At 40.0% G+C, this 144,179-nt stretch overlaps 3 protein-coding genes and 1 long non-coding RNA gene across 6 annotated transcripts; 2 read left to right on the top strand and 2 right to left on the bottom strand.

Annotated features, from left to right (window-relative positions):
- The first annotated feature begins 31,862 nt into the window (after positions 1–31,862).
- ANKRD1 (ankyrin repeat domain 1) lies at positions 31,863–40,673 on the top strand. The gene is made up of 9 exons (XM_087766078.1): positions 31,863–32,004; positions 33,622–33,801; positions 35,647–35,784; positions 35,875–35,982; positions 36,645–36,743; positions 37,859–37,957; positions 38,102–38,200; positions 38,368–38,466; positions 39,736–40,673. The coding sequence occupies exons 1-9, from the start codon at positions 31,909–31,911 to the stop codon at positions 39,844–39,846; spliced, it is 1,029 nt and encodes a 342-aa protein (XP_087622204.1). The 5' UTR covers positions 31,863–31,908; the 3' UTR covers positions 39,847–40,673.
- Positions 40,674–43,007: 2,334 nt separating this feature from the next.
- Positions 43,008–61,758, bottom strand: RPP30 (ribonuclease P/MRP subunit p30). Of its 2 annotated transcripts, XM_087766079.1 has the most exons (11): positions 61,603–61,757; positions 60,545–60,600; positions 60,168–60,224; positions 59,381–59,455; positions 58,749–58,820; positions 52,933–53,022; positions 50,690–50,806; positions 47,099–47,128; positions 46,637–46,674; positions 45,500–45,579; positions 43,008–43,474 (listed from the first exon to the last, which is right to left on the bottom strand). In XM_087766079.1, exons 1-11 carry the CDS (start codon positions 61,682–61,684, stop codon positions 43,365–43,367), a joined length of 807 nt encoding a protein of 268 aa, XP_087622205.1. In that variant the 5' UTR covers positions 61,685–61,757; the 3' UTR covers positions 43,008–43,364. The 2 variants fall into 2 exon arrangements, with proteins under 2 accessions (XP_087622205.1, XP_087622206.1); XM_087766080.1 differs by lacking the exon at positions 60,168–60,224 and having other exon boundaries at positions 61,603–61,758.
- A 6,705-nt stretch (positions 61,759–68,463) lies between these two features.
- HTR7 (5-hydroxytryptamine receptor 7) lies at positions 68,464–106,335 on the top strand. Of its 2 annotated transcripts, XM_087767648.1 has the most exons (4): positions 68,464–69,110; positions 81,576–81,580; positions 84,843–84,944; positions 94,179–96,288. In XM_087767648.1, exons 1-4 carry the CDS (start codon positions 68,584–68,586, stop codon positions 94,928–94,930), a joined length of 1,386 nt encoding a protein of 461 aa, XP_087623774.1. In that variant the 5' UTR covers positions 68,464–68,583; the 3' UTR covers positions 94,931–96,288. The 2 variants fall into 2 exon arrangements, with proteins under 2 accessions (XP_087623774.1, XP_087623773.1); XM_087767647.1 differs by lacking the exons at positions 81,576–81,580; positions 84,843–84,944 and adding an exon at positions 103,956–106,335 and having other exon boundaries at positions 94,180–94,926.
- Positions 73,688–84,926, bottom strand: LOC148054822 (uncharacterized). Its single transcript, XR_015706935.1, has 3 exons — positions 84,882–84,926; positions 79,412–79,482; positions 73,688–74,222 (listed from the first exon to the last, which is right to left on the bottom strand). It is a non-coding gene; the product is annotated as an uncharacterized LOC148054822 (long non-coding RNA).
- Positions 106,336–144,179: the final 37,844 nt, after the last annotated feature.

The raw sequence follows: 144,179 nt of genomic DNA, 5'->3' as shown, positions 1-144,179 counted from the left end.
GACACCTGTTGAATTGGTAATTTTATTGCGGTTTCTGTGTCTTCTGACCCTAACTCTGTTTCATGTTTTTGTTGCCAGCAGTAAACAGATACATTAATTAGCACCAATAAAGAAAAGTTTACCTTTGACTGTTGGTCCAACAGCAACTAAGTGCAGTGATTATATGACAGTTTTCAGAAAAATAAAAACCAACCCTTGGAATGGATACATCAACTCTTCTGTTTCTACTTCTATCACTTACAAAATATTTTTACTAGTGCATCTAGTGCTGGATTGTGTGGAAGAATGAAAGAAATTTGGCTTTGCATGCAAATCTCAGATCTAAAAGAAAACTAGAGTGACCATTACTGAATTTTCCTGTTTAAACCTTCCCCCTCCTACCACAGAAATTCACTGCATACATACTTGTGTCCTGTAGCTCTTTTCTTGTACTCTCAGCTATATCAGCTGGTGCTTGGGAGAGCAAACCTGTTATTCTGAGGTGGCAGGCTTCCTGATTTCTGCTCAAGTTAGCATGCTTTGAATGCATTCCCTTTCCCTCTGCAACCTTGGGCTTTGGTTTTTGGGGGTGGGGAAGAGGAAGGGGATGTCAGCTGGGCTGCTGTAAATTGATTTAAGAAATTACCTGAAGTATCACTCTTTTCTTCCCCTTTAATTTTTTTGCTTCAGGTTCAAACATGATATAAAAAAAATAGAAGACACATGACAACACAAGCTATATTTTGTATTAGATATTACCAACAGATGAACTCCCAGCTGTCACAAACAAGTAACACTTAGCATCATCTTTCCCAATGAAACTGCTCATGATTACAGTTTTAGTATTTGTTTTCTAACCAGATTCTGAAATATCGCACCATTTTGGTGACTGTTCCTGGCATTAAGTGTAGACCCTAGGATAGCTGCAGAAAAACAAGGACAATGTAGACCTGAATTTACATAGTAGTGAGTTTTAGAAGTGAAATGACTGGTCACAGAAGCCTGCTTTGCATCTTCCCTCTTGCTTCGGTTTCGGGGGCTGTCAACACAAGCCTGCAATGTCGTGATGTACTTTAGAATGAGTTTACAGCCATGTTATTTTTAGGGAATCACTGTTGGGTATTAAGTGAAGCTCCCCACTCCAGCCTGTACTGCTTGCTTTATTTAAGGGAAGGGGCTGCTGTGAGCTTCAGTTCCAGTTCTCCGCCTGTGCTGTCCCGCTTGCACCCAAACTGCTGTTCTGTTTTGTGCAACTTATTTATAAAAGTTTGAGATCAACCTAATTATTCTGAACTACTCAATAAGAAGTCTGCATACATGTCACAAGGGGTGCAGGGGGAAAAGTCTTGGAATGAAAAGACAGAATGAAACATGGAAATGCTGTTGGAGGACACTAAGCTTTTTTGGAAGGACAGCATGAGAAAGCAGCAACTATTTTTTTCCTTGTGTAAGGACTGTCTCCTTTAAATAGCTACAGATGACATGCATGAAGTTTTGTTTTATATGGAACTGGAAGAGAAACTCTGCATCTTTACTGTCAGCCTGGGCCATGGTCCTGCAAACATGTAAGTACTCATACTCCCAGAGCAGCCAGTGCAGATGAAACTATGCAAAGCTACAGTCCTTCCACGGCAAACTAGCACTCCTATGGCTCCGCTTTCCTGCTTTATCATGCCATGATGGAGTGCCTGGCACAAATCAGCGGAGTTTTTTCTGGCAGCCTTTATATTACAGCCATCACAAGTAGAAGGCACAGTAAACTCTGCCTTCTCAGCAGCCCAGTAACTAGAATTCAGGGGATATAATGGTAACACAATCCTGTTGGTTGCTTGGAGGCCAATGTTGCCTGCAGGTAACTGCATTATTGTTATTATTTTGAGACCGTTGCAACAACTGTCCTTTGTGCACAGGAAGACAATTACTTCCCTTGCTGAAGGGTAAGCCCTTTCCTCTCATCCTTTTGCACATTGACAAACAACTACATAAGAACAGTAAGTAACAGATCATCAGCACAAATCTATTAGAACAAGTTTACATCTATAATTTTATGTTTTACTTGTTACCGACTTTACTGGAAGGGCTGACTGCTAAAACAACACACAGATCACCATCATAAAATGTAGTTATTTATTTGTATTACTTTAGTACCTGAAAGCCTCAGCCAAGAATTCCTGTTACATTGCCCAAGGCCTTATTTGAGGGACTTACCCAGCTGTCAGCTAAGTGTTATTCCTTAGGGAAGGCAGGCATGGTTATTACATGCAGCAGGTTCAAGTGAGAGTAAATTCAACAGTCTGGGACTTTCTGTGGCTGCAGATGCGTTAATGGATTGGTGCAGCAGAGGATTGCGTGATCGCACAGGAAAAAAGTGTTTACAGGGAAGCAAAGGGCAGAGTCCAGGGAGTCATCATAGCAGTCAAATGACAATTGATTACTTTGGCAAAGCATGCATTTTAGGTGGTTTCTCAGTTTATGCTCTCTCTTTTCCACTAAAACTTATAATAAAGAATGAGGTAGATGCATAGCGCAGCTGCGGCAGGAGAATACGTAGAATAATATTTCATTTTCAGGACTATGTCAAACTCTTCATTTTTAGTTGTCTCCATTTTCTTTTAATTTTCCACTGTAATCATCTTCATTCTTGCCTGCTCATCTCTGCAAGTTCATACAGTACTCTAAGTGGAACATCTGCTTTTCATTCATTATCTTTCTGCTCATTTATTCAGGGTTCTGATGGAAGCAGGGCTCAAAACAGAAGAACAGTCTTTTCAGTTTTAGTTTATGGAAGGAATACCCCCAGCTGGGAACATCTCAGTTCCTTCCCTAAGAAGGGATCACTTTGGAGTACACCACCTCAGCAGATAGCCAAGCATGCATCAGTGGAATAAACTACCTTCCTCATAGTATCCGTACTTGCTGGAATCTCATATCAACATTTAAACAAAGAACAAATGCCAAACATCGCATGTAAGTAACATTAAATGCTTTACGTTTTTTGTCTTATCTCTTTAGAAGTATTTTTAATTGATAGAAGTATTTCCAATTGTTCATATTTTTGTATTTTATGTTTATTGTAATACTTTTCCTTGGCAGGAAAGCAACTGTTGTTTGCACAGAAACACAAAGCTATTAGAAGCAATTTATCCACATGAGCATTTATCTAGGTATTCATATGGCCCCTGGCTACAAGAATGTGCTCTTATACAATAGGATTTAGTAATCTGCAAACAGATTTAACAAGTGCCAACCAAGAGCTCCCTAAGCAAACCTCCACACATGACAAATCAAACGTACGATTCAAAAATAGAAAGTCAGGATAAGGTTAATAGAGTTTTATGGAAAAAGATTCCTCTGTTTTGTTACATAAATCACTGAAGAGTGAAGGAATAGAGGAAACGGCTTGATAAATGGGCATAAAATTCCTATCCTGGAATAATTCAGTGACTCAAGAACTCACCTGGGACACCACATACCTGAGTTCACAACCTTACCATGTCCTGTTCTGACAAGAGCTTTGAACCTGTTTCCTTGGCCATGGAAATGCCCTAATCAGTAGCTATTTTCTGCTCTGCTTTTGTATTCTGGTAGTAGCAAGAATTTAAGGAAGAGCAAGTTTCCATGAAAAAGATGAGATGAGTCTGTTTTAGTGAATCAATATTTTTGTATGGAAAGGCAATATATGAAAAAATCCTTATCAGTTCTACTCCCAATGACACTAAGGGACTTTGGAGCCAGGGTGTGCAGAAGGAGGCTTTGCTTTCCAGGCATCCTGCAGCAGCCCGAGGCTGCCAGCGCAGCCCCCTCCTGCAGGAGGTCTCTGCTTTGCAGAAAGCCCCTGTGAGAGGGTGGCCGAGTGGCTTCAGGGTTCAGCTTAGAGACAGTGGCAGGAGCAAGCCCAAAGAGAGCTTCTCAGGAAGATCTAAACAGAAAAACAGCATGAAAAAAGATAGGTAATAAGAATTCATCCTAGTTGTATTTAAGATCTGAAGTATGGCAGGAGAGAAAAAGTACCTAGTTCTTTATTTGTAGGTAATAGACCTGGCTTACTTGAGAGTCTGTGATTTGGATTTAGGTTTGAAACAGGGGTGGAGAGAAAATAACATTAAGACTCTGAATTGTAGCAGAGCAAGGATCAAAAAAAAATGGATGAATAGCTGGGTGGGTGCTATATGAAATTTACTGTAGACAGAGGGGAAAATGGAAAGCAATCAAAGTGAAATTGCCACATGTGCAGCAGCAGAACCTAAAGCATGAGCAAGAGAGGCACAAGGAGGAGAATAAGCTTATGCTGGGTCAACTTGGAGTTATTGGAAATTGGAAAACTAGAGTCTTCAGGGAAGGCTTAGCCTCAGGATTTTAAAATGAGCAGAAGAAAATGAGAAATTATTTGGAATAGAAGGAGAGAAATTGCAGCACTTTCTCTTTTATATTAAAGAAATAAACAAGAAAAGCAAGGAGTAGGAAAAGCCAAGGAGTAACACTATATGTTTACATTAATGATAAAGTTGTCTTAAAGAAAAAAGATCATCGAAACAGGATCAGAGCAGCCTGCAGATCATTTTCTGTGAAGATCTTAAGACCTGACATGACCTCTCACTCTTTGCTTTAGACTAAAGGTGGTTCCCGAGCTCCTGCCTGCCTTGAATTTGACGTTTTGATAGCTCCATGTCATTACCATAAAAATTACTTTTCACTTGACCTGAAAACAAACAGGACTGGCTTTTACTGTAATAGGAAATATTGGCATTGGTCTTCCAGTGCCTCAAAGGTTGGCAGGAAGAAGTTTTATCCCGTCTTACTCAGGGGCCAACAACTTGGGACAAGCGTATAAAAGTATCATCACTCTGATGAGTGTCACAATTTTAATACTACAGCTTATCCATGTGATAATAGCAAGGGAGCTTTATTCCAAGATCACTAACAATTACTGTTGGAGTCAAAGGGGGGTGTCCATAATCCACACAGTACTGCACACTTGAAGCCTGGTGTTGGCTGCTACATACTTAGCAACAGTTAAAGTTCACTGAATTGAAGGAGTCAGGGTGTCACTTCAGTACAGCCTGCCACAAAAGCATAAGCTGAAGCTAAAGCAATGAGATTTGCCCAGGTGGATATTGACTATTAAGCTGAGACAACATAACCTGGAATCATGGGACACATGTAAACTTAAGCTAACTGTTACTGTGTTCTCAGCCAGCCACAGAAAGACTGTAGGCATCCAGACCAAAGAAATGCCACAACAAGGATTGCACTGTGATGATGTGAGCTCTCAGAGCACTAAGTAGCTGTGCATTGTGCTTGTATTTTCCATCATAACTCTGAACATCTCTTTTCCTATGTTCATTATATGGCAAGTATAAATGCATGAATTTGGTTCATTACGGGATGTCTCTGATACAAGACAAATAATTTCAAAATATTTTCTCCTAGAATAAGTTGCCAGAATGTTTTCCACATTGCAAATCCCTGTGTCCTCTGAGCTCTGAAGTCTGTCTCTTGAAAATGAGAAAAATTGCCAGGAAGGTTTGTCCCAAGACAAATATCAGCATGGAAAGTTTCAGCCCAAGCAGTTGCTTATAGTTTTCTTAAAATTAATTTTAAGAGGTACCTTATAACTGCCATTTCCCCACTAATCCTTTGTGAGCCAATCTGCACAAGTTCATCCCTTTCTTACCATATCTCTACCATCCACAGATAGTACCTTTATACCATTCCCATTTCTCCTACCCATCACACCTGGTCTATGCCAAGTTATCAAAACCACTGTAATATCATGAGATTAAAGAACAGAAGGAACAAGATGATGAGTTGTTCTGACTAAAGAAATAGGGACAGGCCAAATCTGTGATGAAGACTAAGGTAAACATTTTCATAGCTAGTTGTTCACTGTTTCAAATGACTCATCCTTAATAAGATGAATCACTAGGTCTTACAAAGAGGTTGGGGGAACCTAAGCAATTTTTGCATCATGAGTAGTAAGCTGACTTCTCTGATAGGTACTGTGCCCTCTCTCTTCTTCCAACCCCCATTTTAGACACCTGCTCTCTATAGTCTTCATAGGCAAGATTTCTCCTTTCTACATTTTCATCTTTTACCACACTCAAACCTCATTTAAAAAGCACGGGTTAGTGCTTTCTTTCAGGAAACAACACCACATAGCAAACCACATTGCTCATCCCGAGGTGATGCTTGGAGGTGTGCTTTGAAAAGCTGACACCCTTGACCCAGATCCTCTCCATGTCCATCCAAGAAGATCAAGACACCCCTGAGAAATCTCATTTAACTTCCATGAACAATTTCAGAGCTGGATCAATGGTTATATTCTTTTTTTATTGAATTTCTAAGAGGACTGAAGCAGACTGCTTAATGCCCTGGTAACCAAAGCACACTGATCCACAGAAATCTCTTCAGCTCTGTTCTGTGTAGGTTCCTACATCCAACTTACCAGCTGAGTACCTTCCAGTCTGGCATTAGAAAACACAGCTAAAGCCTGTCACATGCTGTTTGTTCCCATCTCCCCCCCAGGCATGTGCAGTAGAGTGCTTTGTTTTGGTAGTTTTTTCCCCTGAGAACATGCATACTGCTATATGTTTGTGTTGTAGGTTGGAGGATGTGTGCCTTGTTCTTGGGATTTGTTTTGTTTAAAGCTGCAGCGATCTCTAGCTTGCAGAGCAACATCTTTCACTGTCTTGGAGACTGTCACGGGAAAGATTCATCTCCTTTGCAAACTTGCATGTGAAAGTGCACTTACTGACCACAGGAGACCTGGAGGTTTGGTCAACAGCTCACTAGGATGCCAGTGTAGAGGAGTGGGCAATAGGTTAATTGAAAGAGTAAGAAAAATCCCTGTTCAGTGCTACTATCGCTAAGGGTGCTACAGGCACAGTTGCTCTGTGGCAAGACACAGGAGCTACCTCTGTGCCAGCTGTGCTGGAGCCTCCAGCGCTGCGAGACAGAGCATGGGTGCACAGAGCCAGGTAAGCTTCACAACAGAGGCAGCACCTGTGCAGGGCAGCACCCAGATCAGCCGGTGTGCTACTCACAGCCCTCCTAACATCTCCACTGATTTTGGAGTCCAGGGGAATGGTCCTGCTGCGCAGAGCTGCCCCACATGAAGTCCAGAGCACAGTCAATGATAGCTGAGTGTGCACATGTGGGAGTGTTAGCTGTGCACTCTGTTGCACGAAGCAGAAGGGTATCAGCATCTGTTCCCATCACAAAACACGACCCCCATTCAATTTCTGAAACACTCACAGAGGAGGAACTACTAGGAGTTTTGCATGTTAAAAATGAGGGTCTGCAGAAGCTTACAGAAGCATCACTGTGTAAAGTGTGGGTGCAGCAAGAGGATCGCTCCCACCCTCAGAGAGCTGGTGTTGGAGAGGTCTCACTTGCTATGCAGTGCATTGAGATACTTTGTTCACAACGAGGGGCCCATTTAATAGGGTTGTACCTGTACCAGACGACAAGGTTGAACAACTTCTTATCCCCAGAGGCTGCTAACTGAGCCCTGTTACATTTTAGTGCTGCTCTGGGAAAACCTGAGCTGTTTTCTCCAGTGGGCTATTAACAGAAGTTCCTCTCCCTCTTTCAGTGCTGGTTGGGATGCAGGGCCCTCCTGCCCATGCTCTTCTCTCCTGAGAAGCTCTGCAGAGCCTAGCAGGGGCAGAACTTCAATTTTTCTGGCCTGGGAAGCTAACACCAGCAGACCTCACCCGCTCCCCAAAGCTGAGAAACAAAAGCATTTTCAGCACAACAGCTGAAATCCCCTTTCCTCCTCAACTCCTCAGCTTTCAGCATCTTTTCCTCACATTGAGCTAATAACAAAGTTTTCACTTGCCAAAGTGTTTTCAGGTTAAACTGAACCCGTTTCCCCCCTCCCAAAGCCATCCGTGCTGTCTTTCTACTTCACACAGCAGCACCACAGGGCACCAGCTCAACTCTGCTCTTCTAAGATACCCTTTAAGGCATCTTCCTGCAGATGATTGAATCTGAACTCCAGATATCTGAAGGCAAAACCTACAGTGGCAGATAATTAAACTACCAAGCAATACTGTATAGGTTTGAGTATGGACCTGCAGGATTTCCTGCCCTAAAGCCAAAGCTGTGTAGGCCCTGTCAAAGATGAAAGCGGAGGTTTATGCACTCAGTGGTCAAAGCTGAGGGTGGATTCAGAGACAGTTTAAAGAATAAACATTCTATTTCTGGTGGGGAAACAAAAAAAGGAATACCGCCACCATGTAGCCATGAAATGAGTATGGCCAGTAGGCATATTCAATAGATGAGTACCTACGCAAGACACAGACCACCAAGAATCAGTCCCATACCCCCTCAGCTGCCCCTTTTCAGAAGTGAAATCACCAATACACTCTCTACAAACCTCCAAGATGTACAACCAGTTGCACCAATAGATGCTCCCTCCCCCAAAGCATCCAGGTGTGAACTTCTGTCAGCCTGCACAAGAAGCGAACCCCCAGAGCAGCCTTTGTTGTCCTCCTCTGTAGGGGAAGCACACTGCTGCAGAGATTCATTACCTCTCATTATTCACAAGGATCCCTGCCTAGACCAGTTACATTATTATTTCTGCAGCTTGTCACATTCATTTCTCCCTGCCCCATCCCTCCCTTTGCGCTCTCTCACAGGAGGTGCGCCCTCACCATCATGGAAGCACTGGACTTGCTTACCTATCTCATAAGCACTTCGTTTGATCTCCTGCTCATTTTGCTTCATCTGCTCCAGTGCCTTGTAAATGGCTTTTTGCCTGCTTGTTTTAGGTAAGCGCATCACCAGATCATTCTTATGGAGCTTCTACAGATATGCAATGTTTGGAGAAGATGACAGAGACGTAGCTGAATGAAAATGGGATGAAGGGGTCTCTATTTCCTGATGTCATTTATTGTAACAGAGTTCAACATCCCGCTCTGCTACAGAGCTTTCCATTGCAAGACCTCAAAGCAGTGATTTTAGCTTAGAAACAACTGAGAGAGGCGAGCACTTAGTTAAGGTAAGAGAGAGCCTCATCTTCCCCTTTCTGCCACAGCCTCACCCTGCAGCCTCTGGCAAGACTCTGGACTTTTTCTTGTTTGCTTGTTCAGCTCTACTTTACACGTGCCTCCCCAGGAAGATGGCAGAGAGGTGGTGTTAGCAGCAGAGGATGCTTTCTTTTCACAGTGCATGTTTAGCATGAGCCTTGGAGCAGTAAAGGCAGATCCTCCTCCTCGCACTTATTTCAGAAGCCAATACCTGACCAATCCAAGGCTGTGTTTAATGTGTTTTTCCTCTAGCAAAACAACTCTAAAGCCATCTACCACTTGTTACCAGTGCTGCCAAGCTGAGTCACTTTTATTACTATCTTAAAGGGTAGGTGGAAGATCATGTGGATCTTTACTGCTTCAATAAAAGGAATTTTATTCCAAGCTGCTGTTGCCTTTTTGTTCTCTGTTCAGAATATGTGGCAATACCATCTGACGTATTCACAATTTATTAATTTCTGGAAAAGAGGTATTTTTTTTATAGCCTTGACACAGACACATTGCGCTTCTATGAAGAAAACGGATGCGTGGGATAAAACAAAACAGCTTCCAGCACTGGTCTTCTGAAGTCATTGATTTTAATTGGAACTTGCTTCTGCAGAGCTGCCTTCAGAGGCGCCATTGAGAGGAGATCTCCATCCCTGGAGCTGCACACGCTCTTCTTCCACAATGTTGGCTGGGCATGCACTGAAATGTGGGTCCTGATGGGAGACCTGACATATGAGCAAAGCAGTTGTAACTGGTGGGACATCAGAGTAAAGAAACAGAAGTTGTACTTTGCAGAGAAGGAAGAGTGAGAAGGCAGCACTCATGTCTGACTTCATGAGACCCCCTTTGCCCAGCATGAAGCTTGCTGCTTACAGCAGTCTAGCCTCGGCTTTCATCCCACGCTGGTTCAGACTCTCAGCCTCCTTTGCTTTGCAACAGATCAGCCTGTAATAAGCAACCCTATGAACAAGGACACCCTCAGATGGTCACGATGTGTTAGACATTACATGCCTGCATGTGACAGAATCATATACAGAAGAGAGAATGGAAGATGACAAAAGAGGGAAGAGGTAAAGATTCCTGCAGAGGGAGATGACATTGAATTCCTAATGGTTCCTGCCCAATTTTCTTAAGAGAAATGCATCCCTCGGTACAATGCTTGCATCGGCGCATGCAGTATTCCAGCTCATCTTTTGCCTTTTTTTTAATTCAAGTTAGCAGGTAAATACATGCTTACAGGACAATAACCTGATCCCAGACTAAGGCAGCCTGTGTTAGGGCTGGATTCAGCCACACCACACCTGCTGAGGTGCCCTTGGAGCCATGCTCCTCGCCTGCCAGCATCAAGGGGGTGAGGATGCCTGGGGGAGACAGGGAGTCTAGACTATCCTGCCCTGGGGTATGTGCAACCCTGCCAAGGCCATGCTAAGACTGTTTAAACCTATTAAAGCATAAGCTGGGAGTATATGATACTCATTAGAAGAAAATAGCTTGCTTTGTTCCCAAGATCTAAACCCCACAGCAGCAGACACTGTAGGATAATCCAACGTTATTGATTTCTGCAGGCAGGGCTTGCCATCACCTGTTTTACTGCCTGAAGAAATCCCACAGCCCAGCTCTTTGCTCCCATCTGAGACACAGGTCCAGGACCCCTACACAGCACAAGTGTCAGAGCTAGAGCACATGTATTTCCAAAGGGGATTTGCAGATATGAGGGTCCAGCTACCCTTCCAGCTGCTGCTTTGCAGGCAGACCTCTGTACACAGAGCCCATACAGAGCCAACAGTTGGTTGTCACTGTCCCCACACTGGCCTTCTCACTATTAAAGTACCAGACAAAAATGGGCATGTCATCTTATACCGCCCATGCTGGATATTCGCAAGTCTCTCACTGTTGCTGCTAATTTTGCATGCACACATGAAAGTCACAGGATGCAACCTTCAGGCTGGGCTGGGGAGGAATAAAAAAAAATTGACTGGTTGTGTAAGTCAGTAAATAAACCTGGTCAGGAACAGTAATCATTTATCAAAATGTGGGGAAAAAGGTCTAGGAAGATGGGCTATGCAAACTCCTATTTCTTTGTGTGGAAGGTGCAGGAATTCCATAGCACATGAAGAGATCTCTTTTGCAGCATCCAGCTCAAGCATGGGATTCAAGACTTCCAATGGTTTTAGCTGCCCCAAACATTAATAAGTTTAACAAATTAAATCAATATCTGAAACATGAAGAATTTTTCCCCTTCCAAAACTGCTTATTTTTAAGATGCTTGTGCTGCAGTGCAGCACACAGGGTTGATTAGATATCACCTTACTGAGGAAGTGATGAAATCAGCATTGTTACTTTTATTCATTCCACCTATAATGAGTTGAAGCAATTCCTCCCACTCTCATGCCATTCAGAAAGACGCAGCCGTGTGTATCCAGGTAACCACTGCTGGCACCGCCGAGCTCGCTGCAGATGTGTGCCCAGGGACACATCTCCCAAGAGCTCACAAAAGGACCAAGAAGGAAGGGGCCAACCCTCCTGAAGTGGTAACACACCCAAACCTACAGAAACCAACATGCTGCTTTGCCCATCTTCGCCAGAGAAGCCTGATGAGGGTGTCCAGATACTGGACTGCTTTGTGTGTACCTGGAGCTATGTAAAGCAGAACACCACAACAAAACAGAGAGAAGCAGGAGGACAACAGCAACAAGGGGAAGGGAGACATATGCATGTAACCAAGAATTAAGTGTTTTTCATTCCTTCATGCCTATTTCCTGTCTTGTTTCTCTGCATCCCTAGGTACTAGAGCATTGCCTCCCTGTCTTCTGGCAGCAAAAAACCTGCCCCCCTGTAATAACCATAAACCCTGTTATTTAAAGAGACTACCAGCTGATCCTGCTTCTCCCCCCCACCCCCAATCAACTGAACTGTCATTCTCCACTCAGGTAACTCCCCTTTAGATCTTCACTAAGAGCATTAATTCACAGTGCTGCTGAAGAATCACCACAGATCTTTCCATGCTGTCTGCATTCACTAACAGTTTACGTAAAGCAGAAGTCCCCCATTCTCTATACCCAGCAATTTATTTAAACAAAAAAAAAGTGGTGTTGCCTAAAAGAAAACATGAATATAATCTTTTTTTTTGCCACAAAAAATAACATTACACAACACTTCCTCCACATAGTCAACTGTGAGCGTTTTTTTCAGAGCCTGTGTAGTCAGTTATTTCTTAAGAAGGTGCTTTATATGCTCTCCGAGGCAGCATTCATACTATCCCACATATCCTTGCTGTTGCTATGGAAATCATTCCTCCGTCAGCCGATGTGCAAATGCAGGTCTTATTGCCAAGTACAGAGGCTAAAGGTGTGCATGAGTCAAACTATTTGCTGTGCGTTATTCCTCTGCAGCCTCGCTGCTGCTGGGAGACGGGGGAAGGAACAATTAGTGTCTGTAACGAGAGCACCTGTAACAAGGAGCTCTGGAGAAAGTTAGCAGGGTATTAGCAATACTAGCTAGTCACAGGAAGGCTCTGGCTGAGAACTGCAGCCAGGCATGATGCAGTCATCCAGCTCACCTTCTCCAGGTGCCACAGAAGGGACAGGATCCAGGCATAGGAGGTACAAAGCATCATTCACAGCATTTTTACACATTTGAGGGGGAAAAGTAAGTCACAATGCACCATCACAGATACAAGGCAGACAGTATCCTGCCCTGTCTGTAGACCTGTAGCCACCCAGAAAGGTCAATGACAAAACTAGGCTTTTGACAAGGACCCACTGTTGGCTACAGAAAGCCAGAGACTGCAGAGCTGCCTGGAGAGCCATCCAACTCTGGTGAAGCAGCAAAACCAAAAGGGAAATACACCTACAAAAATCAAGCTCCTTTGCATCTGCCATGTTTGGCAACTCTTCTAAACATAGTTCTCGCACTCCTTGAGGCCTACAGATAAGCACTAAGGTGGATATTGGAGCATTCTCATCAAAACACAGCTTGATGTCAGCAGGCACTTTTCAGTAACAACCTCTGCCCTCTTAGAATGCAACAGAAGCAGAGGAACCTGCTGCCTCCAGGACTCAGCAACCCTTTACCATCAGTGGAGATGAAGCCCTTAGAGAAGAGACCACATGGGCCAGCTGCAGAGCTCCTTGACATCCCACTCCAGCCAGACACAAGTACCCCCCTGTGCATGGGAGTCTGTGTGAACATTTCACCTTCCAGAGCAGAGAAGAACACCCCAAACGCATTTCTTCCCCCCTGCCCTGCAGTACTTGGTAGTACTTTTCATAGACATATTGCAGTAACTAGTATGTCCCAGAGCAGCTCCCATTCCTCGGTGGTTTCCTAGTTCAGTGTCCTGTATCCCTCCTGCAGCCTGGGGGGGGTAACTGGGATGAGGGAGGGAACAAGGGGTATAAGGCAATCAGATTTACAGTAGGTTTAAGAGAAGTGAGGGCTTTTTGGACAAATAAGTGATCACCTGAGGGCTGTTCGATTTTTTAATGTTTTTTGGCTGGTTGGTTTGGGTTTTTTGTTGTTGGGTTTTTTTTGTTGTTGGTTTTTTTTTTTTTTTTTTCAAATGAGGAGCTAGAAAGCTGTAGCAGAGAAAGGCAGATTCACCAAAAAAGCAAACATGGGATTTTTTTCCCCCCCCGCCCCTTCCACCCCACTGAAAGAACTGCTCCTGCAGAAGATCATCAAGTGGTCCATCACACAAACTGAAGGTTTCTATTCACGTCTTATCCCCTTTCTCACTGCTCTACAAACACCGGTGTCATACCCATCCTCTCTTCTTAATCATCTTCTGTGCTAAACATTAGGGAACTCCTAAAAGCATAGCAAGTAGTTTGGAGTCACAGATTCACAGAAGTTAGTGAAGTTTTTACCTGACTTTTTTTTTTTTGTCAGTCACCCTGGGGAAAGGCAGCTAGTTGAAGAACAGAGTCTGAACACCCAAACAAAATGTGAACATCTATGCAAGATCTCAGACCACACAGGCAATAATCTCAAAGCACAACTCCTTTCAGGCACCATTATATATGACAATTAAACACAAACACAGTAAACAGGCTACAACATATTACTGTAAACAAAGCAAGCAGATCTCCCTCAACCGTAGCCCAAAAAAAAGGTAGCTCTTACTTTAGTCCAGGGCTAGAAAGGAGACTGCTGTCACCCAAAGCTGCTCTGCTCCACTCCAGCTTGCTTTCCCATGTGGGGCAGGGCTGGGCTGGGCTGGTCTCCTCTCCTCTCTTATTAGCTACCTGCCAGGAGGTCAGCCAGTCAGTGGTCCTTAGCAGAAACACCTGCTAGTTCAGCACAGCTTGTTAGCAGAGTGCAGGGATGGCTGGGATTTAAAACCAAAGACGACAGTTAATGATTCTTTATAAAGTTTGTTGTGATTCTAACTATCCATGAGCTGTAATGGGCATTTTTATGTTATCTTTCTCCTTAAAAACAGCTGCATTCAGACTTGATCGATACCATCCTCGTATTCTAATAAACTGTTACACCGTTTTATGCAAATACAATAACATGCAAACAGCAGTGTTTCCAATTGCTTTAAGAAGATATGGTACGAACGTGAATAAATTACATTAAATCAATGCTGTCATAGAGAAGTATCTTGTGATTTATAAGTACCTACGTTATGTAAATTAATACCACACAATTCTGCAGCCCTGTAGATAGATGTCTTTTGTGTCGTGGTATGAACACACATACTATGCCTCAAAAGCTTCCAAATATGTGGGTGGGAGTTGGAGAATACAAATGACATAAGAAACTAAAGGATTTTATTTCAGGAACATTTTAGTATGCTAGAATATGGTATCAGAGAGTAGAGGTTATGGATGAGAGATTCATTTTCACTGTCTTGTTAGAAAGGGTGTAAAAGAAACAGCAAAGGAATAGTAGAGGAATAGCAAAGAGCAATGTATACGTTTGCATTTATTGTAATTAATCACCATTCCTTTTATTTTTAGTATAATGGTATTCATGATGAATTATGTTGTGAGTGTAAATTTAAGAAATGTAATTGTAAATGGATTTGGTACGATCTGTTTATGACATTCATAAATGCAGACACAATGCCACTGTCAGAGGGACTGGGAAGGATTCTTCTCATATACCTGAAAGCCAAAACCTCAGATCCTCTATAAATTTAAACTCTGAACAAGTTCCTGAATTTGCTAAGCCATTAGAGTTATTTCTTCCTTCCCAGATGCATCATTTCACATAAACTGCTTGTTTGTTGGCATCCAATTCAGAGGGTCAGCTTGAGCTAAAACACTCCGTAAAATATTTAATACTCTTCTGTAAAAGGTGTAAATGAATTTAGAAATCCAGGTCAATTAAGTTATAAATTAGCTTCACTAGTTTTCTAAGATCATTTCTTCAACAACAGAAACCCAAACCAAAACCCAAGTCAAACTCAGAGACAAAATTCTTGCAAATGTTAAGAAACCTTACCCTTTGCAGGGATTGCTTCTTTATGAAATGAAGGATTAAATTAGTACATGAAGAGAGGATGCACATCTAAGAAGAGCATCAGAGAGAGGGGAAGAGGTGTTACTGACTCAAAGTTGTGCTGCCTTCTCGTTTTCCCTTGGGACAGACACTATTTTTCTGCTTTGCATCGGAAAAAGCTCATTCAGCTTTGGCAAAATTACTCAAAAAGAACTTTTACCTCTCATCTCTCAATAACAACTGCACCTTAAGTTATGTGTGTGATGACAGGGGGACACAAAATATACTTGCCAGTGCCAAATTCTAGAATTAAACTGCAAGGAAGAAGGAGGGTTTGTCAGCATTTGAGAAGCAGGATCCTGTACATCACCCTCCATATGGGGTGCACCCTAATGTACCTGAGGCTCTTGGCTCCGATTAACTCCCACAGGAGTGTGGTGGCTCAGCACCAGGCAAGTGATCTCAGTGCATTTCAGGATGAGGCCATTTCCCTACTTGATAACAAACATTGCAGTGCCTCTTTATACTGATTCTATACACATAAATACACTCTAGTAAATCTCATCATTGACACATCAGACCAAAATTGGTGCTCTCTTGGCTGAGCATTATGCAACTTGGCTTCACTAGACCAGCAACACACCCGGAGATACAGATATAGGAAGGATATTTTCATCTGACTAGACTGTTAGTGAAACCAAATGCTATTCAGCTTTCCCTGCCACTCCCCTTTGTTGCTGGATTTATTTTGTGAGAATGTTTGTCCTGTAAACAAGAAAGAAATCATGTGGTTGTTCTTGTCATTTTAAAAATAATCCCAAAAGCTTTTAAAGGTTGATAGCATATAATGCAATATGCCCTGTTCTTTCACAGGAGCAGAACTGGGCTCTAGTATTTTTTTCTGCTACAAAGCAGAGAAAGCGAGTGATATTTTCTTCTCTTCTGTATGAGCCTTTGGCCCTGAGTTCAAAACTCTGACTGTCGAATCTAGATATAGAGCTGGAGAAAGCCAGACAATCAGATACGATTATCAGATGCACCAGTTCTACTGTTTTTGGATGGCAATATGCAACCTACCACTTCAAGAGGAAAACTCCCAATTATTTGGCTACTGAACGTCAGGAAATCCCAGCCAAGTTGTTGCTGTGCACACAACGGAGTTGTTCCAAATATTTTCACTAAGTCCAGCCTATCCAGGATGTGTCTGAACATGATACATGATCAGGTCAACTGTGCCACCCACTTGTGTTTGGACTGAAGTGACCCGAAGGCACTGGGGCCCGTGTGGCGTAGAAGGATGCATTTGCTGGTGCAGTGTGTGTCCATAACAGGTCCAACGCGTGGGATACGTTACACTTTCTGGTCACTGGTCTGCACACTGTAGTAGTTTCTCTGTGTGCTTTACAGCTCATCAGGCTGTTTGTGGCATCTCACCACATCTTAACAAAACTATTTCTAACAAAAATCATATTTTTGTAAGATTTCCAAATTCTGGGATTTGGAAAATTGATTGATTCATGGAAATACTTTTCAGATCAGTTCTACAGTGTTAATCAGTAGAAAGACATGTTCTTCCCAGAGGACTGATTCAGGATTACTTGAAGAAAGGCATTTCAGAGCAATCCAGCAGAAACTTCACTTTGGTCAGCAGCACCTCAGCTCCCTTCATTCATCAACAGAATAAATCCTCCTCATGTTTTCTTCAGATGATCCCAAACATCAGCACAAAAGGCACGCTGCCTTAGGAAGCACAGACTTGCAGGGGCTCTGGAATAGGAGATGCCTGTCCCTTGTCCTGCTGTAACCTGGAATCAAACCCGATTTAAATGCAAGTCATAGACAGGGCTATTACAGTTACACTTCCTCTCTTGCAGTGAGACACCAGTGGCAGCTACCTGGTTCTGGTATATCTATAACCTTAGAAAAGAGTAACTTGATGCAAAGCAGGCATCAGCAGGGGTCAGAACCTACTGCTCAGTAACAGCAGTTCCTGGTCTAGGAGCATGGCTCCAGATGATGTTAGGATGACAGCTCAGTATCCCAACCGCAGTGGGGAATACACAATTGTCCCCATGTGACATGAAAGATGACACTGTCCACAGCACACACTTTTAGCCATTAGACACTTGTTATGAATACCTAGCAGCTGCAGCTGGGAATAGTTTCTAGTGTGAAGGGCTTGCATTCTCTCTATAGACTGAGTAGAAGGGAGAATCAGCAGGTGCTGAGGTTATTAGTCCTCAGCCAAAACTCTGCAAGCTTCTGACCCCACATGTTTTCCCTGGGCTTCGTGGCTGCATGAACATGCAGCTGCAGAGGCTGCAGAGGTGGTGTTGCACTTGGTCTGACAGGGAAGTGTGCTTGCAGTTTCATATTCAGCTCCTCGGAGTAGCTGAGTTTGTCCACTTCTGACTGATGCTTCTAACTGTTACTTGACTCCTTTTTCTCACTTGGGACTATTATAACTAATAAATACCTCATGTCATTTTCTTAAGGATACTATTAGCAGCTATTCACTTTCATCCCTCATGCTCAAGCCATCTTAATGAGGTAGGAAATATGCTAAGCTCGAAGAGTTCACTACACTAGTTCAGCCTAGCAATAATCTCGCAGATAACTGTCCTTGCAAGCTGGGAAGAGATGATTGTGGAAACTCATCCGTGCTTAGAACAAGCAGCACTTGATGAATTTTTCAGAGAAGCTGTTTCTATTTCTCTCCTGTGAGCAGAACCGGTATTAATAACTTGTTCCTGTCAGCTGGGAAGTCTTATGGTTGAGTTTTTGTGTTTAGTTGACTTTGGACAAATTTTGTCCTGAAAGAGAGGTGAAAAGCCTTGACACAGAGACAAGCTGTGCACTTCAACATGGTGATGTTTGTGGTCATTTTATTGCATCTAGCAATGCCTTCCATATGGATGCTCTGATTCATGTGACAGTTCTTCATGAGCCATCTCACTGGCTGACAGCACACAGCCAGCAGGACATAAGTGAGCTAAATTTGCTGTGTGCTGGTCAAAGAGAGGGTAAAATGGTTGTTTGTGATCTTAAGTGAACTGGGACAACCAGGGTCAAGTCCAGTATAACTGCAGCACAGCCTTCTATGAAGATGCTGAAGGTAGCACCTATTTTGTGGTTAGTGGGTTTTGAAAAGGCATTGTAGACTAATTTATGATTTTGGGATTTCTGCTTTAAACTGATGGTGCTCTTACATAACAACAGAATAGCTCAAGGGCTTCTTCCGTTAGCATCATCTCTGTTTTGGACATATTAGCTTCAGCCAGCTGGTTTTTAGCCAGTTTGAGGTAAGAGCTGATTACAGGGGAAGCTTCAATCTCACCTACGGCATCTCAGGAGACTGTGGCTTTTTAGGCCACAGCCTTCAATTCATGTAAGTTATGAACTGAAGAGCTTACTACCTGGAAAGAGAAATAATAGAGAGAATATCCTGAAATACAGATAATCCATGGGTAAAACTTACTAGTTCATTCCAAAACCTTTGAATTATTTGCTTGAATGAAATGCTGGAAGTACGACAATTTGAGTTGAAATGTCCAATCAAATATGTCTGTAAATTCTGGGTTTGAAGTAACTTTTAAACAAGATAGTTTTGACTATGACAAGTACAGAATTATAACTCCTTCTAATAGGTATAAAGCCATTAGACATTAGTATCTATAGCATCATAACGCAAACTAAAACACTATGCCTGGGACAACACCTCTCTCCGCAGTGAATAGTTCATTAGGTCTTGTTATGTTTCAGTAACCTGTATCACATTAATTCGTTTACATTTTATAGACTCCATATATAGATTGAATTAATGTAATTTGTGCTTGTGGCTATTTCTGTCAAGACAAAATTGGCAGTTCCGTACACTGTGATTAGTGTTCTGTATTTCAAATGTCTGTCAGCAGGTGGTCAAAACCATCAGCTCACAAAGGAACTGGTCTGCCTCTGTTACTGGCTCCTGCACAAGGACGTGGCTTGTGATTTGCCACACATAACTCATGATAACCATAGGAAAAAAAAGTTTTCCCCTACCTACCTGCCTCTCTCAGCTAGTTGCAAGCATATGTATCCTATCCTTACGTGTTCTTGAGGCCTCTCTGGGTATGGTTACACTGCTCGCTGGTACAGCAAGCATGGGGAAGGGCTAGGGTACAATTTGTTGCAATGTGTTATGGCTCTGGGGCTGTATGACCACTTCATGCCTTTACCAGTAATGAGGCTCCCTGTCTTAAGCTCACAGTGTGCCCGGCTAGTGTGGTGACTGCTGGAGGACCTTGCATCCACACAGGCAGTGAGCCTGGCTCCAGGGTACCCCAGTGTGTGATTTGACTCTGATTCCACCAAGGGAGGGACTGCCGGACTCCAAGTATAGATGCAGGGGAAATCTACCAAAAAGAACCCCTCCAGCACAATAAATAACTCATGTAAACAAACCCTAAGAGAGGCATGTGGTGGTCTGTCTGAAAGCATGCTTGTAAAGGAAGACTACAAAAGAATTAGGAACTGGCACCTGACAGAACAACAAACTTATAGCAGAAATTGATAAAAAACCCAAGCATCTCTCAAAATAGATTTTATTCCTTAGCAATTTTGGGAAGAACACCAGTCCAGATTTGAGTTCAGCCTGGAAGTAAACATATGATCATTTAATGATTAATAGTGCATGTTTTCACATCAAAAGTCAATAGAACATAGCATAAGCTTGTATTAGTCCCCAGTCTGGTGTCAAGAAATGCTGTGATCACTGAAGTAACTGCTTTAAAGCAAATGCATACCTAAGAGAAAGTACTCATTAAGCTATTCATTGTTGGTTTTTTTTTTTTTCCCCAATAAAAGATTATTTCTGCAGAGGTCAGATGTCCCATCAACTACCTCACTCTATTTTCTTGTCTGCCATGTGCCATATTGCCTGCATTCATAAGTACGGAAAAGTCAGCTGGTCACGCTCACTTCCTCAAACAAGCGTCTGCGCTGAAAGAGCAGGATGAGGTTGATAATCCAGAATATGTGGAGTGGCACTTGGCCTTTAAATGCGAAAAGGCAGTCTCTAACACAAAACAAATGAGAAGCGATCTTTCTGTGAGACTTGAAGTACACCTCTTCCTCTGGCTCTTAAACTGCTAATGTGATCTGAAGCCACATGGAAGTGCCTTCCACGGAGAAGCCACCTGAGTGAAAAGCAGGTGAACAGGGTGAGTCACCTGTTGTCACATGTTCCAGTCCTGACTAAGCCTCCACTCTCTAGCACTGATAAGAAACAGGAACAATCATGTGAGATGAAACTGCCAAAGATGAAACAGAAATTCAAATGCTACTTTTTTACAATATCTGGACACCACCACCTATTGTTTGAAGTTTTTATTGATTCACCTGCAATGATGCAATAACAGTTTTAAATAACTTCTTAAGGGTAAACATTGACTTGTCACTAGGATAGCAAGGAGACTTCACTGGATTTCAAAATCTACTGTGTATACTTTGTCAGTCACCTGTATGTTGTATCTCTGGAAAGAATCTATGTGACCATGGAAAGGGTGAAATAAGAAAAACTCCTGCATAGCAATGCTTCTTTAAGCTAAACCAACGTGCACATCTTCGTATGGTGATTCACGGCGGGGCCCTGAGGAGCAAGGAGAGGTCACAGTCCAAAACAACACATCAGTCTGCCTAACACCGGTGTCCTAGGGATAGCTATGCCCATCATGACTAGGTTAACGTGGTGCAGTAATTTAGCTCAGCCATAGAATTGCTTGAATATTCATCTGTTCAGTTATATATCTGTAGGTTTATGCTTTAAAAAAAATCTATAGACACCACATGGACAGATTCTACCCAACCGTAACTTTGTTATGAACATGGAGGTGGACTCAGGCCACGAACCTGCAAGTTACCTGATCCTGTTTCCAGGCTGACACCTAAGCCCCTTGCGATTTCTGATTGCATTGCTATTTACAGGTGGCAGAGGTTACACCATTTTCCAGCTCTTAGTCTGAGGTTCAAAACTTTCCCTTTGAATCTTTTTTTGTAATAAAAATGTCATTTAGATGTCAATGAAACACTATCTGTGAAAGCTGCTACCACATGACCCTGCCATTATTCTTAGACCATAGCAAGCAAGAAAATGTTTCTCTTTTCTTTATTCTGAAGGCTCCATTTATATAGACAACTGAGATCTTCCTGGGTAGCAAATAATCATATTAATTAATGGGTGTGTGAAACAAAATACAAAGAAAGGGTACATTTGAAGGGACTATTCATGTATATGTGAGTGCCCGTAACTCCAATGGAGACAAATGGGAGATGCACGTGCAAACAACAGGGAGAATACATTCACCACGCTGGATGGAAAAAGGCCAGCCTGGAACAGAGTGGAACGCACAGAGGGATTTAAAGCAGGATTACAGATGCCTGTGGCAACTGCTCTCAATAAATTATAGTTAGATCAAAGAAAAATAGAATGCTTTGATAAGAGATTAACAAGTGCCATTCTCAAATGTATGGTTGTAATTAAAAAAAAATAAAGTTACATTTTAATCCCTTACTCAAGGTATTATGGTTTCTTTCTAGTTTTATTTATCAGTGACTTCTGGTACCCAGGGATAAAGACAGCTTTTTCAATGTCTTCATTCTGTTAGAACCAGCCACCAAATAAACCCACAATCATTATTGTTATGCATGCACCAGGCGTTCTGATAAGGGACATGGGCTTGGTGGGGGGGGGGGTGTCAATTTTAGAAAGACTAGGTGACCTGCTGCAGCAAAATGGCAAAGAGAGAATCAGGCAGCAAGGCTGCTGCTTTCCTTGAGTTGCTAGCTAAGTATGTACCAACTTGTAATGAAGAAGAGAAAAGCAAAATTAGATTTGCTTTCGTCTATTTTCTAGAACCACGTCTTTCCCTAGAACATAATGAACACATGCACACTACTGCTTATGCAGCTCAGAAAAAAAAGTAGTTCTTTGAAAGATCAGTGGAAAACTAAGCAGTAAAGTCAGAAGTTACTACAAATGTGAATATCCTTCCATCATCTTATATGAAATGTGAAGGTAGCTTCTTTCTTTTGTTAACTTACAGCTAGCGTGGGAAGACGCATTCTGACTGTTCCCTTTCAGCATCAGAAAAGCGGGCAACCCAACACACGTTCTTCAGTGGCTCTGGGACTGCAGAAGTATTTGCAGGTGCTTGATGCTGCTTCAGAGCAGAAAGGATAGGACTTCTCCAAATCTGAGCATTTTAATGTTGCAGTTGTCTAGAAGTTCTTTCTTTGGAAAAATCACCTTCACATGACCATTCCTCATTTCTGAAAAAATTGTTCTACTGTTCAGACAGTAGAAGTCAAATCAGGCACTACAGCCTTATAATTTCATATCCAGGAACAGCTTCATCTACACATTTTTCATCTGAAGGTAAAAACCTACCATTTTCTCACAGTAGTTCCTGGTTGTGCAAACCATAAGTAGAAAGTCCTCTGCACCTGCAAGGTGCATTTAGTAGTTGACTTGACTTTCTCAGTCAACTGACACTGATAGTTCTAATATTTTTCTTGGAATTAACTCACATGTTTCAACCGGCTGGAGGTCTGCTTCACAGCTGTATGTGTTCCTGTGAATGATACGGTAATGCCTTGAGAGCTCATTCTACCAAACATTCATTTCTGATCAGAAGATGCTTCTGTTCTCTCATCAACAATTTATGGTTGATATAGAATGTGGTGCTCTTCCTCCCTTAAAAATCCCTAGTGAAAGCAGCAGCATTTCCAACCTTATCAGCACTAAGCTATACAATGTTCCATGAAATCTGAGGCATTAAGCTGAGAGAAGCACGGATGCATACTCTTGGGATTCATTTCTTCAAGTTTTACTAGAGGTGGCATTACAAATTCAGTGTTTGAAGTCTCTGTGTTTGTGCTTCTGGGACAGAGGCTGCACATGGCAGTAGCCCTCAAAAATTAAATGACCCTTGTAGGATGTAGAATACACCAACAGTGTTCTTATTGCTGGGTAGATGTTCAAAGCACGTGGCAGTGCTTTATTTTGGCTCTTTTCAGAATATATTTTTTTCTCTTGTTGCTGATTTATTCATTGACTGACTTTTGATCAAAGCAACGATTCTTACATCTTCTGTCTGTGCAGGTCTCTAGGTCACCTAGTAGGGATTTCTGATAGGAGGTGACAAACGTCATATACCTCTCAAGTGAAAGTGATTTTTTTTTTTTTCCTTCAAAAGAGAGGGAAAAAATTTCTCCTGATTTCTATGATCAAACACTAAAAGAGGAAAACCCAACAGGAAGTTGCAAGGATAACCACAAAGTCATCTGTACCCGGCTACAAACTCAGCAGTCTGGCGTGCTGAGCAAGCATGTGCAAACCTAAGAGTTTGACTGTGACCATGAGTTTGACCTTTGACAAATAAGGCTCAAGAACATTGAAAAGGAAAGGAAAAAGTTTTTCTAGACCTATTTGGGCTGGAAATCAGACAAAGTTGGTTATCAGTCTGAGATGTCCTATACTTCCTTGCTTCAGGAAAGCTGGGAGCCCAGTAGAATTTAGACGGACAGGCAATGTTTCAGTATTTCTCTTCCACTTTCTGCCAAAACTAAGAATTGCAGAGAGACTTTATGAAGAAAACAAAATAACTAGCCAAAACTGTGCTATGTTTCACAAGCTGCAGTTTCTTGACAAAGATCCGGGTGATTTCTTATTTCCTCCAGACCAGTTCTCCCACTCATGTTGCTAAGTGGGAAAGCAATGCCCTTTCCCCTCCTCATCATGCAATGTGATATAAAAGCATAAGGCTACTCAACAGAACTCAATGGCCACTCACTTGAAATGAAGACAACACAGTGATGTGAATCAGAGTGTCAGAGAAGGCAGTGGTCTCTTCTTTCCATTCAGAGACCACCACTGAATCTATTCACATCTGCGGTCGCCTAGCAAGAACCCTTGGCCATCTGAAAAGTTGGGCATATATAAATGAGAATGCCCTTCAGTGCTCTTACTTTCTTGATTTTTTTCTTGTATGCATCAGAAAAAAAGGAAAGTATGTGTCTGTTTTTACATTTCTTCACCATGAAATTCAGTGTTTCATTTCAATTAATGCTGTCCCGTATCCTCCCCCTCAATGCCCTGAGGGGAGGAAAAAGAAGGCTCTCCCTGGTGTTTCTATCATGTTATGGTGAGAACAGCCTACCCCTACACTGGCTTTGCCACACAGATGGTCTAGAAAGACACGGGGAAAAAAAAAAAACCACAAAGCTCATCATAGAAGATTTCTTACAGGATATGTGAGTTACATATGGGCTGAGTATGGGCTTAGTACAGCCTTAGCAAGAACTGGCTAGTCACAGCCTAGTGACCTTTCTAGCTCCTTAATTTGGATAACAACAGATCTGGGGGGGAAAAGACCTACCCCATGGCCTCCTTATCCAACTGGCTCTGGTGTGAAGATGCCTTTGCTGAGAGAAAATAGCTATGGGGAAAATTTTGGTATTTTTCTCTTGTGAAATAACAACGTACTAAAAATAGTGCATGCAGATGAATACATTGCAGTTTGCAGGCCCAGAGAAACCAATTTAGATCACTCACTCCTCTTTCCTCCTTTTTCATGCGTTCCCTACATTTTCTCCTGAAATAAAAGAGAGTACAGAAATCCTATGCCAAAGTGTCGTAACAGACTCCTGTAAAACTTCTGTGTGTTACAGAAAGGCGCAACGTTTTTTCCAAGTTCATCACCTGACATAAATTTGCCTCTGATTATGATACTTTAGAGGAAAAAGTGAGTTTGGCTTTTTGTATTTGTTTGCTTGGTTTTGTTTGGTTTTTAATTAGTCTCTTATCTAAAATTAACCTCAAATTGCATTTTTAGTATATGCACTGTACCTGTAACAAATTGATAAGAGAGATAAAATTGATTTTTCCATCTGTGTTTGCAGTCACAGAAATACTTACCCTCTAGCCCCAAGAGGATGACCAACATAACATGATGTAATGTAATTCCAAAGTTGCATCAATGCTTTTCCACCCTCACTGGTATTATGGAAATCAAAGGAGAAATTTTTTAAAAATAGCTTGAGACAAATCCAATAGTATCTCACTGCCAGTGAAACCTCATCTCATGAAAGGGGTGGGGGGGAGGATGCTTTTTAGCAAATTTAATGTGAAGCACATTTATGCATTTACATTTTAATTGTAATATGTTAAAAGAAAAAAAAAACACAAACAAAACAAAACATAAAAAGTTTTTTTTTTTCCAGGTAATAGTGATTTTCAGAATCTCCTCAACCTGTTTCTAACATTATAGAGGATATGGTTTCAATAAATGAGAAAGAGAGAGGCTGCTATGCCTGGGTGCACGTATTATGCCAGTGTTGTGACATGCTATTGTTTTGCTAAGAGATTGCAAAGTCAATATTCCATGAAAACATTCTCATATTTTCAAGCAAAATCCATCTGATTCTTTCTCAGTTCAATTCCCTGAGCTCCCTTTTATTCACAAGATGCAGGAACCTCCCTGAGGTAGAGCATCCGCTTGGGTCGCATCCAAAGATCTCACAGGCCAGCCTCAGTGCCAGTAAAGCAGAGAAGCTCCTTTTTGCTTTTCCTTAGCTCCCAAGATATTTTGACTGGCTGAAAATTATGAAAGAGAACAACAGGCAGGCTGACCTGACTCGGCTCTGGGAAAACAGGGGGAAGGATTAACCAAAGCTTTATCAAGAAAGAATTGGACACTTTAAATGCAATGAATGCCAATCCATGTGGCTGGATGCAAAGCAGATCTTTTTAAACAAGTCTCTTTCCACAGGATGAAAGGTCTGGTTGAGAGTAGCATTCACATTAATGCAGTTTACTTGGGTCTTGCCAAAGCATTTCATTTCATGGCATATGTTGGTATGATTAAAAAGCATGCATTATATGGAATTAAAAGGATGTACTTCGGAAGAACTAAAACCTGGCTCCCTGACAGATTGCAAAGTGGTGAGAGTAACAAGTGGAACTATTTCCAGCAGATTCCCACAAGGATCAGTTCCTGGCACAACATTGTTTAATATTTCATCACGTGTCCAAACAATGATGTAAAATCAGTCCCAAGATGGTTGGGGGCTGGAGCACTTACTTACCCTGTAAGAAATGGCTGGGTGAGCTGGACTTGTTCAGCCTGGAGAAGACAAGGTTTCCGAGAAAATAAGAGCAGCCTACAAGGAGGCTACAAAGAAGGCAGAGCCAGGCTCTTTACAGAGGTTCATGGGAGGAGAATGAGAGACCGTGATCACATATTGAAACAGGGGAAATTTCAACTGTATATAAGGAAAAACAAATCACTGTGAGGATATTCAGGCATTGGATCAGGACGACCAGGGAGGTCATGAAAGCTTTGTCCTTGGAGGTTTTCAAGATCTGACTGATGAAGCCCTGAGCAACCTTATATGAATTCAGTTTTGACTCTGTTTAAGCAGAAGTTTGGACTAGACAACCTCCCAAGGTCCTCCCTGTTATGGCATGTTATGACTGTAATTTGGTCGATTCTGCTTGGAGACCAATTTGGGACTCCTGTTTGGTAACTACTTCAGCGTGTGCTGTAATGTTACACTGCAGGGAAAAGCAATGGTTGGATGTTATTTGGTCACTGCTGGTAAGCACCCCTGCACAAAATTTGCCACCTTGGCAGAGTGGAATTCCCAGAATTCAAGCAGCCAGCTGCAAGTGAGCATCGCTCCCTCATGAACAGCCCATGAAGTCTGGCACCGCTGCCTGACGGAGCCCTCCTGAGCTGCTACTGAGCTGTCTCCTGAGCTGCTACTTTTGCTATGTAGGTGGGGAGGACAGCCAGGACCTGGGTTTTTTCTGCATCAACAAGGAACAGTCCTGTGCATGCTATGCAGCATTTCAGAGGGATGTTTGTATCACTGAAAACTATAGCATCCCCTTACATTTACACGCCAAAAAGGCATTGGGATAAGAGGGAGTACTTACGAGCTTTCAGGCAAAGGTACAGCAAGATTCAGTTTTAAGTTAGACAATGTGAAATTCAAAATAAAACACTGCGGGAAAGTTTAAAATGTCACAGCTTCTCTGGAGTGAAGCTGAATTCTCCCTTGCTGCCAGCCAAAAGCACTGGCTATGCTTTATTGCAGAGCAGTTGGCCAGCGTAAGTACCTGTTGGATCATGACTCAGGTGACCGGGATTTGCAAGTATGCTTTCACTGTAAGGATAAGAACTTGTTCTGCAATTCCCTAGTTTAAACACTTTTCCTTTCCTGACTGACTCGGAGTTGTTCTGGAGTATTTATGAATGGCAGAAACCTTTTAGACAACTCCATGTTGATACAGAAAAGCCTTTTTGCAACAGCTGAGGGAATATTGTACTTCCTTGACCACACAAAAATGTAGTCAGAGGTTACGTGAACAGAGCATCAGCACAGGTGTGCTCGAGCAGCAGGACCTTGACCTATATTGCTGACTGTGAAGGCCAAGTAGCCAGTAGATAAACCCATTTGACCACAGATAACAGCCCTTCTGGTGAGTTTTGCTGCACTTGCTTATTAACTGAGACCCATTAAGGTGAATTAGCCAGATTCACGTGTCATACAAATGCCATCATGATAAAGCTCAAGGCCTCAGATAAATTCAAATCCCTTGATTTTAAATAGAAATCACTGTATTTTTTTTTATTATGTGAAATCCCCAACCCTAACGTCACTTGAGGAGGTTTTTTTTTAAGCCCTACAGTAATTGATGCAACTATTGACTCATTGCTGGTTTGGGTTTTGACACAAGAGGACTGTGCTGGCCAGACCAGCAACCCGCCAGACTATGACTTCTTTGTTTCTTTGGTAACAAACGACCTGAACAAATTGAATTTATAGCTGCATCCTTCTGTTAATTTAATAATTTATCATATTCTAATTTTGTACTCAAAACTAACTTTATATTCCTAGGTGAAATAGTTTTTGTTTTTTTTTTTTTCCCCTAAGGAGACAATGTGTTTCTCTTTAGCAGTTTTATACATTGATAAGAAGTCTCCAAGTTGTTTTAAACAGATGATGTAGTAATTCCCTGATCACTTTAGAAAAAGCAGACAGACATATATCTCACTATGTTGAAAGAGTTAGCGCGTGTGGTATAATTTGCATACTATAGTTAACTCATACCCAAACTGCTTTTTGACAATAAGTATCAAAGAGTATACGTTAGACAAACAGAAGTGTTTCCTGCATTTTATGGAAAACAAACAGCTGAAAAAGAGGAGGAAACAAATACAGTTCTGGCAATATACTATGATTTACTGCTCTGTTGTGTGTGGATCTATGTAAGGCATGCTGGATGCTCACGCGTAGTGAGAAATAAACAAGCCGTTACACACCGACAGATCACTAACCCAGGAGTAAGCTGTGAGTTACTGCTTCTTACATGTACCTTGGGTATGAATTTATCCTTGATTGCACACACATGGAACATAGTTTGCTGGATTAATACCCTCTTAGGTGCATACCCACTCCCCAGCAACCGATTTTTTCATACCTTTACTTATTTAGCAGCGGGAGACGGACAGAGACAGCCAGGCACAATGGCATTCCAAAGGGCAACATCTTCGGATGCAAGGACAGAGCCAAGGGCAGAGTGCTGGAAAATGTAAGATAGCCAAGTACAGCAGTGACGGCATTGAAAACATGATGGTAATACACTTGACAGGAGGTGGCAATATCATCTGTATCACACATAATGCTTTCACTCTACCATTAACATCTTTAAAAATTAATTACAAAAATTCTTTACATTATTCAGACAACTTCTCTTTTGCTATCAGGGAACAGGGTGTGCTGTTAGTTTTCTCTCTGTCATGTGGAGCCTACTGCCCTTTTGTGTTTTTCTCTGTGAAGTTTTTTTGTGATGATATCCAATTGCCTTACACCTTGCAGATCATTGCTCTGCCCTTATCCTTTAGCAGAGTGGCAAGAGTTTTTCAGATTCCTGTTACACGTCTCCCACTGACCATCTGCTATTACCACCTTAACGAGAAATCACTTGTTGAAAGGTGATTAAGTGGTTACAGTCCAGCACAAGGTTGCAAGCTCATTATACTACTTCCACCTCCAATATTAAGCAATAGCGATAAGCATTCGGCCCGAGTCTTAGCTGATATGAATCAGTGCATTTCTACTATTTCAGTAGGGTTACCTTGGTTTACATGACATTTAGCTTAAAAGCATTTACCGTTAGGTTAATTTAGATTCCAGCCTTTGGTTAAAGTGGGTTTCTGTGTGCCACCCTTTTCACACAGAAACTCAGGATAATCAAGGAAGATTCTTTTCTATTCTTTAGTATTCTTTTAGTTGTCAGGGATGGGATGTTTTAAAGATAATTATTGAATGCAGCTGGGGTTTTTTGATAGCACTCATGATGTAAGAAGTGGGTTTGTGTTTCCCCTCGGAGCACTGAGGTTTACTGTAAAGCTACTCCGGGCTCTGGATTTATGTACCATTTGCAGAGAAAGATCTATCCACTTAAACCTTCCAGTTTAGGTTTTGCTGAGTCAGTTTTATATATCAGGGTGTTTAAAAAAGAAAGGAAAGCAAGAAAAAAAAAAAAGTAAGCTTCAAATACACTGGAGCTGGAGGTAGTTCACAGCTTCTTAAACAGTTTTTGTTAAAGCAAACCCCTACATTTCTCTTCCCACATCAGGTCTCCACTGTGATCTGTTTCCACTAAACCAGAAGCAGTCTTTGCAGCCATCCTGTTAGGGCTGGGGATTTCAAGACAATCTCCCAAATAAGCGTCGCAGAACAAAACAGACCGAGATAAGCTGTTACAGCACATTTATAAACAAGAAAAAGCCAAACCAAACTGCCTCTTATCATAGAGACATATGGAAGGAGTACAAAACTGCTGTGAAAAAAAGCCTGGCAGTGTGATTCAGGACATATCACTTGGGGGGAATGATAGCCCGGCTGTACTTAGGTTTGGAAAAAAATGTTCTGAAAGGTTCTCTTGCTGCCACATACTCTATTTTAGTTCTGGGGCTCATCCTCTAATGTCATATATATTCTGAGTAGTAAAGGAACCACCTGATGTCCAGCTTCATTTCAGGGAAAGGGAGGGCATAGGTATGATGGGCACTAGAAGACAAGTTGGGATGTGCTCAGATTACTGGGAGATAGTTCAGAGGAGAGACACCTTGAAAGGTCAGTGTCAGGAACGCAGCATGCTAATGATGCTAATGATATAAACAACACCCAAGATAGTTAGGTCTTGATTTGGTGAAGCAGTTATGTACATGTCGTACTTGAAGCACCTGAGCAGTTGTACTCATTTCAGCCAGGTGACCTGGGTGCCTACAGCCAGGCTTATTCCTCACCAGACAGGAGCTCCAAGCATCAGAGAATGACAGAACTGATTTTTCTTGGCATTCATCCACACTCTTTAAATGCAAAGATTAGTGCATCTTCCTTTTATAAAATTGCCTTCTGCTGGTGTTCATATTCTCTTGCTTCCAGGCTACTCTGATTCATGGCACAAGAAAAGCTTGCCCCTTTATTTTTTCCAAAGGACTCAATAACCCCTTTTCCCCAAAACACACACATCCTCTGTATATATCCTCCTGTATCCCATCTTATCTCCAAAAATGAACAAATCATTTCTGTGCCCCTATTCTGTCATATCCAAAAGGAAAATATTGCCTGAGAAAACAGTATTCATTTTTTTTTTTTAGCATAATAGGACATAATTTATTATTCTGCTTATGACCACTGACAAAGTCCCAGAAAAATGCAAAGCTTGCTGTTTTGAGATCTTACACTGATTGTAACTTATCATGTCATAGGCCCTTTTAGCACCAGAGACATCATTCTGGTTTAGTAATCCCTTCAGAGAATTCCTTCCAACAAATATAGAAGACTACCATCATGATGAGAAAAATCCTTTCCCCTAAAACTGTTTATCATCCAAGAATAAATAGCAATGAAAAAAATGGCTTTCTGAGACTTAAGGGGACATAATCCGTTTATCAGGAAGATATTACTACAAGTATTGTACATAAGCCACTTACCCTTGCCAGTGTCTCACAGTCATCTGAATGTCAGTTTAAAAAAAATTAAAAAAAGAAGATGAAGTTATAATGCTATATCAACAGACAGCTGTCCTAGTGGGCACTGGGAACACAGAATGACTCGCATTGCTGAGCCATGCAGTCATTGCCAAAGGAATGATGAGCTCACATTTCATTCCGATTCACATACTCGGTGTGGTTAGACTGTGAGGCTCACTCTCCCTCGCCCAACTGACGCCCCCCTCCCTGCCTTGACACCAGATCTGGCTCGTTAACATGTCTGGAATGAGCGCAAGCCTACCTCTCAGCTGGCAAGCCCAAGGGGCATACTTGGATTCCCAGGTTGGAAGATTATCTCATTCAAGCACAGTTCTCCTAAAGATATATAAGCAAAGCTAGCGTGGTGGTCCATGCAGAGCTGGCTTGAGCACTTGGGAGTTTCAGTCATACAGGAGTACAACCTTCAAACGCTGGCAAAGATGATGATGATGAAAGTAGAAGAGCTGGTAGGTGCAACCTTCTTTCATTTATTCATAATTACTTTTCTTTCTAGACTGTCATTATACCAGGCAGAGAGACACAGCCTTTGTGGATCACTGAGGTGATTTGGCAGGTTACCAGCACTACTGTGCTCTTAGTGCAAAACCTGTATGTACTGTATATTATCCTGTTATATTCTCACTTTAACTTTTCTTTGGGAAGGGGACTCACCACCGATATAACTACATAGCTGTTTGGATTTTGCATCAGAACACAGTTCACCAGGAAGAAGAGACTGACCAGAATTTAGCTGTATATTTTCCTTTGACCTTGATTTTCATTTTTATTTTTTTTAGAAGCTATTAAGTTTGTGATCACACTGAGTAATTCCAATCCCGTAAGGGACTGGGAGGAGGTATCAGTGCAGGGACAACATTGTATTAGAAAATACTAAACTAACAGTTTAGTAATAGTATTACTTTCTAATACTAAACTAACAGTTCTTACTGTTCGTGGTGTAACAAGCCTTTGAAAAATAATGCCTAAACCAGACCACAAGTAATGGGACATTCCACTGCAAGGTTCAGACTAATAATATCTGATTTGATCAATAAACTGGGAAAACAACAATGATCCAGTAAAACACTGGAACATTATAGAAAAATTATTTTTTTTATCCCAGATGGCTATCTTAAGATGCAACTGCCATACAGCCTAACTAGTTAATGCTGTCTTAAATTCTTTGGCAAGGCCCTGACAGTTTCTCTAGTGTTAAACTCTATAACACACACACAATTTTAGAAGGTGATTGAATGGAAAGGCAGTCTAGGACATATGAATTTACTGAACCACTCTCAAAATACACAACAGCCTCTACTAAGTTTAACAAGTTGTCTCTTTGTACACACTTAATTGGTCATCAGAAGTATTTCCAAAAGCTATTGAAAGCTGTGCTGCTGCACGGCATGATGTAGCTTCTGCGCAGGAACTACCTTCTGCTGTTTTGCTAAGTGCTATAAATGGGGACTCTGGTACTGACAGCAATGGGTAAAACCAGCCTTGAAATTACTCAGCAACCCGATTTAACTGCATTGGATGTGTTTCAATAAAACTGTAAGGTCCCAAGGGAGAAAGCCTCTCCTCCCACTCTACCTGCTCAGTTCCCCTGCTCAACACTCACAGGGTGCTGGTGGCTGGTTGGGGTGGCTCTTTTCACCACAGCCTTTTACAGCCTTCTGAAGGCTCTGAGACATGCTGGCAGTGAACAAACAACAAACCCACAAACAAAAAAGATGCTCTTCCCAACTCACTGGCTTTTGTCAGTACAGCAGCACCCCGGCCCCAGCCAAGCAGGGAGTTAGACTGCGAGTTGGCCTCATTGGTCTTGACCCAAGCTCTGAAGATGCCAAGAAGGGGTTGCTGTGTGGATGCGGGAGATCTGCCTGCAAGCGGGATTGCTCTAGCCATTCACACACACAGTTAATCCAGGCACAGGCTGAATGAGGTCTGCACTCTGTCTGTCACACACTCCTAGAGCAGGACAGGGTGACATGCAATTAGCCTCTAGGTAATCCATGTTCCCAGGGGGTGGCTACTGCAGTCATGAAACTGCTGCTTATATTATACCACATTTGCTTTTACAGGTGACTGGGAAGAAAGCTGACGATAAAGAGACTGGCAGCTTCCTCCCTGAGGACTTCAAAAATGGAGAGTATGAAGCTGCTGTAAGATTAGAGAAGCAGGAGGACCTAAAGACAATCGCTGAACACTCGCTGACCCGAGGTGATCTGGCTTATGAGAAGGAGAAAAAACGAGAAGCAGAGGTAAGCTCTTGGGTTTTGTGCTTGGCTTTTTATCATCCTGTGTGCACTTCTGCTGCAGCCCTTGAAGTTTTGCCTCTCTCTAAGTTAGAAATACGTGCATAGTGAGCTAGATAAACCCTTGGGACATAGATCGCTACCGATGGAGGTTGGTCTAAAGTCCATTGAAGGCCATGGAGATCTGCTGACTCCTGTAGCCTATGGATGCAGGCAGTAACACCGTGAAGCAGAACCCCAAACTCCCCCTACAATGTCTGACTGAAACCCTGGGGGCTCCCTCCCTACGGGCTGCTGGCTGTCCGTAAGGGGGGAACAAACATAGCCAGCAAGGCACCTTCAGCTTGCACACCTAATGGCTGCCACCAAAAATAACTAACCCAAGAAAGAGGCAAGAGTGCATTTCTGAAGCCAGAAGCCTTATCTACCATGAAAATATTCTTTTATGAAAACACTGTGTTATGCTTACTAGCACATTTGGGAAAAAACAGTTACAAATGAAAGTGATACTGGTCTACAGAAAAGTACCATTTTGTATTCCTGGAGCATGACAATTCTCCCTATATCCCTAAGAACTGATGCATCCCCCTCCCCCCTCTCCCTGAATACAGTAGCTGTAACATATTAAATTCTTTGGTGAATAAGCAACCAACTGGCCTAAAAATGTAAAATAATTTGGGAATGGAAAAGTTTAAGTAGCAGGGGGCATAAGACTGTTCTGAAAAAACAAGGGTGGGGAAGTGAACCTCAGAAATATTAAAATAAACACTATTGACCTTCACCTTCGACAGGGAGATCTTTACTTGCTACAGAGGTTTTTGAGTTCCTCTGCCCAAAACCACGACAAGGTCTTAAGAACTTTTTGGATTTCTAGTTGATCCACAGCCCACTCAGCCAACATAATTGTTTTCCATTAAGTCAATGATCTACAGATCAAACCTTAAATGCAGAGAACAATAAAAAGAAGAGGTGGAAATAACTAGAGTAAGAATTCAGATGAAAAAAATATATACCATATGAAAGGGTCTCACCAATATATTTACCCTTAATGATACCATGGGACAGAACCTATCACCTGTATTCAGCCTGAGTTACCCCTTGTTTGTGAATCCCCCTTCTGAAGTCAAGGACACCTCATGGTACCTGAGATCTTGGCCCTCAGATCAGGCAACACATTTGCCCTTGATGTTAGCAGTGCCCCATACTGACTTCATGCAGGGATTCTTTTTACGAACAAGCTGGAAGAAGCCTTAAACATTTATTGAACTGCCCTTCCAAGGATACTGGGGACATTCTTTGTAGTTTACCAAAATGTAACATTTACTGACTGAAATGCTAAAATTGGTATAAACCTTGCTTTTCACTTAAGGGTATATTTTTCATCAAAGAGGATTAAGTTACAATAAATCAGGGGCTGCATTATGAAAGTGGTTGAAGGCAAAACACGTGGTGGAAGTCAGTTAAAACTGCGGGGGCTTCCCACCCCTCATAAGCTGCACACGTGGTTTCTTAAGTTGTTGGGCCAGAAGGAAAGACAGTGCTGCTCTGACTCCTGGCCCAACACAGACCAAAAATTTATGCTATCTATCCCACAACATATGGCTGAAGCAGCATTTAGGAAGAGGTCCAATGGTGTATGAAAAACTATAAATGATATAGAATTTCTCACACACTTAGTAACTTATTCTGATGGCCAATTAGCTGTAGCTGTAAAAAAAAAGACAACTTATTTCAAAGTTCATCCAGTCTTAACTGAATTCAGTTGAATAGTAGTACACGCTGTCCTGCCACTCTGAAAGGGAGAGGTGGTCACACTCAGCTCAACTTATGGGCTTCCCTGATTTGTTTCAGCTGAAGAAGAAGAAATTAGAGGAGAGGTCAAAACTTGAAAACTTGGAGGATCTTGAAAAAATTATTCAGCTGAAGAAGAAGAAAAAATGCAAGAAAGTAAAAGCTCCTGTTTTAAAGGAACCCGAACCAGAAGTTATTGTAAGTTATTTCAAAGCACCTACTTCTGGGAAAGCAGCGATGAGGTTTTGTGCCACATGCATTTACGCCCTGTATATTTCTTTCCTTCAGACAGGACCAGTGGATATACCCACATTCTTTAGAGCTGCATTGGAGAATAAGTTGCCAGTAATTGAAAAATACCTGTCAGACAAAGGGGATCCAAATGTCTGCGATGAGGTACAATCTTCCTTTTTACTGCAAGGCCTGCTATAGAAGAGAGATTATTACAGAGCAAAAGCAACTTTTACCAATAGATTTTGTAGCTTCCACACTTTCGAGGAGAAAAAAGGGTGGGGGGAAGTAAGTAAATGCTGGAAGTTTGGTATATCGAGTTTTCTAGTGATAACGGGGCTATTGGGATGCTTTGAAGTAATATTACCTCAAAAGAATCTTTATATTTAAAAGAAAGCTGTTGGTGCCCAGGAGACCCTGATTGTCTGTAGCAGGTGGTCTTCCAACACTACAGATGAACAGGCAAGAAATTTGTCTGCAGAATGACAAAGTGATGCTGCCTGCCCTCCTGCTCCATAATGTATAAGCTGCATTTGCAAAACGCAGTGTAGCATGCTGGATGGGGGAACTCAACAGGCATCAGTTTAAATTTGAATGCCATACTGCAGATATTTCTCACACCCTTTAAAATGCTGGGTAGGCAGCTCTTAGCTATCAGGATGCTATTAAAATTTTGCAGATTTCAGGTCTCAAAAGTATTAGCTCTTGAAAATGAATCAGCATAAAGTATGTATTTGCCATTATCCTAGGGAGGCGGTGAGAAAAGATTTAAAGATATCTCTTTGTGCCATATTTAATATCTGACTTTGCACTGTTTTAATTGCCAGTACAAACGCACCGCATTGCACAGGGCATGCTCTGAAGGACATCTAGAGGTGGTGAAAAAGTTGGTGGAAGCTGGAGCCCGGCTTGAACAGAAAGACATGGTATGCACATCAACTTACACTTCCTTCAGCTGCTCGTTTTATAAGTGCAGAAGTGCTTCTTATAGAAGAGGAGCATTAAAAGGCCTTACAGTGTCTTGTAAGTTTATCCTTAAAATAACACTGTTGAGAAGAGGATCAGGAGGGGGTGTCTCCCTCCCTTTGCCAAAGTGGTTGCTGGAAAACACAGGAAGCGGAGGAACACGTTGGCCGGTAGACTGCCACAAACAGCAAAGCCTAACGTAGGGTAAGAGAGCTGAGGTCAGGCTACCACTTCAGCCCGCTAGCAGGTGGTGGAGATACCACCGTCCCACGCACGTATCCAGGGCTCAGGGCAACGCATACATTCTCCACCAGGATTTCAAGGCTGCGCTTGGGAGAGACCCCTGCTCCTCCGGAACGCTGGCCAGGAGGGCAGCTGAGTATCAATGGCTTCTGCAGCTGTTTTTTTGCTTCTCCGCTCCCAGCTCTTTGCCCCTTTGCTAAACAGCTGGAACCAGCCAGCCTTGCTCCCCCTTGCTTAACCCAGCAGTGCTCGTGGAGAGTGTAAGAGACAGGAGGAACAACAGGCAGGGCCAGACTTTCAAGGGACGTTCCACCCCTCCTGGCAGAGCGGAGTGCAGAGAAACTGAATCTTGTAGGGCAGAAGGGTTCCAATTCACTTTGTGGACCTGCAGAAGTTTGGGCTTTTTTTTAAAAAGAGAACTATTCTTTCCCTTGAGCTTCATTTTCTATGCATTTTAGAACCCAAAAGGCATCAAATAAAAATATACTAACTAGCGCATACCAGCCAGAAAAATCATACCTGGCTGTCTAAAGATGACTTCTAAGTTCACCAAATGCACAAAACATCCTCTCTCACAGCAGCGTTGCCAAGATCTCTGTCTTTAAGAGCAATATGCAGCAAGTGTGAAGAGTGAGAAACTTGCAGTACTAAAGAAATTAGGGCAAAATAAGAAAAGCTGTTACTAGAAACAACTCGGTGATCATGGTGAAGTGCTTTAGGTTAAATTGCATGAAAAATATTTTGGATTAATTTAGAAATTTGATCACAAAATTTTTTTTTTTTAAATATGATGATGAATTAAATTACTTTCCATTCTTTTTTCCTGCTGTAGCTTGAATCTACAGCCCTGCACTGGGCGTGCCGGGGTGGGAACCTGGATGTTCTGAAATTCTTACTGGACAAAGGGATAAACAGAAATGCAAGAGACAAGGTATGTGCTGCTGGGACTCCACAGCTTTTTAAATTGGAGGTGAAAAGCTGACCCTTACTCCAAGTACATCATTTTTGGCGGCCGTTCTTGAAGCGGTCTTTACCTGTTGCATGCCACTGACTGCTTTCTCCTCCCACCTCTCAGCTGCTCAGCACCCCTTTGCACGTGGCTGTGAGAACCGGTCAGTACGACTGCGGGGAGCACCTCATCGCCTGTGAAGCAGATCTCAATGCCAGAGACAGAGTAAGCACCAACAGCTTCTTACCTGTCAGCTATCAGGTAGCATCAAGCTGCTGTCTGCCTCGATAGTTCCGCTTGCCTGTAAAAATCCCTGGCTACGTGGTTGGGGCTGGACCACAGCGCTGGACCGGCAGGACTGACACTGTGGTCCATGTCTCCTGCCTCTCTAGGAAGGAGACACACCGATGCATGATGCTGTGAGGCTGAACCGCTACAAAATGGTCAGGCTTCTGATTCTGTATGGAGCGGATCTAACTATAAAGAACTGTGTAAGTAATAGCAAAAAATGCAGTAATTCAAAATGCTTTAAAATAAGTTTGCCTTCAGAGCAGTTTCACAGGTTTCAAGGCCAGAAGAGACTATTGTGAACAGACTTAATTAGATCACTTCAGAGTTAATTAAAGCAGTGCTGACACAAGGAAAGTATAACTTGGGGGAGATCAGGGAGAAGAGGAAAAACCAGTACCTCTTCTAAAACCAGAACCCATCAGCTGCACCTTAAAACAACATCACATCTTTCTGTGATTTATTTTAATTACACATATCATATATTGAAAAGATATAATGTACAGACACTTGCTCTCTGCACAACTCCTGGGCTTCAACTACCGTTGAGGCAACAAAGATCTTAGCTTGTCAGAGAAATCTCCTTTCTGTTAAGCCCACAGCCGATGGCGAGCCCAAGAACTACATCTGGATAACTGGCTGTTAACCTGACCATTGGGCAACAAACCCTTGTGGCTCAGCAGAGCTTCTGTTTAAGAAGCCCCACACCTGACTTTGCTCATAGCCACCGCAGCACCAGCAGATGCATTGCCAGAGCTCTGCGACCACTTGTTAAAACAGCACATCACAGCCCCCTTTCCCCCAAACCAAGCAGCAGTGGGATGAACAGTGAGTTTTACCAATGCTAGTCAATGTTTTTGATTGGCAATCAACCAAAACTTAAGGGGGCAAGGAAGAATCCAGTCACTGCAGCACTTTGCACTCCCTCCTCTCTGCCCACGCTCTCCAAAGCAGGCCCGCTCCGGGCATTATTCCTCATCAGGGTACGAAAACGATGAAAGGCACAGCCCCAAAGGCCAAAGACTTGCTCTCTCGGGCTTTGTCTGCACACAAAAGTTGCTCCTGTTTAATTTAGATGTGGTTCATAACCTAATTAAACCAGTACAAACTCTTATCTGAATTCTCCATTAAATAGAAGAGTGGCTTATTGAGGTTTCATCTAAATGTATTTCTAATCAGTTTAAACTAGATCAAAAGAAACACCTGCATGCTCTGCTAGTCACGGTATTTGCTAACATGGCTTAGACCCACTGAAACACAGGGAGATTTCATCGCAAGTCTGAACAGGGCTGGGACTAGATCTGTAGAGCAAAAGGACTCAGACCTCAGGGAGGCGAGAGTTCGTCTGGCCTCGTGTGTGCAGAGGGGTCTCACATCAGGCAGACACACCGCACAGATATTCAGGGAAGAAAGAAGGACTCGGCCATCACTGGCTGAAATTAAATCTTGTTTCCTCTGCTTTTTTTAACCAGCAAGGAAAAACCCCTATGGATCTTGTTCTTCAGTGGCAGAATGGCACCAAAGAGATATTCAACAGCCTGAAAGACAATTCCTATAAGAGCGTCCATCTAGGCAAGTTGTGACGAGAGAAACCAGACCGCTCTCTTTTTGCTGCTTTTAAATGCTTCATATAAACCTGGAGGAAAATAGCCACGAACATAGTATTTTTATTGAAAATATTTATGGTACTGGATTGTTTGAGGTACCTTCACTGAAAACTGCAAAACAAACATGCGAAGAAATTATTTTAAAAGGCAGGTTGAGTGTTAAAATTCCACTGGTTCTAAAATGGCTTTATTTATTACTATTTATTATTTATTTATTTAAAAAGTAATTTTTAATGATTCTCAATATTATTGTAGCTTTTTTTTTTTTATAGAGCTTTACATCCTAATGCAATCTTTGCTAGCAACATAAATCCGTTTGTCTTAAATGGTAGTATTTCCAACCACATCAGCAACTTCCCTCAAGCCTTCCAGTAGCTCTAAATAGCAAATACTTGCAACTGTTGCTTTGTCTCTGCCAAATTCGCACTATTAAAACAATATGTTAAATGAGCGGTGATATGTGGAAGACCAATGGAAGAAGGTGTACTGAGGTGCCAAGTGGATTTAAAGAAGCAGTTGAGTAGTGGGGTTTACACAGGGTTTGGCAATTGTGGTCAATAAAGAACTCAAGGACAGAGCTCCAACCATCACGTAACTGTTTGGACTGTGGGATGCAGGTGCAATGTTATGAAGGTGAGAGGAGACGGTATCAGGAATGTGAATTTTTTTAAGCTAGACTACTATGAAGTCTGATGATTGAAGAATGCGAAAAGAGATTCTGTATATTTGTAAATTTGTACTGCTTTTTCTGTACATTTTGTACTGATCTATTTCAGATTAAACAAACAGAGTGGTTCTTTTTATTTGCTGGAGTGGACTATGGAGTGGTGAGCATGCACAGGGTAATTCTGTCTCTCTTTAAAGCAAGTTCACATCTTGGCCTCTGTAAAATTCTTAAAACTCAAAAAAAGTCTCAGCTGCCTAGAGCAGCTAGCCCTTGAGCTACCTCCCTGCCACTGTTAGATAAACGCCGTCTCTTACTTATTTTGTTAAATGGAAACACATATACAAAAGCAGAAAGACAGTACTTGAGTAGCTAGTAAAACAAAGTTACGGTGTTATTACTGAATTTGATTTAGAATCTCAGTTTCCCAGCAAGTTAGTACTTCCTATGTGAAGCACATGAGCCAGCTTCAGTTGTCCAAGCCAAGGAAGACACTGAGTCTTGCCAGGAAAGGCAGGCGTCTCACCCTTTGCTTTTGCAGAAGCAGAACAATCTTACCAGTACCACCAGCAGGGACATCAATGTCCAATTCCATTGGGACATTACATGCTGCATTCAGTTAAAATCCTAATGCCCCAGGGTGCGCCCTCCCAGAAAAACACACCACAGGCTCCCACACACCTTCACCAACCCATGTCAGTTGGCTTCTAGCCAGCAGGATTTACAATCTGGCCAAAAGAACGTCCTGGGCAATGAGGTGGGGTCAGGCGTGGAGTGCCAGTTTTGGAGACAAAGTGAATTTACAGAAACCCCAGAGGAGCAAGCAGAAGAAATGTCTATTCTGTCTGCAGCCAGCTTCCCTAGACCAAGGCCAACAGCTTTAGACAGATGAGACTTTTCTCACACAAGCACCATAACTTGCGAGTGTCACCTTGCCAGCAGTAGGGTTTACTTGTGAACACATTCTTCTCCATAAAAATTACGGCACACCTCCGCTCGCTGCCCTTCTCTGCAAGCCGCTACTTCACTACTTGTTTCTGCACAATTACCCGGAGACTGGGAGCATGCCTTGCAGGAAATAGAAATGACATCAGTGCTGGCTAACTCCGTCTGTTTGTCATCCTAACCCAGCAGCAGCTCACTTGTTCAGACACCAAAGTGGCCAGAACGACAGGCTTCAGGAAACTGAGGGAGAAGAAACTTTTCAATCAGTTCCTGAAGCACTCTGTCTACTTAAAGGGCAAAGATGCAGACTGTAAATTTCTTTAAATCAAGTCAAACAAGTAGCAAGGATCTCTAGCATTCAAAAGCCTTTTTCCATAGGCTAGTTACAAAACAATCCCTCTCATGCTCAGTTTATTCTCTGGCCAAGGCAAGATAACATGTCTTTCTAAAAATTGCACCAGACAAACACATTTCTGCTTCTTCTCTGGTTAGAGCATCATTTTGGAGGTAAGTCCATAAATGGTAAACTACTGAGTATATGATGTATTACATCCCAATGCCTATAATAAAACAGACTCAAATCACAAAGTCAACAAGTAAAATAACAACATAAAGGAAAAATATTTCGTTATTTGTTGAATAAAGCAAAAGCTGCTGTGACTGACACCAGCATTATATAGAACTATCTACTGAGAACTTCATCCATTCTGCTCAGTCCAGTTCCTAAGAGCTCAGAGATGACCCATGCAAGATTTCTGCAATACTTTATGTGCTATAACTTCCGCTTCTCAACTTGTTGTCAGATGCAAATAGGGAACTGGAATATTCACAGTAAAGCTGGCTCAAGAGTATCTTGAGTACAGTAGCTTACATAATTTTTATATTGGTTTAATCAAAAGAAAAACTTCAGTCAACATTTGGAAGAGCTCTGAAAATGCTCTGCTGATTATAAATCTGTTATGATTGCTTTTTTGGCAGCCAGATTAGGTTTACTGAGGCATTAACAGAAAGGCAAACGGAAAGGCAGGAGGCAGAAAAATGAACACTCTCATAGGCAACACTGCCAGACCAGGACATAAAGAAGGAAATGATGCAGTAAAAATGATGTGACGTGGAGACTGCTCAGGCCAAGGTGAGACAGCTGTTACACTGCGACTGCAACATACCACGCTGAGCACACATTCAGCGTAACCTTGGGCTCTTCCTTCCCATCTGTGGCAACCATCTCATGTTGCTGTTTGGTTTTAAGAGCTGCAGGACAGGGACAGCCTTTGGGATGTGTGTCTAGCAGGTCAGGTCAGTCAGCCCTACTGTAACACAAATCCAAGATAGCTCCTAGCAAGTGACAGATGCTGGGATCTTCTTTATAGCCATTGATCACGAAACAGAATGGGAAGCAGATTTTTTTTTTTTTTTTTTTACTGCATCATTATTCTTCACAGGCCACTGAAGGTAAACTTCATCTACTGGCTTGCAGTTGTAAGGTTTAGTACAGAGATGTGTTTAAAACGTGAGAAACCATAAGAGCTAGACTTTCCGTTCTTAGAAACATTTTTTAATGACAAGGAATGCACTTGTACAACTGAAAATTTCTGTGTGTTAGAAACGTTGTGCTGAGTTTGCACTAACTCCAGAAGACCTAAGACAGGGTGGAGAGACTGTCTCCTGACCTTGGCCAGAAGCCCACCATGACCTTTCAAGATGCGGTGAACTACCATTCAGCAGACTCATTCCCACAGCTTTCCTCACTTGAACACCAGAAGAATAATTCTTCTCCAGGCTAAATAAAGTAGTAAGGGAGGAACCGGGCTGGCTGGAGGGTGGGAGAAGACTCAACATTTAGTAAAGATGGGATGGAGGCTCCTGTTGACAATTGGTTCAGTCCTCAAGCTTGAGTCTTAGCTTTTTTGCAGGCTGGCAGTGTTGTTTCTTCCTCCTCAACCTTGCGAGGCTTCTTCACCGTGTACACTACCCCACAGGCACTCTTCCGAGTTTCTGGAACATACAAGCAGAAGCTGTAGTACCTCAAACAAAATGACACTTATACATTTAATGCATACTCATTGCAGGTGCCCATGCCTCAAAGCACAGTTCAACATGTTTAACAGCCAGCCAGTCAGCACACACAGCAGGTAAGCAACCTGCCTGGGCAGGAGCTAGGGATACACTGCCTTATGGAGTAGGGAAACCAAAGGGGGAAATCCAATGGTGGGTGTAAAATTACAGCAAACATAAGGGAAATCTGAGTTCTGCAGGGGTTGAGGGGCTGCAGACACACAAAACCATAGGAAACCAGGCTTAATCAGTTCAATAGCCACAGAAGGACACATTCTTGAAGCATTGTCAAAAGCATTTCTGAGCAAAACATAGTGCTCTTAAAAAAAAAAAATATATATATATAAGAAATGTATTCACATATCCCAGGATTCTTAAACAGACTATGCTGGCACAGCTATATTGGCAGAGGCTCCCCTATACATACCAAGTAAGTGGCTTTATGGTATTCAAGAATATTTTATTTACAGAACCCTCAGCATTACCATAAAACACTACCGTGTGATGTTATCAAACTCCTCATATGTTTGCCAAACAACCCAGTGAGCCCAATCCAATTTCAAAACTACTGGTGGGAGGCTTCTCTGCAAAATTTGAGGTAGAAGAGATTCCCTACAAATACTCCGTTAGCAAAGAGGTTCTGCAAGAACCTTGCCAAAATATATCAACTTATTCTGGGCCAGAATTCTGGAAAATGGCACCTGCTATTTAATTTCACAGATAAGATAGATGATGGTCTTGAGAAATTCCACATGAACTTGACAAAAATTCTTCCAATACACTGATTTCATGTAGTTGAGTAGTAGGCTGGAGGAGGACCCTGTTCACAGAAATGCCCTCTCCAAGAGATGAAAGCTACCTGCTGTGAATTACAGCAGGCTCAAGCCCTACCTCTACTGAAACAAGAGATGCAAACCAAATCCTACTGTGCATTTGAAACTTAGAACAACTCAAGTTGTTGGGAAGGTGACTAGAAATCATACCTACCCAACAAACTTTGACAGAGGTGGAAATTAAGAGCTGGATGTGACTACTCAGTCACAAAGTTAAACTGCCATCAGAATAAACAACAAATTCAAGAAACACTAAGAACCAATAAATAAGCACGTGAAAGAGAGGGTAGAGATGGAGAAACTGGTACTACAGTGGAAAGCAAGGGTCTAAATTGATTGCTGGAACACGAACTGTGGCATCTCTTTGCTGCACTGATACCAGGACACAAAATACAACTGGAAGCCTTTTGTTTTCCAGTGCAGGGGACCACAAGCTAAATTTCCACTTTCTTAATATTAAAAATGGGCAAGTAGAAGAGAGCTACTGTGAGCTGCCTCTGCCGAGAGCAGTAGGAAACAAGTTTTGTTTCACCAATACACCTCAAGCCATTGTACACTATATGAAACATTTTTTTCTAAGCAGCAAGCACTCAGGGTATTTGACCTTGCATAAAGTTTGAAATGGTCCACACTGAAGAGTGAGTCAGAAATAGACCACCTAACGAAGAATCAGAAAGGGACACGGCAAAGGTTGCTCCTGCACTCATGCTGCAAGAGGGGAAATGCAAAACACATGCATCCTGATTTCCTTGAAGTCAGTGACGTAGATTCTGCTGGTGTCACTGAGATCAGCATCCAACCCTTTCTGAAACAAGGGATAGTTTCGCTATGAAGCACAACAGACAGATCTGTGTTTTGGCTAAACAGTTTATGACTCGTTAATGTCGTTAAGCGAGTACTCCAGTACAGACAGCACCATCAATTCAGCCACTGATTTGCTAACATGGCAACGAGGGAAAATAAAACACCCTTGCTGCACAAGCTCCTCTTCATGCATTGGACAAGGGAGCTAAAACCCCAAGCTGACTCACTCTATAAGGTCTCAGATTTTTTGGAAAATATGCATTAACAGGAACTTAGTTTAACAAATGCAAGTGTAACTTAGGTGAGTTTGCATGCGCTTTTCACTTACCTCCATGAAGCATGGTGGCTCTGCAGTTGGTAGACACAGCTGCCTTGGCTTCGCTTTCTGACAGGCCAAAGAGCAAACCTCTGTCACCTTTGTTCAGGATCAAAATGCACAGAAAGGAACAACCAGAATAGGGAAGTCTGTCTGCATGATAGGTTTGCTTACTCTACAAATAACTGGGAATTAGCAAATCTGTAACTCAAAGTGACATTTTGCATAAGGTTACCCAGAGGCAGGGAAATGAGGCACCAAATTCTCCTGGCTGCAGTTCCCCAGCAGCCCTCCTGGAAAGCTCCTGGCAACGTTGCTTTTTTCCAGACAAGCTGTACTTTTGAAAATAAAAGTCTGTCAACACAGGAATATTTTTATATGCATAATCAAGTAAAAAAAATGACCCCATTGAAAATTTCAGTTTTGGGGAAAGGGCATTGTCTGATACAAAAGCATTACACTGAAAAGTTCCCAGCCACCTTGAGCAGGGATGACACCAGATTAGGTATGTTAATTTGGGTTGAGCCTGACTGCTCCTTTCAAGAGGGAAGGAAATGTTGCATATAAAATCCTTCCAGGCCACACACCCTCCCACACAGTTCTCACGACTCAGAGCACGCTCCTCCCTTCGAGGGACAGTGCAGATATGTGCTTGGGGGCAGGGCGGAGGGAGTAGTAAAAATGTACCTGAATTCCTAAAAGAAGGGGAGAAAAAGATACTCTCCTTGGTTTCTAGAACACAATCACTTATTTAACAGCATATATGTAACTAAGGACTGGAAAATTCAGAGCAGAAGTAACCAGCACTCAGACAGGAACTTTATCTTTCTTAATATAAATATGATTGTATAATAATTTCTGGTTTGGCTCACAGTGTCCATAGATTTTTATGGTTTTTATTCATTTCTCCACTTACAACCACACAGTATCAATGCATATCACAACAAAACATACCTGTAGCTGAACACAGCCGTTACTATTTACAGTGACTGCTCATGCCACCCCATGACCAAGAGCTGTTGCTCCTTCCACACCCACTCAGAGAACTGATTCATTGAATTGGTCACCAACAAGCATCACTGTGCAAAAACTACTTTGAACTTTCACATGTTACTAGTAACTGCTGCCTTTGACTTAGAAAAAGGATACAGATTAGCCACATCGTAAGGACCTCGTAGTTCTAGAGGCTAAAAGAAAACAAAGAAGGTTGGATATGTGCACACACTCCCTCGCACGCTGACAGAGTGTGAGCAGGCAGGACAGGGCTATCAGGAAGACAAGATTAAATGCTACATAATAGCAAGCTGCTGAAGATGCACTAGAAAACCAAGCAAATACTATTACTTTGGAAAACAGAGTCCCCATCTGGGAGAAAACTGTCATGGAAAATACCACAGCAGCAAAAAAGCCCCACACCCAACCAAACAAAAAAAAACCCCAAACCCCACAATACAATTCTTTGGTAAAACAGATTGATTAGAAAAACCCCACAAGATGGCAATCATATTTAAAATTACAATTTTTATATGTTTAAGATATAATTAAAGCTGTATTTTCAGCCACAGATAAATCCTCAAAGTGTTCTGACTTCAACAAAAATCTGGGACTTACCCTTTCAGCTGCACTAGATATAACAATGTTCTGGAAAACAAAAGAGAACAAACGCTCGTCTGTCAGATGCATCAAGAAATGGAAAAAAAAAAAACAAAACAGCAAACAGCAAAGACTTTATGAGCATTAGCTAAGATCAGGCTCAGAGCCCAACTAACCATCAGAGTATCTGATGCCCTCAGATGAGGTGAACTCTAGCAGGGTGTGGATGTTAATCTGGGGACATGAATAAACCCAGGTTATCTCCTTGTCCCCTACAGAGAGATGAGCACAGGGAAAAGCCCTCCCTTGCAGTTACAAACCTCTCACAGACAGATGTGAGTTGAATAAGCACCGCACCTTTGAGAGGGATAGGCTAAGCAGTATAAACGTCAGCGATGGCATTAAGCAAGCATGTATCAGCCCATATCTCTCATAGTGGACTTTAAAGGGACTTTCAGGGTAAAGAAGAAATGCAGAGTTGCACCCACTCCGTTAAGAAGTGCACCCTTTAATTCCACTAGCTGAAAGAGGCCCCACAAAAATGACAACTCGGCCTGAGCTGTAACAGAAATGGACTTAGAGGAGGAGTCCAGGATCCCCCAGAAGCAGCTTACAGGTAGTGCCTTTAGACAGTCTGGTGCTCCCGAATTCTCAGCCTACTCTGTGTTGCGGTACAACTCAATCCTAACCTCAGCATTCACATTGGCCTTAATCAAACTCACACTGGTTGAGGAAACCTGTTTGCAGCTAGGCAGTGGCTGCCAATTCATGCCATACACTCACTTCCCTCAGCACTGGCACCCCCATGAAAATCACCAGGCAGAGACATCCTTCTCCCTTCTCTCCGAAAGGGTTCCTACAGAACAGGTATGTGACTGCTCGGGGGCTGGCAGATACCACAGCTCAGCTGCCAGCGCTCTTCTGATGTTAAACCTCCGAGGATGCTCACCCAGGGGAGACTGTTTTGCACAGGTGGAAACTGCAGCAGCAGCAAAAAATTCCTTGCACCCTTATTATACTGAATAAAAGGCTTTGGGAATTCCTGCTTGAGTGGGTGGGAATGAGAATTGTACTGAGGCAGCGAAAGACTTTCCCTCTCTGATGTCAGTACCACCAACACATCACACCACCTCCAGTTACAAGGTGGGGCTTTTGAACCCTTCCCTGCACTGCTTTGCTTGTCCTGCCACCTCCTCAGCACAAAGAGCAGGGCAGACACTGGAAGAAAACGCTCTGTGCGCAGCTGGAGCTCAACCCATAAAAGAGCTATTTGCATGGAAATGACTGCGTGTTCACACTGTGCCCAAGGTTTCCTCGTGTGCTGAGAAGGAAAGGATAGGACAGACAACTCTGCCTTAGCATAAGGAAAGCAAGAAGCGGAAGCAATACATACATCAAAGTGACTTAACAGCACACATGATGGAGCCTAGGACATTTCTTTCTGCATAGTTCACCTTTAAAATGACTGCACTATGGATCCCAAGGGTGCTTTTGAGCTTCAGTGGTGCTGACTGCAAGAGTTTGCTGGGAAAATTCAAGTCTCCTGCTCTCAGCTGTAGCAACTGACGCCTGTCTCCCAGGCTCAGAGAAGCTCCCAGAGCAGCTGCGTGAGCCATCTTGAACCAGCGTGGGATCGTGGTTCACTGCTGTGCATTGGAGATGCGCTCCGCCTGGTTCAAAGGCAAGTGGCTTCCAGTCAGGGGATGGGTAAGATGGGAGGAGACAAGAGCAGACAAGAAAAGCACTGCTAGCGAGTGAAGGAGAGGCAGGCAAAGGCAAATCCACGGGAAGGGCTAAAGGGAGGAACTCAAAGGCAAAACATTATCTCTCCAGGTAAAGGAGACAGCAGCTGTTCAGTACACTGCTCCAGGCACAATACACACACTCAGTTACCAAAACATGGGAGGTGAGGACTGTGGCTATGCACATCTTCTGTCTGGCAAGGCAGGCAAGTCCCTCCCTCATTCCCTGCACATTTTGACATGTTTTACAGACTCTGCTCAACGCCAGCTCTGAGGACACCAGTAAGTTTCTGGAAGTTTCTCTGCCCTACTACAACAGAGGAGGAACAAAAGGATCCAAAAGCTGCCACAAAGTTCAGCAACTATAGGTTACAGAAGGCAAGAGCTACGTGCCAGGTGCCAATGCAAGCAGCCTATGGACCAGCCATCCCATGTCTCATTAAAAAAAGGCCTTTACACAACTGATGGAGACAAACTGCCAGTGAGGGCTAATAACCATCTCTGCTGGCTCACCAGGTACTCAGCCTGAAGGCAAAATATAAAGACAAGCTAGCAGTCTTCTCCTAGCTATTCCAGTGCCTAACAACAACTTGTCATGCCCAGCTCCAGCTTATTTACCTTCCAGGCACAGACGATGCTAGACTGACAGATGCAGAAAGAAAGGGCACTGTGCGCAGACCGAGTGCCCGAATGTCTCACTTGCTCTGTTTATGACACCAACTCAACTAATGCTCTCTAAATCAACAACCGCATGAGAAGCACATCTTTAACTGCCCAGAGGAAAGAGGAGCACTGGCAAAAAGGAATCCCAAAGGAAAGGGGTTTTATGTGTAAGTACCTCATCTCCAAGTCAGTATTTTGTGCGATTAACTCCCAGAGCTGGGCTTCTCGGGAAAGGCCATGCAAATACTCACTTTCTTCTGTAGCACTAAGGGAATTCATCTGTTTGACCCACTCTGCTGTCCTATAAAATAGGCTGCCATGCCTGAAGGGAACTGAGGTATCAATGGATACGCTTTTAATTGGCCTTCCAAGCTGTATATCCCACTTCAGACTAGATCTGCAGGATAATGCCAATTTTGGCTTCTCTGGACTAGCTAAGTGTGGCAAAGGCCATTTCCAATAAAGGTGGTGGGAGCTACAATCTCTTTTAACTTGGATATGTATTATGATATGCTTCCCCGTTAAAAAAAAAAAAAAAAAAAAAACACATGGCCTGAGAGGACCCGGCATGACAGGCAGCTTAGCCTGGGAGGAGGTAAGGTATGAAAGCAATGGATTACAGGCGTCTCAGCTGCGTGCGTTACTTCTTCCTTGGGTTTCAATAGCAGGGAAGAATGCAGTTGATATGACTGCAGCAAAGGCCTGGCTGATAGCCAGCTAGCTGTTGGGTCTGTTTTGTACACTGGGAGTTTACTAACCGTTTAAAAAAAACAAGATTTCTACTTTTTTCTTATTATTTTCTACCCTCCATATTCAAGGTATACTATCAAAAAAGAGCTTTTGGTCAATCAAAAATATGAAATGAGGGATTTTAAAGAGATACACGGATTTCAGTTCTAGTGTAAACCTTAGATCTCTGACACTTTTTTTTCCTTCTTCTTTTGTTTTGGGTATTGCATACAGTAATAACAGATAGGTTATTCTGAAAAAAAGAATCTAACAGTTTGACAGCTTAAGAAAAAAGCATGCAGTGGTGTGTGGCTGGAAGTATCTGGAGCTAGAATAACTGTCCCCTTGTATTAGTAGGCAAAGAAGTCACAGCTTGAGAAACCCCAGCATCAAACTCATTTAAAATGGCTCAGTCTGTACAACTCCAGAAGAATTTGAACTGAACTAATTAGCTACTTTCACTTTGAGAGCTTACCTTTCCTTTGCAGATCTGCATCAGGCTGATCGCATTTGAAATTGTGTATCTTCTCATTGTGGAGTCTTTGATGGCGGGCGTGTAAAGAAGTTCAAAGTAAATGCCTCGATCTATTGCCTTCACATGAAAGAGAGTGATCAAAAATCAAAAGGAGAGAAGCATAACAATCTAACAACTGCCGTCTATTATTGATGCAGCTTATTCTCAGTTTAACTGTGTTATATATGAAAAAAGTTAAGGTGGAATTGTTCCAGCAAGAGCACAGCATAGCACTGAGGGGGGGGGGGGGGGGAACGTTTCACTGTACACCAGGTACGTGTACTTGAATGTTGGGATGACAGATAAATGAGGTTTAACAAAGAAATACCAGCCACTTATTAGTTGCAACTGGCTTTCCTCTGTCACAGAGTTGAGGAGACAGGTAACCGCTGCTGGCCAGAAACAAGTCTTGAAATTTTGAGGACTCTCCTCCTCTAGCCCCACAGCTTGCTGTAAGGAAGATCACCGCTTCCCACAGTACCCATGTCTTGCAGGTGAGGAATTTGTCCTTGCATAAAAGCAGCAATGAGGTCCCTTCTCTCCTGTCTCACAGCATACTCTGGTATTTGTGACAATGTTAAATAACAGTGAGTCACGGGAGAGGTTCCAAATAGTAATAATACATTTTCGGCTGCTTTAAAATCCCTTGCTATCTCTCCAAGTACCTTGCCAAAAGCCTAGTATTCTTGTTTTTGCAAACACACAGAAAAAAGTTAAGCAACTTGCTATAGGACACAGTGAGTGCGCGATAAAGACACAATTCAAAGCTAAGAGTTCCTAGTTCCCTGGACTATACTGCATTTGCCTGAAACATTACTCTATGTTTTATACTCATATTATTTAAAAAATGCTGCAATGTTAATACTGCAAGAGGGTCCAGTAACTGAATACAGATGGAATTAATCCAGCTCCCATCCATGCATGACCTCTGAATGCAAGCATTACAGAAGCTATGTACACATCAAATGTTTTACAGAGCTGGTCCGACATCTGCAAACAAGAAGAGAATCCTGAATTTATCAAAACCAAAACAGGTGACAGCAATACATTAATTTCCAGCCAAGCAGATTTTTAACTTCATCCCCACTGCTTCAGCTGCCTGCCAATCTGTCTGTCTGGCATCACAACAACCAAAACTGACTGCCCAAGGATGCACAAAACCAGTCTGACAGACTGCCTTGAAGGTGGGAGTGTGGAAGCTGAGAAGTAGCTTGTAAGGCAAATATCTCCAAACACAGGACTCCAAGAGCCACCCAGCTCCTCACCTCGCTCAGCTGCTGGAGTTTTAGGCAGCTAGGGTACTTTCAAACAACATTTCATACAAAATTGTTATTCCAAGTGGAATGTTGAAGTTCCCACTCTACAGGAAATTCCAAAGTATTACTTTCATTCTGTTTCAGGATTAATTCTAGTTATTTTTTAGTTTTTATTCTACATCAAACTTCCTGTAGGAGAGGAATTGGGATTTCTAGCCAATTCCAAATGTAAATTTTTAAGCACTATGGACTACATCAGCCAAGAATGCCCATGTGGAATGAACCTTGACATATACTCGGAGGAAAAAACTAGTTCACTTAAGAGCATGTTCAGATTAAGCTTTCTGGCAAACCACCAACAGTAGGCAGAATCGTATTAACAAAATATTTGATCCATGCTGATAGTCATCTTGTGTCCCACAGCAGATATTTAGCAATTCCACATTTGGTTCATTTGCCAAGACATTCCTTTGTCTAAGTATGGATTCAATACAGTTGTCCTCCAAATAACTGGCACGACATCCTTCTCCCAAATTAACACTGTCATTCATATTCTCTTGTCTTTTAAATCACAGGGCTGTTTATCTATTCTGACACAGCTGTACCACTTCTGGTTTGGTAAGCAGCTTAGTCAGCAATCACACCACATCTCACTGCTTAGCATAGTAGTGGGCTTAAGGCTGTGTTTCCATTCCTTGGGAACACCACTTCAGCCTTCTTAAGTGGGGGACAGGAAGGAGAAAAAGAAAGAACATACATTACTGTGTACTAAATGCTGCAGTGGAGGCCTTGAAGTGAAGGACATCTGAAACAACACTAGACATTATGCAAGAAAATAAAAGAACCACTTGGATGGGAATGGTGGGAGGGAAATGGTAGGGAATTCAACTCAGTCTGACATTAAATACAGAATTTAACAGCAAGAAAACAATTTAGATGTAAATTTACCATATTCACAGGGGGCCTTCGGAAGTAGAATGGCAGCTTTTCTGTTACATTTATGCATACCAGATCCACATCTAGAGTTGTACAAGCGATCTACAGCAAAGAAATAGGAACAGAGTATTAGATATGCCAAAAAATGCATAACCAACTTTAGATGCACTGGTATTCTCCTTCATTTCTTAATGCAACAAACGTCTCTCCAGGGTGAGCTCAGTTTTAAAACGAAGAGGTACTATGCCTTGCAGGTATGCCAATAAAACAGCAGGGCTATAGGGGCACAGCTTGAGCATTTCGGGCTTAAAACCCAAGCCTTCTCTCACTTACAGAACTACTTTTCCAATAAAATAATGACCAACCCAAAGGCAAGACTTACTGCTTTGTTTTTATCTGACACAGGACATGCAGAAGCAATGCTGGCTTTTAGCAAAAGAACCCACAGCTAATGAAGGACAACCCCTGTTTACAAAGGGAACAGCCCAGGAACTGCCCCTTAACCCATCACTCTAACTCCAGTGTAGCAATTCTTTGTTTTCAGGATTAATTATTTTTACCAGAAGCAACTGAGAAAAGACTGAAAGAAAAGCAGAATTTTAGACTGTGACTGGTGATGCCTCGTGCCCAGTACTGGAGGCCGATCCGCAGGGCCTTGCTTTCCTGGCTGGGTGGGGAATGTGCAGCCCTTCCTGAAAGCCACCTCTCTGGAGCAGTCTGAAGATGGCACTGAAGGTTATAGTTTAAAAGCTTAGCTTTGAACTCACACCACGATTTACAGCCTGTATTAAAAGACGGAAGGAATGAACAAAGGGCGGAGAATCTCCACACTGACATACAGAGAAAATCAAGTGCACATAAAAGGGAGCCTTTGATTTACATATAATCTCATGCACACCAGACATGTAGGAATTATATATGCCTAGCCCGTAAAGATGATTACACAGGGCCAGATTAATGTCTGGAAGCAGCATTGTAACAAAGAAGATAAAATGGGCTGAAGATATTGACAAGGAATTTTCTATGCATAGGGGAACTCTGCTTTCAGAAACCTGCCAGCAACTGCTCCAAATACACCTGGGCCAGGCGCCAGCCGTTCATCCCTTTGGCGGGGGTTGCGGGGAGTCCCAGGGCTGGGCCGCGCTGTAGCCGCACTCTGTGGGGTAGCCGCATTCTGCTCTAACGCGGGGCAGGCTGTCGCTCTGCAAACTAGTCTTCTGCCAGTTTGTTCACAGGAAATTTGGGTGGAGACGAGAGCAGAGGCCCAGCTTTAGGAATGTTCTTAGCTGTCGGTAGCACTCCTTCCTAGACAAGAGAGCCACAGCGCACGTGCAGGCAATTCAAAGATCCAGCAAGCCACCAGGTTTTTGATGTTAAAATGTCTCTACCAGGCCATCCAGATTAAACTTTATCTTCATGCCCTACCTGTACAAACTCTGTTAGCAGGACACGGTTGGAATCTACTGCATCAAATTAGACTTGCATGTGTATGTTTAGCTCTACTACAGCCAGTTTTAATCTTTTTTCTTATGTGGAGTAAAAACTACCACTTAGACAGATGTGATTTATAGGAACATGCACACAGCAAATAGCTCTGAATCATGTCCTAGAAAAGATGTCACTGAGGCCATAGGAAATTCTGGAAGAGAGCAAGCTGAAAATGAAGGAAAGTAAGAATACACATCAGAAACACACAAGTTGCCCGTGTGATGAGAAAACAAGCCTTCCTAATCAGCTCCAGAAACACTGGAAAACTCTTCTCCATTTTGCAAATTAAGCACAGTGGGAAAGGGAATGACCCAAATGCCAGGATATCTACAGCATTCCAGTGACAAGAACATTTCAGAAAACACCACCAAGGAAAAACAAATTTAAGAGCCATCCTTCCCCATAAGGAAGAATTCCTGCACTGCACTTAAAGTTGGAGAGGAGATTACTCCAAACACTTCAATGTTCAGCCCAGTTTTGGCTCCTGGACAAGTCACACACGCAGGCAAGTTAAGGTTACCCTGCCTGCTGAAAGGATCTAAAGTGCAAAAACTTCATACAGAAAGTGATATGCAGCAGTCGCAGAGCCGGATGCTTGCCTGGCCGCACTGCAGGCAAGAGCCCCATCTGCTGGGAAACTCCAGACAGCCATAAATAAATAAATTTGCCACTGCTTGGATGGCGTGAAGAAAGCTTTGGCAAACATTTTAGGAGTAAACATTGAAATTTGGCTTTGCACTACATCCTCAGACTTATATAAGCAAGTTTTTTCAGATACTGGTGATCTGCTAATTGCATACAAACAGCAGGCAGAACTAGCTAATATGATTAAACCAGAATGCTTAAGAAGAAAAATTTTTGAAAAGCAACAGGCACAGACCTTATTACTGGCATGGAGTGGGCATTCCTGTTGCAGCCCAAAACAATCCTCTTGGGAGACTTAAAGGAGCATGCTCTACAATTATCTTGGCAAACACAGCTTCCTCATACCCCTGAGGATATAAATTATTTGGAGAATTTGAGCACATCTTTCAGTACATACCACTGCCACACTCAGTCACAGAAAAGCTTCCCTAGCTGATGACAAGAGGGCACAGACTGGTTTTGGGCCATGCTACAATTACAGGACCGCCAATGGTCATGTATTTCTTTTACAAAACCACGAAAAATCCTGTGGATTTCCTATGGAAAATAGTGCAAGTGCCAAATTGTTGGTGAGAAAGATGACGCTCTCAAAGTAATGTTGAGTTACCAACAGCCAATTTTAAAATATAAAGTTAATTTGTGGTGCAAGACCCACCCTAGAAGGCTTTATCCTTAACAGTGAAATATCCATAAGTCATAAGAGCCAGAGGTATATGCTGAAACTCCATGCGCAATGTCACTTGCGCCACGCTCCTGTTGATACCTCTACAAAATTGACACAGCTCTCCACAGGGAATTAGAAAACCTAAAATCTTTAAACAAAAGACAAACATACTTGTTCACATTCAGGGTAGATTTGTAAGGATGAAGTCTTTCACCTCATGCAGTTTGCAAGAAACATGCTTGGGTTGCCTCCCCACCTCAAAGTGCCACCAGCATGGAAGCAGTGAAGATGGTCTCATCGACAGTCCTGCTTCCTTCCTAACACACTGTCCATCACCTGCAAGAGTGTCAGCTTAAACAGTCGCTAACTGCACTGGCCTGCCCAGAGCACAGCCATCCTCTCTGTGCCGGCATAACTATCCACGTGGGTGAATGCTGAATCAGGAGTGAGAAAGCGGATCTGCCCGCAAAATAACTTGGTGAAAACTCTGGTTACTTTTCAGCCAAAAGTGTGTTCCTCAAACCAAACTGCCATGCAGCTAAGCAAGCAGCTTCAGGAGCAGAGCAGACAGGGACTTGCAGGAGTGAGCGGCTGTTCAGAGCAGCTTAAATACTGCTGCGGCTGGATGTCCAACCACAGCAGAACTCATGATACGGTTGAAAATAAAAAATAACCACCCGTGTTGTTCTGAACACAGCATGCCCCTTATGATCACCTGGCTTCAGGTGCTTGTTTAAACCCATGATAAATTGATTGAGCTCACTTGAGAAGTGAGATTTTAAGTTGTTGCCAGAGATCAAAAGAAAGAGGTGGAGAGTGGCCCTCAAAAGCATTTTACAACTATTTACCTCTCTCACACTCCCAAGAGTCCTAAAATCTTGCAAGGGAAATAAAAGCAGTCAGAAATGAGTTTCATTAGGCTGTAACTGTTATAATTAATGCTTGAATTCTTCTGCTGAAAGATTCTTTAAAGTTCACCTTCCTTCTACAGCCTCTTGCTTTGTACTTTACTTGGACAAGTTTTCGAAAAGGAGGGGAAATACTTTAGAAAAACAAAACAGAAGAATATAATTTTAATGTGTCAAAACAGGTACTCACGAGTACTAGAAAGTAGCTTTAACTTATTTAAAAAAAAAAAACAAAACAAACAAAAAAAACAGACTCAGTTTTATACTGACAAGCTCTCTTTGAAAGTAAATTCTGGCACTCCTCCAAAGAGATTCACATTTGCTTTTGGAGTCCCTGTGCCTTCTTCATGCTGCTTTAAACTGCACGCCTGCTTGCTGCCTGCCAAGGCTAACAGAGACGGGATGCTTCCACCTACTCTTCCAGTTCAGAGTTAATGTTATTATTTATGAGCTTGCAACAGGTCAGACGTCACAATTTTGGGTTTTGTAAGAAAAAAAACATTCTGACAAAAAGATGACTTGCTTCCAGATGCTCCACTTGATCAGACCACTCACATCAGCTGTTACCAAGTATTTGATAACAATTTAATTAAAAACAATGAGAGAGGCGGAGATAACAAACACCTATCACCCAACAAGCCAAGCTCAGATCATTCTGCCTCGGACAGTGTTTTAAAACTAGGAATTTTTCTGGCAGTAAAGGTCTATTCAAGATATAGCAGCTATGGATAAAAGCTGGAAGACAATATCATGCTTGGTGTTAGGAACGGCTGAAGAATTACTGCACATCACTGTGTTTAGGTATCACTTCTAAATAGTAAATGTCTTCTTCAGTCAAACACCGGAAATGGACTGAGCCAGCTCATGGGTCAAACACACTCGCAACACCTCGTGTTTCTAAAATCATAGAAGTGAGAGTATTGGGGTTTTTGTTCAAAATACTTGCATTATTAATACTATTAACATAAACCAACACGAGAAACAACAGTACTGGGCTAAGGTCACAAATTAGTCCTAACTAAGGTTTTGAAAATGATTCACACCCACTATTTTCTCTCGCTAGCACACTTGCAGCAATATCACTGCTGCAAATGCCAGCAACTGTTCAGTAACATTGATAGAGCAACACTTCCAAAGACTCACAAGTTTTGTGGAGGCAGTTTTCAGTTGCAAGTTTGCTCTGAACAGCCAGGATAAAATCTGAGTGAGAAAATGACCGTCTGCCCTTCAGGTATTTACCCCCAAGGTTGCTCTACTTTTGTACAGCCTCAGTGGTCTTCTCGGTGGGCAAAGTAGCAAACATATCATGAAGTCATAGAAGTGAAGCTTCTCTCACTCAACTTGAGCATCCAAAACACTCAAAACCAAACCAGAACTCTCAGTCTGGCAATGGAGCAAGGGTCATTGTGTTTAATCAGGCATGTTTACTTTTGGAAATTTTATCTGTTCATAAGATGCTATGACAACCAGAACTAGCTCTGTCTCATAAGCTCTTGCTCCTCTTTTGATTTAAAATAAAGAATTAAAAGGAAAAATTAAAGAAAAAGAGATCAGCTATTCATTTGGACAAACTTCCAAGAGAAGATCTGAGACTAAAAGGAAGAAGGTAACTCTCAGAACCATGTTAGTTCCGCTTTAAAATCCTCCCACTTTTCCTGGCATTTCAGAGACTAGGAACAATTAGTGGTAACAGAAGATAGCAAATGTGTTTTGGGGAAGCTGTCAGAGGTTGAGAAGTTAAAGTTCAAGACAGAAGTTTTCTACATGCTGATAGTATATATATATATATATAAGAAAAAAACAAGGATGTTTTCACTCCTCACTAGAGAGGAGTACTCAGTAGAGTACAAGATACACAAAAGAAAACACAGCACAGGAGCATACAAGTCGGTTCATCAGGTAGATGTTTCAGACTTTAACCAGTCACCTCAAAGCCTTGCAGCTTCCTGCAATCCCTCCCAACCTTCTATCAACTGACCAGGCAGCCTATGTTGCTTAATTAGCCCCATGACATGCAGGCCGGTATAAAATGGGAAATAAATCAAAACAAAGCATGTACTCAAAGTAGCCTAAGGCACTAAAAGTTATGGAATGAGCATTACCAATCAGATGATTCTACTTACATGGAACAATTTCTCAGTCTTCGGAAATACTGCTATGATGTCATATAACCTTATATTTGCAGATGTTGATCTCTACAGAAGGAGAAAACAATTGTTACCTTGAATTCTGGCAGATGCCAAAGCTATGCACAATGATTACGACCAAAATAATGAGAAGAAAATTCCTTTTTCACTTTCAAGTACTAAAACAAAGCCAATAATCATCCAATTACATAGTAGGTCTCTGCTGTGAGCAATACTGTGAAGTCATTCATTCTCGTTTTGAGGCTTGTCCGACCCACCCAGTAAGGCACTTGCACCTTCTGCTTCAATCACACAGCACTAAAACATAAACAGACACCAGGCTTGCTCATGGTCTTCTAGATTACGCACAGAAGTCAAGAAATCAAAGAAAACAAACAAGGAACAGAACTGTTATCTCATACTGACAAATGATCAACAGAAGCCATATCCAGTCTTGTAAGTCTGTATCTCTTTGTGATCACATTACTTGCTAAAGATGCTATGTGAGAAATCACCGCTGAGTGTTCTATAAAATCCACAAAATTCTCCCCATACAATTTCCAAAGTTTCATTCATTGATTGAGAAAAGGAAATAAAAACTGGAAAATTAATATACTGAATATACTTACCAAGAGATTACAGTGGGAAGGATCAGAAACAATAAGTGTTAACCGGGTTAAGACTTTAATTCTTTTAGATGTCCCCTACAAAAAAGAAAATTAATAGAAAAGCCTTAAAAAGCTCCAAAGCGAAAATCTGGGGCGACTTTCACCCTGTCCGCTATAAAAAGAAAATGGTGCCGTGCTCATATTCTTGCCTATACTAATTTTCTAAAGTCTGTAGTTACACTTCCCTATTTTATATTGATCTGTTTGATATTATACCTGCCCGTTACAAAGAACGACTGTGTTTCCCTGAGGAAGGGTCAATAGAAAGAAGAAAGAAAGAAAGAAAGAAAGGAAAAAAAAGTAAAATAATGCAGAAAAACTGAGTATGTTTTAATACTGCTACGGTTCCCCAGGCAGGCCACAACTGTGAGCAAAAGCAGTTCCTGAATTAACATGTCGGTGATTTGAAATACAGACTTGGTTCATTATAACCAAATCTTGCTCCATCAAAACCAGGAAGTTATTTCCAAAACTCAAATTTCAAGAATTATACTGTAATTATTCAACTGCAAGAAGATTCAAAATTCATACAAAGCAATTTATTTAATAATTTCTAAAACAACGAATAGAGCCTACACTAACGTGAGTGTATCGTTCTTCCAATGCTGGGAGTTTTAACAATCAAGCAATGGACAAACTTCTCTTTTTTGGTTAACATGTAAAACACAAAATCACATATACAAACATACCGGGGTAAAAAAACGTAACTCAGAATAATAATACATAGATAGAATGTAACTAGACATACTTGTACAATAGGCAAAGATGGAAACAACTCTGAAGGAGATACTGGCTTGACGATTTCCTTAAATGAGAACAAACCAAAGTTATTCAAAATGTCATGCGTTAAGTTTACAATGTAAACAAAAGCTGTGTTCCAATCCTAAAAAGAAATTTGCCATGCCAACAAAACTATTTCCCAGGGACAATACACGGACCATATTAAAAGTTAACACCAGGGCAATTATATTGAATTATAAAATGGGAGTTTGGTCACAAATGCAGACATTGGTACTTGTGTCTAGATGTGCATTCTGCAGATAAAGATACTTGGGAACACGTAATAAGGCATGTAGCTTTACAAGAGAAAACACACTAAGAACAAATAACCCCCCAAAAAATTACCTGTTTCTTTTCTTTAAAATCGATGACATGATTAAGAGCAACTGCAGAATATCCCACTGAAAAAGTAAACACATAATAAGGCTATTTTGTCCAGTAAATTAATGGAAACAAATCCAAACAGAAACCTGTTAAACACTCATCACTTAAATGTTTCAAAATTAATAATCGCATGCATATTTACCTTTCACATTATTTTTTTTCTGAAGATTAATTCACCCCAAAAGTGCCTTAAAATAAAAATCTGTTTTTCTTTTAATACACCCCAGCCCTGACAACATTTACTCGATGGCAGAGCTTTATGAACATGAATCCTTGGGGTTAGGGTCCCCAAAGATTTTGCCTTGGTTTGGTCCTGTTGATGACTCCCTTTAGGGAAAATGGTTAGGGACATTCAGGACAGTCGTTAAAACTGCAGACAACACAGAGCTGGGAGAGATACAGCTACAGGAGAAGGCAAGGCGAGCATTCAAAATGATGCTGACAAAACTGACGAAAAGCTCTCGTTCAGCAGGGACCAGAGGAAGGTGGTACACTCGCCAGAGACAAACCACCCCCGAGCACTGGACAGGCAGCGCCTGGCTGCCCAACAGCTCTGCAGAGAAAAGATTCAGGCCATAAGATACTGCAGGTGGAAAAACGTGTCCGCGCTGGGAAAAAACAACTGTTACGCTGGGATAACCAGGCGGGGACAGAGCCTGCAGGGCACAACACAAGCTGCCCTTGCTACTGCCACTGCGAGGACCTCAGTCCTGGTCACTGCCCGTGCAGAAAACCCCAAGTCGAACGGGGGGAGCGGAGGGGAGCGAGGGGGGACGCGACCCGCAGGGAAGCAGACGGCGAGGTTCAGCCTGCGAGGAGGGAAAGCCCAGCCCGGAGACCGACGCCGTGCTCGCACCAGCCCGGCGGAGCTGCCGCCCGCGTCCCGCCGCCCTCCTGGCCGGGCCGGGCCCTCCCCGGCTCAGGCCCACCGCCTCCGCTCCGCACCGCAGCCCGAGCCCCGGCCCCGGGCCGGCCCCGCCGCCCGCCCCGCTCCCGCGGAGCCCGGGGCACTAACTCACAGTGCGCTGCAGCCTCCAGCAGCCCCTGCAGGGACTTCTTGTCCGGCCCCTGCGGGAGGTTCAGGTCGGCGAAGCCGGCCATGCTGCGCGGGGCGGGCGCGGCTCCGGCTCCGGCACCGCCCCCGCTGGCCCGCGGCAGCCTGGGGCCTGTAGTCACCGCCGCTCCCGGGCGGGTGGGGCCCCGCGCCCGGCGGGAGGGGTGTCGGCCTGGCGGTGTCCGCCGGCTGCGTTCACAAACCCGCAGCAGCAAACGAGAAGAGTGTTTCCCATCATGGCAGGTACTCTTCGGTCGGAGCTGCTGCCCCAAAGGGCTGCGATGACCCAGGGGAAGGCCTGTGTGGTGAGTGTCTCGGACCTCAGGCGGGGCTCTGGAGGCGATCAAACCTGGCTCTGAAGAAGTTCAGACTTGGCTTTGACGGAGATTAAACCTGGCTCTTTGCCACTCCACAGCCGGAGCCGAGCAGGCCGAGGCACAGCGCTCTCCTCAGAGCCCTGACTTGCACCCAGCAGGTGGAGCAGTAGCCTTGCTCGGCTGAAGTCTCACCAGCGGAACCAGTTGAGCTCCGCCTGAATACTGTCCGTAAAAAAATGGAATCTTTTCTAGTTATTGAAAGGTCTTCTGTTTCCTATGTTAGCTAAAAGAAATGTGAAATAAAGCCCAAGCTGCCATGTCAAGAGATATTCCCTAAGCACATACATTGTTCTACCGCTGATAAATAGCACGGGATATGTAAAATACGGGTGGTAATTACCACTGGGGGTTTTCTTTGTTTGTTTGGGGACTTAGAGCAGCTGCTGAAGACAGCAGGTCAGCGCTTCCCGTCCAGCTTCAGACGGATGGGCCTATGCGGGCTGAGCGTCCTCGGCTTTCTCTTTCCTCAAACTGGGCTAAATGTTCATGAAGGGAAGTCTGTGGGGCATCTGGAGCTCTGAATTCTTACCAAGGCAAAAATGCTGCTAACCAAGGCCAAAGCGTTGACGCTGCCAGCTCCTGGTATGTCCCTACTTATGGGTCTGTCCTTGGTGCAGCCTGTGCCAGCTGTGCCTGGGACTTGTGGCTCGTTTCTACCAAAGAGGTCACGGTTTACAATGGGTGACCAAAAGCCAATAGTGTCTGCTTGGCACGTTTCTGGCCTTGCTGTCTGATGAGTTACGAAGACCTGGGATGCTGGTAGCAGAGAAGCTACTTGTGAGCTGCAGAGACTGGACTAGGAGCTCAGGGCAGCTTTGGGGCTCGGTAGACAACAGCCTGTCAGATCTCCGTGACAGAGAAAACACACATCTCTCTAAAAGGGAAAAAAAAAAACACCAGCTGGTAAACCGTCTTTATTCTTGCCACATCTATGGCAGAATTTCGTTCTTGGCAATATTGGGTCAAGATATTTCAGTAAAGGAGCTCTGTTTTGGCCTATCTGCATCCATAAAGTGTTTGCCTATTAGATGAGCCAGTCCTGCTTCTCTGGCAGTTGTTCGAACAAGCAGCATAGCCTGAATGGTGTTCTCAGGCTTTTCTTTGAAGTGTGTGAAAATGGAAGAGCTCAAGGTATTATTTCAGGTTTTCTTTGCCTGCGTGTATGATGGAACTTGATTTAATTTGTCTTAATGAATGTAAGAAGCAATCCATAAACATGTATCAATTATTTTTGAATGGCCCTACTGCAGCAGTGTTCAGAGACATCAAATAGGATTAAGCAGCTTTTGTGTCTGGCAATATAGAAGCAAAACAAACCTTTCCTCGAGGCGTTTACAATGGAGAACATTTAAACAGATCTTCTTGCAGAAGATCTGCAGAACTCTATTTGCTGTAATGGTGTAAGAATCTGTGTATGAAGCACTTTCAGCATCAGATATCATGAATCATGTACTCAGACCAGTGTACAACTTTATTTATACATTAATTACACGGATCTTATGACTTTTGTTTAGGCCAGCCCCAGTGATCTACTTAAAACATCTTTGTGGTCCTCACTGCTCAGCCACAAGCTTCCGAGGTGCTTTGTTTCATTGGTGTCCTGAAGTCCTCCTAGTAGAGCCGGATCTCCTCCCTCCAAGTGTTTTCTTTCTCAATACACTTAAATCTCAGGGCAGTCCTTTCAGCAATTTTTTATGCAGAAACCCTAACAATTCTTCTAATATGTTTTCAATGGGCAGCCCATGGTAGCAAGTGTTAGAATTTTTTGCTTTGGTTTCATGTTTAGCACTTTTAGGGAGCTAAGATATTATTTGGTACTATCTATCTCAGCAGCTCAGTAACATGAATATCATGGTCACTTTTATCACAACCTCAATAACCTCCTTTGTAAAGGCACAGACTGAATTTTCAGGGATGGGAGCTCTGTTTTCCTGAGCGGTACAGAATTTTTAGCATAAATTTCACTTTAATTGTTTGTTTTATTTTCAGGTGACAGCTTGCTGTTGCTAGTATTCGCTGGTTCCAAAAAGGGAAGACATCATTTCACATTTAAGTTGCACAGATGCGAGTATTTATTTTGACAATGATAAGAAATGCCAAAGATGAGAACGGTTACCTCGCTGTTTTACTGTCACAGAGTGGTGATGATTTATTTTCACAAAGACAAGGAAAGGCAGAAAAGAAAACTGCAGCTGCAACATCTTTGCTAGAAGTTGGACAAGAGTGTTATTTGCTAAACAGTACATGCTGGGAATAAAAATCAAGGTTTCAGTAATATTTGTCCATGGAATTCTAAGCAGTCTGTGATAAAATATTCTATGCATTTTGACAACAACATTTCCCCAAGGCAGAAGAAACATATAGGTATACTTTATTTATTGTTCCCAAGAGCAGGTCCTCACCAGAATTATATGGGTTTCCAAGAAAAGAAGATGAAAACAAAAGGAAAGAAAAAAAATTACAACAGAAATAAAAACAAGTTTATGAAGATAGACTGGCTCAGGCACGGAAGGACAAAAAAGAGGATGATAAGAAAGGAAAAAAGAGCAAGAAAAATTTCTTCTCTGTTTATTTATTACATCGGATACTCTTGTTGTGTTACCTTCCTGCCATGCATCCAAAACTGGATTGTTTAAGAAGGGGAATGTAGCAGCGCCTTTAAGCTTTTAGGCTAAGATGAGCATGGATATTGTTTTCTAGAGGTGGCTGTGTGGGGGAAAGAGTTACCATGCCGGCTGTCAACGCTTTCTGCTCCGCTGGTGAAGTTCTTGTGCTGTACTCCTTGACGCGTTTCAGTCAGAGTGCTCCGAGTTAGCAAAGCCCTGCTGTGTCAACAGACTCTGTAAGCATTAAGTCCTCTGGAGAGGGACGAAGGATCCAGGATTTAGTGCCAGTTCCTCCAACACAAACACTTTGATAGATACAGTCTGGCCTCACTAAATCAACCTGTGCTGGGGAAATTGGATTTCCTTAGCTAGCTCTGACGATGTCTATCTTACCTTACCTCACTAACACAGGGCCAAAGAATTGACACCAATGCCCACTGTTATATTATACACTTAGTATGAATCACAAATGCAGAAGATGTTATGTGATTAACACTATTTCTGGAGGAGGGGGAAAAAATCAAACAAATAATTATTTTTGGAGAGGAAAAAAAATCAAAGAAAAAGGTTCCCTTGCCTTTTTTTTTTTTTAATCTGAAACAGTTCTATATAACAAAAATGACATATCAAAGATGAGATTTACAAATAAAGTACATTATCAGGTGTGAACAAAATAATTTAACTTCAATAAGTGCATGAAGAATGAGGGATGAGGGCCTTAGCACAGAGTCGGGGGTATACAGAAATGTGAAGAGGCTTTTATACATAAAGAGCCTAAATTACTCAAATAACAGGTTTTTACTAAGCTCAGCCGGAAAAACTGATTTGATGATATTCATTGAAGCCTAATGGCAGGTGAAAAAGTAATATCTTGGGGGGGCGGGGGGAGAACAAATGTCAACTTATTAGTCTTGACACCCAATCAGCCATTTGTTTAATTTTTGTTTGCTGTCTGGAACAGCATGTTAGCATTTGTAAACATGGTCACTGAAGACAAAAGCGGGATGTACACTTGGAACGTTCAACTCCTACCTTCATGTATCATTATTTTAAACACATAGAATAGATGTAGTCCCATGGAGTGATGGATGCTCTCTGCTTTCCCAGGTGCTGGGGATATGAAAGCCTCTAAAGCCCTCAAGGAAAGCACCTTACCAGATTCAGTCCAGCCCTGGAAACTGGAATGTTATTCTAGGTGTGTCCCAGTGAAAAGCTTTCGAGGACAAGATTTGAGAGAGGTGTCAGCTGCTTCATCTTGCCAAGGTTTCACGTTTTCTCTGCAATAGTATGCAAACCCCTTTTGATAATGGTATGTGACTTAAATTGGTTCATCTCTTCAAAGATAAGATTATGAGAGTAAATATGAACACTGGTAACATATGACCTTTGAGAAGGAAAGAAATCAGGTGATGAACTTCTAATGAACTCTATGGGAATTTAAGGTGCAGAACAAAAGATGAGGCAAAAATCTTCCTTTGAGGTTGGAATGGGTAAGAGTAACATGCAAATGATCCTGCATGTAATCCACTGAGTACGCTTAGAGAGTCCCGTTCCAGAAATGTATTGAAAAGCTGTCACGAAGAATGACTGATTTAATGAACTGTGTCAACACATTTTTAGGAAGCACCAGATTATAATTTGCTCTGCCTTAGTGACATTTTAAGCAACTGAAAAATTGCTTTTACAGTGAGTATTAAACCGTACAATGTTATCAGCTTTTATGATATGAATCTATTTTGAACAAAATTTACCTAGTTCCTATCTGCTTAGCTGTACTTCAGACACTATTTTTAAAAAAATGCATTCACACAATGAGGAAATATTCTTCTTTCTCCATGTTTTGCCTTAATGCTTTAACTTATTTTGATGTACCCTTGCCATTTCTAAAGACCTTTTTCAGCCTAATATTTGCTTAGCTGAGGAGGAGGGACAAAAGACTTGCTTTATCACCCTGGAGGGGTAAGTCACCTTGAGCTCAAGGCTCCTGAACACGTTCTGGGTGGTTAAACAGGGAAAGCTCTTATTGGGAGTGGACACGGTGAGGCAACTAACAAAGTGTAGGAAAATACGTGACTGAAGAGGAAAACACTTTCAGCTTGATAATGGTCAAAGAGCTGCCCAACTAGATCTCATCCTTACCATGTGAAACGTGCTTATTTTATTATCTTAGTCAAATCAAGATGTGGGGGTGGAAGGGAAAGCAAGCAACTGGGCTCCCAAACCCTGCTCACCGTCTGCTGCATTTCTGACCACAGGAGACTCTGCCTGTGCTCAGATTGCGTCGGGCACATCTGACCCCAGCCCCTCAGTCCCGTGCACGCTCACGGGGGAGCTGGGCCAATGCAGAGGCAGGTACGATGGAAAGCCTACTTTCAAAAGCAGGTGATGCTAACAGAATGGAAGATGTCATTAAAAACAAGAAATTCTGTGAGCCAAGTACAGAAACCTCAACTGCTATGGATTTATGTTTCAGTAGTGCCTATGAGTGTCAGATGAGGTTTTTTTCTGATAGCTGGGTACTTGTTAGGTCTTTCCTCAAAGCAGATTTTTATGTCTGTGTGAGGTGACCTCATACTGCAGTCTCTCTTACCGCTGGGCCACACACACAGTTCTTCCCTCTCTCTGGTGCACACTGAAATACTACTTGCTATAGTGTTGCTACCTGCAAGACCTCCCTTCCATCAGATATCACTGACATTGGTCGATGGTTACTGATCCGCCTGAGGTCAACAGTCCTGCTTTTGTTTCCTCTCTTTCTCTAGTTCATCTGGCTTCTGTCTCTTGTTGGAAGTGTAAGGGGACACGCAGGAGCACGTGTTTCCTGGTTTTAATCCTTGCTGTCTAGCACCTTACCATACCAAGAGGTGTAATCTGCTGCTGGCATCCCATGGGTGACTGACAATCCAAACAGTTAGTTCTCACCCCGCTTGGAGGCAAGAATATGACTTAAAGAATGGAGAAAGCTCATGAGTCCCAGAAATGGGCTGGTATCCAGGAGTTTAAGGAATCTCTGCAGGAAAAGCAGGTACTTCAAAGCAACAGAGCTTTGGTGGTGGTGGTGGTGTTTTTAACTTTGCTGAAAGGGTTACACACGGCCTGGTGAATAAATTGAAAATAATGCTATATAAATATTAATAAAAGGGAAAATATAGTAGTGGGGTTCACATGAATGTAGTAGGAAGGAAGAAATCTTAATACTGAAAATCTGTGAGCTTGAAGACACAAAGAAATACTTCAGAGACGACCATGTTGCTGGGGGTAGACCTTAGAAGAGCGGCCACTATTAACTCCCCAAGCAGCAGCCGGGGTCCCGCCGGAGCCAGCTCTTCCAGCACGCAGAGGTGCCGGGCTGCACCGGGGCGGGCGCGCCCGGGGGCTCCCGCCCGCCTCCGACCGGAGCAGCTCCGCCTGCGGGCGCTCCTGCTCCGGCCGCGTCCGCCCGCCCGCAGCTTCTCGGGTGCGGCCGATGTATACATGTAGCAGTATGTACATAGAGGGGGGGTCCCGGAGCGCCCCCGCTGGGGGCGGCCGCGGAGGAGAAGGCGGCGGCCGAGGCCGCGGCGCAGACGGACTGCGGTGAAGGGGCGCTCCCCCACCCGCCGCTCGGAGCGGGAGGAGGGCGCGGGGGGGCGGAGCGGCTCCCCCCCCCCCGGCCCCGCCGCCGTCGGAGGAAAGCGGCCGCGGGTGGGCGCGGGTGGGCGGGGAGCGGCCGCCACCCCCGCCCGCCCCTCTCCCCGCGGGCTGGGGGCGACGGCGCCGTGCCCACCCCGCGGCCGCCCGGGGAGCGCCGTGGGCGAGCCCGGCCGCTCCGGGGGAAGTGGAAGGCTGGGCCCCCCGGCGGGCCGCTCCGCCGGCTGCGAGGGGGCGGGCGGCGCCGGCCGCCCGAGGAGGAGCCCGAGCATCCCGGGCGGCGAGGAGAGCCGGCGGGCGGGCGGAGGGGCTTCATGGGCAGCTCAGGCCAACATGGTCCTCGCCCTCAACGGCAGTCACCTCTACGGTAACCTCCGGCCCTCGGCCCTGGAGGACCCGCGGGCGCTGAGCGGCGGGAGGATGATCGCCGGCTCCTGGCCCCCGCGCAGCCTGGCCAAGCTCGGCCCGTCGCCCCCTCCGTCGGCGCTGCCCACGGCGAGCCCCCTCCCCGCCAACGACTCCCAGTGCGGGGAGCAGATCCTCAGCTACGGCAACGTGGAGAAAGTTGTCATCGGGGCCGTCCTCAGCCTCATCACCCTGCTGACCATCGCCGGCAACTGCCTGGTGGTCATCTCCGTCTGCTTCGTGAAGAAGCTGCGGCAGCCCTCCAACTATCTCATCGTCTCGCTGGCCCTGGCCGACCTCTCGGTGGCCCTGGCCGTCATGCCCTTCGTCAGCGTGACCGACCTCATCGGCGGCGAGTGGATCTTCGGGCGCCTCTTCTGCAACGTCTTCATCGCCATGGATGTCATGTGCTGCACGGCCTCCATCATGACCCTCTGCGTGATAAGTATCGACAGGTGAGACACCCGGCGACCCGCCGCCCGCCCTGCCCTCCCGCCGCACCCCGGGGGGACCGGCACCGCGCCGCTGCCCGCCGCCCCGGGACCCCGGCCGGCCGCCGGCGCCGGGCACCCGCCGGGAGCGGCTCCACCAGGGCTCTCGTTTGCCTCCGCCGGGTCCCTTGGAAATGAGCTGCAGACGAGCTGGAAGCACGGCGGGAGGCGAGAGCAAGCCTCGCAGCCGCTGCTGTTCGAAGGAGCCCGCCGGAGCAGTGCCTGCTGCCCCCCGCTCCCCCAGCCCAGCCGCCCAGTTACCCCTCTGGTTAACCTCCCCGCTATCGTTACAGGGTGTCAGAACAAAACTGGAGCTACACTGTATGCGTTTACTGTGCCTCTTTACATATAACGGGGCATTTACAGCTGCTTTAAAATTTGCAACGTATGTCTTTAAACTGCTTTATACCACGGCTAGATTTGAGCTGATTCTTCCGAAGCTGGTGACAGCGTAACCTCACTGAGTTCAGTCGAGTTTTACCAGATCAGAGAAGGCTCGGGAATTATAGCTGATTAGGGGTGGATGATTATTCTAGTACAATCCCAGAATAGCTCCGTTTCAACTGTCTGAACCGTTTTGACAAATAACCTTTTGTTTGAAGGAAAAATTGCTTTCAAATATTTGCCTTTTTTTTTTTTTTTTTTTTTTTTAGTTTCTTCTCCCTCTTAAAAACCAAGCTATGCTCATTGATATATAGCTTCTTCCAAAAGATACAGGCACTGGGGCACTAAGGAGGTGTATACAGGCTGCAGAAGAGGATTTTAGGCGTTCATTTCTGACGTTAAGATCTCACATTTGGCCATGTCTAAGCTCTCCTCTGCAGAGGGAGGCTAACAGATTCCTTTATTCCATGCAAGTCCCATTCTAAAATAAGTTGCAGCCTGTAACTTCCCTCTTCCACAGCCTAAATCCTATGCTGAGAATTTTAGCATCTAGAGGGAGACTCTTCATTACAACTCAACACAACTAGCAGAAATTGAAGAACTTCCTAACTAGACTGTAGAATTAGTTTATCAAGTCTGATATCCAGCAGCAGCCTTGATTGCCTGCTTCAGAAAGTTTTGGGAAAGAACTCTGCATTAGGTTTCTGCAAAGAAACAGTCTTTCAAAAGAGTTTCCCACAATAACTGGAGGCTGTTTCATGCCAAGGAGCATCACGGTTTATATTGATTTCAAAACTTTAATTTCTGTACAAGCATCCCCTGCTCCAATGCTCTCTATTTTGTGACTTCTGTACTGGCTAGCAGTTAGCTGATGCTGTAAAGCATCTTGTAGCAATGAAATCCGCATACAGACTTTGACCGAGTATCAAAGGGTGGGGTTTTTTTGCTGTTGTTGCCTTGAAATTTCCTGTCTTTTAACTTAATTCCAGTATTGTAAGAAAATGGGAATAGGTTTATCTGCCTTCCTAACTTTATTCTCCGTTTTTCTATCCTGCCTATTTTTAAGATAGGTAATTTCATTTTTCCACTCTCTCCACATAAAGTACTTCCATTCTTTGATCGTTCTTGATGTCCATCTCTGAGCTCTCCACCTCCATTTCTAATAACCTTTTAAAGACAGGTTAACATAATTAAGCTTTCTTACCCAAGTAAGGATGCGTGACTGATTCACACTGTAGCATGGGAGTAATTTAGTTTTACTCTTTTTCATTTCTTAGCTTAACGTTTGAGGATGCTTCTGTATGTTGAACAGGGGCTTTGATTGAAATGGTCACGGTGATGATCGGGTCTCTTGCTGTCTTCTTTCCATCCTCCCTCCACTTCCCCCTCTCCCCCAAATACCAACAAGAGATATAGCTAGGTATTTAGACCAGAATATTACCTATTACGAATGACTGATTTTCATTAACAAGTGGTGGTTTAAACTGGAGTTAATCTCCTCTCTGGTCTTTGCATTCCTCCTTCTATCACTGAATGTTTATTGAACACGATCTCTTCATAATTCATTATATTGCTGTCTATTCCCTACTTGAAATCAAAATTTTGTGAATCACGACGCTTTAACCTCTGTCACCGAAATCCATTATATGGTTAAGATAGGTGATATCGTAAATAAAAGGAGACAAGTCAGCAATTCATTAGCAAAATGTCTCTACCACTTGGCAATAAAGAATTAAAAAATCTCCATGATTTGTAATCTTATTTAAAAATAAATAATCATATACTGTTGTAACACTGCTCAGTCAGGCCAAAGATTACCTCGGGATGTTAACTAATCTTTGAACAGTGAATATGTACAAAGTATGCCAACCAGGGAGAAATGATAAAAATTAAATGTGAATGATGAAATGTCGCCAGTCTAGCATTGATTTTAATGGTGCTATCTTACCTGCAGTTGTTCTTACACTTAGGTAGTTAGGAAAGCCTTGAACAATCAGTGAGGGAGATGTATTTCTGAAAAAATGAGTACCTCCAGATAAAGTATTGTATGTGGTACAGGAGCTTGCAAATCACAATGTATATAGTGCATTAAAGGGTCAGACCATTTTCACAAGGACCGTTTCTCCATGGATTTGATGGAAACACTTGCATGTTTTATATATAGAAGATCTCTGGTGATACAGCCCTTATTATCTCAGTGCAAAGAGTACAAATACAAGATGAACCAGGAAACGGAGGAGCAGGGGAGGAGTGAACGAAATTCACTGTGCTTCAACTTCACCACTGTCCTCGGTGCCATTTAGATACACTTAAACCTTGTAGCACAATTAAGTGGTCCTGGGGTCACACGGGAGACTTTTGTTTAGGGAGAAGGGTTAAGATAGGGCAAAAAGGAACATTTTTGAAGAATAATTATGAATTGCGCTGCCACCTGGCTCTTTAGGACAGTTTAGGAAGCCTTTGTTGTGATCCAGCAAAGTCTCCCCTGAAGGGAAAGATGAGACTGTTGCAGGCAGTGCAGAGATAGCATGTAAGATGCATATTTTAAAATTTTCATTGTTAAACCTCTAGGTTCTTCCTGAAGCAGATATGAGAATCAGTTGAAGATAAATAGCTGAAAGAATGTTACTATTGAAATAAGCTTCAAAAATAAAAAAGACTTTGTTACAAACTGTTAGGCAAGGTTTATAGGGAGAGGTAATACCTTTTATTAGACAAACAAATATAGCTGGTAAAAAGAAGCTTTGAGGTCCTTCCAAACAGGATAGAATGAGTAAATTGAAGAGGCTTTTTGATTTGTTTCCCTTGCACAAATATGTGCTACTCAGCTCATGCCACTGAGAGGCCTGAAATGCCAGCAGCTGGCAGGCCTATTGCACACAGATATTTTGCTGCACAGCTCTCAGTGGCGGATGCGTTTTTCAGCTGAATTTGTTAGTTGGAAAGCTCTGAAAGATGCAGATTAGCATGGAGTCTACAAATGGGCTGGTTTCATTCTTTTGGAAGAAACCACATCTTTTTTTCCTAGTCAGGCACATGAAGTACTGCTCATACTTTTTATGTTGCTTCTACTCCAAGTTGTGTAAACGTTAAGACTGCACAGTATATATTAGTATACTATTATGGGACTGTCTAACTTTGTACAGGGTGCACAAGAAAGAAGCTAGTCTGAAAAGGTCATTTTATTATCCACAGAGAACTAAATTTATGGAGACCGTAAGATAACATTCATAACGATACCAAGATTTGGACTATTATGCTTTTCTTCAGATCATATCTTTCCTTTTATTTCATGACATGACAACCTCCACAGATCTTTATCGGGGTGACCTGAGATGATCATGTTATTTTTGAGGTACCTCTATCTTACTTAAGCCCCTGCTTTGGAAGAAGGCTATCTGCTTACAGGCAGGTCTGTCAGAACTAAAACAGATGTGACAGAGAGACGAGTATTTCTCCCTTTTCAAATTTCATAAGGATTAAACAGGCAAGACAGCGTGATACCCAGACAATCAATATTACCTTTGCTATACTCTCAATCCATGATATGAGGGGTTGCTCTGGAGAAAGGTAGGAGTTACAGAGACTTTGGCAGGACAACTATGCCTCAGTGAATAGTAGTCTCTTATTAGTGTTTTTATTTGTTGTTTTTGTTTGTTTGTTTTTGTTTTGTTTGTTTGTGTTTTTTGTTTGGTTTTTTGTTTGTGTTTTTTGTTTGGTTTTTTGTTTGGGTTTTTTTGTTTGTTTTTTTCCTCCTAAGGCTCTGCTTTTCTGGCTCTGAATTAAATAAATTATACCACATTTAGATTCCTTTACATTTAAGAGTATCAGGAGTGAATTACAAGGGAAGGATGCAAACCACATCTTAGTGGATGAATGAACATATAAAAGGAACTAATCAAATTTAAACTGGTGGTGGTTGCCTGCTGATTCATCATGTTCTTCTGACCCAAGATAGCTACAGAAATCCTGTTTTGGAGAGTATCCACCAGATAACTGCATAAGTAGCATTTTTTAATTCAATTTAAAAATAGCTCTTTGGCTTAGAAAGTGATAAAGTAACATAACTACTCAGATACGGTTGACGAATTATAACACTTTCCCCACACCCACACAAGTAATGAAACACTTTTTGGGGAACTTTTCCAGTCTGTATGTTAGCCAACAATTCATGAGTATTCCAGACTTCCATTAAATTGATGAGGATTTAGAATTTGTATGCAAATGATACCAAAGTGGGCCTTTTTGTTAATCTTGAGATTTTTATACACAAGGATCAGTTTTCTCTCCCTCCCTGTTTGATATCTTCAGCCGTACTCCAAGTAAGTGTAAATACTTATGCTTCACCTTAGAATACATCAATCCCTAAAAGCTCACCCATTTCCAGTGTCCTTGGTGCATGCCTGGAAACTGAGGAGCCCAGTGCATCAAAAGAACTTGGGACTAAATGTAAATAAAGACTTAAGCGCTTTAAATGGAATCAAGGTATCTAAATTCTGCCTACATCCAAAACTGATAATATGACCTGAAAACCCTGTCAGCAATTTCCTAAGCCTAATGGCACCTAAGAGCCCTGTGTGGCTTCCCATTCGGTATGAAACTCTTCTTTTGCCTTCAGGCCATGGGTGGAAAAGGCTGCGGTCTGTTCTGCCAGCCAGCTCAGTTCCTTCAGAAAATACATGTAGAATATATCTGTAGAGAGATATGAAAAAATCCTGTATGTAATATATTTTGGATCTAGAATAAATATAGGCACCCATCAGCAGTGCCCCCCATGAGATTTTGTTCAGTATATATATTTACACAGAAATAACTGAGGAATCAGGAAAAACCTAAAAGGAACTATAGGAAAAATGTGTGATGGAGTTACTGCAATTAAGGTCTATATTGCAGAAGAAAGTTTTGAGATCAATATGGTAGCTAATTCCTAACCACCATCACTATCACAAGAGCCATTCTTTCCATTGTTCAGCCTGATAAACAACTGTACTCTGTCTGAGTCTGTAAATAACTTGTCTAGCTTATGAAAGATACAGACAGCATTGATGCACTGAAGTGGAAAAACCCAGATTTGTTCTTATTCCTTTCCATATATTTTTTCTAATTTAGTCCACTTAAAGAATGTTCCTCAAGTTGTTGTAGTTTCTTTTTGCAGACATTTTTTTTCCGAATGCTTCTGCAATCTGCATTTTATTATTTACATTGAAAAGAGGTACAACATAAATTTTTGCTCCCAAATCCTGAGATGAAGAAGTTGAGTTGGAAGTTGGATGCATTAAGTAGTATAAGGCAGTGCGATGTGTATCTCTCACCGAGAGCCAGCTCCAAAAGAGTAAACGAAGCTGGGGTGTTTTGCTGTACTAACGCGATCACACTTCTTTAGGTACCTTTCTGTGGCATCCGCGGGTATCTTTTCCCATGTCATGTAGGCAGCCTGCGAGAGATGCAGTTACTTACACTGTAACCTGTTCTTGGCCATAGCAATTGTTTTGTTATGTCTTTGCAGAGACATTATGCTCCATGACTAGACTGCCAGATGCACAATAAATAACATGGAAGGTAGCAAATAAAAGCTATTTTATCAAACAGATGGACTATTTTGTGAAGACTTAACTCAGGAATAAAAGGGATTCTTTTACCACCAAAATGAGTGGAAGTTTTGTCCTTCTGCAGTGGGAACAGTCATAAGATTTGAAGTTTGGTAGGTGTGTCTTGTGGCTGCACAGTAGAGGCTGACAAAGTTTGGGAAGCTAGAAGACATTATAGAAAAAAATCTGTAGATTGATTATTCTATTGCTGTTATATACTGGATGTGTTTAAGTAGTGTTACTGAAAGGGAGTCGTGAAGTGTGGAGATGCAAGATAATCTAGAGGTGGCAGTGAAAAGGTGACTGCAGTTGGTAATGTTCCAAGGTGCGCATGAATGGGGAAATATAGTTCAGTCAGTACCAGGAGATTTGCAATTACACCACATTTACGAGAATGCCTTTTCTTGAAATTGGATGTTACATTTTTCCCCCACATTTGAAACTATCTTCTGTTTGCTCCTACCAGGGTTTAACACTGGATGAGTTTTCAGAAGTGATTTTGGGGTCTCTAATTCTTGGGGGTTCATCCAGACATTTCAAAGGCGCCTGATAGTCAGAGGTAAGGGAACATTAATTCACATTTTTGCCAAGCAGGGCATTCTAGAGACGTTTAAAAAGTGATTTTTTTTTTCCTGTCAAGGTCACAAAGTTTCCATAAGTGAGGTTGGATTTGCTCCAAAATTCACAGGAAAAATACAATTCTAGAAAAACTCCTCTTAGTTTTTGAAGGGAGCTTTCGCAAATATCTCCTAATATAAATTACAAAAATGCAAATACATATCACACAGGCATAACGGTGTAGTGTAACTTGTGTACACTGCTATCAAACTATATTTTCCTACAGTGTTTTTCTTGAACTGAATGAGTATCATCGAATGAAACATCAAAGCATTTGTAGTCATTATACCGTGTTTGAAGCAAGATTACTATATCACTGGTAGCACGCTCTCACAACCTTCTAGAGGAACAGAAATTAATCAAGGAATGTTCTTTGACTTTTCTGGAATAATTTTCTTTGAAACTTTTTTACAAAAAAATCCCTGTAAATCATGTAAGGAGAATATCTTATTTCTTGAAAAGAGATCTGGTATTATTTTTTAATATTGTTGTTGAGTTTGAAACATTTTATTGGAAACATTTGTGACAACTTTTGAAACAGAACCTCCCATTTCATCTGCAGTTGATATTGTACACACGGTGCTGTCTTTCAGCTACAAACACCTCTTTTTTTTCCCTCTCAGTATATCACACAGAGATCTAGACCTTCCTCTGTGGACTAGGAAATCTGAAGAAAGAGCTGGCCATTGTAGGTCTTGCATGAACATAAAAGAGAAACAGTTGAGCCTGCCATGGTGCAGTTGTCATACAAGAAAGACTGGGAAGCAAAATTGCAAGTTCTGATACCTGAGTGTACAAAGCACGAGCATCGTTAAGCAATGCTCACTGCAGTTGTGTCCTAATGGTCACTACTATTTGTAAGGTGAGGATAATTTCTTTGAGCTGGAAAGCTTACAAGTTTTAGTTTTTTATATTGTACTGGATAGCCAACTATTTCTAAAAGATTGATTCATAGTATATGTATTCCTATGTATACTGAAGATAGAAAAAACAGATTAATTTTTTTGAGCAAGCTCTTACTACAAAGGGTAAGTTTTCCTTTCCAAAACACTCCAGTAATGAAATATATCATATGGAAACTTTGTTTCTATTCTGTTTGAACTAACATAACAAAATCAAAAAGTGCAGCAGCTTTGATTTTCTTCTTGTACCTTGCTGTTTACTCAGGAGGCTTTCTACAGAACATCTAGATTATCTGATACATATGGGTAGTTCCGTACATATTAGCATATATGCAAATCAGGTAGTGATTCACCTCTAACAGTAAACAATTTTTTTAGGTGATGTAGAGACAAGAATGAAATTTCTAATAGCGTCAGCTGTTCTAATAACACACAGAACTGAGATGTGCAGGAAAATCAAGTCCGTACTGAGTATATTCCTTCTGTCTTTATCCCGGCCTCTGCTATCAAATTGTGAGCTAACACAAGAGACCTCTGAGGGGGGTTGATATCATTGTGGACAGCTATTTCACTGCAAAATAGTCATGATTGTTTAAAAAAAACAACTCAAAACACAAAACCAAGGAGGGACATTACAAAAATACCTTTTTTAAAGTAAGGAGAAACCAGGATGAAGTCTATTCTTAGAGGTACATTGTGTCTTGATGAAAAAGCTGGCAGCAAAGTTCTTTCCTGAGATATATCAAGGAAATGGGTGGTTTTTTGGTACTGTCAAAAACTTGAAACCAAGTTTTTTAGCTTCTGGAAGTGTAAGTTAAAAATATAACCACAAGGAAAGCTGGTTATCCATTTTTGTTTACAGTTTTTTATGTTTCTTTAAGGAGACCGTGGGAAGTGGAGGTAGAGCCATATGAAAGTAACACCTTTTTCACATTGGGAGCTATTTATCCTGCAGGGTGTAGCAGGCTGAGGAGCAAGCAGTAGTTTGCCATGTATTAACAGTGGTGGAAAAACTGCTCAGGGACCAAGGGAGACTGGGCAGAGTTTGTTGTATCTCAGACACTCACTAAGTTGGGTAAAACCAGAACTGGAAGCAAAGGCTTGCCTGCAAGGGCACTGTTTTTGTCAGAGAATTGTGTACAAACCTTTTTACTTCTAACTCACCATGTGATGAGTTTTCTGTATTTAAGCAGATCAAATTTCTAGTTTTCATTTAAATAAACTTTGACTTTTTTGAGTTGAAAACTCTCCAGTCTTTTGGGGAGAGCTTATTATTGGAGACCTAGGCAGATACATCATGAGATCTCCTCCCAGTAACGTGGCATGCAGCTGTGCCACCTTCACTCCCGCTGAAGAATACTGATCGGTAGCCTTGCTGGCATTGGAATCATCATTTCTCATCAGCTATACAAATACCTGCAATCAGATATACGGCCTATTGCTGCTGCAAGTTAAATTGATACAGAGCTTTCTTTAAGTACATTATTTGTAAACTGTTTCCTTTTCCTGAGAGATGTGTTAGAGACCAGGGACAATGTATTTCAACATATGGTTTGCAGATCTCCAGAGAGGGACACAAAAGGTAACTGCAAAAAACCCAACTCTGTTATCAGTAGCGTGTGTTTACTAGTTAGAGGACTGCCCCATACTAGAAAATGTAGGGATTTTTGCATTAAAGTAAAGAATAGTGGCCTAGAAGATTTACTCTGGTAACAGGTATTTAGAAATTGGCAATAGGCATAAAAAATAGAAGGTGGAAATGGAAGGCTTGAGCACAGATATCAGAAGTATATGCTATTACCTAAACATTGTAGAATTTGCAACATAACAGTCATCATGAATACAAACCGTAAAAACGTTGTGATTGTCATGAAGTATTTCAGATGCACAGTACCATGTGCCAGAAGAATTTTCTGTAAACAGTTCTCCATATGGGTTGTTAAATTTTGTTTATTTGCTGTAGAAGTTGTCATTTAACAAATAGCTGAAATACTAAATCCCTGAACAAAGTCAGACTGTGTTGTCTGGCCACAAATTATTTACACCCATGACCCAAAACAGCTGCTGACAAGATGCAAAGCTTTTCTTTAATAGTCTAATAAGGTGTTTTGATGCTAAAAATAATACAGCTTTGGCTCTAAAGACTTAATTTTTGCATTGTTATGTACTGCAGTTTCCCTTTTACCTTAAGAGTCTGCATTCAGAGACCCACTTCCTAGCACAAGCAGTTTTAGGAACAATACCAATTGTAGTCTCTCAAGAGTCTATTATCCCATATTAAAAAGCTGGTTTTGCTAAATGAGTTTGGTCATTAGCAGAACACAAGCTTCCTTTTTTTTCAAAAATAACTGAAATTAAAATAGCATAGTGGACTGTTTGCCTGTGAATTAAGCAACACAAGGAGGAGCTTAACATTTCCAAAGCCTGTTACTTAACACAAAGCTTCTGCACTGCTACCTATGTGTTGAAATGAAGGGAGCATCTTATCAAATGTCCCAAACACCTGCAGTTTGCAGTGAGTTCCCTGAAATGTCCATAGGCTAGCTGTAGTGATTCATCCCGCACCGATGCCAAAGTTCTGCTCCTAAATTCAAATGCATGTTTGAAGTTGTTAGCCTGGCAATAAGAACTGATATTATTGGAAGCTGTAGGCACAGCAATAAACCTTAGGTATTTTAGTCTTTATCCACACAAAGTTGATACCACCACACCTCAGAAGAACCTTAGAGTTGCCAACTTGCTGCTGAGAAAAGCAAAGGAAAGACATACTCACTGAGAGATGAGAAGAAGGGCTTTCTTCTGCTGATCCCACTTATTTCACTGCTTTTGTCTGTGGTGTAGCACCTGTAAAATGAACAGAGGAGTGAAGTCTGAGATCCTTGATAACCTCCAGATCTTACTATCTGTAAAAATTTTGGAGGAGAAAACGGTCTATCATCAGCTGTACCTATTTCTGTTTTAGCATAAAGGTATAACTCTAAATTCTGGGTAACATGAAAAGGCACTGTAAAAGAATTGTGACACACCACACCACCCCCCCACCCCCCGAGCTGGACAAATGGTCATTTGTGGAGTAGTTGAATCTGGCATCAAATTTTGTCATTCTGTACAGAAAGCCCAGGGGAAGAGGGCCAGAAACTCCTTTCTTGATGGGAGAAAAGCACAAGATTTATTCTGTAGATTGAATGTACTACGATTTCATGCCCGTGGAGCTGATGTTTCTGTTGTGTTGAAATTTGTTTTATATTTCAAATATATTTAGTGTTGCAGATTTTACATGATTTTACAAAGGAGAAAAATTATGAAAGATGTTGCTGAAGGAAAAGGATATACTGCAGTGGAAGCCTGTTGTGGGCAGGCCCTTGTTCAACAAGACAAAGAGGACACATTTTCCTGGCTAATCTCCTTTTTTCAGGTTTCCTGTCCAGAGATCTCTAAGCTTACTTGGAGCCGCCTTTGCAAAAGTAGACCTGGTGACGCCTGAAATGGGGAGTATGAACTTCTGGATTTGGATTAATTTTTACTGAAGCAGCAAGCTGGAAAAAGCCAGCTACATGGAACCACGGCCTGGCAGGTCTGAGCAAGACCCAGGACGTTCAGAGTTCATTAGAGTGGAGGATTGGTTAGCTAGAAAGAAGTAGTGTCCGTGTGGGCGTTACTTTCTTCATTCCCAAGCCTGCTGGTAAAAATGAATAAATATTATGATAAATGAACTATTAAATACTGTGGTTGTGAAGGGCTGAACATACAATTTTACCCACCACAATTTGGGTTTTGCTGCAGTTATTTTTCATCACTAGATTTTTCTCCCCTTCAACCTTCTCCTTCAGTTAAAGGGCACCTACAGCTGTGTATTTAAGGATTCTGAGTGATCGTAAGGAGAAGAAATATTTGTAAAGTAATATTAAATTCCTAAAAATTTTCTGTTTCCAGTTTATAGAGGAAAGCTTGATCTGATTTATTTATTGAAATTAAATTTCAAAATATCACTGAATGAGACATTTTCTGAGGAAAATTACAGCAGGCAGGAGGATTACATGTGAAGGGAGAACTTGGGATCTGGTATGTAAGCATACTGTAAATAAATATGTTAGTTAAAATGAGTGCTAAGGAGATAAATGACATACGGTTGAGAGATGTGGTAGCTACAGTAGACTTCACATTCAATTGACATGAAAGATGATGAGACATGATAAGCTCATTCTGTACCGCATACTAAGCAGACAATATACTGCTAAAGTATCAAAAAATGGCAAATAAATAGCTGTTTGTGTAAGTTACAGGGAAGGAATCACCTTCTTATCTTCTGGTCAGTCCTCGTTCCAGAAGTTTCTGTTGGAAAGGACTCTGAATAGCAGTTTTCTAAAAGGTTCTCGAATTGCAAATACACAGTTTGATCTAATCTCCTGCCTTCTGTCCTTGATACCTTCCCCTCATGCTGTGCTCTCTCCAACCCACTGCCTCCCCTTCCAAAACAGGTTATGATTTCTTCCTACGAAGGGACCTGTTCGTATTAGAAAGTGAGACATGCTTTTACTACTGTAGAGGACAAGCAACTCCAGAGTCGGCATCTTTAAAAACCTACTGGTATTGTAGGAGATCAGAATGGGATGTTCTGTTATCAAAATATTTTATGAAATTGAGATGATTTTGCTAGAATTTGTTTTTTTAAAGTAACACAATTAGAGTTATATTCTGGTAAGGTCCTCTTTTGATATTTCAGAACAAGCTGGTTTAGTTCATTTGCTTGTATGTGAAAAGCAGGGTTCACTGCACCATTCTGTTTCTAACCAGTCAATTCATGACAAAAATACTTTGGATTTTTCCTTCATAAAATCCAGAATGAAGGCCAATTTTAAAGCTTTCCTGAAACACAGCATGGCTCTTTTTGTTCTTCACACAGCACTGCTAGATACCTACCAGTATGTGACTTTGAGCAGAGGTAGTTCATTCTTCTAGTGCTTTGACTAGAGTGGTACTTAGTTGCTCTTACTCTGGAAATTTATCACAAACTCCCTACCTTATATTTTGGGTAGCTTGGTAGTTTGGTTTTTGTTTTTTTTTTTTTTTTAATTGACTCAGCTTTACAAAAATTCTTTGCTTTGTTTGCTGCTATTCTCAAGTAAAGCATCGCTGATCTCAGTCAGCCAGAATATATTGGTGTTTGAGGAGATAGTGTCCTTTTTCATCTCGGACATCTTTATGAAACAGAACTACTTAGATGCTTCGTCTGCTTCAGTACCTCGGTTACAATCCCAAAGTTGCCATGTCTCACTTTTATTCTGTTAGTGGGTTTTCTTCTTGCTTTCAGACCTATTTGCATTGAGAGTTCCTTTGTGAGAAGTTTACATTAATGAGAAGCGTATTTTACACTGAACTACAATGACAATATTTTTAAAATATTTTTCAGGAAAGGAGTGAAATTAAAACCCACCGTGCCCACTTTCTAGAAACAGTTGGTACCTCTAGCTGGCATTTCCACAGGTAATATTAGAGACCCAGACTTTATACAGACTCTATATAAGACGCTTTGAACACCCCAAAGTTTTAGAAATAAGACTTCTGATTAAACCTGCTTTAGACTTAGCTTTTCCTGTATCTAACACAGTTTATTAATATATTATGGTTTTTTCCCTGCTGAGATTGGGCAAAAAAGTTAAAGCTGAGGTGAACATTAACAATTTTTACATACCTGACCCCACAGAACACAGCAAAATCTTTGTGTGATTTTTGACAAATTCGGATCTGCCTTCAGGCCAATACAGCTACAGATAAAGCCAAAAATGTCCAAGTAGATTAGTTCTGTATTGAGATTCACCCATAATCGCTCTATAGGTGTTCACTAGGGCTCTTACAAAATTACTGGCATGGAGAAGCAGAGAGGAGAATTTGGACCAGGTCCTCCCAGTATTTTTCCTGTCTCTTCAGCAAGAGGAAGAGAAAGAAGGGGGAGGAGGTAAGATGTATTCTAGAGAGGGTTATTCCTTAAGCTCTTTGTCTGGAGATATTATGTTTAAATTGTTTGTATTCAAGGAAGGAAGAGAGAGGACATAAATATCAGCACATTTAAATAGCTATTCCCTGAAGATACGTTGTTTTAATATAGTGGTATTATCAGTCCAATGGGCTGTGATCTTTCATTTCATTCATCACTTATACTGTGGAAGTTTCTGAAGTGCTTTATTTAATTGTACTTAAGACGTCAGTCATGATTTTCTAGTTAAGGTTGTAGGAGGCTTTCATTTTGAAACACCATTATAACTTTCAAAATAATTCCTTTTAAGCTGATGTTTAGTGTCAATCCAAGAGTGACTCATGTAGTGAAGTTGGAGAAAATCACCGTAGCCATTTCTACTTTATGGGAGTCTGACGAGGGTTTTCTTTTTAAAAAAGACAGTTTTTCATAGATCTGAAATCAAGCCCCCACACATTTTAGTTGAAAGTATCTGTTGGCTTACCTCAAGCAACACAAAAAAAAAAATGGTTATGCAACTAAAGCACCAACCTTGGCTTGAGATGACCCAGCGATCAGGGTCTATAGGCTTATTTTGTGGTTCCAGGCAGGCCATGTAAGCTGCATCTAAAGTGACAGACTGGTATGCTCAGGGCAAACCCTGATTCAGGTTCCCTGATCACCCAGAGCAGAGCTCTCTGCAGCTCCCTGGGTGTTTAGGCTTTCTGCTGCAAAAAGCAAGGGGCACAGGAGGCCTGGGTCTTATGCTAGCATGGTGCCAGGGAACAGCCAGAGCGCTCAGCTGGGCGCAGGGACTTGAGTTCTGCATTTTTGTCTCGTTGAACTGGACATCCCTGTTTTGGCAACCTCCTCCTCCTGAGAACCATCTAAAGTCCTGGTGTCCCATCCCCAATCTGAGTCTCTACCATTCGTCCTAAGAAACTCTTCAGGCTGCCTCAGCTGCATCCACACAGGTACCCTCTCATGTGCACCTACAGGAACTTCAGTACCCTCTCTGAAGGTCCTCCTAGAGTTTGCTCTGGTTTCAACTTGTTTGTAGTGCATACATCCTGGGACCCACTTGGCTGCCAGATAGAAAGGGGTCATCTGGTGTGTATGTGCCCACACAGACACAGGAGGAGAAGATGGTGGACTGATACATTGGCCAAAATATAGGCACAAATCCTGTGGGCTATCAGCATGCCTCATTGCTCACCTAAAGGATGTTTGTGCTGCTGTCTGGTGGAGTACAGAACCGAGAGAAAACACATTGCAATTTTTATTACAGCCTACTTGAACGCTTGCACAGAACAGGATGGTCCCAAGACTGAGGCATGTCTGGTGGTTGTCTCCTGGCACATCTCCTCTAGCCTGGCTGAAGCCAGCAGGCTGGCCTGGAATCACGAGTGCTCGTCTTTGCCACAAGACAACACCAGTCAGAATATGGGAGGGCAAGACATCTGAGTTCTGTTAATAAGTTGTAAGTTTGGGAACTAAAACCCTTTCTGAAGGCAGTAAGGATGAAAAAAATAGTACGTTAGAAGTACTGCAGACTCTGGCAAAAACCTGAAATCTTTATTGGCTTTGACGATACCCCTGGGCATGAGGGACAAGAGAGGTAAGATGGGGGGAACCCGAAAGAGGAAAATGAGGATTTTCCAGTTCCTAATCTGCAAAACATATTCTTTTCCATTCCTCTGTTTTCTTTTGCTCAGGAACTGCCTCTGTTTAACAGAGTAAGGATTTCATCTCAGCTGGGGCTTCAAGAAAACACATCTTTGCTTAAAGTTATTTTCCCCCACAGGAAAGGCAAAGCAGCAAATAAATCTTCTTCTATCAGCAAATATCAACTGCATGGAGTGCTTCTGCCTATCAGCTGGGCAACTTGGGTTGTCCTGATGACATCTAACTCTCATTCTTTTTTTATACTGCTTAGCCCATAGGATCAAATTAAGTTCAGGGACTTGAACCTTATCTTCAGTTGTATGGGTGGCTCAGGCCAATGAACAAATGAATCACCTAAGGCTTTAGATCCTCTAAACATGTAGGCATTCAGCAAAAGATCATGATTAATGCCTGTCTTCTGACTGGCTGTAATTGCCAGAAGGACAGTGAGGTTTATTGTGTAGGAGATAGAAAGGCTTGGGAGTAAGGATCAGAACATGTGATTAACTCCTCAGGAACTAAGGCCATCATAAAGATGACTTCCAGTACTAAAGCATTCCTCCCCAATTTCTTTATTATAAAAAAGAAAGAATAGAGCTATGTCATTTCTTCTGCAGTGCCTTACCAGCATCCAGTGGTCCAGTCCTTCATCCAATCAATTCACTTGCTGTTTCAGATTCTCTAGACTGATAAAAGGAGGGCAAACATAAGTAACTCCCAGTACATCTCTGTCTCTTTTTCTCTCTTAAGTCCCATATAACACTATTAAGCAATATTTCAAGTCAAGCCTCATCCCTCCTCAGTAGCTTTTGAACTGTATGCATTCATGCTCAAGGTCTCCTTTGCTGCTCCTTAAGCTCACTGACAGTGCTACCTCCCTCCAGTCATGGCAAATCATTTACTTGTCATCCTCAGATTCATTTTCACTTTTCAGATAACCAGTTCTCCTCTACCATACAAAAGGCCATATGAGATAAAACCTCTTCCCTAGCTTTCTTCCAACCTGAACTTCTTTTTTACTGCACACCCAATCGGAAACAAACATCGCAATGCAACCAGAGAGAAGTAAATGAGAATGTGATTTCTCTTTAATACTTTTCTAGAACAAAGCTTCTCCTATCTTAGTCTTCTCAGCATCAGAAGGCTAAAATATCTTCTTTGCCCCCTCAAAAAGGGGCCAGGCATCTTGTAATAACTTAATGAGATACTACATCATACACATAAAGATGAAAAAATAGTCACATAAGGCAGACATCAGTCTACATGTAATTAGATACTCGGATAGTACAACAGTTGACATGATGCAAATGCACTGCATTTGTTTCTATGAGTCTGAAGTATTTTGGAATAATAAAAAAAGGCACTCGATGTGGAACAAACTGAAGTGTGAATTTTAAACAAAATAGTGTTTTCTGATGTAAATCACCTTATTGAATATAGCAACAAACAGCCATTTTTGAAGATGTTTTGCTTTTCTTTTTTCTCCTTGATTGATAAAATGACTTAACAACTAGTGTAAATTATACTGTAGGGTATGAAGCTGTAAGACTGTACAAGGACCTGGCCTTCTGGACTTGTGAAGCAGTTTGTGAATATACTATGATAAAGTCCATGAAGATTTTCAGTGAAGTGAGCCATTGCTTCAAAAGCCCAAGAAGCACTTCTCTAGGGAATATTCCCAAAATGTTAGTAATATCAATTGTAAATTGTACTTTATCCTATACTTTGATTAATACAATTTTTTACTTTTGCAAAGAAAGAAAAATTTAGGAAGAGCCTTTTGATTCTCTCCTCACTTCTTCTTCCACAAAAAAAAATAGATCCATATTAAGTAAAGGGAACTTGCAAATCTATGGGGGGGTGAAAGGGCAGAAGTGGGTAATGTGTAGACTGACACAGTTATACATTTTCTTTTAGAAACAAACTTATGAAATTACTTTTTATTTTCCTCAACCTTGCACGTTGTTGAACAGTGTACAGAAAAATGGATTCTTCCCATGTGTGACTTGCCCAGATTTAGAGAGCTTTTGAAGTGTTACAGATCATCTGTCAAGAAGTGGGGTGAGAAGCACTTTTGAGCTCTGTATATAATTAATCCTATTGCACTCAGTAAGCAAACCACGCTTATATACAGGAAACCAGAGATGATGAAACCCACAAAGCTGGAGTTCAGACATCTTGAAAAAGTTTGAAATAGGAAGTCTTCCATTACAGCGTGTAACTTAATTATAAATATTTCATTGCCAAAACCTTTTCAGTTTTCAAATGCATCTAGATTCTAGGAGGCTGGTGAAGGATGGAATGGGCTGAAATCCATTTCCCTTCTCATGTCTCCTACCTTTACATCATTAGTGAAGATAGAAGAAAGAAAAATACACATGTACTGTTTTCTTGAAAGACAGTTAATAGGAGCGTTTAGTCTATAATATAAAGTATTTATTTGGGTAATTACAAAATACCGGCTAGGAAATACGTATTATCTAACATTCAGGCAGTGTTGCAAGATAAACATCAGCAATACGGTTGTTATGTATTTCTTAGAATGAGAGCAGAACGCATCCCCCCATCTATGGGATGGATGTCTTAGATCAGTAGACAAAAATGAAGAGGAAAAAATACAGAGCTAAGAGAGAAATAGAAATAAGGCAGGGTAAGAAAATGAAGTAAAAATAGAATTAGTGAAATAAAAGAATGAAAAATGAGCTAAAATACCTAAGAAAAATATGAAGCTGTAAAGTTATGCAATATGAGAGGAAGAAAGTCCATGAAAGTACAAAGACACTGCAAGAAATGTAAGAGAGGAGAACATAATCTTCTACTATGCAAATTATATTCCTTTAGAATGATCAGATATTTAATTTTGATTGACTTAATCCTCCCCCACTGCCAGGAAAGCCTACACTTCTTCAGTTCCATCAAAAGTAAACCCCTACAATGATTTTTGAGAAAAAGAAAAATCAAGTCAGAACATTTACTATGTACAATAAAAGTATAGTACTGTATTCAATATGTACCCACTCTAACAGTAGGAATAAATGTCTTCCTTTTGTAAAAATTCAAGGAAATACATTTAATTGAGAGCAAGAAGAAGAATAACGGAAAGCATTAACCTTGATGAAGCAAAACAAATATTTCATTCTCATTCTTCCAAGTTTCAAAATTAAAGCATCGCTGTTTCAATAATAATAATAATAATGTTGAAATGTGTGAAACGTGAAGCATAAGCATCTGAAACCATAGATACCAAACCATACATTTAAGATCTTTAACATTACTGCGTTCAACATCGACTGAGAAGGACGAAGTAGAGCTTTAACCATTTCTAGCAAATACAATTAAGATGTGGAAGCTGGCTACTGCACCAAGACTTTTTATAAACTATGTACTAATTCAGTACACGGAAAAGATGCAACATTTAACCAGGCAGAGCACAGAACTAGTTGAACGAAGTATTTTTTTCTCCACTGAGTAATGGTTTGATTTTGTTAGTTCTGCTGTCTCACTGTAACATTACATAATATTTAATGTTTAGGTTTTAAAGTGATCTAATTCATATTCTGAAAGCTGTCATATACGCAATAAAATCAGTAACTTTGTTCACTTCTGGGAAGGAGATAAGTATTTTACTGCCTCTGAAAGATCCTCCTCTTCCCAGACAATAAACTGGCAGTTATCATGATGTGGTTATGAAGCCAGACTGTATTACAGAAAGACAGGTATCAATACTGTCATATAATAATTAACAAGGTTACTTTTCACATTATAACACCATAGTCATGCACTATAATGCTCGTATCTCAGCACTTAAGTCTCTTTATGTTTCTATCCCTTTATTTCCATCTCAATTACTTAAATATGCAGTAGGAATAGTATTTGCCAGACCAGTTTGTATACCTTATTCTATTTAAGAGCAGGCCTGTGGGACAGAGCATCTCTTGCTTAGTGTAAACACAATATCTTTGAAAAGAAGAGAACAATTTCTGTCAGGTGGTTTGACATAGCCATAACAGAAATAATAGATTTGACCATTTTTTCAACTTGTTACATTTACATTTAATTTAGCGTTTAACATATCAAAGTATAAGAAAAAATCTAGATCGATCACTATACTAGGCAGAATATTTCTGAATGCTGGATAGCTTTTAGGAATGGCATCGTGCTCCTATTCTCGTGAAGTATCTCTTAATGTTGCACTGAATTAAACAGAAAAATTACGAAAGATCATAAGAGAATCACAGCCACCAAAGGAAAATCAGTAGATCAGCATCGTTCTTCAGAATAAGTTATTATTACAGGTGAATCATTAGACAGGATTCTATAGCTGTGGGTTGGCAAAGAAACTAATACGAGGAGATAAGTATTGAAGCTGGAAAGCTGCTGTACTAGAAAAAGAGCACAAAAGCAAAGAAGTAAGCACATTTATGTCTTTCAAATAAAACAGTTTTATGACTCGTTCAAATACAGAAATAGGAAGAACTGAAAGAACCTCAGGTTAAGGGCAACTCCTAGTGAAATGGTAAGTGATAACAGAACAACATGTCGAGATTCCTGGTAGAAATAGCAATAATACACATCTATATAATTTCTAGTACAATGTTTCTAGTTCTATTCCACTGTAATCCAATCTGTTTCATAAAAGCAAAGTCAGACAGTGAAAGATGCTAAGCTGATTCTGGAATAATTTTCTGTTAGATCAGATCAGTGAATTCTGAGAAACGAATGTGGACTAATTGAAATAGAATTCTGTCTGACTATAAAGTACATGGAGACCAGAGGGAAAGGAATTACATGTGTGTGCTTCAAAAGTGGCATAAGTAATCCTGATGTCATGGTGCATTCAATTTATTACTGGATTGGGCAGGAGGCTTCAAAACAGTTTTAATGCTTTTAGCTGTTAGGTTTTATATTACTCTGTGACTTTGCTCACAGTGAGAAGCAAGCCCTTTTACTTTTTTTCTTCATCTTTTAGCTATATAACAGAGGCAATAAAGAAAGATTTTAGACACAGGATCCCAAACTGGACCATCCTATTACTATTTTCTTTCTATTGTTGAAGTTGATGTAGCTGTTAAGTCTCAGTCTGCTTTCTGGATATTTCAAAAGGTGTGAGGACTAGACCCATCTCAAAGTTTCCAATGTAGCTATGAACAATTCATCATTTTTACAGCTTAAATATTACAGTTATATTTAGCTTTCTCAGGAACAAACACAAAGAAAAGGAAATGAACTTTGTACTGAAAAAAAATCAGGTTCATGCCACAAAAACAAAAAAAAGTCATGGCTGGTTAACCTGAAACGCTACCATGCCTGGCACTGCTGCTTTTTTTCTTCTTGGAGGAAGAATTGGCATCTTTTTCTGTATCTATAGAATTACTAATCAATTCAGCCACAAATAGAGAGTTATTCACGTGAAGGTTATGAGAAAGATCTTCCTGAAAAGTTCTTCTAGAAGATGACAAGTAGATGCCTGTGTGAACCCACTTCACAGTAGTGCAGATAAAGCAAACTACTTTTCACAATTTCCTAGATTAGAGAATTAAATAAATATATTTACAAGAAAAGAAACTGTATCAAACTTTTCATATTTTTTAGTATAGTAACATCTAGCAGGACACAGTGGTGGTCCAGTTTGATAATCACTGTTCAAGCAGTAACGTATGATGGCTGTCACAAGCAAATAGCTAAGACAAACGTAAACGGGAAGTGGGAATACAAAGAGTCACAAAAGATAAGACAATGTGTCAGAAACAGACACCAGGCTGTGTAGATGGCTGTTCCCTCTGCCATATACCGTTGTACTTTCCATATCCTTTGCATCCTAACACTTGCTGTAAAATTTAATATATTGAGCACACTATAATAAGAAATGCCTGTGTGATCTACAGTACAAATGACAATGGAGACTTTTAGCCCTGTAAGATAAAAACAATTCTGTGTGGTTGTTGTAGTGCATCAGTATCAAAAAAGCCAGAATGAAAAAAACCACAAACCAGCTGCTCTCAGGAGCAGTCCCATACAGTTATAATGGTTTCACATTAAATTCTCTATAAAATTGCCTGTCATTAAATTGCAACAATTTAGAGGTACTGGGAAAGAATACTGGATCACAGGAAGACAGATTTTTATTAGGTGAAAAGAAAGGATGGACTTGCTCATTTACCTTTTCCATCGTTGGTGTTTTGTGGGTGAATGTGGTAAAAGGCGATCATTCGCAATAGCTGACCAGAGCACTCAACGAAGGACGAAGCTCTTTACCCCCACCTACATTTGAACAGAGAAAGAAATCCTCCAGAAAAAGGATGTCAAGGGATAATTTTTCCTCCCTAGAGCTGGGCACCCTGCATGCACCTCACAGCTGAACGGGACTGCCGCACAGGAGTCGGTTTCTGATCCTCCAACCGGGAAGAGGAGACACTGAAGAAATCATAAGAAACTAACTCAGAATGGGGATGTGCTCATGTGTTTACGTGCACTCATTTAAGACAAAATTCACTCTGTCCCTCACCATGTGTCTTCTGCTTGGTTTATATTGTCTGCTCTTATTTTGAGTTCTTCAAGCAAGGGGCCATTTTCCAGATTTCAGTGATGTGGTACAAAAAAAGTTCCCACCATCTGTTTTTTTTTTGTAATTGTATCCTTTAGATACTAGTGCCAGGTTCTCCCTTCTCATTTTTCTCCACTCACCCAGCATCCTTTCTTCTTGGAATGGCAGCAGGACTATGACTGCAGTATGTCTCGTGCTTCTCATAGAGTTGCCCAATAGTTGTTTGCTGTAGCATCCTGCACTTTGGTGTTCGGCATATAGCATCAGGCAACACTGGATAAGAAATGCCATGACCAGAGGCCATGCGTCTGCAATACTGTGCTTTTGTGGAGTAACCTAGATATAGTCCTCATTATGCTGGGTATAATATGAATAATACCCTGTCTGGCAGAACCTTGTATTCAAGAAACTCAGAGGAGGAAAAATAGGAAATAGCATTGCCCTTATTTAACAAGTGAGAACTGTGGCACAGTTTCTTCCCCACCAAGATCAAAATGAACATCTGTGGCGTGTGAAAGAAACAAATCTCAGAATAACAAGTCTGAGACACTTCTTTCTTGTGGGGGATAGCTGAGAGACATGAAATGGGCTTTTTAGGGAATTTGACTTCATTCTTTCCCACCAGTAAGGCCTGAAGGTGTTACATATTTTTAGAATGATCTGTTAAGTTCAGCTGATTTACCTTTAGTAATTTTTTTTTTTTTAGAAGGCAGTAATTAAAGATTAAGCATTACAAAGCATATTTTTGCAATGGATTTGACACAACACTTTTGAAGTTCATGAATCTATTAAGTCTTGGACACTCTCTAGTGTATTAGACAACAGTAGTGATTTACATTATTTTGAAGTTGCAAGTAAGTTTTCAAGGGTAATGGATTTCATGTAGAGAGATAAAAAGATAAAGTTTCTTCATTTACGCCTGCTGACTTTTTTCCCCCCTATCATACTACATTTAGCAAAATTGATAAGGCAGGCAGGATGCTGGTGTACTTTTATGTTAATTAGTGTATTTTAATTTCAAATAGCATTTTTGAAGCTCAGATAGCTTCCAAAAAAGCAGTGCCAGGGCAAAACTAATGAATTTTAATTCTTTTCAGTATAATTCTGCTTTCATGAATTCTTTTTGTTATATTCTGATGCATGAGAATGCATCAGTAGGCATTCAGAGCATGAAGCCCACAGATCTGATTTTTACAGAAATCCGGTTTAACTTTTTTAGCTACATAATAAAGCTCACTTCATAAACGTGTTATTTTTAATGACCAGTTGGGTAATAGCTAGAAAAATAGATACTTTGGGAAGGTGGACCAACTTTTTAAAGATTTTTTTAAAATAGCACATTGTAAGTGACAAGTAAGCTTTCTGCACAAAAGATGTGTTTAACTCTTTTGTAGCTAAATCCTGCTATTCTCAGACAAATTTTAAGGGTGTGCCACTCTTGTCCCAGAAGGGCTGCAGCTTATAACTTCGCCTTGCTGCAGTTACATTAGTTAAAGCAGAATGATGTATCCCTTAGGTAGTTAAACGCTGGAACTTCGCCACATTAACCCTGCTCGTCTACATCTTGGAGCGCCTTGGAAAACTCTCAGCTCCTTGGGAGTGCAGTTTTGGCCATCATGCTGTAAAACAGAAATCTCTGTGGACTCTACAGTATGCCCACGGCCTCGGGAGCTGGTGTGGTGACTGTATTCTAATGCTGATGTTGAGGTCCACAAGAAACAGCCTTTGTAATAGCATGGTCCATATATCACACTGCTCTAATCCCAACCAATTTTAATAACTGTCCTTAGCTCACAGCCCCACCAGGCACAGCTTCACTGGCACAATACTGGCCTGCTGTAATTTACTTGTGCATGCTGTCAAGCATAGGGCACAATAAACCAGTTCTGTCCTTTGTATAACACTTGCCATATCCAGTAATATAAAATCAATGATGTTGTTGAGAGGGATTGCTGTTACTCATCAGAACAGATCATGAAATGATGCTTCTTTATCCTTCCAAAACTGTAGCATACCTGAGCACTTGTATAAAGCAGCAGCACTAGCCATAATTTACTGCATTGCAGTAAAATCAACAGTGCAGCATTCCACAGAGCCAGGCAAATACTCATATTTGATTTGCTAGGTGAACAGAGAGAGAAAAAAATGCTCAGAAAGAAATATTTTTAATCACGTTAATCTTGTTTGTAACCCTCCAAAACCTTCACTGTGTAACTAAACACTGGTACATCTTGAAACCAAAATGTTGTTCTGAAACCTGATTTGAAACCATTTCTTTTCCGAGTAGCAAAGTGAATCACACTGATTTTTCTCAAAATGCTTTCATTTGGGGGAAGAAAAAAAAGAACAATTTGAGAAGTTAACGGTAACTCATAGGTAAGTTCCAGTTGACCAGAAACCAAATTTCAAAGTAAAAATGTTAGGTGTAAAAAAAAGCATCCAATTCCATCTAAGAGAAATTTCCCATTGCTAGAGAGGAAATAAAGAAATTTTCTGTAGTTGAGAGTAAACGCAAACTTAGGATATTGCTGTCCAGCTATATAGGGCCATAGTGATTTTTTTTTTTAATTAGGAAAAAATATATAGTTTAAGCTATCACAGCTTAAAAAAAATAGAAGGTGTCAACAGACTTCATTTTTTTTTCCCTATGAAAAGTTAACACATTATAAACATTTTTCTTGCCTGTTTACAATTTACCACCCTAAACTTACCTTCTGGTAAAATTATGTTTTTCCCTCAGGTCTTCTTGAACTGACACTGTGATAAATTGTTATTTTGTTCAGTAAAAGTTTGAATATTAAATAGATTTTTTTTCTAATTAAATGATGATAAAAAGAATTATTGTAGTGTTGAAACAATCTACTCTTGGCATAAGTTTGCAGTTTGTTTTTCCCATCTGAAACGTGAAGGTAAGAAAGACAACTCATCATCTCAGTTTAGTGGCAACCACGAATGCATGCTTGGTTTAACTTAACCATGCACTCAATACAAAATGCGGTAGGTTTGCAGAGTGAGCATTCATCTATACTTCAAGATTTCATAAGTTAGCCAAATAAAATTTAGGTTTTGGAATACCCTTAAAAGCTAAAAAATTAGTTATCTGCATGAAAATTGTACAAATTCATTAAAATTGCAGTCCATTATGGCCAAAGGGAGATTTTCTTCTGGAATAAAACACCTTTTATACAGAATATCAGGACTATAAATTTTCAAGTGAGACACACACAAATTTACAAGTTCGAAATACATGCAAAGAGAGGACTGAAAAACGTAAAATAGAAACCTTAGCCAAAGGTGTTTTGGTTTAGGGCAGACTACGTGAAATAACTTTTATCAGTGAACCACTGCACTGTATAGTAACTGTACGTTATCGTTCTAGGTACCTGGGAATAACGAGGCCGCTTACGTATCCTGTAAGGCAGAACGGGAAGTGTATGGCCAAAATGATCCTGTGTGTATGGCTCTTATCTGCCTCTATCACTATACCCCCACTCTTTGGTTGGGCCCAAAATGTAAATGATGAAAAGGTTTGTTTGATCAGTCAAGACTTTGGCTACACCATTTACTCCACGGCAGTTGCATTTTATATTCCAATGTCAGTGATGCTTTTCATGTACTATCAGATTTACAAAGCTGCCAAGAGGAGTGCTGCTAAACACAAGTTTGTTGGTTTTCCCCGGCCAGAAGAAATGGAAGGGATTTCTATGAATGGAATCGTAAAACTGCACAAGGAATCTGAAGAATGTACTAATTTTTCACGACTCCTAAAGCATGACAAGAAAAACATTTCCATCTTTAAAAGAGAACAGAAAGCTGCCACTACACTTGGGATTATTGTTGGGGCTTTCACCGTCTGCTGGCTACCCTTCTTCCTCCTCTCAACCGCCAGGCCCTTCATCTGCGGTACAGCATGCAGCTGTATCCCACTGTGGGTTGAAAGAACATTTCTATGGTTGGGTTACGCAAACTCTCTCATTAACCCTTTTATATATGCCTTCTTCAATCGGGACCTGAGGACAACTTACCGCAACCTACTGCAATGCAGATATAGGAATATCAATCGGAAACTATCAGCTGCAGGGATGCATGAGGCTCTGAAGCTTGCAGAAAAGCCAGAATTTGTTCTGTAAGGTTACTCATCCTTTACTACGATAATTTATTGTTTTATCACATTAGCTTTTTCCCCACAGATTTGAAAGAAGAGTTATGGGAAGAACCAGGCTTCTTGAGCACTGTTAATGCAGGCATCAAGAAACTGGAAGGAAGCAAGCTTAATTCCTGTACAGCCCACCAGTCCTAGTGAGCCTGGAGAAAAAAGATGACCATCTACAGAATTTGGTGTAAGAGGAATACCAGAAAGAGGGAGGGTAAAAAGTGGTGCAGGATGTTTGAGTTGCTAGTGAGGAAAGAGCAAAGTTGGCCTAACCCATTTGTTTGGCCCTTGGCCCCAAACAACTTTTAGTAGGTCTGAATGTTGGATGCATCTTGTATCCTAGAGATTTTTGCTGTAATAAAGACCTGAGAATGGTGAAAAGTTCAGTATAATTAATTTCTTTCCACTTTTTTATTACAAAAATAAACCATTTAAGATGAAGCTGGATCAAAGAACTTAGATTGCTTAGAAATACCCTTTATTAAAAAAAAATAAAAATCAAATGTTAATTTCCTGGATTGCCTGGAAATAAACTACTTCATGAAATTTAATGTTGCCTTTGCACAGCAACTATGGCACTGAAAGAATGTTACAATTCAAATGTGAATATAAGTGTTTGAGTAAAGTCACATGGACCAACAGCACAGTTAGCTGCAGTACTGCTATGCCAATTACACCAGGTAAAGGTATTATCCTATATTGCTAACATAACAAATATGTCTGATTACAGTTTATTTCAGAACCTGTCTGGTCTTTATCCATCTTTTCTTTCTTTAATTCTCTTTGCTTTATCAGTTGATCCCTTCTCTAATTTAGATGAAGACTGTCTATGCCCAAGTCTTAGATTCTGTTGATGTATGGCTAGTCCTTGTTCCCTTTCAGTAGTTAATTTATTGTCTTTTTGAAAGCTTTTCTAGCTTCTTAGGATTTCTTTCCTTTCTAAAGTCAGTAAGGAAAAAATGAGGACTCGATGACAATTCAGAGACATCTGGACTTTATCCTTACAAACTGATTTTGGTCATCACTTCTGCTTAAAATGATTTAAAGCCTTGCCTTGTGTAAGAATCAAGATCATTTACTGTTTCTAGTTCTAGTTGTTTCCCCTCCACCACTGCAGCTCATCCAAGTATGTGATTCTACTTTTCCTGGCTTTGGTAACAAAGCTGTTCCCTCAGTAGAGCAGGGACAAGTATTAGAACTATTTTTCTTTATCACTTAATAAATGCATTAATGACATTAATATATTAGTAGCAATGTATTAAAATAAAATGCACTAATTATGTAAAATATTACTATAATAACATAAAATAATAATAAAGTTGTAACAACTCATACGAACAAGATGCTTTCTCTGGACCGAGTTTGCACTGCACACCATGTTCCAGATGAAGCACAGGGGACATTAGTGAACTAAGACTGTTTCAGAGCTTGATCTACTTTTCAGACACCAGGGCATCACTGAGGAGACGTGTTTATTATCAAATTGCCTCAGTAGCAGATCACACTTTAGGCTAACTTGTGTCTCCACTTTCTCAAGTATGAAGCCAAAATGACTTAAATGAATTCAGTGATGTTAATTTGGACTAAGTAGTGAGAAGCTTGTGCCAGATACCTTGTACAAAGCATACAGAGATCACTGCAAAAACTTGAGCTTCTAAGCAACAGATAGACAAGATCTGGATCAATGTGCTCAGCTGTGTACTGCAACAAGCTTAAGCCATTTTAGATGGATACATACAGTAGGAAGTACACTTTGGCCTCATTTTTAGAAAAGGATCATAGTCTTGTAACAGTAAGAGATAGGCTATATCCCAGCTTCAAAAATGTTTTCTAAAGAAGTTTCAAATTGATTTGGAACAGACCAATTTCTTTTAAATATTCCAAAAGTATTATGTGCAGAAGGACAAGAGGAGATTTTGGCCCAGAATAAACACAAGCTCTGTAGTACGGAGTAAAGCTCATGTTAATTCAAGCATATTTTTCATATTCAATGAAATTAATGATGTTTCTGACTTTGTTACCTATCAGAGTAACATTTTTTGAGTTCCTAGCATAAGTGAGGAGTTTTCACAGGTCTTCTGTAAATTTTTTCCCTATGTGAGGATATATAGGAGAATATACAAATAAATGTATCTGTGACAATTCCAAGTGGGATTATAAGACTCTGAAGCTGATTTCAGAATTCTGGGCAGAAGTTTCAGCCATTTTTATTCTGCAGGAAAGTCTGAGAAGTTGTTTCCTCCAAATAAGTATTTATATATTTTTTAAAAATTAAATATAGAAGCATCTTATGAGTCAGAAATTGACATTTGCCCAACTGCCACTAAAGGCAATTGCTTTCCTCAGGGAAAGCATCCTGCAGGACTCCACCTCTCCTCTACCATCTGTTTCAGGTAATGAAAGCCCAGGAAAGAACAAGAGTTGTTATGGGCTGTGTGTCAATCCTTGAAGTTTTTAGAGATAAGCAGCCACCTTTCATCTCTGAAAAGAAAAGGAAAAGGAAAAGAAAAAAGAAAAGAAAAAGAAAAAACCAAGTTTCGTCGTAACAGCCAAAACAAAACACAGCTATATGGCAAATGGAAGCTGTTGTTGGATGGAGCTATATTTGAGGGAAAAGGTAAAGAAGCTGAGAAGATTAGAAGAATGTCCCATTACCCAAGCACACAGGTAACAATGGTGTTGAGGAGAGGAGAAAGCTTTCAGACAGAATTCTAACCGAAAGAGGCTTAGATAAGAAGCATAAGGAAATAATTGCTTAGGTTCAAGAACAGGACTTTTTACTTTTTTAAAAGATAAATGAATAGAACTGCATCAAAATACCTAACTGCAGCAGTAGTATTTTTTAAAAATTAAATAATTCACTACTCATCTGACAAAGAGGTAACACATCAGTGGGTGAATGAGAAGTCTACATCATCATGTGTGCAGCCTTGTATGTGCTAGTACCAAACCCTAAAAGAGATTGCACCCTTGGTCTGTGCGTCCTTTCCAATGTTTCTAGTAGAAAGTGAGAGAGACAAATCAGATAGATGGGCTTGTGATAAAAATGGTAACATAAAACTCCCAGAACAAGCCAGAGCAGAGGGAGGCCAGCATAACACTAACTGAAAACAGAGAAATAGAAAGGCGAGGTGTGGGAAGCAAGACATGGAAGCCGTTCTAAGTTTCAGACTTGTGATTGGATAGTTACTTTTGGGAAAACATGCAAAAATGTAGAGACAACAAGGGTACATTTCCAAGATTTTGAGAATAAAGACACAAACCTTTCTAAAATATGATTGCACAATCCCAGTGAAAAGACTGTTGCTACCTCAGTGCTTAAAGGGGAGCTGGGCTCTGCAGGTCAGCACTGCTCTGGATTTAGCAAAACTCTCTTTTAAAAAAATTTTTTCTTAATAGCAGCATGAAGTGAATCTTGACTTTAGGCAAGATCTCTTGAGATGTAAAAGCAATGAAATCTAAGCCAATCTTTCTTTTTGAGAGTACACATTGTCTAAATCCACAAACTGTAGTCACAGAAGGATGTGGATGACGGTGACAGCTAACTCTAACCCCACTCCTGGGAAGTTTGGAAGGTTTCAGCTATCTCATCCTTAAGTCACAGCCTGAGATGTGAGAAGTCCCATGTTAACTATAGAGTGTGAAAGACCTGAAATATTGGACAATTTCAGGTTTTCTATGAAGGTAGCTATCACTTTGTGTCCCGTTCGAGTGTTTGACAAGGAAGGCTGGAGTGGGTCCTTAGGTGCAGAGGACAGCACACTCTGGAAAGCAAGAAAGCCTGGAAAAAGCTATCCTAGAGAGCAGGTTTGCCCATTAACTATAGTGCAGAACTGACCTTACTCCAGCTGGATTTTTTGTCTGTGGTAGCTCAATGCAGCATTTGTTATTAGCTACAGTACCTGTTTCTGATTAGAAAGCTTAGTCTTACTGCTCTACATCCTAGACCATCTTTCTACCAGCCAGTAGTTCTGAAATTGGTTTCTAGCCACTATGTGATTTCTGGATGGTGATGGTGGCAGGAAAATGGGACCAAATTTTGCTTCTGTTTACTAGACTGACAAGTTTTTTAAACTATTGTGCTTAGTTTGTGCACATGTTGTACTTGTGTTTGCTTTCCAAGATCTCAGGAGGCTGTTTAGCCCTTTTGCTGCCATTATATCTCTCGAGTGGGAATTTACCTCTCCTTATTCAGGGAGGGAAGGAGTCACCACAATGCATTTTTAGGTTAGGGCTTTTTTTGCTTTTCTTGTTGGCATTTCTGGGGAAATGTAGCCAGCTATACTGGCTCAGGGGATGATCACTCAGCTATACCATGCCTAAACACTGGGAAAAACAAGGTGATACTGGGAGATGCTCAGGCAGTGATTTCAGAATGATTACCATAGTCTGTGCTAGGAGCTGAGGAAACCAGGAAGACGCTGTGCAGCTACTGTCAGCATCTAGACTGCCTCTTCATCCAGCACAAGCAGCTACCCAGTCTTCAGCTACAGCCCGAGATCTTCAATTGCTGCCAGAATTATCTAGACATCAACACAGGGAGATGCCAGTCAGACCTTCTTTACTTTATATGTCTCTTTTATTTACCTCTGAAGTGTATGCAAAGATCCTCGAGAGCAGCCATTGAATGAGTCAGTTCCCTAAAACGAGTTTTAGTCAAGCTGTGCCAGAGATCCTTCTCCCAGCCCACCTTTCATTATCACAAACACATTTTACCCAAGATAAACATCATCTGTGGCCAAAATAAAAGCCAAAGAGCAAAGTTCTGAAAGAGGCATAAAAAAAATTACCCTTACACAGTTCATTATATGGTATTAGCAATACCCTATCTATAATTTATCCGTAAAGGTAACACTACCTCTCAATGGACCCCAGGTGAGAGGGTCTTGAATGAGCCTCCTTTACTTGAAACAGTCTTTCGATAGCAGGCCTCGTGCAAGTAATGTAGCAGCCAATGTATGGGTTGTACTTTACGCAGAAGCCCTTTGCATCCTTCTAGTCTCATCCTGCTCAGATGCACCATACTTATGTCATTTTTCCTCAATAAACAGGGCAAAAGCAGCTTACGGTAAGGGCTTTAGTTGAATAGACTTAAAGTGAACAATTCTCCTCAGTGTAAGCAATGCCTTTGGAGCAGAATTTGAGATAATGGTTTTGTGAAGAGTCTGGTTTGGCTAGTTTTGCAGCCTTCCCTGCCCAAACGGCACCCTCCCATCTCTGTTTCTTTCTGCTGAGTTAATTACCCAGTGTCAAATCAGTAACCGTTGCTCAGAGGTTCTCAAGTGTCACATATGACCATATTTCTTCATTGCCATTCCTGCCGATAACTGCCTTTGTAAATGTACTGCTAGCCTACTGTAAACCACTCTCCCATTTTACAGTAGCAGTTAATCTGCAACAGAACCAGGCAGTAACAACATATAGCATTCCCCATGGTATTTTTCCTCATCATTCAAATAAAAGTCAAGGGTTTGTTGCAGTATCAATACATCGTGAAAACTGTACTCCCCTTGCTCACTTGGTACTGCTTTTTTGAGGGAGAGTGTCTGTGGTAGAAGCCTTATTCCTAACATTTTCTCCCAGCTCCCGCAGTCTAGTAGTGTCTAGGTTTAATACTGTAGCACTTACCAAAAAATATTGGCACTTACCAAAATCCTCTGTTTAGCAAGAGTCTTACTGAGTAATAATAGAAATAGAAGAGCAATAAAAACTGTGAATTTATGATAATATCTCATTATTTTATGTCTATTGCTTCACACTTCAGATTCAGGTAAAAAAAAAAGCAATGTTTTTCATGCTCTGTTCAGATGATTTACTAGCTAGCACCACCTGCAGAAAGATATGTCAAACAGAGGGAAATAAATCTACTACAATGAGACATAGAGAAGGGAATTATTTATCAAATTAATACTGTAAATAATGCGGTCAGAGTCCATTCACTCCCTCCACCCTGCTTTATGGCACAAAAATGGATTTCCAGGCAGCCCCTGCTCCAAACACTGGGGTCAGCACGGCATCATTACAAGAACATTACTGAGGTAAGTTTTGGGATCAGTGACCAAGAGGCTGTAGGTGCAGAACTGGAAGGTGTTTTGAAGCAATGCCATTTGTTCTGTTCCTTTCCCCTAGCTATTGACTTAGCTTTCCATATAATTTTTCTTATCTTTCAGGAAAAACTATTCAAAGTATAATATTCTCAGAAAACGTGCAAGATTAATGTATCATCAAATCCTGTTCACAGTTTGCTTAAGAATCCGTTCTCGTCTTTTAAAATGATGTTTCTCAGGAAGACACAGGGAGAGAGAAGAGAGAAAATTCAGAGACATAGGCAATAGTCTTAAAGTGCAAAATTATTAATATCCTGGAACGGAAGACACTCACCCCGTATTTCAAAGGGAGGAGGTGGGAATGGTGAGGACTGGATTTTTATATTAAGAGGAGGGTTCGAGCAAATAAAAATAATAATAATAAAAAGAAATAGCCTAAGAAGCACTGCATTAGAAGAGCAATCTTTGCAACGTGCAAGGAATAAAAACTTATGTTCATCTTTACTGATTTTTATCTCTTAAGTAGTTACTGCCACTAAAGAGTGGGTTCAGTATGAATTTGAAGTTAATTAATACTATTTTCTATACCCACTTTCCAAACATCTTGCCAAATACGCCCATCATTCCCCACACTCTATTCTGGCACTCCTTTCAGCTGCCCTGCTACATTGCCAAACCCTTTCTCACGTAGCAGTATTTCCAGTAGTGCAGAATGGCTTCTACTCACTGAAAACTGAAAGATGCTTATAATTCCCAGATTAAGTTTTCTCTGCCGCAAGCAAAAAAACCCCACTGAGATACTGTGTTTTCTTACAGATATTCATATATGGTTACTCTAAGGGGATGATATTTTGATGATTTGTAACTTTGTGTCTTTGCTGATTTAAATTATTATTTCTGTCATTTGTGATCTTTCACATAGAACTAGTCGAGTTACTTCAGAAAAAAAAAATACATACAGATCTATCAAAGTTTCCAGAAGAGAGCAATGCACTTTTATAAACAAACATACCAGACTGAATAAATATTTTGCTTTTCTACTCGGTCAAAACCAACAATATTTCATTATTTCAGTAGTTGTGTGGTCTTGCTAGTTCCAGAAAATTGTGTTTACAGTATACTTATTTTTACTTGCTGTGAGAGAAGAGAAGAGAAAGAAAGCCACTGTAGCATACTTGTTCAGGCCTTCTGGAGAATCTATGTTTTAAAGCATGGAAAAATATAGCAGAACACAGCTGGACAAATTCACTAATGTCTCAGAAAACTTTGCATCTTTGGATAATCTAATCAGGATTTCTGCAGGTCTGTGATAAAACAACAGAGATTCATCAGGCGAATCTACTGTTGTTAAGACGATTGCAAGGAAAAGATAAAATTAAGCAAATTAAATGGACATTTACTTCCCAACAATAGTTGCAAAAGCAAAACAACCCCACCCAATAAGTAAAACCAATGGTGATATTTTTGTAATCTCAACACTTAAACAGCACAATGACAAAATATTACAGCTGCTTCATAGAAATACAGAAATTAATACCTTAATGGTATGTGTTTCCAGACTAAGAGCTACTTACCCAAAATTTTAGAGACTGTTTTCCTTGCATATTTAATTAACAGAGAGTTTCACTAAGGAATGCTGGAGCAAGTTGCTGTCATTTTGCAGTCTAGTAAAATAATTTTACCTTAGCATGTGTTTGCTGTAAGGAGGATGTACAGTTCTTTTATACTGATATACCATTGAGGACCTATTCAAGGTATCTATCACCTCTCCAAGCTAAGACATTAAAGAAGCCCAAATATTTACCCTGATAGAGAAGAAATAACAGAAATAATTAAAAAGTAATGAGAACCAAACAAGCATAGAGAACTTGAAGCCTTTTGGATATTTGATTGCGAACATGCAGAGATCCTATCTGTTCCTTACAGAATACTTATGGGTTTTTTTAGCTTGTATACAGTAAGTATTTTTGAGAAATCCATAAATCATATTTCTCTCTTCAAACAAGGGAGTAAATAAAGCAAGTACTGTGAAAATCATGCTAAGGACTTCTAACTTGCAATTACAAAAAAAAAAAAATCAAATGTTCAATTACACAGATAAAGCTAATGCTGTAAAATAATATTTTTTTAAAAAAATTAGTCTTCTCTTTCCAAAATAATCCCCTGTCATCCCAGAAAACAACAGAGATCATCAGCACCAAAATGGTTTGGATTTACAAAGATTTATAAAAGTAAATTTTTCGCCACAATACTGAAATAACTCATCCTCTTTTGTCCATATATTTTCTTTAAAGTTGTTCCTCCAATGAATGCAACATTTCAGCCTGGTTACTGTAGAGGATTGGTTCTTCCCTTCACCAAACTTGAGAAGAGAAACAGCAATTTGCTCTACTTATAATTAGAGTGATGGTGTTATAGGTAGGATAAAATACAATGTCATTGCAGCCAAGACATATATTCCGTGCAAAGCTTTTGCAGTAATTATTTGTCTATAGATGATTTTATGAAATTGAGGGAGAAGTCTTCGTTGTTGCTCTGGCTCCTTTCTCCCTCTCTTGCACGTGCGAGGTCTCCATGAGCACTGACACATGTGTAGGCCTGTGCTGCCACCAGAGGCTGGAAGGCTGGGCCAGATGTGGGGCTCTCAGTAAAGCCAGCTATATTTTCTGAAGTAATTTTTGGCTTCTGCCACTGAATTGTGTAAAATGGACAGGGAACTTCCTCAGTTCTCATAGCAACCCAAAATGAGATGAGTACAAAGGACTGGAAAGCCACCAGAATCCTCCTCTTTCCCCTAGCTTCTGCCTTTGTACAGGACCTCTGAGGATTATCTCGTTAGCCATGATCTAATTACCTCTTAAGAAAGGTTTCTATTTATTTCAGTGGTATCTGGATCAGGACTTTTAGTTGCTCCAGGACATTTCTCATCTAATTCATTCACTTTTTTAAAAACAGGAGAAATTCTGATTTCTCCAGGGAAAAAGAGTCATGACCAAATGTGCATCAAAGCAGCCAGAAAAAGCCAAGCCAGAACTGGAAGAAGAACAATGAAGAGTTGGCTTCTGAAGAACTGGATAGATTTATGAAATGTACTTCATCTTCTTTTGATGGAATGTGCTAAAAATACTCAATGAGCTCAATACGCTACATTAAATACATTTCTATTGGAAGTAGTCACATCTTGTTTGTTGTGGAGAAAAGTGCTGCTATATACAAATGAAAATAGTTTTCTGCCTGAGAAAGCCAAATCATTTCAGCAATAAGAGTTTAGCACATGGGGTGGGAAAAAATTGCAACTAAAACTCCAAGATAAAGCACTGTACAGATTTCCACCACATTAAACAATGTAGAAGAGCATTCATTTATGTTTACCATGCTTGTGGATCATGATATCGGTATTAATATTCAGGGACCATCAGTGATACCGAATGTATTTTGTTGTACTACAAAAAGAGGTTTTCAAGCAAACGGTGGCTCTGTGGATGCTTTCAGGGCTTGTGTTAAAGAGATGCTATGCACCTGAAATGGGATTGAGAAAGGCAACAATAAAAGACTGATTTTTGTAAAAGCATTCTGTTGTATTAAGTAAATGTCTGTTTACTTGCTAACATAGACATGGCTTGTTCTCCCTAACCTGTTAAAAAAGCTGCCTTCAGTTACACTCTGACAAAAGTTAAGGCACAGAATTAGAATGCGCAGGTATTACACCACAGTTAATTTACAAATATGATTGCTTTGCTTTAATGTAATTTTTGTGATCTGCCAATTTATAAAAAACAAGTTTCTCTCATTTTAACTCAAATAACTATAAAAGGCTTGAAAATTGTCATAGCACTTTGCTTTTTGTCTTACTGGCTAGCGAGACTAGCCTGAGAATTACAACATTTGTTATTTTTTTAAATGTGTTTAAGAAGTGTTATTTCTGCCAATGTTTGGTTATAATTAAAATAAACCCCTTTGACTTGACAAAAGATAAACAAGCAAGTATTAATGACCATTTGTTCCAGGGAAAATTGATTCAAGGGATCATTCCTTAAATATGCCTTTGAACTTTTTTTTTTTTTTTTTTTAGTTTCTCACATTCATTTCCCCTCAGAGTTTCTAAACTATGCTGGGTTATACAACCCACTATGCAGCGGGATATACCATTCCTAAAGGCTATCTTCTTTAAAGGTACATCTTGATGAGCAGTTGCCTTATTTCCATAGCTGTATATTTTGTGATAACTTAGTCTCTTACTTGCAGTTTAACCAAAACGCTGCTGGTAAATCATCCACCGACTACACATGCCATTACAGATTTGATTTCCTTTGTTTAAATTAATATACAGATTGACAATAGTTATCTAAATAAGGAGCCAGACATACCAGCACAGGCCAATTCATTAGTTATCAGCAAGAGAAAAATATGGAATGCAAATCAATCCATGTTAAGCCTATAACTAAGTGTCGGTCTCTTCTCCCTAGTAACAAGCGATAGGACGAGAGGAAACGGCCTCAAGCGGCGCCAAGGGAAGTTTAGGTTGGATATTAGGAAAAACAACTTCACCGAAAAGGTAGTCAGGCATTGGCACAGGCTGCCCAGGGAAGTGGTCAAGTCTCCATCCCTGGAGGTATTTAAAAGAAGGGTAGACGTGGTGCTTAAGGACATGGTTTAGTGGTGGGCTTGGCAGTGATAGGTTAAACGGTTGGGCTTGATGATCTTAAGGGTCTTTTCCAACCTTAATGATTCTATGATTCTATATAAAACCTAGAACAGAGAGCCTAACCCATCTTCTGCTCACTATCCTGACACCCTAAGCTAACTCCTGTAGTTACACAAGAGAGCACCGGAGCAGGATATTTTCATTGTACTAGGTCAGCAAGACTCTCTTCAGTACTTCACTGGTAAAACTCATCACTGTGAACTCTGCATTTGAAACAAAACGAGTCTTATAATTTACTTTATTTCCCAAAGGGAATGACACAGCAATGCTTTTTACTTGGTTAGCCTTAAGTATTTAACAGGAAATGGGACAATTATTTTCAATGGCCAATGGACCAGTTCTGATTAAATTACATGAGAATACATTCAGAGAAACTCAGCTGAAGTCAAAATTACACTGGCAAATAATATTATAACTAGACCTAATGAGAAAGGGAGATGATAGATCCACAAATATAACAGTAAAAAAGAAAAAAGTCTGTTTCTTTTTTTAAAAAGCTCAAACCTTAAAATAAAGGGCAGTGGTAATACTCTGAAACTCTTTTTAAGCTTTATGGTTTCACTTGCATATTAATTTCACAAAGGCAATGAAAGAATTTTACTTAGATGACTTAGACTGTCACTTTCGTTGTTCATGATGTCACGTCAAAACCTTAACTTCAAGTGAAATGGAAAAATTATGTCATATGAATATTTTAAATGATTAAAAAAAAATCCCAATAAACAAACCTTACCAGTGACACCTTTCTGTGAAAATTCATTGGTTTTTTTAACACTGTTATTTTACACTTAAGTGAAAAATTTTTGTTTTAGGAGAAATATAATGGAGGGCAAACGAGACAGAAAGAGCTTTTAGCTGTTACGGATCTACAATTCTAGATTGATATATGTATACATATATATAACACATCCATCCATCCCTTATATTTCAGAGTGGTACTGCCTCATGAAAAGAAGGCAACAGATATAGTATTACCTAATATACATTTGTTTCTTTTAAAATTTATTAAGTTCCCAGAATCTTGCAGAAATGATGAGAATATTTTAGAATAAGTTGTAACATCGTGGACCTATAAAGTGGCAGTTCTGCCTGATTTTTTCATCCAGGACTTTTCAGACACGTAAACAACACAAAGAACATTGGGAACTACACAATACTGATACTTTGTCATACAAGATGAATCTGATTTTTTTCCTGCTGTAACTGTCAGGTCTACCACCTCTTTCAAATCAACGCACAAGCCCACGCAGTAACTAGAAGAGTCACTCAAGGCTAAGTACGTATTCAAGACTAGTAAATAATGCATACAATATTTTAGAGGATTAGAGAAAAAGTAGGGCTGATCAAAAGCAGTCAAGAGATTAGACGGCCTACTGGGATAACGAGTTGAGCTGTCAATAGTTTCTGTAGTCAGTAGTACAAAAGCAGCACACGGACCTGCCTTACACTGATATAATCCAAATCCTCAGGCTGTCTAGCACAGTGAATAATGCCAGAAACAAGGCTCAGACTCACAGTTCTAGATCTACAGAAGATGCCTTTCTAGCTCTGTCACCAAACCTATTCTGGGATGTGACAGTGAGCAGTTTGCATTTTCACAGGGCTGCCTTATGGTAGTTATCACTGCATTTCTAAATTTTCATAAATAAAATGAATTTCCCAAAAGTTATACAAAACCCTTGATCTTTCACTATGAGCCCCAGCCTGTCTTGTTCTCCATATGTATTCTTGGGGTCAACAGACAGCTATTTGGTGAACCAGCCTACTACACCCTTATAATATCTCTCTTGTCCTTCCCTCATCATCTGTTTTTTGTCCAGATTGATCTATTCTTTACAAACTTAAAGCCTTCTCCTAGCTGCCCCCTTGATTCTAGCATAAAGTTCTTGCTAAATTAGCTAGTTTTATTCATATGACAAAGTTATTAATTTGCTTCAGACCTGAGAAAAAAATAAATACAAAATAAAAGAAGAAAGTTTTATTATTATCATCACAAGATGCACTGTTAAAAAAGTTATATGAAAGCATGAAAAAATATATCTATGTATAATATGAAAACAGTCAGATGTTCTTGATAATTTTAATAAGTAAAAGTGAATTTTATATATTATTTCGGTCAGATGGGACTTTTAATATGCAAGAATCACCAGAGGATTGAGCTGGAACTTTATATATATAAAGTCACATATTTTGATGGTTAACGTAAGAGACTATTCCCCCACAAATAGCTTACCAAGAAATACAAATACAAGGAAATTAAGGAAATTAAGCTCTTTGAGTTGCAAGTGGCCTGCACTGAAAACGTTAAGTGTCTTTGGTTATAATATGAGTTTTATTTGTAAAAAAAAAGAATTGCTGCCACTTGCAGTGCAAATGACTCAAATTTATACAGCAGGCTGACTTAGTAGAAAAGGAAATAGGGTTCTTCTGTATTAGGTACTGAGTTATATTATGCTTTTAAAATGTATAAGCCCAGAGGGATATTAAGATGTTAATTTGGATAGTATTTAAGAGGCAATTACTTTTATACAATAAAATAAGAAGTCTACTGAATGCTAATCCCTGTGTCACGTGCTTTCTTTGAACTAATGCTACAGAAAATAGAGAATCCATTTGTTTAAGTGATTTTAATTTAGATTCATGGAAGACATTCTCATCTACAAAAAAGTCTGATTTTTTTTCAGCTTGGCTCATTTAAAATCCTTACTGTATAAAAATTAATGTTAAAGAAAGGTACTTACACTTGTTGGATAGCACTGAACTGAAAGAATGAGAGATGGGAAATTTTAACAACTCTCCTGATGAAAGGGTGGTTTGGTTTGTTCAGCACAAACACTGCTACAAAGAATGCTGGCTCAGGCCCTACTGAGCAGGTCGAGACTGATTGCTCCTAAGCAAAAGCTGATTTAATCTAATCAAGCATTTTAAGGGAAGGGCAAACACTCTAAAATTTTAGTTGCATTTCAGTCCAGAGGAGATTGCTCAGACCAGAAAGGATATTTTGTCCAATTTCTTGAATAACATAATCTAAATATGGATTTGGATTTGCTTCTAGTTCTATTTAATGAACTCATATGGCATATTGTCTAGGAAATCCTCTGACATTAGTATTGTTTATTAAAAATGGATGACCTAATATTTCTTTTAAAAACATTCAAAGACCTTTTCTAGTGTAGCCAAAATTATTTTCATTTATAAACAAATAATTTTAAATGTTTGTATCTTACTTTCATTCACACTCATTTTATTTGTTTCCTTGCAGGGGTGCATATATGAATACTATACAGTTTTGTTCTTCTCCTTCAAACATTTTTTCCCATAATTTGCAGACTACCTTCAGAGTTTTTACTGATAGTGATAGTTCAAAGGCCCCAGGCCAGGAAGCACTAATCTACATACAGCCTCTCAACCTAAACATGCTTTAGACAAACCAGACCTTTAGAGTACATACTTGACATCTATAATATGTCTTTAATTACCTATTCAATGCACAGAGGGCATCCATCTTGGGACATGCACAGAAAACAATATTCAGACATTTTACAATATATTTTGTTTATGCAAGTGTGTTCTTCCTTTTTCATCTGTTGTATCAATGCTTATTTCTTTGCCCAACATCTTCTTTTATAGTTGACTACCTATCTGAATTCTTTTGTTAAAAATACCATGTATATAAGTTGGGTATTTACTCAAATCAGCAGAGATGATTTAAAGCTGAATTAAAATACACTACTGAATGGAAAGGAATCTTTGTGCTATCCCAGTTCTTAATTTATTCTTACCAACCTAGACATGTACTAAGCATTACTTAATTTTTAGCAAGAATATGAAGCCCTTCTTAAATGATTTCTGATGAAGTTACAGCCAGGACAGCTGAACTTCTTTCACATAGTGAAACTTAGGTTGATCTATGCTTAAAATGAGAAATGCCAAGAACCTCTCTGCTCTCCTAGGCCATTTACATATACCCACTCTATGTTCATTAGTTTGACATTTACTGCTCTTGTTCTGTCAGTAGAATGTTGATTTGATTTTCACTCTTGCTATTACAATATCCCAGGTATAACAGCACTATGAATGGTGCAGTAGATTTACAGACTGAATAAAATATGATTTCTGAGGCATAATTACTGTTAGGAAACTAAATTTTAATGACAACTTACAACTGGATAGTAATTAGCTAAATACAATTATTTTGTTTATTATCATGATTTATAGATTAATCATTGGAGAAAAATGCCCAACTACAAGCTTAACTCTCATCTAAAATATTATGAAGCTTAAGATATAGAAAGTGATCATTTTCTTGAAAAGGGCAGCAAGGGCAAGAAGAAATCAAAACGAAAAACAGTAGAAAAGCTGCTGCCTGTTTCAAATCACTAAGACCTCCCACACTGGAAAATCTTGCTTTCAAATTTGAGTGTGATAAAGTGAAACCGAGCTCTAGTTTTGCCACTCATATGACCAACAAATAGTAATTTTTGAACAGGAATACGGTATATCTAATGAAAACTTACCCTAAAGGAAAAGTTTTGTGGGATTGAATAAAATATTTCTAGAATTATGATCCAAAAAATCCCCACCTAGCTGCCACTGCAGCGTGGATGTCTCTAAACAGCCACTTTGCTGTTTGACTGTAAGCTCCTGCAAGGCACGGAGGTCTGCTCCTGAACCAGAGGACTGCAGAGCCAGAGCCAGCCCGTATGAACAGGAGATCCTCTGCGCACATTGCCAGTCCAACAAGCACAGACTGAGAACATGGACTGTGCACCCACCAGAACCAGAGCCCTACGTATCATGGATCTGGTCACCTCCTTTTAGAGATTGTTGTGACAGTGGTAGTATCTATGTTTTTTAGAAAATGGTCAGAGCACTTACTCAGCACATGGAAAATCTGGCATCAAGGCTCACATTAAATCCACAACCTCCTTTCTCCCAGAGTGCTCCAGTCAGCAGGCTATTCAGAGTGACAGAAGCATTGTCCGTCCCTTCTGGTGAAGACCCTTTGCAGAAAGCAATTCAATGTTAATTAGACCAAAATGGAAGTGAAGGAGTACATGACTCCATAGCCTAGTACTTAAGATGATAATTTACTTTTAAGGAGTTTTTATCCAGTGGATGTATTGTAAAAGTACAAAGTTGTGGATAAAATTCTGGGAGCAGAAACTGAGACTCAAGTTTATTGTTTCCCAGATGAGCCTCATCACCCCATCCTACAGAATCAAGCCTCTAAAGATTCTGTTTGGCCCACAGATCTCAAATGTTTTTCCCCATAAAAGAGCATTACTTCAATAGCAGACATAGAAAGTATTCCACCACCAAGTCAGAAGACCTTGGTAATTCAGTGCTTTATTGCAAGACAGCTGAGGATCAGCTCTCTTAGGGTAAGGATCGCTGTCCGTAGCAAGTGTTACAAACACTAACTTTTTTCTATAAAACGCCCACAATATAATTGCTCTTCCAATTAAAATAGAGAGCTCCACTGTGATCTTTGAAAGAAAAGAGCATAGATGCCCATCTCCAGGAATGAACCCAAAAAATAGTAGGCATATCCCAGTTCCAGAAAGTAGTTTCAAGTATAACACAGAATATTATACTGGCTAGTTGAAAGAAGCTTTATTACTCTCAGATCCCCACCCTGATGCTCCCAGCCCCTCCTCAGACACTGCAGAAGAAGTCTATATACCTAGCATAAGGGTTAGCATTTCATTTTGGGCATCAGGCACCTAAATAGTTAAGCCCTACGTTGGATTTGATACAATTATTTTCAAAGCATGCTGGCACAAACATGTGGATGAAGTCATGGGTATTATATTACCAGCTTTAATTAACTAAAAGAAAACATATACTGTTCTCTCTGAGGATTGACTAAGATGTAATGGAAATTATTAAATCCGTAGAGCCACTGTGCAGCTAGCACAGGGATAAAAATGTTATTTTACAGTGAATGATTGTATTCATTAATATAGCTTACCAGAGAGCGACTTAAACCTTCATTTGCAACTTCTCATTTTTGTATGTTTGAAGACATGTTTCTATTAGCAGCAGTAGCAATTCCTTTGCTATGATGCATTTTGGAGTTATGGTAAATAAGAAAAATCCCCATTGTTACTGGTAATTTGCATATAGATAGTGAACTTCTGTAAGATGAAAACCAAAGTCAACCAATAAGTATATTTAAGTCATTATCTAAAGCCTTTAATCTTGCTGCTTGAATTACTGGCTCGTATTACTTCTCAAAGGCTTTAATGCTATATGTCCACTAGCTCTTAAAGTAAAGTACCACTGAATACAAAAGCTTTGGTTCACTATGGATATTTTGATCCATTATTGATTAGTCACTTAAAAACTGAGAAAATTAATTTATTCAAAATTGTGCTGAGATAATCAGCAGCTATTTGTTGCTACACACATTACCCTGCGTCTCAGAGCATGCCAACAGATTATAATAAATGCCTTTCCTCATATAATTTCATCCTACATGGATGCATACATTCCACTCAGAAAATTGATTGTCTTAACAGGTCATTTCTTCACAATGTTTCTCAATGTGTTTTTGCAAGGCTATTTTCTAACCCTATAAAATATTGATGTTTCTTATCAAAGTGTCCTATCTTTTAGGACTTTCCTGGAAACCCTTTACCTAAATTTATTGCTACGCTTTACTTCTAAGTTCTCCTTGCACCCCCCCAAAGTCCTCTTTTCCAGACCAACCCAAATACCCATTTCAGCCCTGCCACTATAAAGCCAAAGCCTATAAGCTGGGACATCTTCCCTTACACTGCAATTCAATCACTGTGTCTTTGACCTTGATCAACAGTTGACATCTGCCATGCAAAAGTAACCACACATTTATTTTAAAGATGATCTTTCTTAAGATTATTTATTAATTCAATTTCACCTCAGCAAGACTAGGATCTCTTTATCCTATACGCTGCTTTATGAAAATGCAGGGCAGCTAATTTCCCACTAAAAAAAGGCAGAATGGGCAAAGTGAATTTGCTGTAGCAAGGTCAGCAAGAAGGAAGGCAAGCCAGAAAAACCCGAAGAGGGAGCCCAGAGAAGAAGCCCAGGTTAGACAGGGCTTAGACATGATGAGTGTGCTCTGATTGTTTAGTACACCACAAGTCTGTGCTCCGATATACAAATATACTCTCAAAACGCAAAAGTGAAGTTCCCTCACATCTAAGTGGCGGCTGAAACTTTGGAAGACTTCAATAAGAAAGCACTGACATTTCACCCATTAATGAAAAACTGAGCAGGTGCTATGAATATGCATTAAGCATATCCTGAATAAAATATAACTTAAAGGGAGGGCTTCGGATCAGAAGCACTTATTCAGCTGTTACATTAATACTGATGTGATATTACTTGCTTCAGTGAGGCCTTATGAAGAATGTTCTGCATCCTAACACTCAGCATTTGGAACTCAGAAATTGGGCAAGCTCTCTTATTTGGCTTTATCCTAGTGAATTTATCCCCTATTCCTAGCTATCCACAAAAGTTTAGCTGGCAAAAATACCCTCACAAAGCATAAATGAAGCTAACAAAGTAACTGCTGCATATCATATATTAATATTTTGCATAGTAGAAGCTTGGATTTGGCAGGGTAAGCCTAGGTAACAGCTCAAAAAATATCAAAATACAATATTGAAAACTTGAGAATTGACAGCAAATTTTACAATGTGCGGCCTCTTATTCTTCTGCTCCCATATAACTTTTCCAGGTTAAAGATCTTCAGACTGTTAAGCATAAAAGTGTTTATATCAAAACAAGTTTTTAAATGTTATTGAAAATTATTCTGTTGCCATAAATGAACAACTATAGACTTTAAAATGCTCCCTTTAGAACTGTCCCAGATAATTGACAGGATGAAAGAACATTGTTTAGTTTGTTAAATTACCACACAGAAGAGGGCTGTAAATAAAGTGAATTTTCTCCATTTTCATGAATTGTCCTACCTAATTAGCTGGTTAAACAACACAGCAGGTTGCAAAATGCATACCTAGAAGAAAAAGAACCTGAATAAGCTCCAAAAACATATTTCTCTTTATCTGTTATAGTTCCATAAACGGCAGCTCACACAGATATACCTTTTTCCGTTTAGACTTCAAACTCTTATCTGCAAGTTACAGTCTGTAAAGCCTAAACTCTGGTTTACTGTACAAAGTATTAGAAAAGACTGACTAGTTCTGATAAAACACAGAGAAAGACCAAACCTTTATTTGACAAAATGGTCCTGAGATTACTTGGGATATAAACTCATATGGACAGCTCTGTCCTCCAACCGACATTTGACAAATATTTCAATCTTTTTAATTTGTAGTACAGAATTTTACTTCTTGGTTAGCCAAGGCTTTGAAAGAAACTGGAGCACATCAACCCTTGGTGGACTGTATTGGAAACAAACAGCTGTGCCTTTTGCTGGTGCCGTACCAATACATCTGCTGGCTAGCTAATTTGAATGCAAGAGGACCCATGAAGCAATCTTGTTCCAGTCGTTTACTATAAGATGCAGGATTCATTTTCGCCCTCTCATAGGAAGAGATAACCAGAGCACACATTTTTTTCATTATGGATTTTTTTTTCAGCACATAAGTAGCTCAACATGATCGGCTAATGATTGATAAAATATGCAACAGGTTACACACTTGAGTCTGGGTGCAAACTCTCTGCATCCCTATATTCTGTATACCATGTTAGCAGCCATTAGGTACATTCTACGTTATGCTGGCTATGAAAGGTCACACAGGACCAAACTACAAAGAAGTTTCTCCTGCTACACTTCCTTTGATCTGCCATGATGATGATTCAGCACAAAAAAGTTATACTTTCAGAAGTTCACCTTCTTTTAAAATTGTTCTAAAAACTGGCAGTTGAACCAACTTTTAGTGATTGTACAATAATGTTAAAACAAAATTCTTAAATAATATAAGATTTAAAGTAGCAAGCAAAAAAATCTTTGTTTAAAAGATGAGTTTTAGTCTTTGCATTTGTACTTTCTGCTGTCTTTCTAAAGGAGTAATTAAGTCTCACGAATTAAAAATTATTGACATGTAGATTAACAGATCTGACCTACAGATTAAAGCTATTTTAACTGATGTTATATGTCAAACTTTTAGAATGGAAACTGAAATTTAATGAATTTGATGCAAAACACCATTTTAGAATTGATTCATTATGCAATACAAAGGAGAAAGGATTATAAGTGTTTTGCACTTCAAGAACTAATTGATTAATTAACCTATGGTAATACGATCTGTATTTGATGAGCTGAATTAATGGTTTCCTGGTCCCTCCATCCTTCAGTGTTTCCGAACTCACTGGTAACAATTAATTGCACACTTTATCCATGGATTAAAAGAGGAAAATAAACTTTCCTGGTTTTACAGTGAATTAAACTGAGAAAACCGAAAACAGGATGTTTTGTCTGAGACCATATTTACCAAAAGCTGACCTGGCAGTTAAAAACACTGTAGTGTCAGATTTGTAGTTTGAGACTTCATTTTACTAGATAACTTGACCCTTTGTAATGCGAAGTGGCAGTAAACATATACCATGGGCTGTCACTGATAAAATTGTAATTTCTTGAATTTTAAAGGATGTTCTTACCTAATACTATAGGTTTTAGGCAAAGGATTTGCTCCACCATCATTCTTTTGTTTCAAGCATTGTTTAGGATGCAGTAACAGTATTAGAACAAGTTCTTCATAGCCTGTTTAGGCTGACAGATACATTACCTTACAGTTTTTTGCCATACAGCTACCATAAACGAACCCCTCATTGATGTTATCTATTTAACAAAATGATGTTATATATTGCAAAGGAAGCAGTGGTTTGTGAATGAGTGCTATGCTAAATCTAAAGTCAGTTGTCTGCACGAAACATCCCCTAGAGGCAAAAAAACTCCACATTTATAATAGCAGAGAAAATATTGAATTTGTACATCAATTAGTAGAACTTAGAAAATTCAGACATAAATCAAAACCTGCCTCAGTACTCTCCAACATTATTGAAAGTAAAGTAAGAGCCATACAGACTGATAAGACTATGTTCCAGAGGTTTCTGCACTACTGGAACAAAAGAAGGGTCCTGTGGCTTTATGCTTAATCTTTCTAACTATGTCAGCAATAAAGCAGGATCTTCAATGTAGGTATGTAATAATAGCATAAGCTACTTTGAAGGATGACACCAAATTATATTTTCTACAAGCTACTTAATTATTCCCTTTAGGAATGAATGGCCTTATGGAAAAAAAAGTTTTGAAAAGGTTAGTTTGTTAACACATGCATTTATTGTTTTCTTAACTCCACTGTGGTTTATATCACATTATGAAATTATTTTTTAATAAAAGGTAATTATTTGTGATTTGTTACCGAAGATGCAGGAAGTAGTATTAATAACTGGTACTTAAGTTTCCAGTCAGCATAGAGAATTTGACATCTACAGGTTAATTATCAACCCCCTTGGGTCTCCAAGCATAATTATTAAGTCTTTTTTCTTACAGCCATAAAGAGCTCTCTTGCATCAAAATTGTGATTATATCAAATGCTTTTCTGGCACAGTATCACAAAACAAAATCCTAGTTCACCTTTTTTTGTATTGAGCTGCTTGTGTCTTTGGCTCTTGGTACTTTGGCTCAGCATGTGTTCTTGGGCTTTTTGTGCTGAAGATCCCAGGTTGAAACTTCAGCATCAGCCCAAGTGCAATGCCTCCTGACTGACCAGATGTGCAGTTATTGCATGTAGCTGCTCGGGGATTACATATACATGGAGCTGTGTCCACATAGACATAATCTGAGCAAAAAGATGCATTGGATCTCTTAACTCTGAATGACTGTTGAAATACAAGCAACACCTGGAGTAAAATGGAACAAGAGAATGTGGCATAAGCTGAATATCAAATTCACCTCCATTCAGTTAATAGCATAGACTACAAGGTGTAATAAATCCTTGAATATGAATGCTATAGGGCCCTACAGATGGCTATATGTACGTTACAGCTTGTACCTTAAGTACCACATATGATTGATCAATGGGATAAAGTAAGCGAGGCTTGAAATTAAAGAATGTGCACATAACTCACGATAGAAGCAAGGAAACAAACGCAGGCTGAGCTAAAAAGAGAATACACACTAAAAGATGAACATGGCTGAAAACTAGGAGCATACGGTGGAAACAGAAAGGCAAAATTAATGATGTAAAAGGTATGAAGATTGATGCAGATTATCAGGAACCTGGGGATTTAGAGGTGAGAGAAGAACTAAAATAAAATTGCAGTCCTTCCCAAAACAGAGACAGCAGGCTTGCCAAGGAACTCTCCTACATTTTCTCAGGACTACTGAATACCTTTAGGTATTGGGCATCAAATAAACCTACCTGAAGATGAGATGAGATCCGATTACCACGTCAAACACACTGAAGTTTGACACCATTATTATAGTCCCTTCCACCTGCCATGAAACCTAGGCAACAACAGAACTCACCGTATATTGGATTTTTATCCAATATCGCTGGTAGGCTTGACTGAGAGAGGAAGTTTTATGAAATTGTCCTCTCCAGAGAGTTTGGCATGCAGCACTTTTACACAGTGCAAAAGTCCATGCTGCAAAGGTCTGGTGAGGTAGAACTCCAATACTGAGACAACTGGGCTCTGCAAAAGTTTTGAATGCGTTTATTGCTCTACTTACTGGCTACTCGTCTGAGCAGTATTGTGCACGTGTGTATTTATATATGTTTGTATATCTATTTATGTATAGATATGAATATATACATACACGCATATTTAAAAGGCAGGCAAAGAACATTGTTCTTCTTCAGTAAACTATTTAAGCATACACTTAATTCCCTCCTTAGAGAGCAAAGCACATAAGCACGTATTCAATCATGTGTCAGTCTCATTGAAATCGATAAGACTAAGCGGAGCTCAAGTGGTTTGATGAAAGAAAGCCCCAATTAGGCAAAAATGAGGGAAGAGAGGAGAATGAACATGGCTGTATCTGAGAACTTCTGTTTGATATTTTCGTTGAGAATCTTATTTCAAAGGCATAAATAAATATAAAAGCATTTGTGTGAGACCATAACTATGAGGTTCTTTCTGCATTAACACAGCAAAAACCAACTCGGCAGCTATTTCTGATCCAAGAAACACTTCTGGTAGCTAGAGTGTCTGTAATGGAGGTATTGATGGGAGATGGAGAAAGAGGATGACCTCCAGTTTAGAGATACACTTTAAGCTTTGATCCTAGACCAATGGATTTTTAGGAAGCAACTTTGAAAAAAGATTTTTATCTATTTTTGTAATTTTAGGGGATTTATTTTTATAATTTTTAATAATTCTTTCTCTGTTATCTTTTTGCCTATGTCAGTTAAATCTAGACAAGCTTCCTTTTGTGGTTTAAACTGTTAAGTTATTCAGGTTTTTCATTCAACCTACGGTGTCACATTCCTGTACATAGTTGAACTACCAGTTAAATTATTTTTAAAATTAACTTAAATAAAATACTATATATAAAAAAATGTGAACTTAATCATATACATGAATCCTAACAGCATGATTATAATAAAAGTAGTGATCTGAAATATTTTGTGAGTATTTGAGAATAACAGATATACAAATAGGAAGATGAAAAGAAAAGCATAAAAGCAAAGCACCCTACATGTCATTTAGCCATTTTGGCAGGAGTGACTATCAAGTGACATAACTTACTTCAATAGTGCTAGCTGTCAGGATGAGATAACCATGACTGGGAAACTGATTTTTGCATTTCTCCTAGGAAAGCTTTTCTGTAGAGAAATACTTTCTAACCAAGGTGACAAGGTAATGCACTACTGTCGTCACATTCCTGAAAACATTTCATAATTAGATACATTTGAAGTCAGCTTGCATGTGCTGAAATTAAATAGCCTCAGATAAAAACTTCAGATAAACTTTTTGTTTGTTTTTGTAAACTACAGCTACAGTCTGCCCTTCTCAAAGCACTCTTAATGATATTTCACTGCTAGCTGATTAGTTCCGTCAAGCAGTCTTTAGATCTTTGAAGTAAATTAATTTATATATGTCACAAGTGCAGATTTAGACAAAATTCTTCTTATAATGAGACTACATTTCATGAACGATCAACTCTAGGCATTTTATGACCCAACTGCACCATTTCAGATGAGGGGAAAAAAAAATCTCATTATTGTAATGAATGTTTTATAATAGCAGCCCCAGAATTTCTAAATTGCTCTCCACTTAATTCGTAACTTCAACCATCCCTCTGGATCTACACTTTTAGGTTTTTTTCCAGATTTTGCTGGGTTTCTTTACTTAATGTATCTCATAAAACTGCACCATCTTTTCTGTCATTCCACCCACATCTGCAAGATCTCAGCATACTATGCTTAAACTTACCTTTTTTAAACCTTGACTCTTTCTCTCTATTCAAAACAACGCCACTGAAACAATTTTTGTAGATCCTCTACACTCCTTCATTTAATCCCTTGCTGGTTGTCCCTGCAAGTCTTCTCGTTGCCCATTAAGTCCTTTTATCATTTAATCCACCCAAGTAGCAATTGAGTATCCCATTGTGATGTTAATCTCTGACATCACCACTCCAGCGTCCTTCATCTTTATTGACCACCCATCGGCTTCATCCTTTGGCTTCTCTCATAGGAGAAACTTTATGATTTTTCTCCTGACATTTTTTCTGCCTGAGAAGAGTTCCCTCAAAAACATCCTTGACATCGTAGAGGTGAAACCCAGTCATTTACTACTTAACAAGAAGATGGGGTTGTTATGTTGATCTCCTGTGGGAATGCAAGGAGCAGCTTAGAGCACAACCATGAAAAATGCTAGGTGAAAACTGTAACTCATTTTCTTCCCCCAAGGACTCTGTGTCTACTTATGAAGAAATAGCTGTGATGCTCCTTTAAAGGTTAGAAATCTAGTGCTAAAACACTCGTCATGCTGCCCCAATGCAGAGGGTGAAGTGGTGGCCTTTAAACTGGAGCAAGTTTATCTTATGGCCTAAGCAACAATATCACAGAATCACAGAACATCCCAGGTTACATCCTAGGAAAGAGCAGAGCACCAGCAAGGAGGTGGGAAAACAATTTTAGTGTGACAGAAGAAAATAAGTGGAGGAAGAACAAAGCTGTTAATCTTCATTAGCTGACTTTTCATCAATTTGTACTTCTGATTTTCTACCCGAATGAGTCTAATTACATAAGATACCAGTTTCTATTTTCCATAAGTCAGAGTCTCCAGCATACTAAGTAGACACTGAGGGCATGCTCTCCTACATCATCAACACTCTTTCTCAAACTGTTCTTCTGGGCATAATGTTTTACCCACTCTAGATGCATCCTATTGATAAAATCTGACATACCCAGGAAACTGTGAGTGTTCCCTAAAATACACTAATGTTCTTTACACGACCAATTGGTAATCAGCATCTGTAGGGAAATAAGATACAATATAAGGGACTCCTGTTATGGAGAATGAAACCTATAAAACTATAGCATTTACAATGTAACATAACAAGTATATTCAGTATTATACTATAAACACACATTTAATCTTTTAAACATGATTAATGAGGATTTCTAGCCAGACATTTGGCTATTCCCTGTGTTTGTAGGAGTGGTATCACATTGTTCATACATTAAAAAATTTTCTCATCCTGTATATTCCAAAATCCGTGGAGTCTGGATTTGCAACAGCCTTACACAAACAGCCCTCGTGCTTAATAAAGTGGCCAGGGAGCATAAGAGGAAAAGCTGCATTCTGTGTTGTATACAAGCAGTAATGGAGGATTCATTATAAGGACACAGGCCTTCACAATTTTCACAGAAGAAAACCGAATTTTCTTTTAAAAAATGTATAGAAAGCAAATGATACATGTATATCACTATTCCACCTGCCATTTGACATATAACTATCACTTTGATGTGTACTTTGCCCCAAAAAGGCATATAAATGCAACTGTAGATGCTATAGTGTCTGAAGAGACACATTAGCATTCATTAGTAGGAAACACTGAAGAAAGACTACTTTAATGTTTATCTCCTCTCATTGTTATTCAGCTCAGTGCATAGTTACCTTGCAAAACAGTCTTTAAGTTCCTTTTTGCAATGTTTAATTTGAATTTAGATTTGAAATAAGGAATTTAGATACAGAGAAAAAGTTGCACAGAATAAAATTTTTATCAGGTGTACTAAAACTTAACTCTTGTTTGTGATTCTTCTGTGCTATACTGAAGATTTATGCTGAAATGCCAATGTTAATTGACAGCACCAGAATACTGACAAGCATAAGTAGAAAAATAAAGTGTGCCTGCAACGAATGTGATGCTGAATGAACACAAAGAGGACCCAAAAATATACACAACTAATTCAAAGGGGGAGAAAATAAGAAAGATTTGTTGGCACAGGCTATCAATTAAGGGAAAGACATATACATTATCTTACAAGCCTTTGTAGTTTTTTTCCCCTCATTTTCTCACAAGATTCCCTTATTAAGGAAATTTGCATTGCTCAGTGGAAAAATGAAGCCAGTTACAAATTCTCCCCCTTCATTTGGTCTTTCTATATGTGGGTAGCAGCAGTATCCATTGAATCAACAGCCCCTCAAACTCTGCACAAGAATTACTTGTCTAAAAGCAATTTTATCATTTCTCTACTTTAAGAGGCTCAATGAACCTTAGAAAGAAGCTACAAGATATAGCCGAGCTGATCCAAGAGCTCATTACTGCCCAAGTGGGAGGTTTCCCTACTGCCTGTCTTGGCTGGAGCCCATCCTGCACCACGGCCATGCTCCAGCGCCCGCTGGCCCTTGCTGCAAGCAACAGCGACAGCTGGCTGAGAGCCAGCCTCGCCCGAAGGAAGACCCTGCCTCCGTGTGTGGCTACCTGGGGAAAGGCGACGGCTCACAACTGGGTCAGTCATTGAACCGTTTCAATGCAGGATCCAGCACGGTCTAGAGCCTCCCTTCTGCCAACAGATTGAGTGGTTAGATCAGCTCATGCCACCACATGCAACTCTAAAGCAAACATTTCTACGTGGCATTCATTCTCATATTTTTTTACTCTGAGTTGCTCTCTGTCAACTTTACAAAGTGTTAACTATTGCTGATGAAACGCCTCAAATCTCCTCCTCCTAAAGTGCTGTGGATGCACACCTCCATCACACATAGCCTTGTCCTGGCATCGACAGTCAAAAACCTATGTCCTTCTTCCACCAGGAAAAGTCAGTGATAACCTTATTCGTGGGTCCGCTCTCCATTCCAGTTGTTTTGCTGCAGCTCTGTTGTGGCATACACAATAAACATGGTTTAATCTTTTAGAAAGTAGTACTAGAACAAGCAATCACATTTTCCACCTTGGAGTAAAAAAGGGGGAAAAGAAACTCGACCCTGAACCCATTGCCTTTGAGTTCCACCAGTTGGAGCAAAGGATACTGTAATTTTTCAAGGACAAGCTCCATTCTGTGTGCTTTATCTCTATTTTTGTGTTCAGAAACACAGGAATAGTACAAAACCCATACTGGTGCCTAAGAGGACACAGCACACTGTCAGCATTAGGAGAAGAATCTCACCCTGCAGCTTCAACTCAAAGAGATTTTTAACACTAACGTTAGTCCACTGATTAAACAACCACTTTAAATAGTTTATTCTTGTTACATTCAGTAAAGGCTCATTTTAAAAATAAAAATAAATAAGTTTAATTAAATGCCTTAAAAAATCAGTAGTATTTATTCTTCACAGGTACATGTTTTACAAGAATGGTGCAGCGCTAGAAAAGCTTCCAAGTTTAAAGAAGCTACATTGCTTTCTTTGGCTTCATTTACGTGACTTTCTGCAAACATTATCACCAAAGGGTGCTCCTCTTTCTAAAGTAAGATTTTAAGTTCTTCAATTAAAAGAAAACAAAAGCTTATTCCTCTTTGTTAGCTGTATTTTCAGTGATAAGGTAATTACTGACTAATGTAAATGGCAGTAGACCCAGCATTACTATTTAAACAACCAGCAGCTATAGGGGAAATCTACATAGAAAAACTAGGCCACAGTTGCCAGAGGATACATTTTTGTCATGTAACCATCAATTTCTATTATCATTGCAAAAGTTGCTAAAAAATATTTGAGGGTAGAGCATAACAAATTAAACTAGATTTGCTATTTGCATCTTAATTGAGTTCCAGAGTGTGATCATTTCATGAGCTCCCCAACTGAAGGAAGGGATGTCCAGCACATCACTATCAATGCCCAGCTCCAGACAAAGCACAGCAGCTGACTCGGCTGCAACTGATGGATTCTGTGCTGGTGGTTGCCTCCCTTGTTCCCAGCCACAGGTTGCTTTAGAACCATGAATGTCTTTTTTCAATGCACTTATAGTTACGTTTTAGGTTTCAGTACGTGTCTTCCTTTCCTGTTCCCAGGGCTAACAGCCCTGTCAGAGCAGGCCTGCGTGCTGGACCATGAAATTCCCAGAAGAGTTACTTACTGTGGAGCTAACTGCAGCAACAACAAAAACAGGAAAACAACATTTTATGCATAATCCATCTGCAGCACATCTAAAATTAATGCAGCAATAAAAAGTACAGATGGGAAGAGTCCAACTGTTGCTATTCTGATGCTGACACAGCTTCCAGAAGAGTATCAGGTTTTATTTAAAATTATCCTGGCTCTTTTGACCGGAAAGCACTTTCAGGCACAATCTGCCCCTGCTGCAATGTGATTAAAGTGGGTAAACCATGGTATTTCAGTGGAGAACACATTGCTGACTTCCATCTGATGAAGGTACGCTCTTAAGACTGCAAGTATGTAACATGCTACAGCTTTGATTTTGAAAGTAGAGGAGAACTTCTGTTACCAACTGATCCATTTTTCTGGTAGAGATAAAACAGTTGGGAAATTTGAGACATACCAAACATTAGTTCTGTCCTGCTCTGTTCGGCCAACCTTACTAACCCCTGCTGTGGGAGGTAAAAATTGCGAGTAGCTGGGAAAGCCAGTGACAGGGAATTACGCAGCTGTCCCTTTGTCTTGGATCCATATAAGATGTAACAAAATGTTGATTATTTGTCAGGTACTCACATCAAGCTTTGACACAATGCTTAGGGCATACGTTTGTTTAATATATTAGAGCTACACTGCAAAGCTAGGATGGAACATGCAAAGAAATACAACTGAGAAAAAAAACCAGTTGCAAAATCATTATACTCCTGGAAAAGAAAGGCAAAAATAGAGAGAATGACTCATGGGAGAAAGTTACAAAAGAAAGAGTAATTAACTTTGCACTTACTGCTTATTCCATATGAGGAAAAAGTAGAGAATATACATAAAACAAACAAACAAAAAACCCAAACACACACTTCACAACAGTCACAAATTCAAAGATTTCCCCTTTACGCCCCTTTCCCAGCAGCTCATTCTGAAACCAGGGCCAAATATTCCAATGCTCCAAGCTCCGCTCAGCACAGCGGAGGACAGATAGCCAACCATACACTTTGTCTAACAGAGCTCCAGATTAGGTTAGTGCAAACCAGCAGCGTCTCCATCACCTATCAAGCACAGGAGCACAAACAAGCTCTGCTCCATGTATCCCCCCAACTCCTTTCCGTAACCTAAATGCAAGGAGAACACGATATATAAGCCTGACAGGAAGGAATAAGAGCTGTCTTCTGCTCTTCTCTATGATTCCTTAAGATCACTTCTACTTCTTCAAACATTTCAATTCAGAAATGCTGCTGTTGTACCTCCTGAGTAACACAGCTGGGTGCCTTCTGCTCTTATCCTGGGAGCGCCAAGTCTTTATACAGGTTATGCTTCCATGCGCGTGGTGAGGGAAGCAAGACACATCTAGGAATGCCTATCTAAGCATTTGTCAGCTATATGGGCCATAAAAAACCCTGGGACACGAGGAAAGTAAAATACAGTTCCTATGAGTGTTACCTCAGCACACTTCACTTACAGAATCAGAGGAGCCTTTTGTATGTACAATAAGAAGCGTTTGTTGTGAAAGAAAAATAGCCAGAAAAATACAGTCAAAGGTATGTTTGACCAGCACTACACAGAAACAGCTCTCCACTTACTGGAGGTCGCCTGCATGCTCCATAGGAATCCACAGCAAGGGAGCTGCAACTGGTTTCCGTTTTGCTTTCATAGCACAGAGGAGTACGAAACCAGGCCGTTTAAGGGAGGCTACCATCAGTTCTTGTATTGTGGTGTGTTTAACCAGGAAATGCTGAACCTGAGAGGAGCCAAGTCATTTGGACTTGACTTCATCTCCTTCATACTTGGGAAATTCAGATGTAGTCTAATCACTTAAGCAAGCATAGTCTTTCTAAGTATGTGTAATTCTAAATCCCACCTCTATTTGCATACATATCACTAGACTGAATGAATAATTTGTTAACAATAGCAATCAAAGTTAATATGAAAAGCTTACAATTGAATAATTTGTATCCTTTTGTGCTTCTTTATTATGACTAGTACTCATTTATAAAATATGATCCACTATATGGCCTATGGGTATTGTACACAGCTACAGTGAGCCACATATAGTTTGAACATGCTTTTTACACACAGCAGACTGCTTATCTTAGAGACATCCAGTCTTTGCAGAAAGACTGACTTCAAACATTGTCTGTAAATCACTGAACTTTCAAAACAAGGCTCATTTACGGGATTCACAGGGACCTACGGTATTATGTTAGAGATACTCCAGCAGTAAGAAGCTACATGCATTTTTTTATGCTCAGCAAAAGAAAATTATTCCAGCAAAATTACCTGTTTTATTGTATTTTATTATCTGGGAATTATTCCAAGCGAATAAATGTTGAGAGGATTCATTAATTTATCATTCTGCAATTAGAATGATTTTGTAAAGATTTCTAAATCTTCCCTAGAGTAGTTTGCCCAGGTAACAGTACTTCAAATTTAGCCTCAGGACAAACCAAAATAACACACATTACCAAAATAAAATATTAATGGAACAAAATGAGAGAAGCTTCAGAAACGTCTGAACAAAAAATAAAAGCCTGTTTAAGAAACTGCCTTCCTACTTTTGCAGACGTGCTCATCATCTTTTTGCCTCCAAACACAGACTATGGAATGCATCCTACCAAATGATCTTGTTTTTGAATGGTTGAAAAAAAGTTTATCAAACAACCTTCTTTGAGTAAAAGTGTCTTCATTTAAGCAAATAATAAAAAAAGAAAAAGAAATCAGATATTCTGTTCAAAACATGTGACCACTTCTTAGATCAACATTAAAAAGCTACATTTCTTTAGCAGAGAAGGTCTAGCAATTCTACAACTCTAACCTAAAATTGCAGCATCTCAAAATGCCTTTAAAGGCACCTTGCCTGTACAACAAAATAGGAGCAATATCTATGAATGAGTATCAGCCCACAAAACACACAAATTCCCAAGGAAGACAATTAAAGACACTTTTTATCTAAATCTTGGTCTGTAGAATCTAAGAAGCTGGCATTGAAAATAACTTACTGTCAAAATAAATGCTTTCAGAAATAATCAATAAGCAATCTGCAATAAAATAACTTCCTTGTCTGCAAAATAAAGTAATAAGTTAAAAAAAAAACCCAAACTGTTCAGTTAGCAGAAGCATCTTTCTTTACTGTTATTGTAATTTATCATAAGGGTATTTCCAGCTTAAGCTTGTCTCCATAGAAGACAAACATCATAACTATTCTTGAAAAGAATTTAAATTGCCTTAATACAAACCCACATGCAGTATATAAATAGAGTTTTAACCTGTTCATCTTACTCCATTTAACTGTTTTCCAGTTATGAAAATGTAGATATGTTTTGTTACATGTCTGTGTGGAACCAGAAAACGATGGCAAGCATGAGCATGGCTCTGAAGCTCACTAGTTAGGGCACTCTTCTAGAAGAAGAGTGCTAGTTTATTGTTTCTGTTTTAGGAATGTTTCGCTTAATTTCTAAAGAAGTACTCAAAGTAGGAACTGGAACCAGGGAGTCTTCTTTCCAAGCTAAATGCTCTAAGTGCTGGTCTATAATGTTCTGATCAGACTTGACTGCACTTTCAGTCCATTGAATCATTTTCTGCACAATAGAACAGATGAAAGTGGAGAAGGGAGGTGCTCCCACCCTTACTATGGTATGTGACCTGGTATATTAGCAATCTTCTCATAGGCTGGAAGAAGGGAGTTTAATTCTCTTGGATTTATTTAAGAATTGAACTTCTCTTTCCTACGTCTAAGTTCTCTAAATGCCACATTAATTGATTTTGCAATAAGGAGACAAAAAGAGAGAAGCTATTGCCATATTATTTTGAGAGAAGCCCAATTCTGTCAGTGAACATTAAGGCATTTTCTGAGAATGGTGCATAGAGAGATTTGCAGTAGCTGAAAACCACACTGTCCACTTAAAACATTTCAAAAATCAAGTAAAAATGTTAATGACTTGTAAGGCAATTTTATTTGGGAAGGGGAGGGAGGGAGGAAGAGTTAGATGAGACATGGCTGGAATTGCTCTTGATGAATCAAAATACTGCGCTAGAAAAGTTTCACTTATAGAGAAGCTCAGAAGCATTAAATTGGCACTCAGACACGCATTTACATCTCCTGCTCAGCTTTCCATGAAATGCAATGTCCTTTGCAGTATACTAAACTGTCAAATAAAGGCCAACGTATCAGTTTTCCCTAACATTCAGAACTTATCTTTCTAAATTATTAAGTAAATAAATGTGATTAAGTTGCATTTGAGAGACAGCACAGAGATACAGGATGCTTTACAAGCAATCCTTGCTAATGTGAGCTCTGCTAAGTGGAAAGCTTTATAGCTCAGAGCTCAAAGATGAGGTATTATTTTTCTCATTTCATAAGCTGTACTGAGTATTTCTGTCAATCCTGAAGTCCTCAGGAGGGACTGGTGGATCTGGCCTTGATATTTTTCTCATTTCTTTTGTATGGCTTTATTGTTACAAGCTCATTTGCAATCAGGAGTCAAAGACAGTAATCAAGTGAATGAACTCAGTCAGAGCACAATGCTAGTTGCGATTTTATTCCCACAGAGATTGCAGTGAACACTGATAATCAGATGTTCTTGTGGGCAGGAGCAAAAGAGGAAACCATAAATTTATGTAAGAAATGGCAAAAAAATTATTTTAAGCTGAATTTAAAGAACTATTTACAGGAACAGGCTCAAGCAATCATTCCATGTGGGAGACAAACGCAGAAATGTTAATCTGTAACAGTATTACCCATCATCAACATCCAAGTCTTTCAAAACAACCCTAAATCACATAATTCCCTCTGTTTTCTATGATTTTTATCTGCATTGCAAATTTGAACTATTAATTCTATCAGTTTTCCTACACTGCCTTTGGCTGCCAGAGAGCCTCCAGCTAAAGCAGGTTAATAGGTGATCTTCGCTATTGCACCTTGAGTTGGCAGCTTACACAGTTTGGCATCCATAAGATCAGAAAACAGGAATACCTTTATGCCGAAGTTAGTCAAGGAAATGAAGAGAGCTATTCCACAAGCAGACAGCATAGCCTGTTTTGAATTTCAGGTTCACTGTTTTATAACAGTATCTCATGAGATCATGTCAACTCAGAAAATTATTTGGAGTTTGTTTGCATCTCTTGACTGCCTATACTTTTGGAGGCATGGGGCAAGATTAGTGGCCTTCAGTATCAGAAAACACAAAATGTTTTATTGTCTTTATTTATTCTCTGTTGGGGGATGGGGGAAGGGAAGTAAGTTACAAACCCAAGCTTTGCTTCCTGTGGATTATAGAAATGTTGCACTGCAAGTATTTGTATTATTTTCAAAACTACAAGTTTTGTCAATCCCAAATCCCGAGAGATACTCACATAGACAACATGTAAGGAAAAGAGAAAAAAGAAAATATGTACGTTTCTTTTTCAGGCTGGTAGCAGACTGGGTGTAGAGACTTCCTGGCTCATGGCTGAAATCACAGTGAATCATCAGGCTAAAATCTTGTTTTCACGTGAAAGACTGGACCAGAGAAAACTCCTTTAGCCTAATACAAAGATCAGTATAGAGCAACTTCAGATGAACAAGCAGAATAAAGTCTTGCTGTGGTCCTGAGACATGCCACACAGTTGAGCTGGAGATTATATCCACTCGTTAGGAAGGAGCGGGCACACATTCATAGACACAAAAAGACCCCCAAACAAGTCCAGCCCCCCCCTCCAACCCCAACGAGCAGCTCTGGCTTTTTCCAGTATGCAAACCTTTCACAGGCCTGTGAATCGGCACAGCCTTAACACAGCTCTTGAGAATCAGCCAGAACACGTTGAGCAATCTGAATGCCTGCCTGGTTGAGAGCCTTACATCCACAGGGAGCCCAGCTCTCACAAAAAAGATTACAAAAAAAAAGCATAAACTAGGGGTTACTGAGTATTGTCTTGGGTATATAATTCTCAGGTCTTTTAATCTTACATATAAATGTACATCGACTAAATAAATCCCACAGTGAGGAGTAAGATACTAGAGAACATTTAAAAGTTATTATGAGATGATTTTTAAAAATACCGATGTGCTGAAAAAAATCTTATCCTGATTTAGATTTATGAAAGAGTATAATCATTCCTTTCAAGAACTTGAAGATCTCAATTAAACAAATGTACAGTGACTATTTTTCCTTCCTGCTCTGTTATTTATAGAGTGTAATATATCTATACACTATGTCATTATGAACAAGTCATGCCTTTTCAAGTCCTGTTTGTGAGACCTCTTTTATGCCCAAATAAAGTTGCTACTATTCTTTAGTATTTTTCCTTCCTGTTCTTATCAGCTTAAAATAATAGCATGGTTATAGCTTTTAAAAACATGCTTATGATTAATTTCTTCTAAATGGCTCAACTGATAATTAGCTTTATTTTTTTAGAGCATTATGGAGCAGGTTGTATTCTTCATTTTACTGTTTAACTATGTGGCTAGTCCTGGTGAAAGAGTCAAGGCTGATAGCCAGAAATTTGCATTCTCCAGTAATGGCACATAGTAGCAGCAGCAAGTTTCCGCTTATTCACAAACTGACGACTATGTGAAACCTTGGAGGGGGCTGAGAGTCAGCTCTGGTTTTACAGGCAAATCAACACTGGCCTTTTTCAGGGTAAGAGTAACATCATAAACCCAGAAAACTGAGATTCTTCTGGCTCCTAAATTAAGATGAACACCTGTTGTACATGATTATCTTAATGTAGGATGTGATGTAAATACCCACAGCTTTAGTTTAGTTCTCCAAATTAGAAATTGAACTACTTAGAGACCTACTGTGCATGCTACCCGATGACTTAGAGAGTCAGGTTCTTTCTCCTGTTGCCAAATATTCTGCATTTTCTCATTAATGATTATCTGCATATTTACCCCTGCTTTTTGGCTTTGAGATTTCCTTCAGATCCATTTTTTAAAAATAATTTAAAAAAAAAAAAGCAAAAAACCAAAAGAAAAAAGCAACACATCATTTGAGAAAAGAAACTCAAGACCCAAATCACAGCAAGCAATCTACAGTCCTCTAATACTTTTATTTAACAATGACAAATTAAATAGGTGTGGTATGATTTGTGCTAGTGCTACTTTAAATGTATACAACACAGAGTTGCTTAGCAAGGCAGATTTCAGACTTTGAAAAAAACATACATTCATGTATGGAAAACATGACTATAGGGGTCTTAGACGGAGCCTTCCCTTCCATGGCCATGATGTTAAACATTTAGTGTTTGCAATTGCACATATGTTTATATGCTTCTGTATTTATACGAATGCAGAATTCTTTTCTGCACTTCCCATGCACTGTGTCAAATACCTCCTTTTTCCTTTTTTCAGTCCTGCATGCTTTGGGGATGAAAATTGAGCTCCACTCTACTAATCAGCCATAAACTTGCATCCTTTAAACTCTCCTTACTATTAGGAACAGCCGTTGCTCATTTAGGCTGCGGATAAAAGAGAAGAGACTTCTAAAATAACAGTAAATGTGACAACATCTGACCCATGCATCTTACAAAGCAAGCACGTAGGATGGGATCAACACAAAACAAGAAATAAGAAATTTAGACTAAGCATTCTTACAAAAGATTTCAAAACATTCTCCTCAGATATTCCTATAATAGAAAAACCCATCTGTTCTGTACAAAGCTAATGAAGTCACTTGGCATAATGTGTCTGTACTGCCCTCCTCATTGCCCAAGAAGTCCTTCTCAACTGATAAAAAGACACCGGTGATGTAATGTTGACTTCCATTCTTACTCGAGTTAATAAATTACCTTAATGGATAAATGTTTTAAATTTAAGACCTTAAATATTTCATAAATTTTATTATTTTAAAGATTAACAAAGAAGGGAAGTTAAAATTGATTTATCATGAGATCCAGGTCATTTTAAAATCGGATACATTAACAAGGGTAATAGTTTTTTTTTTTAGTCTAGATGAAAGCAATTTATTAGCACTAGGAAATTTTGCAGATTGCCTGTGGGTAGAGCTTGGCATCTGTGTAATTATGTGGGATCTCTGAAGGCATTTAAAGGCCAATTGACTGCTTTTAAATCATCTCTTTAAACTGGTGACAACTAGGATATGAAGATTTTGTGGCAAAATGAAAGAACTGTATTTCAGTGTTGCCAGTTCTGGCCCAGCAATTCACGAGCCTTGAAAGTTCATCGTTGGATATATTTTATAGGATATATATTAAAGATTAATCACAAAATTGATGTTGGAAAAGACCAATTCATTAATTTTAAAAGAAATGAAAACATTCTAGAGCCATTGGAGAAAAATTTGAATCACTGAAAGCTTTAATTATAGGAAGCAACTGACAAAGCTTGCCTGGTTACAGGGATCAGATCCAGGAAAAGCAGGTTTTATTGGCCTGTTCTTCATGTATTTCTTCATGTATGCCCGCCAGTATTAGCACTCTGGGTATCTATCAGAAGGGAATTACTGTGCACACAACTGTCAACCTGCTCATAATTAGACTTCCCCCCACACACTAACACATGCACTGAATCATTCCCAGTATCCAATTTTACCGCCTATTATATTTTCAAAGGCAGAAGTAGTCATTTCCTTCTTTCCTCCATAGCATTCATGTTATATATAATAGATACATATATCTCCCTATCACCCTTTTGGACTACAATAAGGCCCTGTACATTGGTTCAGTTCTTCTCCATTTCTACACTGTTTTCTTACGGTTGCTAACAATAACTTTGGTTACATACATTAATTAAAAGAAGTTATAGTACAGCTCAAATAGATTTTCAGTAAAAGCTATTTAGAACGTGTGGTTCAGTGTTCTAATAAGCGGAGTTGCTGACTTTCTCCCATAAGAAATACACTGAAGGAGACCATTTCTGGCTGCTTCTAGTTCACCTTCTAGCTTTTGCGTACCAGGAACCATGCCATTTGACACTGTGTAGCACAAAGGCACAGAAGGGCAGAGTTTAATCGCTAACAAGCACGTTACACTCAGATCTGCATCCACTCATGAAAATCTACTGCTTTTGACCACTAGCACCGGGCAGCTAGACGCAGTGGAGCAGTGGCTAATACACAGATCCTCCTGAGCAAGCCAGTCTGTTTACAGTACAAAACCTACACACCAGCACAGCTATGCATGTAGCACGATGCTGAAAAGAAGCAAAAAAAAAAAAAAAGCGAACAAAAAAAACCAACCACAAACCTGAGGACACACTCCCATAAAGTCTGTCATTAATTGTATCATATGTTGATCTTTCCTACAATTTGCTGTGTTGTCTGTTATGACCTGTATCAATTAATGTCTTTCATGCATTATAAACCTGATGAATCCAGAACAATTTCCACCAAAATGTCAGCAAAACAAATTATTATAGAAGAGATTTTTCTTCACAAAAAATTGTAAATGCCTGTATTACTTTTGATTAGACCATAAAATTTAGGGCTTGGCATTTGAAGAAATAAGGAACTACAGGACTCTGCTATAAGAATTTTTTTTTTAAAAAACCTAGTTACTAATACTGCTAGGAAAGTATAATTTATTTCACTGTAATTTATCAAAGGAATGAAGATATGCTTGTCTTTATGCAAAGCAAAAACTGCTTTACTGTTATTGAACGAGCAGGTTTTTAGCTACTCCTAATGATCTATTAGTCATTGAATCACAGAATTACAGAACTGCAGGCAGCACTAGGAAATCATTGCATGAATTCTACTTGCCTTGTTCCCAGCAGATTTTTGTATATCTTGTTCTCAAAAGCCCCCAATGCTGAGGATTCGCTATATTTCTTAGGCAAGCTATCCCCATGCTTAATTGTTTCCAGGTTACGTTACGATTGTAATATCTGACTGGATCCTTTAATCAGTTGTACAACAGAGTGATGGAATTCTACAAAGAATCTGATCTCAAAAGTTCAGTTAATCAGTTTCATTCTCTCCTAAGGAACCAAACAACTCCTATCTCCAAACTGGTAAGTTTTAACACTACACACAGTAATTTGGAAAAACAAACAAACTGCAAAGGAGCTAGGTTTTATAAACACGCTCAAGTTGCTAAATAGCAGTGTAGTTATCAGTCAGGTATTTACAAACTCAGGAACGTAAATCAAGGAAATGCATAATTAAATGGAACTTCAAAGTGAAAGTACTCACTCGAGCTCAGAAATATGCACTGATTTTAAAAAAAAAAAAAAATCCCAACAGCTCACTCAGGTTATTCCTTTAGCAGTGATATTAAAACTGCAAGTCTTTTCAAGGAACAGAATTGGAGATTATATTTGCACACTGTTGCAGATACAAGTATATCTGCTCTTTCACCATACTTTTCCAATCAACCTCTCTATATCATGTTCTCAATTCCTATTAGAAACACTCAACGAAAATATTGGTCAGTTGAAAAACCATTATGTTGATGAAAAAATTTTAAGAAAAGATGTCTAGAGTCTAAAATGAAGTTAAGATTTCTCTCCCTACCAGTTAGAAAACTTTACTGAAATGTTGCCCTAGATGAAGCAGATATTGAACAGTTTCAGTATTCATGTACTTGGAAAACTATGCAAATTTTCAAATAAGCAAATATTTCCCTTGCTCCAGTTCAGTTTCAGTAGCTATGATATGCTTTCTAGCAGTACTGTCTTTACAGGTGAGTGAGATCAAATTCCTGAACTTGTCACATTGTCTATAGAAGCAATCTTAGGGGAGCACTGAGATCATGAGAAAGAAAGAAGAGAGAAAATGTAAGGGATAGGAAAAGAATTTGGTCAAGAAAATTGTTATAATTACTTTGGGTTTGCTTTCAATTGAAGCAGAATGTTTCATTCTTTGAACTTCCCCAAAATGTTGTGTTTTGAATGTTTTAAAAAAGAAAAATGAACCAGCGTCTTATTAGCACAGTATTCAATGGCAGTTACAGTTTGGGACCTTATTCTTTTTGGGAGGCTCAGGTTCTAGGGCTTTAATATCTCATAATTGAATGCATATTCCTCTCTAAACAAACTGCAAGTTGCTTTATAGAGGCTAGAGAATAACATAGTTAGGTACATAGTAGGACTTGCAATTCTCAATTAAAAAAAAATTTTGAAATTGAAATGTCAGCATTTTGATATACTGGAAACGTACATTCTACTTTGCTTTATCATCTTGTTCTTAATATCACCTACCTTACCTGCTGTCCTAGTTTTGGCTGGGATAGAGTTAATTTTCTTCCTAGTAGCTGGTATAATGCTGTGTTTTTTTCGATTTAGTATGAGAATAACATTGATAACATGCTGATGTTTCAGTTGTTGCTTAGTGCTTACATTGCTCAAAGGCTTTTCAGCTTCCCATGCTCTTCCAGGTGCACAAGAAGCTGGGAGGGGGCACAGCCAGGACAGCTGACCCAGACTGGCCAAAAGGCTGTTACATAGGATATGACATCATGCCCAGTATATAAACTGGGGGGAGTTGGCTGGGGGGGAGTGATTGCTGCTCAGGGACAGGCTGGGCATTAGTTAGCAGGTGGTGAGCAATTACATCATGCATCACTTATTTTGTATATTCTTTTATTATTATTGTTTTACTTTATTTTATTTCATTTATTAAACTGTTCTTGTCTCAATCCACAAGTTTTCTTACTTTTGCCCTTCCAATTCTTTCCCCCATCCCACCAGGGTGGGGCAGCAGGGATGGAAGGGAGTGAGGAGGAGCAGCTGTGTGGTGCTAGTTGCTGACTGGGGTTAAACCACAACACCTGCACAGAAACCTCAGGTTCAGACAAAAAAAAAAAAAAAAAAAAAAAATCTTACAAGAACCTTAACTACCAGCTTCAAGAATACAGCTGAAATAATTATGCAGAAATAGGTTTGAATAAAGAGAATCAAAGTATTAAAAAATTTAAACCTGAATTCTGGTTTCTGTGGTTATTCAAAAAATATCATAAGATTCTTAGCTCTGTCAGACGCTATGATAATTTATGAATACAATGTTGATAACATTAATTTTATTATAATTAAGCACAATTGCAGCACAATATTTCTTTAAGGAGTTTCTGTGTTTCTTTACAGAGTTTGTGGCATAAAATGAGGGTAATTATATTTACTTCCTTTGTAAAGTGATTTGCGATCTACTGATGAAGCTGTTGTAGGAAAGAGGTAAGTATATTATTACTAAATCATACGGCTCAGTACATTAGTAATGCAATTATCTCTTCATAAGCAAGGAAAAGAGTAAGTGGCTTCTTTGCTCATGAACTGAATTCATAACATGATTTCCACTGCTGCCTCTCACCATTTAACAAGTCTAACTGTCCAAGTCTCTCATTTATATTTAATAATTCAGATATTTTTAGTGTTACAATATTTTAAAAATATTGTAAGACTAATGAAAAACAAAATTAAAATTTCATCCATATTAGCACGCTAAATATAGAGGACAATTTCAGTAATATTTATGCAACCTAGAAGCTTATTTTCAAAATGCATTTGTGGAAAAGTCTCATTCCAGGTAGGCTGAAGACTTAACACACAAGAGGTTTACCCAACTTTTAGGCTCCCAGTTCCTAGACTGGAAGCAGGACCCTCCAAGTAAGGCTGCTTGATGATCCCCTGGCACAATTGACCTGATAACTGCTTTGTATCAATACTTAAGTGCACAACAGGTCTTTGGAGTGACCATGTGGGTCTTATGGGTATGAACTCTGTGGTCACCGTAGCCTCATCATCAGGGTTAGAGAAAGCTTCCAGTGTTTTCCTTGTTTTTGTCATGGTAGGAATGAATTCATCTTGGACGGTCTGTTCTCATCACCTATTACTTTAAAAACAAGCAGGAGCAACAATGCCTTTTCTTCTGCACGGTCCAAGTTTTGCACTGCCAGTGACAAACCCTTGTTAGGATCAACAACCTGAACTGCACAGCAGCCTTCCCACAGTCATCTCCACTCAAATATGAGCTGGTCTAGGACCGCCTGGCACTGCTGGAAGTGGTGTTAGTGTTTCAGTCATAGTCCATATTGCTTTTAGGCCAACACGCCTGCATGTACTGAGCACCAAAGGGCAACGGTCCCTGCATTAGGAAATTCACCCTCAAATCTTCAGATCAGCTACAGTCATTCCTGATCTGATCCAAAGCAACTGAGGGAAGAGTCAGGACCCCATTCACTCAAAGAGCAAATTCAGCATCAACATATTTCCAGTACTGCTTTTTTTAACCGTACTGCAAAGCTGTCTTGGCTAACTCAGCCTAACAAGACCATTAACTTCCCCAAAACTCGTTTCCTTTAAGGGTTTGTTTACTACTACTTGGCAGGTTTAACTTGTGCAATGCCTGCAGGTCTATCCACAATAATTCTTACTTGTTTTGCATTTTTAGGGAGTTGGAGAGTAAACCATAAATCAAGTAAATCAAGATTAAAAAGCATATTTATTGGTACAGCTTAATTGCATGTTCTAACCTTCACTGTTCCATAATAGACCTCCTAAACAGTGAAATGACACCTAATCTATCCAATCAATAGCAGAAAATTAATTCATACAGATGTTTGTGATTTGAATAAGTCAGTAGGCAATAATTTTGTTTGTGGCAGCAGTGGACACAACTAGCAGTAGCCATTGATGTTTCAGCTTAAGGTCAACTTCAGCATTAACAGCACAAGACTCTAAAAGAACAATTTAGTTTGGATTACAGTTTCAATTGATTTATTTAAGGTTCTGATGCCTTTCAAAATGCTGTTAGTTATTAAAACATGATTTACATTCTGTCCCATAATAGCCAAAAAGGATACCAATAACACACCAGATTTAATACTATATTTATCAGTTTTCTACATCAGAGTAAAATAGAAAAGAAAAACATGGCTAGTTGTGACTTACATCCAGTTCTTAGTGTTCAGGTATAAAATTTAAAAATGTACTATGGATTAACGGTCTCTTCATATACCTCATGACAATTTCCTGACGTGAGTTGACCACAAATCATTTTGAGGCACAGACATTTCTTTAACGGAAAACTGACAAGGGCAAGTTAATATCTCTGAAGGAACAGGGAGTTTGAAAATTGAATTTTAACTGTACTGTGAGCAATAAAATAACCTTTAGATTACAGGTACTGCACACTACAAGCCATGGGACAAATTAAATAGGAGTGCTTCTTTGATTCTGCGTTAATCAAAATTATGGTTTCTTTAAAAAAAAAAAAAGGGGGGGATTTAAAACTCGGTTTTTTCACTCCTCCATAGTTAGAAATTATACTTGAGGCTTTTTTACTATATTTAGCAGGTGAAAGATAAATAAAATTATTCAGTGACATTCCCTGATTTTGGTGAATACCTTCTAAGAAATTGCATTAAATATTATCACTAATATATTTCCTTCACAAAAGCTTTTAGAATTTTCTCAGCTATTCTTCAGAAAATAACCAATCATCACAGATCCCCTTAAAACAGCAGCAAGTAATCCACCATCCCTAGGAAATGATACATTCCCTTAGCTTGCAAGGCATTATTCGCTATGAAGAACGTGTTCTTCTAAATCACTCATGTACTTTGTGGAAACCGAGATGAAAGATTTCTTTTTAATTATGCCAACAGATAAAAGCTGTGCTATGAGTGCATCAGCTGCAAGGCAAAACACATCCTTAGGAAGAAAGGGGATGTCTGTGGTTGCTCTGGTGTAATTTCTGCCCACAGTAAATCTGAAGACTCTACGCCAATGAAGTTTTCCTTCTTCACCTTCTGTCTCTTAGAAACATTTCCGAGGTAGATTAGGGCAAGAAGAAAGTGCCAGCAGGTTTGCTAGATCTCCTTTACAAGTCAATAACTGATATTCATAAATTCATTGCCCTCTGTTGCCAATGCTGTCTCCACACCAGAAGCTCAAAGGGGGCTAGAGCTGAGAAGTGACAACAAGCAGGATGCTTGGGCTTGAAGAGGCACGGGATCTCAGCTACAAGCCCATGCAGGCTTTGTGCCTCTCCTTGATCCTGACCTTCTTCACAGCTGCCCTTGGCTACAAGAGTCCTTACATCCAAAGCTCACTGAAGGGTCAGAACCTCAAAGACCATCTGGAAGACTAAATGCATTTCTGCAGTTATTATTCACTGTATGTTATCTACAATTAATTAAATAAATATGTCCAAAAGTCATTCTCATGTTTTACACATATATTTTTTTAAAAGAGCTTTGTAGAATGTCTGTTAATATGTTTTCCTATGAAAAGGCCACCAAGATTTTTTTTTTAATAGCTTTTCCTAGAGAAACCCTCTGCCGACTATGAGCAAGAAGGTTTCTTGCACACAAATCTTTGAGGCATACTAAAAACAAGGAGTTTTAACAAGTGTAACAAAATCAAGCAGTACTCTAAAATTTCTAATTTTCATGGATTATGACATCTATATAAAACTTTCTCAGCAGCTAATTTTGAGGGTTTTTTTATTACCTGTTCAGGTTAGAAAACTAACTGTTCTAATCATTCTTGTGGTTTCTTCATTAATGCAAGGTACTCATTAGGCTGAAATCCAAACAGCATTTGCATTGCTTACCTACCAAAGTCACCGGGTTAATTCCCCATTGCCAAATGAGCAGACATGCTACATTTCTGTGCAACAGTTCTATCAAGTCTGAGATGTACCAATAAAGAGATTAATTTCTACACATTCACAGTTCTCAGATACCCAGTTTTTCTACATCCTCAGAGTACTCCACATGGTGAGGAGCAGCCTCCAAAATTCCTTCTCCTGTGCTTGCTGGGCAGAAACAGCTACAGGTTTAACATACTGGGCACATCAAATTCACTGAGGCTGGATCCGTACGTCTGTACCAAAACAAATGTTTCTGCTCCCAGGTACTATAGTGTCTTCTGGAACAAAGCTGTCGCTATAAGGGCCAGGCTGGCATGGGACTAGAGCCATTACACAAGCACTAGATCTGCACAGGGAAAAACCCTGCAGGTCTGAGAGCGAATAGCCCAGTTCACCTAAGTTAAGTGCAGATAAATATTATACATTAACTGCTGATTGTTTTCCTCTCAGCTCTTACACGTATGCAACTACACAAGGCCGCCATTTACATGATCAAAAATATACATCATAACAGATAACTCATAGCATAAACCGAACGTGTTGCATGGGATACATCAAATTGCATTTCATTGCTTTCATGTGCAAGGGGTTTACGAACCACCATGCTAATGGGAAGCAGCAAACATTGTTTTGTAATTAGTAAAGGAAGCCACTCTCTCTTCTCCCAATCTGCATTCAATTTCTAATTAAATACTAATTAGAAATCAGTATTCCACTTAATTGAATTGTCATACACTTTTTTTTCAGAGGCACTTAATGTATTTTAAAAGTATTCACAATTGGAGCAGAATTCCCAGAAAACCTAGAAGTAATGTGAGCATATTGTTGTCTTAACATTTTATGAGCTGGCTTAAAGTATTTTAGAATCTATGTTTCCAAGTCACCTTAGGAAAGCATCCAATATTGAAAATATCAAGAATGTACTAGCTACTTGCTATATGACTGCTCATTCTTCTCAGGTGAAGAATGAGCATTTCTGGGTGCAGAAAACATAATTCTGATGCTGCATGACTAGCATAGCAAAAATTAAGTACACCAATACCTTAACCAAAGCTGGGAGAAATCAAATGAACCGGAAACGAGACAACCAAAATCAGAACTTAACTATTTGGTCACGTGTCTGAAACTGGACAGTCAGAAACTAATTATCTCAGCATTATAGGAAATGTCTAAAATATTTATTACTTTCTATCTTAGCAACATGGAGCCTACTCATACTCATATTGTAGTACCTTTGCTTAATTTTCTTTGTGGCTTTCATATTACTTCACCCCTTAATTACCTAGCTAAATTGAATACTACCTGGATTTAGATCTGTGTGACTATCACTGGCCCTAAGACACTTGAAATTTTATTGTACTAATTATTTCTCATATTTTATCACTGTGAAGTGTTTCAAGTGAAACATGGATGTTGATCACATGCTACGTTATCCTGAAATACCGTTTAAACCTGAACAGAGAGGTGTCATTTTCTCCTGGTATTACTTGGCAGAGAATGGCTCCTTTTTGCTACGCATCTGAACAACAAAGTATTCACATTGACAAGCCTGGGTCATGCCTGGAGAGCATGAACCATGTCAGTGAATGAACTATTATTATGCTCACTGTTATTATATACTGTAACATTAGCAAATAAGGTCACATGATGACTTTCTGCATGGCACCCGTAGCAGAGATAAATAATGCTTAAGACTGCAATTTAAGTTGTAACAAGCATTTAAATACATTCTATAGGTCTAAAGACTTTAAAGCTAGAAAAATGATTCTACAGATCTTGTTCAATCTCTCATATAACATAGGCCATAGTTTTCCCTGTTCAAAATCCACTGTTAAATTGATTCTTTTCTCTAAAGACCTTGGAGCTAAATCCAATAAAACAGTGACATGCCTGAAGCGGGACCTTGCTGTTTCCATAGGAAGCGTTGTTAGAAAATGCAATAGTCTCAGAGGGACCAGCACAGCCTTCTTGTAAGGTCAAAATTCATTTAAGAACTAAGGAACAGCCTAAGACGACTTTAATTTTTGTTAATACATTAGTTTTGAGGATAGTTGAGAAATAGTTGTTACCCTTAACTTTAATGGGATTATTTCCACTGAGTTCAGCATGGAACAGTTTAGCCGTAGATGTTCTGATGACTCTTATTCCCATAAAAGAAGAGCAGAATAAGTGCTCTTGGGAAAGGCTTTATTAAATCAGGAAAGAGAACATTGAACATCATAGCAAGAAACTTCCTCTCAGTGTAACAGTCTGACATATGTGCTGTGTAATGTAGTAGTGGTATTTTTAGATATGAAATAAACCAGCTGTTCTCCTGCTATTAACATACATAATAATGATGTCAGAGATGTCATCAGCAACCACACTAAAAAAATGTGGGGGGTGGTTGTTTGTTGTTTTTTTTTTCTTTTAAATTTTACTAGGTAGTCTTTTATCTGTGAACTGAAAAGAAAGAAGAGATGATGAACACAACTAGCTTTCAAGTATGAAAATACTGCTTTTTCTCACTATAGTGTATATCACCACTAAAAAAAACGTTTATAGAAGACAGTCTATATTTATTGATGCATATATATGAAGTATATTGCATAAACTGGGAATGAGTTAAAAATATCTGAAACATCACTCGGGTGAGAATTAAATTTGCATCAGGAAAGTTTTAGTTGAATATCAACAAGAAAATATCTTATGCAGTGGAACAGGCTTAGTATCAGTGAGGCATGTAAAACTTCAGGAAACAATCCAGTACTTGCAGACATCTGACCTAAATGACCAAGTTCGCTTAACTAAAATCTTTTTTCAAACAGCTCCTATCATACCAATCCTTATAGAGTATACTTGGGAACTGAGCTTTTAGTCACCCAACTAAGATAACAACTAGAAATCATATACATGAATTTTATTTTAAACATTCCTGAAAAGAACATAATTTGCTTGCCTATCTAACAAAATAGAAATATCTGAAGTCACAAATCTGCCAGAACTCACATTTATAAAGCAGGAAATATTTCTACAGTCTAAGATGGCAATTGTCAAAGAAGGTAACATCAAGCATGCAATTGGAGGCTACAAGTTGAAAGTCAGGTTGTTGTACCCTTAAATTCAAAGAGAGGCAACTATTGCAATTTAAAAAAGCAGTTGTCTCCCAGCTCCCCATAGAAAAGTCTTGAAATCCTTCAATAACACTTAAGTGTTTAAGTGAATAAATAAATCAAGGGAGCAACTAGTTCAACTGGAGGTTAAAAAGCCAGCATAGGAGAGTGCAAAATGCAGTCAAAGAATTAACATCCTGTTGTGCAAACAAAGGGAAATAGCCATGGTTTTGCAAAACGAAAAAGAATTCTGAAAATAAGATCATTTACCCAGAAGTATCAGCTACATTGTACATTGAAAGTCACCCAAAACCACAGAAAAGCACAAGAATGTGTATGCTAATTAAATGCTTAACTGCCACCTTTTCAAGCAGAAGCTAGGATATAAAGCCACAAAAAGTTTTACTATCGAGAAGATGGATTTAAGTCACGCCACTCCAACGTTGCAAACCTGAAAATGCCAATTTTATTTCCATCAAAATCAGTAGAGGCTTAAGCTTTTAGCATTCTCATTTCCACTTAACTAACACTTTATTCCTGGGTACGTCTAGAAATACTTCAGCCTTGACAGAGCTGGGCAGTTAGACTCAATCAAAACTAATGCCTGTTCACTGGTTCTATGAATAAAGTTTTACTTCTCATGAAGCGATGAGTGCAGAGCATGTCTGTGTTTTAGAATATGAACAAAAGTGTTGTTTAATGCTTATTGCATTAAATCAAAGAGGTATTTTATTTCAAAGGAGAACATTTTAGAAAGGACACAATTAGGTATGGAATATGACACAAGAGGAATACATGTTAGCTGAATGAAAGAAAACTTAAGAAACTATAAAATAGTTCAAATCTTACCAATGTTCTTCCAAAAAGAAAGAAAGAAACAAATAAATAGCAACATGTGTGTCTTCAAAAAAGATACATCTTCAAAAAAGCTTTGAGAATTAAACAGCTAGCAAATTCCAGAAGTAGGAAAAAGAAAAAGTGACCAAGAATATACCTTTGGTGGTAGTGGTGGGGAATCCTTCAAGAGGATTCAAAAAGTCCTGAAGATTAAGTGGTTTAAAATGAGATCCAAAAAAAGTTAGGGAAAAATAGAAGGGGAAAGTGTCTCTCTGATAATAAAGGAGGAGAAAATGATAATGAACATGTTAACATTACTGAGTTTTTAAAACTTTTGGTATAATATCTTGTAAGTATCATAAATGAAATGGTGAAGACGGGAAATATGAGAATAATGATAAAAACAAGATGATGCTAAACATCAGTTTATGCAAGCAGCCAAGTCTGGAGAAGTCATGTAGCATATCAAAGGAATTGATTTACAAGACTAATGTTAACACACTTATTTCTTCAAAAATCACAGAGAAACAGAAAAGTATTAGGTACTTGAAGGTAAAGAAATAAATAAAATACCAGCTTAAAAAAATAAAAAATTAGAAACTAACAAACCAGTTAAGAAGTCTTGCTTTATTTCAGTAAATACCAAACAAAATATTCAGAGAAACTGAAATAATTTGAAGATGATGGGACCATCAACTCAATTTTCTAAAAACAAATCCATTAAACAACCCAATTTCTAATTTTTTAGAGAACCAGGGGAGGCAGGGGTAAGGGGAGACAAATAAGGTAAATCTATCTAAATTGCAGTCAAGCCCTTGATATAGCAGGAACAATTCCCTGCTGTGCCCCATCCCGTTGATACTACTCTGGTGATATGAAAAGCTGCAAAGGAAGCAGAAATGGCCTAAAAGCATCCATCAGGCATAAAGGTGGAGAACTAGTAAAATGTTGTTTGTTGCCCTGGCTTAAAGAATGAGAGTGCTGTTACGTTTATTTTTTTCCCCAAGTTAGAGACAGGGCAATTCCCTAGTATTGCTAAGCGTACGGGCAGCACAGATGTGGTTTAACGTGCTAATTTGCATCTCTGTCTCTAACCTTTTACCAGCAGTTTCCAGCTATTTTTCCTAGCATATAATGAAATCTCATCCTTAAAATAAAGTTTCTTTGCTTTAGAAATGTATGCTACTGGATCAAAAATAAAAACTAACAGGCAACTAAGAGCTAAAAATATAAACAATATACCTTAACGTTTGCAATACCCAGAGAAGAGTTCTAGTGAGGTTTTACTTTAACAGATGGGGAAATGTTGTGTAAGTATGAGGAAAACCCAAGAAGTTAATAAAATCTGGTGATAAGGTTATCCCTGAAGAAAGTAATTTGACCTAGAAAGACTGCAAATAGAAGCAGGAAATAAACTGAGTTGGAACATGGCAAGTAGAGAGCGTTATCTGGACAGCAGCCACATGAAAGGAGGGAGGAAATGATAAAATGAGTCCTATTAAATCCAGATTTTAAAACATAACATGGA

This window comes from Nipponia nippon, unplaced genomic scaffold (assembly GCF_047370975.1).
Source record: "Nipponia nippon isolate SJK-2023a ecotype South Korea unplaced genomic scaffold, ASM4737097v1 scaffold_3, whole genome shotgun sequence".
Classification (NCBI taxonomy): Eukaryota; Metazoa; Chordata; class Aves; order Pelecaniformes; family Threskiornithidae; genus Nipponia; species Nipponia nippon.
This window is presented reverse-complemented; position numbering and strand designations above follow the sequence as displayed.

Excerpts from the sequence above, each read along its gene's own strand:
- ANKRD1 (XM_087766078.1), top strand. The coding sequence starts at position 31,909 with ATGCAGAGCTGGCTTGAGCACTTGGGAGTTTCAGTCATACAGGAGTAC. Across the intron at positions 35,785-35,874 it reads AACCCGAACCAGAAGTTATT|ACAGGACCAGTGGATATACC; the intron begins GTAAGTTATTTC and ends TCTTTCCTTCAG. Across the intron at positions 38,467-39,735 it reads ATCTAACTATAAAGAACTGT|CAAGGAAAAACCCCTATGGA; the intron begins GTAAGTAATAGC and ends TTTTTTAACCAG.
- RPP30 (XM_087766079.1), bottom strand. The coding sequence starts at position 61,684 with ATGGCCGGCTTCGCCGACCTGAACCTCCCGCAGGGGCCGGACAAGAAG. Across the intron at positions 58,821-59,380 it reads CTTCCCACTGTAATCTCTTG|AGATCAACATCTGCAAATAT; the intron begins GTAAGTATATTC and ends CTCCTTCTGTAG. Across the intron at positions 47,129-50,689 it reads TGCAGATCTGCAAAGGAAAG|AACATTGTTATATCTAGTGC; the intron begins GTAAGCTCTCAA and ends TTTGTTTTCCAG.
- HTR7 (XM_087767648.1), top strand. The coding sequence starts at position 68,584 with ATGGTCCTCGCCCTCAACGGCAGTCACCTCTACGGTAACCTCCGGCCC. Across the intron at positions 84,945-94,178 it reads TGTTTCAGATTCTCTAGACT|GGTACCTGGGAATAACGAGG; the intron begins GATAAAAGGAGG and ends GTTATCGTTCTA.